This window comes from Python bivittatus, unplaced genomic scaffold (genome assembly GCF_059951505.1).
Source record: "Python bivittatus isolate LINGU-HERP-01145 unplaced genomic scaffold, Pbiv_v1 ctg000700_np1212, whole genome shotgun sequence".
NCBI classification, from domain to species: Eukaryota; Metazoa; Chordata; class Lepidosauria; order Squamata; family Pythonidae; genus Python; species Python bivittatus.
The window spans coordinates 100701371-100840405 of NW_028277098.1; the positions used below are offsets into that span (position 1 = coordinate 100701371).

Genomic DNA, 139035 nt, shown 5'->3' on the forward strand with positions numbered 1-139035 from the left:
TGCTCGGTTAATATCTTCCATTAACTGTAGATATCTTCTTGGTCGCCTGACGCTACTGCCTCCGTGCCTCCTAAGCCTATGTTGCAACGTGTGGTTATGTGGCTGCGTGTATTATATAGTTGCCAACTGTGACATCATAAAAGTGCATGTAGTGAAAACCACACATATGCACACAAAATCCCTGGATGGCTGAGGCAAGGAATGCTTGTTTATGGTGCTACTGATATTACTCCACAGCAGATTTTGCATTAAGAACCAGTAATAGCCTATACGGACTGATCAATGTAGAACATTGGCAATGGCCATAATTGGGCTTCTTCAAACCGTAACTGACATAGTGCAATGGAAAGAGAGCAGTGACCATTGAATGCCAGAGAGAAGACTGATATCTGGGGAAAAAAAAAGGATTCAAGGATGCTGGAATGTATATTCTATTAGATAGGTGGAACAGCTCTCATCACAACCTTCTGCTGTTAAGACTGCAATCCCTGGAAGTATCTTGTTAGAACTAAAGGGACAAAGAAAAATGTGTCAGAATTTCAGCAGCAAAGTGTGCCACTCCTTCATATGTAAAATGGAACTCTTTTCTCTTTTACAGGTGTATTCTAAATGTTCCACTATGAGAATCACTATTAAAAGTTGTATTACTTATAATGGTAACAAGGGTTGTCTCCCTGCAGCACAAGCTCTGCTTACAGGAAGTCTTCAAAATACCTGTGCAGCAAACTTAACTTTTATGGTGTTTCATTCTCCCAAGGACCGTCCTCCTGTTTTCTCCTGAAGTCTAGTTAAATGTTATTGGCCTTGCATAAAAGTCACTTCTTAGGGTGCAGTTTGTGCTGTTTTTGTCTTTCCAAAGACGCAGAAAAGTAAGAAAGTGTAATGGTGTCATGAATGGATTTTTCATACTTGAGCCTAACCTGATTCCTTTAATTTCCCATGCATTTCATTGTCAACTTGAGGTTGTTGTTGTGCAAAAGAAGTGATTAATGAGGAAAAAAAAGAAATAAACTTGGTATGAAACCACAACTCACCATTTTTGTTCATCTATTGAAAGTTAGTTTTTTTACTATGGTGGTTTTCAAGTGGTTTTATGGGAAACCCAGAGATAACTAAAAAGACAGCTGCCACAAATCTGGGGAGGCAAGAACTTTATCTCTTAATGGATTCTCTCTGTTTTATAAACATTCCCTAAAAGTTTTTTTGATAATCTGATAGACAGAAGACACCCAGTCAGGTTATGTGGCCATATATAATGTAATCTGTTCAAATACTTAGAGGGTTTATTTATCAAATTTCTCCCCTGCCCATCTCCCCCCCAATGGGGGACTCTTGAGTTCTCCACCCTTCCCGTCAGCCCAATTGTGGGAAGGGGAAAAAAGACAAATGCTTTAGGTTTACTTGCCCCAAATCCTACTAGCATAATTTTTTAAAATACGAGTTTAATATTATCAGAACACCAGTTCTGATCATTTGCTGTAATGGTTAAGGTGCTGGACTAGAAACCAGGAGACTGTGAATTCTCACTCTTCCTTAGGGGTGCAAGCTGGATAAGTGACTTCTCTCTCAGCCCAACCCACCTCACAGGGTTGTTGTTGTGGGGAAAACAGAAGGTGAGAGTGGGAGCATTTCATATACTGCCCTAACTGGTACAAAGGCACTAATTGCACTAGTATAATAATCATTTGAGTTGAAGTTTGTCTTTCAATGCACATGCAGCATTTCTTACAAAGAAGTCTGAGAAAATTTGAGAATTCTCGGCTGGGTATTATCACAAAAAGAAATTCAGTACATTTCACATATTATTTGGGATTTTGATTCCTGTGTCAGATGCTCCCTCACCCAGTACAACTACTGTTTTGCCCAATGGTGCAGTGGAACTCCATTTCTGATCATCCAGTCAGCAGAAAATTCTTCCCAAAAGATTCTGAACAGTTTCACAATTTAAGATATCCTGAAGGAGGAGGGGCTTTTTTTCCTAATTAACTACAGTTCAGAAAGTGGGAAAGGGAAGACAAGTATTTTACGTGACCTCATCAGAAAGGAAAAAGAATAATGTAGATACTCTACAGTTACTTTTGTCTTGTTCAACCCATACAACTTAGAATGGTGTCTTAACAGAGCAAAATTAGGCTATGTCTACTTAGGCTTATTAGGCTATGTCTACTTAGAGAAAAAGAAAGTCCAAATTCCTTGCAGGTTTCTTGACAATAGTACAGAAGAGTCAGACACTGCCTTCTTCTCAGATGTTCTTCCAACTTCCCAGGCTACCCTACAGCCCTGGGATTTCCTTGTGGCCTCCCATCCACGTACTTACCAGACGAGATGCTGCCACCTGCTACTACTTAGAATGTCCCAAGTACTTCAAATGTCCCAACAAATTCAATGGGAATTACACCTAGAAGGCAGGTTAATGATTATAGCCAATGAAAATCCATCTCCCGTAATTTGAAAAAGGCCGGAATTCAGCGATAGAGCATACGGTATGCTTTGCAAGAAAAAGACCAGAAGTTTAGCATCAACCCAATTATAAGCAGTGCGAGGCCCAAATCAAACAATGAAAACAGCTACACCAGTGTCTAGTTTCTGATGTAGGTTTAGGGAAAGTGTAAATCACCATCCTTGATAAGCATATGGGGAAAAAAATAGCTTTAGCATTAGACACAGCAGTCATGACTCCATCTAGGTCACTTTGGTTCTAAATTAATCTTTAATAGTCTTGCTATATTACCAAAATGCTGCAGTATCAGCCTTTGACTATGGACATTTTTTTTGATATGCTTGACATTTTGGGGGAAAAATGGGCCAGAGAAAATACTTCAGTTCCTGCAACCCTGTCACCACTAAGGCCCATTTCCCATCTTTTAAGTACATGGGTATGTGTATAAGTATCTATGTATTTAGGATAGCTTCAATGCCATTGATTCCCCAAAGCTCTGATTAACTTACATCCACCAATAATATAGGATTAAAAGCATAGAAAGAATATAGCATAAGCACCATCCACCAGAGGGGCTACCCAAAGTGGGCAGGATAATCCTCATTGTCTCCAAATGCTTTCCTGAAAGGGTCAGTCTTCAGAAGCCCAGCAGGTGGTGCAGATTCCTGGGGACAAGCTATTCCACAGAACACATTTGGGGGGGGGCATTGCCCAGGTCCCTCTAAATGGCATTCCCTTGGAAGAGGGGGTCTTCACAAGGCTCCTCTCTGGGTTCTCACCAGATGGGCAGACTCCACCCAACGGAGAGTTGACATGGAGTTAAGCTGTTGAGGGTCCAGCCAAGAAAAGTCTTCTACAAAGGATCATCAGCTGTTTTTCTCTTGACTAAAATACATTGAAAGGTCTGCCTTGTTCATTTAGCTGAAGAACTATGTACTTCTGCCTGAAATACCTAGTAAGAAAAGATGAGAAAGAGGACTTTCAAGGACAGAGAGATCACGCCCAAGAGACATCAAATATTCAGTACAAAACTAAAATTACAAAAACAATGATTAATGAAGGGAAATGGGATTTAAAAGGTCACATACCTAGCACGATCAGATTGCTTAATGGCTCTCCTGCTGGTAGGAACAAAGATACTGGGAGAGAATGCTGATGCTTGCTTATTTCCTTGACTCTCAGAAGGAATTCCCAGACTTGTAAGTATTTTTCTATGAAATCTGTTACTCTTTTATCTTGATCCAGCAATTACAATGCAACTTAGAAGAAGTTTCCAGAACCCTGAGGTCACTGGCTTTACTCCCTATTGTGGCCAGAATTTGCTGAGCCCAAGGGATCACTGAGTGCCTGGCTGCCTGACAGGAGCAACAGGTTGGGAAGTCTTGGTTGGAGAAAATGGGTTCGGCACATGGATCAGCCCAAGGAAAGGAGGGAGAAAAAGGTCCATATTTGCCCACCCTACCACAAGGATTTCTCTGCTAGACAAAGAATGGGAAAGAGAGCAAGCAAGCAAGAGCTCTCCGCTTGGTGAAGGAAGGGAGGGAGGGAGGGAATGAAAAAAAAATCAAAGAAAAGAAAGACCTCTCTGCTCAACAAGGAGAGAGAAGAAAAAGAAAAATAGCTCTTAAAGGGCAAGTTTCTTAGATTATGCTCTCCTAGATATAAATCTTGAAAAAATTACATATGAATCCAGTAATAAAAACAATTCGTTCTCTGGTAAATGCAAAATGCTGCCAACTAAGTGATGACGGTTCCATTTCACAGCAAAGTACAGCAAATAACGATATTCTTTAAATATTTTTCATTTTTTGACTCACTAGGGAATTTTTGTATAGAAAGACTTGAGAACTGAAGCCCTTGGGCTAAGGAACAAGTGAGGCCCTTGGGATGATCTGAATTTGAGACCCCAGCCTGGTGCATAGGTGCCAGTTTTACTAGAGGAGTAATCCATGCTGAAAATAGCATTTTTACCTGTGCAAACCTTGAGCCAAACTGAAGGTTTTAATGGCCTTCCAGGAGGCTGAGGGTGGGGGTCTGCCAGATTGCTGGGGGGGGGGGTATATTCCATAAGGTAGGGGCAGCCATGGAAAAGACAGGGTGCCTAGGTCCCACTAGATGGCAATGTTTCAGGGAAGGGACCTGGAGCGTCCCCATCCTATCCGATATAGTGGGACAGGAAGATACCCTCAGGGAGAGGTGGTCCCGCAAGTAACCTGGCCCTGTGCCATGTAGGGCTTTAAAGACAATAACCAGCATAAGCTGATCTTGACATTCACCCTAAAGCAGACAATTGTGTATTCTCTAGATGTTTTGGGCTGCAATTCCTAGAATTTCTGATTGCAGACCATGCTGACTGAGGCTGGTAGAAGCTGCGGTTCATAATATCAGGACTGTACAGCATCAGGTTATTACCTTTCCCCAAGTCTGGACAAGCTTTTTAGCATGTCCGTTGCAAGGAAACCTAATCCCCAATAAAAGTATAAACTTAGATATTTATGCAAATGCCATAGTCCACATGTTGTTGTTGTTCAGTCGTTAAGTCGTGTCCGACTCTTCGTGACCCCATGAACCATATTGCGCCAGGCCTTCCTGTCCTTCACTGCCTCCCTGAGTTGGCTCAGTTTCATGCTCATTGCTTCAGTGATGCTATCTAACCATCTCATCCTCTGCCGTCCCCTTCTCCTTTGGCCTTCAATCTTTCCCAGCATCAGGGTCTTTTCCAAAGAGTCCTCTCTTCGGAATAGTCCACATAGTAAATTATAATCACAAACTCTCATTTTAGGAAGTGAGAGAAAGCAGAATAGCAACTATTCTCATATATGAGAAGTGATTTATCCTAGAGGCTACCACTTACTGAAAAGGGAAAAACTCAGCAGAAATTGTGGGGGTGTTGCATCTACATAACGAAAGAATATACTTGCACAGAAATTTAGGAACTGAAGCACTGAAGTGCTTTTGAAAATGTCTTGGTAAGAATAAAAGTAGAGATAAATAAAAATGATACTGTATGAGGAGCTTATTATAGATAGCCTGGGCAGGCAGAAGATACAGATGAGCCTTTTGTGCATTAGATGTCCAATCTTTCAAAGAGGCGTGCAACAGCGATAACAGGAAATTTCAGTAATCCTGACATCATCTGGGAATGTAATTCTGCCAAGAGCCAAGAGGCTCAGCAAATGTTTGTCCTCTCTTGTTGAAGGTGGAAGAAAGAACAAGGGGATCTGCTATCCTGGGCCTAATTCTTACCAGCAGGGAGAAAATGGTTGAAAAGTGGAGGTGAACAGTATCTTGGAGGAAAATGATAATGTAAACCTTAAATTTGTAATATCTGGGAGATATAAGTTAGAAGAATCAGACCTGCATACTTGGCCTCTGAAGAGTAGATTTTAATGAACTCTGAGGGAAGACAGAATGGATAGCATGAAATCCAGAAGAAAAATGCCCAGGAAGGATGGAAAATCCTATGAAACAAGTTACTCAACAATTCCTACAATAATGGGAAGTAGGGAAAAATCTAAAGACACCAGTTTGGATACATGGAAACTGGGAGGGGTAGCTAATATTTTGCATGAAAGAGAGACAATTCAAAAGATCTAGACAGGCATGAGAAGTAAATAGAAATGAATATTATTTACTAAACAAGTTTATACATGGGCAGCCATCTAACCAGTGGAACTCTGGGAAGTGAAGATAAAAACTTACTGACTGCAGAAGTGTACTGATCGTACAACCCGTCAGCCAGTGGAACAGGCTATCACTCAAGATGGCAAGTTCTCCTTCACTGGAGTTCTGGAGATCTGAACCTCTCAGATGCTGGAGGTTCATCTGTCAGAGATCCTTTAGCAGATCCTTGTGAAAGAATGTAGACCAGCAAGCTATTCCAATCCTATTCCTTGTAACCACAGTAAAAGAGAAGAATTAGCATTTGCCAAATAAAAAGGCAGAAAGAGAAATGATGAAGCTTAAAATGTTATATACAAGGAACATAAAACCTAACTGCATCTAAACTGAAATTTCACTACTAGAATTACCCAGAGCCTAAAACAGTAAACTTTCTCTGCAAGTGTTGTCACTCATTCTGGAAAGCATGGCTTTTTCCTCTGCATACTCCAGGAATGGTCAACCTAGAACCCTCCAGATGTTTACAACATCAACTACTCTCAGCATTGCCAATCGGAATGGGCAGTGGTAATTAGAGTCTAAAGCACCATTTTGCCTAGCTCTGGCACACATGTTCATATTACTTGTGAAATTACTTTCACAATATTTTTTTTTAATTTTTCATATCTTTTCATCTTTAAAAATAAACTCAAGGACATTTCAGGTGTCATTAGGAACAGCAGCAGAGTATTAAAGTAACTTCTTTTTGCAAAAAGATGTTAGTTGTTGACTGAAATATATCAGTAATTTATCATCTGTAACATCAAGGATCTTTCCCCTCTGCAGTTTAAAGCGATACCAGCAGTCCCAATGTTTCCCCCTTGGTGAATTCGCAGCCCAGAATGGAACCAGCCTTCTGCTGTCACTTCATCTTCTAGATTGGAAGTAGTTTTTCCTGCCTGGGCTCTATCAGAGCAAGAAAGGCCATAAAAGTGATGCCACTTTACAGCTTCTTTTCAAGGCAAACGGATCTTGCTTCTAGCTGTTGTCATAGATATGGGCATATCCAGAGGGGCAGTCATGCTCTTCTTCCTCTATTGCTAATCAGCAGCCACCACCTTCAGTTCTCTCCTCTTCCAGCATTTGCCTCATCTAAGACCAGACCCAAGGTTCTTTCCCAATTCCTTTTAAAATCATACTTTAAGATATTTATCAGAATATGAGGGTCATAGCTTCTGCCAACCCAATTCTCTTCCCCTGCCATCACCAGCTGCACACAAGCCAACATACTACTGCAAAACAGCTCAGAAAAAGGGTGGCTTTTCAGAGCAATGAAGTGTAGCAATGAGGATTCCAGAAAGGAAAAAATAAGTAATTCCAAATGTTCGGACTCTTCATTCATTTCAAAGGCCTTTCTTAACAAAATCTAGCCTATTTCATCTTCTAGCCCAATGTTCAAGGGCTTTTTTTTAGTATTATACCAGGCCCCTAAAAATAAACCAAGGAATAGGGGAGGGTAAAAGCAGACACAAAGTCATTTGACAGGATTATACAGGCGAGGGGGAGGGAGGAACAGAGTTGCAGTGGAACAAAAGTTGTGCTAAGAGGAAATGGCTCAAGTCAGAAACAACTTGCTTCTCATCAGCAGACGACTTTGACAAAGGGGAAAAGTGGTAACGCCAGAGGTGGAGGGCTGTGTACTGGCACTCCTGAGAACAAAGATAGCGTATCTGACTCCCTTCAGATGCTACAAACTGAACAGTAGCACATGTAGGACAGCAATGGCTTTGAGGGTATGTATGTGGAACTTTAAACCAGTAGAAGGAGAATGCCTCAAGATTCACAGGTGTGAGCCCATGAAATCAACCACCCAAACAGCAATGACTTGGACCCTCCGTAACAGATGCATTGGCAGAGACACAGAACTTCTGGCAAATGGAATTAAGCATACTTTGATTCTGTCTGCTTTATTTGTTCTCTGACAAACTGAAGGACATCATAACAACCTCCTACAGATGGAGACACATAATACAAAAAGACAAATAATGCAACAAATATGTTCATCTGTATTTATTTGTTAGATTTACGTCCTGCCTTTTTTTCAGGACAGCATACATAGTGCTTCCTCCTCCCATTTTCCTACACAACCACAAGCTTGTGAGGTAGGCTGAGCTGAAAGAGCAAGATTGGTCCAAAGCCACTTGGTGAGCTACTTGGTGGTTAAGGGCTATCTCTCTCTCTCTCTCACACATTTTATTGGGCAGACACAAGGATGGCTTTTGGAGATGCCAAGAACAAAAGCAGAGGAAAAACAATTCCCCCAATGACTTCTAGTATTTATTTATTTTATTACACTAATTCCCAGCTCCCTACTCTCATCCCTATAAGGCAATCAAGCCTATATGAGCACAATCTGCATTAAACACAGGATGGTTTTATAACGGCAAAGCGCTGGATTTCTGGTTGAGGACATGGGTGGATCCATGTCGCTTTCTTGGCAACCGCACGGCCGTGATTGTCCCTGCCTCCTTCCAGAATGTTTTTTCCACTTCTCGAGAGAGTTCACAGCCCTGGGATTTCCTGGTGGTCTCCTCTCCAAGCCCTAACCAGGCCCGACCCTGCGTAGGTTCCCACCGCATAGAGGCACCTTGGTTTATTTTTTTTCCAAACGCGCGACGATATAAGCTGACCTAGCCCACGCGGCCTGGGGGCGATGGCAGCTGAAGTCCGAACCCGAAAAAATTGGGGAGGAAGGCCACGCCGCGGGGCGCCCCCGTTACCCGCCCGACGCTTTCTCGCGGGGGCGCGCGCGCGGCGGGGTTTCTCCCCCGCGCGGGCCCCTCGCCCCGCGCAGGCGCCGTGGAGTCCCGGCGGTTCTTCTTGGGGAGGCGGCCGGCAGCCTCTCCCCAATAAAAGCCCCGGCGACGGGTGGGCGGCTGGCCGGACTCCCCCCTCCTTCTCTCCCTCCCACCCTCGCCCCAACGCCGCAGCAGGCAGAAGGCGGCGGGGGCGCGGCGCGCCTGCGCAGCTGCGAGCAGAGGCCGCGCGCGCCGCAGCTCCCCTCACAGGCCGCCGAGGCGGGCGCTCCGGCCTCCTCCTCCCTCCTCGCCGCCCTCCTTCCCTCCCTCCCCGCCGGCGCTGGAACCTGAGCAAGGGCGGCCGCGGCTGAGGTAAGCGAGCGAGGGCTCCCGAAGCCGTCGCGGGAGCCTCCCCGACGACTCCGGCCGGCCTGCCAGCGGATCCCTGCGGAGCGTCAGGACGTTACGGCAACGGCGGGCGGGCGGACGGCGACGACGGAGCGCCGCGCTCGGCCGTCTCCCCCGCTCCCCCCCCGCGTTCGCTGGCGCCTCGGCCCCTCCCCCTCCCTGGTCTCACATGGGCGCGCGCGCCTCTCCCTCCCTCCCGCGCCGAGAGGGGAGCACGCGCGCGCGCGCGGCCAGCCCTCCTCCCCCCTCCCGCGCGCCGCCGCGGCGGCCGCTTGGAGGCCCAGCGGTCCGCGTCGCTCGCGCCTTCCCGCGCTGGCCGGGGCGGATGGGCGCTGGAGTCCGGCGCCCAGACCCCGGGGCGCTTCTCCCGTTGACTCCGCGGCCGTCTGGGGGAGAGGGATCTCGGCGCCCGTCCTACACTCCGGCGGTGCCGAGGGCTGGGGATGATGGGGGTGCGCGGGGAGCTGTCTGGCCGGCCCCGGGCGGGGGGGACGGGACGCCGCCTTCCTCTTGGGCTGCCTAGAAGAGCCGCTGCTCCTCTTAGAAGTTTTCTGCGGGATTTCCTAGCTTGGATCTTGACCAAACGGGGCCTTTCCGGCGGGTTGGACTACAAAGCCCATCGGGCGCGTGGGCTGGGGAGGGGGACTCTAGTCCCACGCCTCCGAAGGGCGACAGCCGCGGCAGGATGGCTGAGCTACGGGCTGAGAGAAGAGCAAGTACCTAAATTTAAAATTCTCAGATGTTTTGAGGGGTGCCCCCCCACCCCGCCCCAGCTTCAGACTAAGAAAATAATCCACGGAAGCATCGACTGAGAGACGAACGTCAGAGTAGATGCAGCAAAGAAGTGGGGTAAACAAGATTTCTTTTTCTACACTGTGAACCGTCAGACTCCCAGAATTCCTCTTCATTCTGGGATGTGCAGCCAGATGTATCCCCCCCCCCCCGCAGCTTTGAGATTGTGCTAAACATGCTTCTGTGTGCATCGAGTCAGAAGGAATTTCCAGAATGTTCAACCAGGCTTTTACCTGGGAGTGCGGAAAGCAGCAGGAGGATGGCAGAATTTAATTGCGTTTCTGCTCAGAAGTGTGTTCTGTTGAGTTTCGCAAGGCTTATTCCTACACCTGCGAGCAAGTTCATCCTGCCGTCCTATAAATGTCTTGGGAGTAAGATCAAGTGGGACTTCCAAGTGAGCGTGCACGGTATCTGCCGGAAGTGTCTTCCGTAGACTCTCCTCCACCAGAAATCATCAAATGTGCTTTGGTGTTCAGCGTTTGCAGTGTTACTTCGGTTCTGTGCGGTGGTTCCACTGGTGGCGCAAAATGCTAAGCCGCACGTTTTAAAAACTATGACTTAGTGAAAACCACCACTTTATTAATTAGTCAGTGCTTGAAATGAGATATTGATATATTTATTTAATCACATTTGTGTAGCTCCCATTCACACAGTGGCTCTGGGCAGTGTACATAACAAGTTAATCTACCTTAAAACATTAAAGCCACCAATTTAAATTAAAAGATAAAAAGATAAAAACATGTTGACATATGAGTCAACATTTAGGCTTAGCGTGTTGTGAGATCCCTGTGGCTTAATTGTTTACTCAGATTTCTGCTTTGTTTTTCAGTTATCAGACCTTTCAGGCAGTTGAAGGCAAAGATGCTCATGAGCCGAACTTGTTCCCTGGTAGCTGCATTCGTACATATTTTTTTAAAAAATCTTACATAACTTTAAAACACAAAGTGTTCTACATTCCTTTACCTTCAGGGATATGGTTGTGTTCCCTTATGCTTGGCTTTCACTATTGAATGTGGGCCAAGAGTGATAATTGGGTTTTGTTGCACCCATTTCAAAAATACATAAGAGGTCAAGAACATTTTGCAGGAACTGGAACAGCAAGAAAAAACAACGTTGGGATAGTACAACAAATTTAGCAAAAAGATGGACTGAGCAAATGAAATAATCAGTGAGCCCAGCAGCCCTGTGTATTGTAATATCTTTTGTATAAGCAATGGCTGTTTAATTTTAAAATATTCAGTCCTCCATATGAAAACTTGAGAATAATGAACTCAATAGGATTTCCTCTTAAGGGAACATACATTGGAAGTGATGCAAAGGGGCAGAAGAATGAAATCTTGCAGTATGTAGATGAAATTAATGGAGGTCAGAAAGATTTTTTATACCAGTTGGTAATGCTAACTGATTTAATGCCATATGGTGTGGACAAAATGAGCTCTCTTTTTGTATCCTCCCTAAGTTCAGCCCATAGGAAATTTTTAGTTTTCCATTCTTAGGTGCTGAAAATGTATAGGAGATGTGGTTGCTTCAATGGGCTGCATTAGAAACTTTTTCAGAGACTCCCTTCCAGGTTGCATTTTGCCAATTGTATCTCTCCTAGCAGGCGTTCCTTCCAAATAAAACTGCAGTCCTAAACAAAAGATGGGGTGGGCAAATAACCAACTAGAATGTTAAATTAACCTTAGAGAAATGGCTGTTTTAAGCTTCAGTGGTTCTGCAGAGGCAAAATCTCGGATAAAACATCTGCTCTTATTATTTGTACAGTAAAAGATGGTTTATCCTTCCGGATTCTCGATCAGGTTGTAGAAGTGGATGTTTGATGTTGGCTCAGCTATTCCCTGTCAAACCAGTTGCCACAACATTTTAGCTGATAAAATAGCGCTTCTGGATCGGTTTACACTGCAAATGTTCTGCAGCACTTCTAGAAGTCACTATTTTTCCCATTTGAAAGGTGCTTTTTTGGCTTGGTACTGCAAGAATATTTCTCCTGTGGCTTGGGCTGGGTTCCCACATTGCAGTGAAGTCTAGTCATACCAATTGTTTTATGGCTTAGTAAAATGTGTAAATCTGGTTACTGTCTTTTTCCTGTGAAATTATCCTGTGATGGTTCCTTAATTGAATAAGACTGTTTTGAAATGAAATGGTGGTTAGCTGAGATGCCTCCTGTCCTATTGAAATCTTTCTATACATGCATTTGCTGGGGTGTTATATCTGCAGGGTTATATAAAGAATCTCTGAAGAATCTATTCACATCGCTGAACGGGCCTTGTATTTTCTCAGGTTTAACTAATTTCCTTGATTTGGTTTTCTTTGTTAGTGCTAAGTCATGGTTTTTTTCACTGATTTGTTTAATTAACCTCAACTGGCTGTGCTAACATAGTATGCCAAGACATAAACCCTGATGTGCAAACCACAAAAATGCATCAGCTAAATCCGTAGGAACATAGTTAGGAGCACCAGACTGTAGTCCACATGTTGGTCTTCAGGTGTCATTTGTGTCATAGTCATCAGTGTAATCACTTTGGGTCGTGTTGTAAACAAATGTGTTTTCTTGTCAAAAGCAGTAGAAAAGTTGGGCTTAATTTGTTCTTTTTTTCTCTACCAAGCGTAAAACGCCAATCCTGTTTCTCTCACTAGTTAATAATGGAGAAATTTCTTGACAGAAATCGGGGACTTGAGGATCTTCTAGGCAGAGGAGTACAATACAAATGCAGGCATAAGAATAACTGTAAAATATTTAGAAAATGTGTGTTTTTTCTGGAAGCTAAAGAAGTTGTGTCTCAGTCTATCTAGTGGGTACCATCAAAAATGAATTTCTGATGACCGTGAAGAGAAATGCTCCCACAACTGTTGTCCTGGCTTGCACAGTGTGGAAATTATATACTACTGTACAAGATGTTTCTGATCCTGGCTGAAAAAGATGAAATGCTTTCAGACTAAGTAAGTAGAGCGGTAACTCTTGCTCTTTTTTCCTTCTACAGGGTAAAGGTTCTAGAAGGGCTTTCTTAATGATGGCGACGCAAGATATGAGTATGCATATGGAGGAAGTTGTCGTGGTAACAACTCCGGATAGTGTGGTTGATGGCAGTGGTGTGGAAGAAGTGAAGACTGTCCTAGTCACCACCAATTTGTCCCAGCACGGGTGAGTAAAAAGATGAGCTTTTTAGCTTGTGTGATGGGTAGCTTCTGAGTTGCATCTGCTACAATGGCATACCTAACGTATTTGACACCTGGAGCAGATCATCTTTTAACACCCCCCTCCTTCATTGTTGAAAGCCAGTTTGGTGTAGTGGTTAAGACATCAGACTAGAAGCCAGGAGACTCTGTGAATTCTAGACCCACCTTAGGCACGAAGCCAGCATGAAGCCTCTCCCTCAACCCTAGCAAGAAGGCAAGGGCAGGCCATTTCTGAAAAATGCTGCTAAGAAGGCTGCAGGGGTCAGTCACTGGGGATCAAAACTGACTGGAAGGCATACATTTTTTTCTCCACCGCTGCTACGCCGCCACCGACCGGGGCCCAAGCAGCAGCACCCCGACTCCAAGCCCACTGTTAGCCTCTTAGTGTCTTTGGCAGCACCCCGTTATCGCCTGCACCTGGGACGGACACCTCCACACCTCCCCCCACCTTGGTGCGCCTCTGAGCTGCTGCATACCTTCTATTCGTTGAAATAGACCCAGCAGTAGTTAATTATCAATGGGAAAATACTATCCTCGGAGAGAGAGTTATAGCTTTGAAAGGTTGCATAGTGTATTTAATTAATTAATTAATTAATTGAATAAACAGAACAAAGGGAAAACATAGAAGACAAAAGAAAAAACAACATTGTGTGTGTGTGTATATATATATATAATAGCTTCTTATACATACACACACACACACATATATATATATATATGTGCATATAAAGTTTTAGTTGTAATGACTGTACCATTGTAATCATTATCTATGTCTGTAAGCATCTTGTTCATAAGTTGCAAGGAACATCAGTTCTTCAGTCTACTGAGTAATTAGGGTCATAAATTTATCTTTCTGATGTTGAATTAGCAATAAGAAGGGTGTGGAGAACCTATTCTGCTATCTGGCTGTCAATTTCCAAGTAATAGGTATGTAGTTCAAGAGCAAACCTTGTGTTACAAAGTCAAATTAATAAATGTAGTTACTTCTTCCCAGAACGCATAGGTCAGTGGCATTTTCGGTTTTGATTATGTGCCATCAAGTCAATGTTGACTCTTAAAGTCCTCACGGATAGATTACCATTGCCAGTGTGAAATGATGTCCTTGCCATTGCCGCTAAAGTGATCATCCGTCTCCAGCATCGTCCTGTATCGCTGCTGCCCACTTTTGCTGCCTGCTTGCTTTATCTGAGCAGCTGGGATGACTTTTCATGCCTTGGGTGACCTTGCTGGCATACATTCCCTATGTTTTTCACTCATCTTTCCAGAAACACCCCTCTCCTACCAGCTTTAGAGATACCTAAATTAGTAGAAATCATTAAGTCTAACGAGAAAAAATGCCCACAATGAATCTGTATAAATATTTGTATTAATAAAGTAATTTGATATGCAGATTTTAAAGGCTGACTGGAATAAGAAATTGGAGGTCCTCTTTTGTCTAAATAATGGGACACCCTACCATTTATCTCAAAATTTTCAACGTTATGTCTTACTCAGCAGAAAACAGTATTTTCAGGCCTATTGGGCCCTGTTATATTGTATAGAAAAGGAATAACTAAATAAGTTCTTGGAGATCCAGTGAGAATAATGCCACATTGAAACACATGCCTTTGTGATGTCCTTAAATTGCAGAGTCTTTTGTGCATCTCATTTTAAAATGAAAATGAGCAAAGCAGAAGATCAGCTTTGACCATTCCCTGCAAGCTGTCCCTTTATGATGAGAAGAAGTGTTCCATGTTTAAAAGTTTGTGCTGGGGCCAAGCTAAGACTGTTGGCAGCCATGCCAGAATTTAGGTTGTATGAATTGCAATCTGCCATTCCCTAGCACTAGGAAATACAGCAAGGTTCTGCTTTCTCGGCCACACCCAGGAGTAGGTGATGTTCTGTCTTCTACTTGAAGAATGCTCTAAAGACATAATTTAGACACGCTATCAAACTCAGGTGAAGAAATTCCTTATTCCAGTCCCTAACAACATAGCAGTGTAGTCATTCACCTTATATTTCTTGCTTTAATTCCTTCCACATACTTTCTCGGATTTGGATCGCAACAGTTTTCCCAGTGATGGATAAAAACAATTTTAGGAACAGAACCTACTTCATTGGTATTTTCTCCCACCTTCTCCCTGTTTGCATTATGAATTCTCTGGAGAGAAACCTCTGAATGTGACTTCCTTGCAAAAATCAGCTGTGCGGCCACCCATGAATTTTGTCATAGAAACAGCCCATACAAAAAGCTGTTTAATAGTAGGATTAGGTGGGTTTGTCTGAATAACGACCCTCTCTCTGGTTTCCTAAGCTGAAGAAACGAACACTTTTTTTTGGTAGCGAAAGAGAAATCACGTGAACTACTCTCATGAAACAAAGATGAGAAAAAAATAGAGCTCCCTGCTTTTCTGCTTCCACTTGACAGTTCTTTATGCATTCCACACTGCTGGTACTAAAAGAGAAAGATATACAGAGCTAATATAAAATTGGCTTTCTGTGGATAGTTGGTCTCTTTGTTTAAACATTTTTATACTGATTTTCCAACTGGCTGCTGTAAATTAAGATAAAAGCAAATATAAAACATGGGGGATCTTAAAATGTCTAATCTTTGCTGAAAATCTCCTAACAGGCAGGCTTTATAGCCTTTATGAAAAGTGTTGGAACCTAATCTCTTAAAAAGAAGTTCTAAAGGTTATGGCTGTTATTGCAGATTCCAGCTGACTTCACACAAGCCTGCCATATGGAAAAAAATGGGCAAACAGGTAGACTAAGTGGATTTCAGGCAACCTATGGAATCTTACCAGTCAGTCTTTAATGTACGCACTTAATAAAGTGTCCAAAATACTGCAATTACCACTGAGTTCTGCAAGGTTCATTTTTGAGAAGGTACATATATAATGTGCTGCCAGAAACATTTTGCTTTAATCTTACTAGCAACATCTTAAAATACATGCAAAATGCCACACCTTTCTCTTGTGAGTTAGAGACCTGTTTGGCAAGTAGGTTAGTGAGAATGGATGTTCCTGAGCGCTGGTTTGCAGCCTGAGTGCGCTGCTGTACCCTTGTAATAAATCTGGGATGTTATCCTGCCAGTGAAATAGTTGGTGACTGTGGCAGACAAAGCAAGTTAGCGTCATATCCAGGATGATTGTGGTGTAATCTGCTGTTAGCAGATGCTGAGAGGAAGATGATGCCTCTGTGCTAATGTCAGGCTCGGTGCTTTATGCAGCCAGAAGATGAAAGATGCAGTTGCCTGTCCTATCTGCCTGTTGTTTTTTAGAGGCCAGGAGCTTTTTGCCACTGAGTATTCTACGTACTGGTGTTTGTATACACCTGACAATGGACAGGCTTCTTTGCTTTTTAATAATAAGAAGCACAAAATGATATGCCAATGTGGTTAAAGGCTTACACAAGTCCTATCTATCTTTTTGGAAACTTGAGGCTGTGCTGAAGCTGGAGGCCACAGTGGCCTTGTCTGTGGGGCAACAACTGCACATCAGTCTGTTTGCCTCCATGTGCATCAACAGGCCCATCTTTTTCTAGCGGGGGCTGAAGGAGGTGGGCCTTCCCTTTGTTAAATTGCATTGGGACTGTTTCATGGCTTACATTGTTTTCACATGTTTCTTGCTGAAAATAGTTGAAAATTATGCAGCTGAATTATGGAGCATAGTTTCTTAAAAAGACTAGCCAAGTCTTTCCTGGAACTGCTGCCCAAGACTCTTTTAGTTTGAGAAAGCAGGGGATGACCTGGGATCTTCTGCATGCAAGGCTTGGATATTGCCTGAGAACAATGGCCTATATTTTCTCTCCTGAATTGCTCATGAATAAAAGTGTTAAAATAGTTAATAACTCCTCTTCATTGTCTTCCTTTTCACAGTACCACTTCTGGAAGTACAATGGGATTTTAATGATTGACACTTGTTATCATACGTGCATCTCAATGTGTCCACATGTTATTTTTATCTGCAGAGGCCTGGGATTTGAATGCACACCCACATCCATGTCTGGGCACCACTAGTCTCATGTAAACATTTTGTAAACACATGACTACCTCTACAGAATGGGTGGAGGTCCACCTTCCGCTGACTACTTGGGTCTCAGCTTGAAGGATGTCATGGGTTGCTCCTTAATAGATTTCAGCAAGTATTCTGATCCTTGAAAAGTTCCAGTGTGTCTCCATATCTGCTCAAAATACTGGAAGTTTTTCGTGTTTTCATGTAAATTGTTCTCATATCTTCATCTTACGACCTTACAAAATTATGAAACTGCTCCTCAGAATGGTGAAATATGATAATGTGGGTTTTCAGAGCATTACATATTTTTCAGGGAGATCCTGTGGCCAGCTTCCTTAACAAGTCCAGCTTTTTGTATTTGTCTAGAAGAAGCAAGCCTCAAAGTCTTAAGATTTTAAGGCTTTTTTTTTGTCTGATAGACTGAATTTGCTCATTTGCTGAAAATTAACTTTCTTAGTGACAAGAGCTTCCTGGGAAACTATGATACATAGTCAGAAGATGGGAGAATATATGCTGAAAGGCCTGTGTGCTTATTTCCTCAGATTTCTAGGTACTAATAGCTTAGAGAGGCAAGAAGTAATTTTCTAGAGGAAAATGGATAACATGAGCAGCTTCACTAATATTATTTCTTCTCTGTTTGTGTCTATCTCTCTGACAAGAGGTGACCTCAATGAAGACACCCTGGAGACAGAAAATGCCGCTGCTGCAGCAGCTGCAGCTTTTACAGCCTCTGCACATTTGAAAGAAGCCCTTTTAGGTAAGTGTGGTGAATGGCCAAGCAGGGGTTCTTTTGTATTGCAATCATGGGCATCAGGATATTGGTATCTTCCCAAACTAGCTGCAACGGGCAAGGTTCTAGTTACAGTGCTCAGAATGTCCACTGGGTTGTGTAATCTCAGCATATCTAAGAAGACACCAGGAGGGGAGAATATTAGTATTGTGCAGTAAATGCTAGGCACTTCCACCAACCTTCCTCTGCATACGGAATGAATGCTAAGTCCTAAAAGATTGCACTTATTGTTATTCTGATTGCAGAGATAGTTCTTATTTATTTCTATTTCTGTTGTCATTGTATAGCCCATCCTTCCTCTGATTGCTCAAGGCACCCTTCCCTGATTTTATCCCCACAACAACAATTCCAATACTGCCCAGAGTCACTTCTTTGTGAGATGGGCGGTATCTAAATTTGAAAAACAAACAAACAAATAAATTCCTGTGAACTAGTGGCCCAAAGTCACCCACGGAGTTCTGTGGCCCACATTTGAACTCCCCCAGCCTGTATTGGGGCAACACACTAACAGCTCTAAAATGTAAGAGGATATTGAGAAACGGCTCAAAGTGTTTGCTCCATTTGTTTGTATGTTTCATTTGTGTCTTGCTTTTTATCTGGAAACTTAAGGCAGCTTATCTCCTTCCTACTTTATTCTCAAAATCATTCATGGTAGAGAGACAGGGACTGGGTGCATTTTATTTGGCTTTGGTTTAGTGCAATCTGTGAACCCAGCCATTGTAGCTTCTTCAGCAAACCATGGTTTTAAAAGGTCCTGGTGTAGTGTTATTAGTGTAACAGGCTCCATTGCTGTTAAGGGACCTTCATAGACAAGGGAGGATTTGAAAAATTCACCCCAAATCATTATACCTCGTTCAAAATATGCCAAAGTGATCCATGCAGAATAAGATAAATGTATTTTGCCATCTTACTTATATCCTTCTGTTGTATGTGGTCTTTCATGGAAAATATTGCTTAATCCTAAAACAGCTGCTCCTAAATCCATATCTTGGGGTGATCACCTTTGGAAGCTATTATCTTGCTTGAGCAGCTCTCTGGCGTCTCTTCCGATGAGTAGGGGCCCAGTCTTTTCAGTTCTGCATAAAGGGAGCAAATTTGCTGCTCAGAGGACTGCCATCTAGAATCCGAACAATGCTTAGGTGCTCAGGAAACGAGAAACACGTTTCTAATAGCTGGGTGTGAGTATTGGCTACATCTAAATATAACCATATAAAAAGTTTGTGTATTTATATTTGCAGAAGATTCCCATGTTTTTCATTTGAATTTATAGAAACAGAAAACACGGTTTGCCTTGTTTAAGAGTTAGCTTGGCTTTGGGGGGACTTCCAGGGAAGAAATGGCGAACTGAAGACAGCTCTGCTAAAAGCGGAGCCGACGACCGCAGGAGAATGAGGAGCCGGCGAATAGACCGGCTCTTCGTAATTTCTCTCCGGACAAGGATAGGACTTGAGAGTTCCCACAAGTGCTCCAGACAGTTGCTCCTTGCGAGGAGACTGCGAGACAGCAGTCCCTGTCTGGTTTAGAGCTCTCAGAGTTGAGGGAATAGCTATCTTGCTGAAACCGTGGTCAGTGTCTTCCAAAGGACACTGGGTCCGCATGCTTCCTTTTCTAATCACTTTTGGAAATTGCTAGTTAACTGCTTTTCAACTATTAGGAACCTTTGGATCAACAGTGTGAGTATCCTTCAGTCCTTAGTGAAAGAAGTTTTAAATACAAGTTTAAGGACTTAATTTTTTTTTGAATAAACAGCAAAAGGGTGATTAAAACTTTGATTTTAGAAAGTTACAAATAGACTAAGGGTCCAGATAAATTTGAAATAAGATTTTGGAATTAATTATAAGATTCTTCCCATGGGAAAATGCTTTTGTTTTGAATTCTTTTAAAAAAACAAAAGATAGGACTTTGAAGGTTGGACACTGGAGGGAACTAGAAGGAACTAAAGATTACAATTAAAGGAGAAGAACACTCAAACTCAACAAATACAGAATGAAGCAAAATATTTTAACATTGGACATATGGGTCCCTCCACTGTGAGTCTGGGACTCTCTCCCGGGAGTGAGAGTCTGGGGAGTGCATGAGGATATTAGGATCAGGATCCACCTTCTGGATGGGAGACAGGAGGTGTGAGGGAGTGAATGGGAGGTCCACCCTGCCGACTAGTGAGAGAGGTCATGTAGGGTGGCAGAGGGTGTGTGGGAGCGTAAGGTTTGGTGGGGGGTGGGTCCTGGCGGCGCCGAGAGCGCGAGCTTGTGTGCCGGGGCGACCCTCTCTCACCTGTGAGTGTTTGGGTGTGAATGAGGATGAGTGGCTGGAAGGAGGGACCCTTGCCCCGGGTTAGGGACCCCGGAGGTTCAGGAGTGGAGGAATTTGGGCCTACAGCCCCCGGGGATTATGCGGTGGGCTACTCTATCGAGGTGGTGACGGGTAGGAGACAATATGGCGGGAGCTGGAGGGCGGGCCATCTTCGGGGAAGACGCCCCCGGTGTGTGTTACCAGTGGGGTGTTCCAGCCCTCCTGGCTCATTCCCAGAGCCTGGTCAGCAGGTTTGTTAGGGGCCCTGGCCTTCGGCTGCTGTTGCTTAATGCCAGGTCGGTTAACAACAAGGCCCCCCTCATATGTGACTTGATCACTGAGGAGGGGGCAGACCTTGCATGCATTACTGAAACCTGGCTGGGACCCGGGGGGGTGCCCCTCTCGGAAATGTACCCAGCTGGGTTCTCGGTATGGCACCAGCCGAGATGCCAGGGCAGGGGAGGAGGGGTGGCTGTTGTGATCCGGGAATCTCTAGTGGCCTTCAGGGGCATTGCTCCACAAGTTTCTGGCTGTGAGACACTGTTTAGTAGGTTGGGCGCCCGTGAACAGTTGGGAGTTCTGCTATTGTACCAGCCTCCCTGCTGTATGGCAGCCTCCCTGCCTGAGCTGCTGGAGGCCATCTCGGGGCTGGTGGTAGAGTTCCCCAGGCTTATGGTTCTGGAGGACTTCAACCTACCGTCCCTGGGGGGGTCCTCGGAGGTGCCTCGGGAGTTCATGGCTACCATGGCGGCCATGGGCCTGTCTCAAATTGTGCAGGACCCAACCCGAGACAGTGGCCACATGCCGGATTTGGTTTTCTTGTCGGAGGAATGGCAAAGTGATCTGAGGGGAGATCTACAGCTTTCCCCATTGTCATGGTCAGATCACGTCCTGGTGACCCTGAGTTTCTCCTATACCACCCCCCTCTGCAGGGAGGCCGGACCCATGCGATTGGTCCGCCTCCAGCGCCTGATGGACCCGTCAGGGTTTCAGAAGGAGCTGGGGGGATATTCCCACGGATCTGCTGCATGGTCCAGCGGAGGCCTTGGCTGCTGCCTGGAATAGGGAAGTGGCCGGGGCCTTGGACAGGATCGCTCCTATGCGACCTCTCTTGCCACATCGGCCCCGACACTCCCCATGGTTCACGGAGGAGTTGAGGGTGCTGAAGAGGGTTAAGAGACGTCTAGAGCGCCGCTGGAGGAAAACAAAGACCGAATCCGACCGAACACAGGTTAGAGCCGCTATCAAGGCCTACCTTGTGGCGATAAGAGTGGCAAAGTGCTACTACTTCTCCGCCCTTATCGCATCCACAGAATGCCACCCGGCAGCCCTGTTTAGGATCACTAGGGCCCTCCTTGGTAAGGGGGATGTGGGGGTTCATTTGCAGGGCCGTGCAGAGGAATTTTCGGAGCATCTGCAGGATAAAGTTGCTTGGATTCTTTCCAAGTTAGACTCCAAGCGTGGGGCAGGGTCTGGGGAGACACCGAGGGACTCTTCGTACCCACTTATCTGGGAACGGTTTGATCCTGTTGCTCCTGAGGAAGTGGACAGGATCCTGGGGACTGTGAAGGCCACCACTTGCCATCTTGACCCATGCCCCTCCTGGCTGGTGAAAGCAGCTTGGGAGGTGACATGTGGTTGGATCCAGGCGATGGTTACTACATCCTTGCAGGAGGGAGTGTTTCCAGCTGCTTTTAAGGAGGCATTGGTGCACCCCCTCCTCAAGAAACCCTCCCTGGATCCTACTGTGCTGGACAATTTTCATCCAGTCTCCCACCTCCGCTTTTTGGGGAAGATGGTTGAGAAAGTGGTGGCATCACAGCTCCAAAGGGTTCTGGAGGAAACAGATTATCTGGATCCCTTCCAGTCAGGTTTCAGGCCCGGATATGGAATGGAAATGGCATTGGTCGCACTTACGGATGACCTCTGGCGGGAGCAGGATGGTGGAAGTGTGACCATCCTTGCTCTCCTTGATCTCTCAGAGGCTTTTGATACCGTCAACCATGGTATCCTGTTTTGACAGCTCAGGGAATTGGGGGTGGGCAGCACGGTCTTGTGCTGGTTCGCCTCCTTTCTCCAGGGCCGATCCCAATTGGTGCTGATAGGGAGTGAGAGGTCCCTTCCTCAGCCCCTCCTTTGTGGGGTGCCGCAGGGCTCGGTTCTCTCTCTGCTCCTTTTCAACATCTACATGAAACCGCTGGGCAAGATCATCCGTCATCATGGGGTGAGGTATCATCAATATACTGATGATACGCAGCTATACATCTCCATCCCTGGTGAAGTAAGTGATGCCATGGCTACCCTTTCGCAGTGCCTGGAGGCTGTGAGGGTCTGGATGGGGAACAACAGGCTCCGGCTGAACCCTGGCAAGACCGAGTGGCTGTGGGTTAATGGCTCCTCTGTATCCGGGATTTTGTCATCTTTGGTGCTGGATGGGGTGGCACTGCCCCAGACAGACCCAGTGCATAATCTGGGGGTCCTCCTAGACTCACAGCTCCTGCTTGAAGAGCAGATGGCAGCTGAGGCAAGGAGGGCCTTTGCACAACTTCAGGTTGTGCATCAGTTACACCCTGGATCAGGATGTCCTTCGAACAGTCACCCACATCCTTGTTATCTCCCAGATAGACTACTGCAATGCGCTCTACATGGGGCTACCCTTGAAGAGTATTCGGGAGCTACAGCTGGTCCAGAATGCAGCCGCGCAGGCTATTTTGGGAGCCCCAAGGAGGGCCCATGTAACACCTCTGCTCCGCCAGCTGCATTGGGTGTGTTTGCTTCCAGGTCCAATTCAAGGTGTTGGTTATCACCTTTAAAGCCCTACATGGCCTGGGACCAGGTTACCTAAGGGACCGCCTCTCCCCCATGACTTCAACCCGTCCCACCCGATCACACAGAGAGGGTATGCTCTGGACCCCCTCAGTGAAAGAACGACTGGCGGGGTCCAGAAGGCGGGCCTTCTCTGCGGTAGCCCCCGCCCTTTGGAACATTCTGCCCCCGGAGGTGCGATTGGCCCCCACTCCTGGCCTTCCGGAGGGATTTGAAGACCTGGTTCTGCCACCTGGCCTGGGGTGGGGAGGGAATACCTCAAGCATGGGGATGGCTAGCCCCATAGAGGTCTTCTGCCTTCAGCCTCAGATTTTTCATCCTCTTGGACTCTCCTCCTTTTTAGTAATTTTTTAAATTAATGTTTTATGTATTTATATCTATTTATGTTTTTAATGTTTGTTGTCAATTGCCCAGAGTTCCCCCATTGGGGGGAGATGGGCGGCTGAAAAATTTAATAAATAAATAAATAAATAAGGATATTTTTTGAACAATAGACCCAGAAGTTAATTTTAAGAGTGTTTGCCTGTATAGATAGACTGTGTTTAAAAGATATTATGGAAGAGGAACAAGTTCTACCTGACAAGATTGAAACTGATCTGAAAGTGGATTTAAAAATGACAGGCTACAAGAATGACATGGAAAAACATGTTACACTGGGCATACAAAAGAAACCAGCTGATGTCTTAATAATTAAAAGAGATATACAAATATTTTGTGAGAAGGGACAAAGAAAAAATGAAAAGAAATCAAGTTCCAGGACATTATTTGAAGGGACTAAAGATCAAGATTGTTAGAAGTAAAAGGAAGAATGTAAAGTTGGTTTATTTGATCAAGGTTAAAATAGATAGGTTGTTATCTCTGGTAACGCTTAATGGACTTTTGCTGACAGCAGGACTGAAATGACGAGGCTTTTAGATTTGTTATTTTTGTTTGTATTTTTATGTAATCATAATTTTTAATAAAATTACTATTAAAAAAGTTAGCTTGGCTTCCTTTGGACCTGCCTGTTTTTCTGACATCATGGAAATGGTGCTTCCTGTCTTGACTTTGCATTTTGGGCCTATGGCAGTATAGATAATTTACTTACTTATGCCTTCCTGCATACCCCCCTTTTGGGTATTGCATGTTTTATCATCCCATTGTCTTATTCCAAATTCATCTCCATTTCTTCCTTAAAGTGAATGCCAGTTCAACGTTACCTCTTGCTCTGGGAGATAGCATGACTTAAGAACCAATAAGGGCAACATCGTTTCAGTGACTAGCATGATAATTTTATGAAGCAAAGGTTTTGAGTGCAAGAGTACAGCTTTTTACTGCAGCCGCATTTTGCTGAGAGCCTTCTTCCGCACAGCAGCCAAGGTGGAAGAGTGGGCTGGCAGATAACGGTATGGAACTTAAAACAAATTTGGGGCGGGATAGTTAGTCCATCCTGACACCCTTCATACTGACACCCAAATTTCCCCCCTGCAATTATAGGTGTATATATAGGCATGGGGTAAACATTTAAAACAGTGTTGTCCAAACCTGGCCACTTTAAGATGAGTGGACTTCAACTCCCAGAATTCCCCAGCCAGCCAGGCTGGCTGGGGAATTCTGGGAGTTGAAGTCAACTCATCTTAAAGTGGCCAAGTTTGGACAACACTGATCTAACATCTCCTTAAAACTGATATTGGCAGAGAATGATGGGAGCCTTTTATGGAGGCCAACAGGTGCCTCTTTAAGCTTACTACCACACTTTCTTGCATCCTATATAATGGTCAAGCTATGTAAATAATATATCTTTATATTTACATTTATTTACCTGCAGAGTCATAGTCTTGCTTTGGGTTTTATGGTGGCAGTTAATGTAGAGGTGTGGATAATACCTTTTCAGCCTGCCCAGTTTTTGTTCTGAGTGCTTTAAACTTAAACATCATCATAATTAGTCATCTGTGGTTTTGTCATCTTTTTTTAATTAAAAATATCCTTTTGATTCCTCACCTTGAAGTGAAGATGGCTGAAGGAGATGAGTGCATGGAAGCCGAGGTGGTTTATCCCATCACATGTGGTGACAGCAAAGCCAACCTCATATGGCGGAAGTTTGTTTGCCCTGGCATCAATGTGAAGTGCGTGCAGGTGAGATCCTTCTTAAAGGCCTAGAAAACAAAACAGGGCTGTGCGTCTTCGTTCACTCCACTTTCATGGACTGTTGTGCAAAATCTGAACACATCCCATCCTTGCAGCGAAAAATGGATTGGCTGGCTGTCACGTTTGCTTAGCAGCAGGCGAGGGATATTTGGACCACAAAGCTTCCAACTTGCCCTCACGGTTTGCATGGAAGGTTTTTCTTTCCTAGATGCCCTTCCTGCCTGCTTGCCTCCCTCCCGCCAAAAATGTGTCATTCTGCAAAGAATGAAAACCAAAAAACCGTTTGCATCAGGTTCCCATTCTGTGACCATATGAAATACTCTGGAAAAAGCACCGACCAGCTGAACAAGACCAAGGCTGCAAGCTCTGGTCTAATTTACAATAAAATGAACTAAAAGGGAAGAGCAGGAAAGGGAAACCATAAAAGGCATAATAAAAAGATGTACAGTGAAGCCCCTGTGGAATAATTAATCTAAACAATCCACAGCATCAAAATGGGGATGTGATCATGAAGGGAAGAACAGAGACATTATCTTTAATCTCTTCTCTAGCACATGCTTTTTAATCTTTTTAAATCATGCCAGCTTCGGAGAAAGACTGCTGCTGTTCCCATTTTACAACCAGGTAACTGAGGCTTAAAGAGAGACGCAGCAACTTGAATTTACAGCTGCCTGGTTCAATCCAACATGCTGCCTATTGGGCCACTGGAACTTTTTTTCTCCAGATCTTATGAGAGAGGAGCTTTTGGAGAAAGTGCCTTGTTTTAGACTCTTAGCTTACTTTGGAGTTCTTGGCCAATGTAGAGCGTGCAGTGTGACTGATGAGGTCGCAAGTGGGCTGAGACCTTGTTAAGGCAGTGGCTGATCTGCAAGAACATCCGGTGGGGGAGAGAAGCAGCTTGGTTATCTGTTTCACAGGATGGGCATTGTCAGTGATGTCATAGAGCAAGGAGGGGATCAGACATTGGGTGCAGGATCTGGAGGGCGAGGATGGGGCCTTAGCGTAGAGGCAGTAGGAAGCAATGTTCTTTTCCCTGTTCAGTCTCTATTCTGCCTGCCTCTGTGTGATGCAACTGTGAGTCTTCTAGGTAACTGTTCTCCCAGCATGATGTTGGTGAGGTATCCCATAGGAGTTGCTTCCAGCATTGGGACTGTAGCAGTCCATGAGAAGCAGCCGGGTCTGTGGAAGCCAGCTCATGGAAGAAATGGGTCTCCTGTTATGTGTCATCCTTGTGAGATAGTCCAGACAGGAAGCACCCCCAGAGAAACTAATTCTACTTTATTGGAAGGTGACATTAACAGAACCTTGCAAGTCTGAAAGTACATTTCTTCCCCGTTGCCTTTACATCCCAAGAAACTCGGGAGGGTCCCTTCTGAGACATTTGCCAGGCCCCCATTCCTTTCGCAGGCTCAGCTGCCTCTTATCCGACTGTTGCCCTAGCTGTGGCTCTTCCCTCTGTCTCCCAAGGTCTTTTCCACATACCGTTACATTACGTGGCTTTGTTGCCTTCCCTCTTCATGCTACATCCTTTCTCTCCTTGCAGTATGACAATCATTTGATAAGTCCTAAGGAATTTGTCCATTTGGCTGGCAAATCCACCTTGAAGGACTGGAAGAGAGCGATCCGAATGAACGGGATCATGCTAAGGTAAACCACTGCTTAAGTGTGTGCGCATATGCGGAAGGAAGCATTGATCTAGGCCTTGGAGTGCGTATATCCAATCTTGCGCCTGAAGGAAGCAGGATTCACCAGGCCCTGCCCCGTGTCCCCTGTCAGCCATTTGAAGGGGGTCTCCGTTCGGAAGGGTTGGGTTCAGCTGTCACTTAAAAGCAGGCTGCAGCCAGCGCATGAAAGCTTACCTCCTGTGAGTTTTCGGTATGTTGCTTTTTCACATGGCTCACCTGGGCATTCACACCCCCTCTGTGTGTTTTAGGAAAATCATGGATTCAGGCAAGCTGGATTTCTACGAGCACACAAAAGTTTGCTCTAACACCTGCCGCAGCACTAAAATCGATCTGACTGGAGCTAGAGTCTCTCTCAGCAGCCAGACATCAACAGAGTACATTCCTCTCACTCCAGCCTCTGCAGATGGTATGTAGAAAAGCAAAACCCAAGGACAGAGGAATGAAAGGAGGGGCCACAGCTGAGACACTGGAATGGCAGTTCTAATTTCCACCAGAAATTCACCATGTTAAAAAAAATCAATTGAGTCCTTTTTCTCCCTAAAGCAGTTAAAACTTCTGTAGATGTTTTACGACTAACATCAGGAATGCCTGTCAGATCGGTCCGCCTCCTGCAGTTTTGAGGGCATGGCTGGGCAGTCAGCAGCTCAGTTCTCACCGGTCTGAACCCTTCCCAAGCCCTCCTAAAGCAGTGCCAGCTGGTGCACTCAGATGCTCTTGACTATCACCGATTTCCTTCCTCAACCATGGTTGTGGGCATTTTAAACATGCTGTGGCTTTGGGTTAACTCATATCCCGAGCAGGACATAAAGGGGAAGAAGGAGTGTGCTGAGTGCTCCAACTAGTTTTTCAGCGCCTGTTTTGGCCTTTTCATTTGTTATGTGGGTAAAAGATTAACCCAAGAAAGTTTAGTAGGCTTTGTTCTCTTTCTGAAAGCTTTGATTTTGACTACTTTGTATCTTCCTCCATGACAGGGCAGTGCTCTTTTAATTGGGCTTTCTTCCAAGTCTGGCAGTTGATTGGCTAAATCATTTGTTTATTTTCATTTAAGGTTTCTTCTCTTAATGATTTAGTTTCTGAAAGGTGGAAGTTTCAAAGGCAGCAAGAAGATTTCCATGAGTCTAGCCAGGATCTTTCAGCCTAGCCTGGGGTGGTGAAGCATTGGAATCATCTTGTAATAAATCAGAACTTAATATTCCATGTCAACATTCAACAATACACCTGTACAATCTCTGAATATGATTTGGAAATGCAAGGAACATCTCCCTAGTATTTATTAAAGGAGTTCAGCATTTTTCATGCTTTTATATTACCCTGGAAAAAGAGATCACACTGATTTAAGGAGTTGACTCGCGAAGGCTAATTTGATTTTTAAAGCAGTAGTGTCTTTTTTTCAGGGTCATATGGAACCCTGAAAAAAGACAAGCTACTTAAAGAACAGGAGAGAGGTAGCACATTCACACGAGGTCCAAAGCACTTCTTCCAAATCATTTTCAAAATCTGCATGGCTTTATTAAACAAGTTCCCATAAGCATAACATCAAAATCTTTGAGCATTTTAGTCCTGGTTTTAGAAATGTTTGAGGGGGAACAGGGATTTTTCTCCAACCGTACCGGCAAACATATAGGGAAATTGAAAATGTGTTTTTTTTAAAGAGTAAAAGAGTTAAGATTCTTGCAAGGACAAATGATAATGGTTGCTTGACTTTAATTGCAGTAAACGGTTCTCCTGCCACAATCACCATAGAAACCTGCGAGGATACCACCGAGTGGACCACTGCTATCGGAGGTGAAGCTCGTAGGGGTCTGCTCTTAGTCCCTCCCCCAGGGTCTTTGGTGCAAAACCTGAGAGGCTTTGAAGAAGAAAAAGATGCAGATGTGTTGACAGCTGCGTTGTCTTTCTGTATGCAGGGCCATAGATCAGTGGAAGAGCCCTTGAAGCAAGTTCTGGGGTCAAATCTTTGGCACGTCTGGGTGGGATGGGAAGAGACTCCTGTCCGAGTACCGAAGAGATACTGATAACTGGACAATTTGGGGGGAGGTTGGTGGTTTGGGTGATGGCAGCTTGCCACTCTTGTATTCCTGAGAACTCTGCCTACTACCTGTCATAAAAGTCAGGTCTCAGAGGGGATGCGTCCATGTAGCTCTTTTAGCAGCGATAGGGAAATGATATACCATGGCCGTCTGTCGGAATGTTTTTCAGCTTCTCAGTTTAGCTGACAGCCCTGGGATTTCCTGCCCTTTTCTTTTTCTAAGGATGCCTCTGATTTATGTGTAGCCCAGAACCATTCTTTTAATAATAATGATGCTAGAGGCAGTCTCTTGGTCTGCAGCATCTGGTTTTCCATTTATTTATTGTTGGGAGAATCTCAGGGAGGTTACCAAGTGCCAAGGAAAGTACTTGTAGGCACCCTGTGGCCTCAGATAGCCTATTTTCCCCTGCCCTGTAAGTGGCTGGGGGCTGCATGCTGCTGTTGGCTGGGCATGGGGCATCTTTTCCCTCATTCATCCTGAAGTGTGAAAATACCTGTCCTGTTTTGCCAGCCAGGGTGCCCCCCTCAGACCTTTTAGAAGCCAGTTCCTTTGAGATGATGGCAAGGCAGGTGCTGCTTTTCCTTGGCTCCTTCCCCACCCTACAAGAAGGAGACTGGCATCTAAAACCGCATCAGCGGCAGATACTTGCCCAACTCTGGTAGAAGACGTCCTGGAATTCCCAGTGGCAAAATCAGCACCAAGGGGAATGTCAGGGAGACACCAACATTAGGGTCACAGGAGGGATCCTGGAGGGGTGGCCGTGCCCACAAGCCTTTCATCCCTCTACTGTTTTGTGCAACGTTTCACTGATCTGCTCTATTCCTGACAGCAACTTCTTGCCTTTGATTCACTGATTGTAACATAAGACAAGTCATATTTTTAAGCACTTGATTTTTTGTGAATGGGGTAGATTACATCTCTTAAAGCTTCCTTATTCTGACATTTATGGATGGTGGTTCCTTACAAGTTATTACTTGAGGTCTTCTGTAAGAAACCCTACCAGTAGTCAAGTGTCAAAATGTGGTCCTGGAATATACCATCTCCAGAATAGGATTATGGGGTATAGCAGGAAGCAGCCCCTTGGGTTCCCCCAGCCACCCTTCTCGTTGTCAAGGGCCCTCTACTTTTTCTTCAGATGATACGTTTACATTTTGGCGAGGTCTGAAAGACGCAGGACTGCTAGAAGAAGTGGTCCAGGAATTCAGCATGGAACTAATGGAAGCCATGAAAGGCCTGCAGCAAAGAATTCAGGATCTCCCTTTACAGCTCAGTGGTAAGAACTGTTTATCGCAGTGATTTACTTTGCAAACAAATTACTTACAGTTTCTTAAAATTTATTTACTTGTGTGTCTTCTAAGAATAACAGAGTTAAAGCTCATGGTGATTTTATTAGGGAGCTAGCAACCAAAAGTAGGCTATGGGTTTAGGGCTTTGTGTATGGAATCTGAACTGGGCATCCACTGTCAATATCAGTGTCCTGATACTCTCAGCTTTCACTTAAAATTAAACAAGCTTCTAGTTCTCATGGTTCCTTAGAAAGATAAGAGCCCTATCTGTTAAACATTCAGGAGTCAGAGGGCATCCTGGACGTGAATGACTTCTGTGGATCATGTTATGGAATCCCAGTGATCTCTACAGTGTCCTGTCCTTTTCCCGTCAAAGTCCTGCTTCACACAGTGCCTCCATCTCCTCTGTTTTTGGCCTTTGTCTGTAGACATTTGCTAAAAGAACTCTATTTTTTTTTTCAAATCCTGCATTTAGATTGCTGGAAAATCCAGAATGGTGGATCTAGTAATGCAGATGTGTGTAATTAGCACAACTTATTCTGAGCACAGAGTTCATAATGCAAAAAGTTTAGGATCAGCATATATGAAAACTGAGTTCCGTATAATAAATCATTGAAGGTGGATAATAAAAAGTACCTTAACTATGTAATACAGAAATTAACTTCTATTTTTATTGTATGGTCATTCCTTACTGTACAAAAATAGTTAAACGCAATAATTGCATTACCATAATTTTCTGTTTACATTGACTTTGATATATATGATGCTTTATAGAGTATGAAAAGTAAAACAATTATTCCACTCTCCTGCTTCAGAGGGCTTAAAATCTAAGAGCAAACACAGCTACATTTGCTTCATCTTAGCTAAGAACGAGGAACTGGAGGTTTGGGGCCTGGTGAATGAAAATTCCTACATTCTCCTTTCCTCCCACCCCTACAAATAAGATAGATTGGTGGATTTGTGGATGTTTGTGGGTAAAATGATTTCTGTTGGCCATTAGGGCATTTTGCTTTTTAATCTCATATTTATTTTAGATGCCGTCTTGCTCAACAACACAGTCCAAAACTTTGGTATGCTAGACCTAGTGAAGAAAGTTTTAGCCAGCCACAAGTGCCAGATGGACCGTTCCAGAAAGCAGTATACGCGAGACTTAGCAGGTACTGTCTCCTAGTCCTGTTTCTCTACTTGTGTCCTGGTACCTGATAAGGTACCTATGGAGAAGGCACCACCCTTTGCGATGGATTTAGAGAAAGGAAAGAAAGATATCAGGAGACTGGAAATGTAAGTTCTAAGGGGGATAAATAAAGATATAGAGGATGTTTAGCCTTGAGCAAAAAGTGTCTGGGAGGGGGTGTGGTATTGGTCAGATTGCCCAGAATAGGACTTTGGACTTGATTATGACTCTGTGGTTCAGTGGTCAGTGTTGAGCTAAGACTGGGGAGACCAGGTTCACCTCTCTGCTCACTGAAGCTCCCTGTGACCTAGGGGTCATCACTGGTTCCCCATTTAATTCTGTGGGAGAGGAAAGCAGCCACCCCAGGAGCCTGCTCCAACTGAACGCTTTCCTCTTCCAGCCTCACAAGGCTGTCCCACCGATTGTTCTTTGGAGGAGGGCAGAAGGCCAAGATGGCTGCCCCAGAGATTTCTCAGCCAGACTTCCCTCCCCATCCTCGGCAGGCCCGTTACCACCAAGCGCCCTATGGGAAGATTTACAGCAGTTGATATTATTTGTAAGCTGCTTTGAGAAGAAAGTACTGTAATTCCAAAAGGCAGAATGTAAATAATAGTTATAAATCTATTTCACTGGATTGTTGTGGGGATACAATGAAGAGTGGGAAACAACCCCTCTTGATTAACAGTGAGATACAAATGGAATGAATAGGTAAATTACATGGGCAAATATATCTATTTATTAAATTTTTACACTGTCCAGTTCCCTGTGAAATTTGTGGAAATCCCAGTTTTGGAGACAGACTTGACTCTCGTTTAAGTTTTTTTTACTAATCTGTCAAGTCAGACATTTCTGTCCTAACAGGAGAGGCAGATCTTCCTTCTTCAGTTTCCAGTTCTAGGAAATCGGTGCTGCAGACAAAAGGATATCAACTAGCTTGATGTTCTGCTTACATTATTTATCACAACAAGGTCATTGTGTGCGCTATTCTCAAATGATTAATAGCACCCTACCTCTTAGGTACTAGGCGGTGTAAGGGGAGGAGGCCAAGTCTGGTCTAGTCTAGCCTTTTGACTTTTTCAGTGTCCTGCTTAGCACCCGTGGCGTTAATCTTGCTCTCCCCCTCCTTTCCGCCTTTCCCTCCCCAGCTCTGGAGCAGCAGTGTGACGAGCATCGCAAGAGAGCAAAGGAACTGAAGCACAAGTCCCAGCACCTCAACAACGTGCTGATGACCTTGACGCCCGTCTCCATTCCCTCCCCTCTGAAACGCCCCAGGCTGACCCGTGCCACGTCAGGGCCCCCTGCCATTACCTCCCAAGTCCTGACTCAGTCAGCACAGATTGCTCTGGCTCCAGGGATGCCGGTCACCCAGCTGGCCAGCCTGCCCATTGGCAAAGTGGTCTCTGCTCTCCCAGCGTCGACTCTCGGAAAGGCCACCGCACAGATTACATCAGCCAGCTCTCCGGCCTCCCCACTGCTGGGCGGATACACAATCTTAGCATCGGCGGGATCCACTTTTCCCAGCGCAGTGGAGATCCACCCCGACGCGTCCAACCTCACGGTCTTGAGCACGGCGGCCATCCAGGACAGCAGTACTGTGGTGAAAGTGATGAGCCCTTTCCAGCTGCTCACCCTTCCAGGACTGGGCACGGCCATCCAGAACGTGACACAGATGTCTCCCGGGGGGAGTACAATCGTGGCTGTGCCATCCAGTGTGGTGGAAGGCACTTCAGCAGCGGAAGAGCACACGACCATTGAGGTAACTACCGTGGCAGACGAGCCTCAGCAGAAATGAAACACGGACATTGACCCACTTTCTGGGAGTGCTCCGGGCTTACGTGCCCATCCCTCAGATGAGAAGAAGAAGAAGAGGGTGCTGGGAAGAGAGAGAGGGAAACGGATCGGCTGATGGCAGAGTAGTGAGGTTGAAATAATAAAGCAGAGAAAGGCGGAGAGAAAAGAGAAATGAAGGGAGAACATCGCCGAAGGGGCAGGAAAGAGACACTTGTTCCCTAGGAACCGTTAAAGGCTATAATCTTTCCATCCGCAGCTTGTAAGCACTGTCCCATCTCTAGCCAGCTCCAGTGGAGCAAAGAGCATGTAGAAAAACTGAGGCAGCCAAGATAGGTTTCGAAGGAAAAAACATTAACAGGACCAGGAACGCTAAAGGATTAGGCAGCTAGACAAGAATAGTTTAAACATTTCAGGGCAGGCAGAAGAGGGGTTCTGCTTCTGGTGGCTGCCTGCGTGTTCTGTTATGTGGCTGATGGACTGTTTCTCTGCCAGAATGGATGAGGAGAGAGGGAGTCTGGCATTCGCACTTGGATTAAATGTATAAGGAGTCCCATTCAGTTTGCAGAAGGCGCAGGGGATGGGGAATAGCAGCTTAAAAACAGGAAAGTCCTCTGAGGAGGGGTGGGGCTTGGAAGGGGGACAGCGTGGCTCCCTTTAGGGTTCAGTGGTAGGCAGACCCAGATCATCCACGCTCTCAGCTTTGCAGCATCAATTTGTCAAGCTCCCAGCTTGCATCTCAGCCCCAGGGCATTCAAGAGGAAGAGACAGCAAAACTGCCAAAGGTGGACTGCCTGGGTTCCCGCTGGCTCGGCGGAGGGCTGATTTGGCCCCACCTGGTCTGCCCTCTGCAGCTACCAAGCCTTATCCGCCATGCAGCAGCACTTTAGGCTGGAAAAGAGTATTTTGCCGAAAAGAAAGGTGAATGGGAGCTCCTGATTGTTCCAGCGGACTTGAGGGACTTGATAACTGAGGATTTAAAAAGAAGAGGTCCTTGGGAGAGGCGTCATCTGCTGTCAGAAGCTACAAGGGCTTGGATTCTTGCAGTGTGAGTTGGCCTATCAGAAGCAGCAAAATCACGTCTCTTGGATAACATTAAAATTTGTTTTCAAAGCTTGCCCTGTTCTTGTGGGTTGTCTTACTGTACGCACAGACGTTTGGGGACCTTCAGCTCATGTGTTTGAGCTCCACTGTGTTTGAATTTTTCCCCCTAGCCAGCTCGGAAGGTTTGTGGTTTGTAACCCACCATTTATAGCTTAGGGTCTTCTGTACATTAGGCCAACATCTTCAGATTTATATCCATGCGTTCAGCACATACCCATCATCCTGTTGCCTTTTGGATTAAGCAACATCATGCAAAATACAGAAAGAAGGAAAACGCCAAAGAAGTTATAGGCAAGAGAGAAGGAAAAAGGAAATGTAGGTAAAGCTAGTTCAGACTAACACCATTCACATCTCTCTCCATGCTCTATTATGGTCACTTCGGTCACATCCATACCCCATTTCATTGACTGCCTTTTGTCCTTTACATCCGAGGATGTTGTCATTGCCATCCAGCCGCAGCTTTCTCAACCTTCCCCTTCCTCTCAACCCATTCACTCCTCATACATTTGTTTTGTGATTTGATCCTCATTCTCGTATGACCCCCTCGGTGTTTTTTTCCATACTGGTCCTTTGCTTTTGTATTCAATTCATGTATATTCAAAAGCCATTCCTTCTTTTACCACACACTTCTTAGGCGTGCCATTGCCACTGCCCTCCACTTTCCTATATTTCCCTACTATATTTATTCTGCAATATTTATATACTGCCCAGCTCATACAACCCCAGGGGGTTTACAATAATAAGATTGAAAATACAGAAATCAATCAGTTCAAGCCAAATCTCAGCACTAACTATAAATAACAAAAACATGGTAACCATAGGTCTGTAAGTCAACAGAATCCAAGAAGTCATCCAAGAAATACCCAATATAGTCTTCACTGCCTTGTGAAATAATCGGGGAACGTGAAGATCGGTTTCCAAACATGGGAGCCGTGAGTGAAGAGGGTCTGAAGCAAGGGCAGCATGAGATCTTGCTTCCATGCTTGCCTACATGGACTGGGAAGATTCAACTTGGAGAAGATGGTCTCTGAGGCACCTTGGAGCCAAACCACATAGGGCTGAATAGGTCAAAGTCACGACTTTAAATTGGACTCTGAAAACTGGCATCCAATTAAGTGACCAGAGAGTAGATGTTATGATAACAATTCATACCCTCCTAAGATTCTGGTTGTGCCATTTTGTAACAATTGTCTTTTTTTTTCAAGGGCGGCTCCATGTAGAGCAGATAACAATAAACTAAGTGTGGTGGTAACTGTGACATATAATTGCCATGGGTTCAGATAAGGTAGAGGAGTCTTGAAAAATGTAGATGGAATGCAAGAACTGTTAAGTAGACTTCAACTTTGTCCTTGGAAGGTAGAAATGGTGAGAAAGAAACACAATAAGCCCACCTTGATTCAGTTGTTATACCCTGCAACAATGAAGTAGAATTCCAGTAGTCCTTGTGTTGTCTGTTCCCTGACAACCTTGGCCTACCTCAAATGGCTGACACATAGGGTCACAATCGGCCCATCAGGCTAAGATCGATGAAGCCTCCCCAGTGAAGATTTCCACTTCTGGTTCCATCAAGAACCAAGAATCCAGTAGGACCGCTACATTGCAGGCCTGTTTCTTCAAGGGAGGGTGACCCTGGAGCTATTGCTGGGGCCACGTCTGAGGTAAGTGTTTTGCCAGTTGTGAAGGCCGTGATCAGGTGCCCGGGCAATTGGTTCTTTTAGTTCTTTTAGATCCAGAGACAATGAGCACGCCAGCAGGCGAGGAGATCTTAAGCTTTATTGTTAACTCTAGCAAACAGATTTAAACAGGAACATAAGAATTAGCAGATAGTATTAAACAGAAATACATAAGCATAGTATAAAAACAACATACCAAGCAAGATGATAAAACCCTTCTCCTCCTGTCAGGAGCTACCCTAAGGTGATAGCAGAGAGACCCCAAGATGGTTTAGATCAGGGTTCCTCAACCCTGGCCACTTTAAGACGGGTGGACTTCAACTCCCAGAATTCCCCAACAAGGCTGGCTGGGGAATTCTGGGAATTGAAGTCCACCCATCTTAAAGTGGCCAAGGTTGAGGAACCCTGGTTTAGATAACACAGCATCTAGTCCCAAGGCCTGTGCCCACGCTCCAAGACTCCAGGGGCAATGCCAGGGCTTTTTATCAAAGTCTGGCCCTGCCATCCCATGGCTCTGTTTTGGAGTCGGGCTGTGGGAGTGACCTTGACCAGATGTGATACCTGCTCATCGTGTGAATCAGAGCCTGTCTAGAGAAGCTAGTGCTTCGCCTAAACAACCCTCAGGGTCTCCCCCCCACTTCTAAGTAAAAGTGAAAAACAAGCCTGTGAGATGTTATGACTCAGAGTGAGCTCTCTTAATGGGTGCAGGAGAAATCAAACTATGTCACCTAAACTCTTCGAAATAACAACGGTCTTCCATGTTGCTACTACAGTAAGGTAATTTGTTTTTCAATCTATATGGCTGCCCACTCCACAGTGGACAAGCACCATCTTGCTGTGGCTAATCTTAACCTTGTTTCCACCTCTCCAGACCTTCGCAGCCTCCAAATCCGGAGTTAGAATTTGCCAAGGATCTTCAACATATTCTGGGGTGGTGATGTAAAGCTGAATATCAACCACATACTGATGATAGCTCATCCCAAAATGAAAGATGACCTCTCCCAGGGGCCTCATACGGGTGTTAAGGAGAAGCAGGGGGATGACAGCCCTGTGGCATCCTGTGTTGGAGTAACCACAGACTTAACTGCTCCTCCTTCACTACTATGGGTCTTTTTCACCTCTTTCAACAAACCCTGATTCTTCACAACAGGCCACATCTTCCCATTACATGTCTATCAGCATTTGCACATTTAGTAAACATTCTCCCAAGGTATTCAAATGGATTTGTACTTCTTCACCTTTATGTGTAACTTGCAATCATATACTCCATTTTCCCTACCCAATACAAATACCCAGGTCTTTGATACATTGATTTTCGGATCCATACTTCTCATTGCATCATGAATCTATCTAACTTAAACTGCAAATCTTTTGGGTCCTCTGTCAACAACGTGGCATTATCGCATACAGAAGTACAGGCACATTCACCTTTCAAGTGAATACACACCTCCACCATCAGCAGTATTCCTTATATATAGCTATACAGCCAAGGGAACAACTTACTCCCTGCTCTGTGTTGAAGCATCTCCTAAAGACTCCATTTATTTTCACATAGGGTTTATTTCCATCATCCACTGCTTTTATTTGGCAACCAACCTGCAATTCCACACCATGCCATATTTCAAACCTTCTCAAACTCTGCTCTCTGCAGCTCCTACCTGGTATAAAGCCACAATACCCAAATTTTGCTCATTACAGGCAGTCTTAGCTTAATGACCACTCATTCAGCAACTGTTCAAACTTACAATGGCGCTGAACGAGTGGTACGATGGGTCCTCATAGTTCTGGCCATCACAGCATCCTCACAGTCACCTGATTGCAATCTGGGCACTTGATGACTGGCTTGCAATTACACCATTGCAGCATCCTGCAGTCATGTGATCGCTATTTGCGACCTTCACCGCCAGCTTCCAACAAGCAAAGTCAAGGGGGAAGCCAGCAGGAGGTCGCAAATGGAAACTGTGATTTCATGCTTAACAGTATTGCAGGATTCACTTAATGATGGCAACCAGAAGTGCTAGAACTGCCATTGCTAAGTGGCACAGTCACGTGACATTGCACTTTACAACCTTGTCGCTTAGTGATGGAAATTCCAGTCCCAATTACCGTCATTAAGTGAGGACTACCTGTATTACTTCTACATTTTCAGTCAGCTTTCCAGAAAATATCTTCCCAGACCCAAATGAATGCCCCTGTGGTTTTAGCATTCACTCTTGTAGAGGGGAACAATACTGTACTAGTATTCTTTCAATTGTTAGGCCTAGCTTTTTAAAAATTTCCATTAAATGTGTTCTGCATTGTACCTGGCTCTCATTGAACATATTTTTGCAATCATCTTTTCCTCTCTATATCCATTATATAATATATTTCAGCATTTTTTCTCATCCGTACCCCTTCATCCTGCCACCAAGCATACTTTTTCATACTTCTCATTTGCCTAACTCCACATACTTCTGTGGAACTTAGTCACATAATCCTTCTTACTCTGTCCCAAATGGCTTTCTCTTCCTCCTTCTTTATGGCCATTCCATTCATTTATTGGGAGATGGATCTATCTTTTAATACTTTTTCAGAGAGACATCATGTGATTGATTATGTACCGTCAAGTCAGTGTCAACGTTTAGTAACCGCATAGATCTTCTCCATGACGATCTGTCCCTAACCCAGTCCTTCAGGTCGTCCAGCAGTGCACCCATCACTGTTGTAATGGAGTCCAACCCTCTTGCTGCCGGTCGTCCTCTTCTACAGACATCATGGAGACATCATTTATTTGTAAAATTTACACTTGTGCTCCTGACCAAGTGTGCTTGGTGGAATGATATCATCAAACTTATATCTTAAATGGAAAATCTTGGTTCATATTTTACACTCCACAACCACCTTGAACATAATGGCTGTGTTCACATCGTACTCTTATCCTGGTTCCCGAATTAATCCATTGTTTGTTTCTGCAGGATACATTAAACCATAAACAAACCAAGCAGGTTTGCACTATAATGCACTGCTAAAAGTCCCAAGGCCAATACCAAGTTTTTCATGAGCAAATCTAGCCAGTGGGTTTCTGTTGACCAGATTTAGCATGTTGTATGAACTAAGCTTTTACACGCAACTCGGCAGAAGTAGAGTTTGCAGGAAGCCAGCGCCATGAAACAGAGAGCATCAATGATCAGCCTAAGGAAAACTGGATTCCCAAGAGTAAGTATGAGGGCCAGAAGAATTGAGGAAGGAACACATTGTGGAGGATATGATGATTGGGCGTTAGAACTGTCAATCAAAGCACAGCAATGCACAATATCTTCTCCCTATTTATATTCTGAAGGGAGGGCCAACTTAGGGGGGAGAGGTGCGGAGGGGGAGAAAGAAAGAGGGAGATTACCAGAATGTTATATAGGTAGTCCTTGATTTATGACCACAACTGGGACCAGAACTTTAATTGCTAAGCAATGCAGTTGTTAAGTGAGTCACGTCCGATTTTACGACCTTTTTTGCCACAGTTGCTAAGCAAATCTGGCTTCCTGCATTGACTTTGCTTGTCAGAAGCCTCCTGGGAAGGTCGCAAATGGCAATCACGTGACCCCAGGACGCTGCAACCATCGTAAATACATGCTGGTTGCCAAGCGCCTGAATTTTGATCATGTGACCACGGACACTGCAACGGTCATAAATGTGAGGACCAGTTGTAGATCACTTTTTTCAGCAGCATCATAACTTCGAACAGTCACAGACAAATGATCATAAGTTGAGGACTATCTGTGTGTGTGTGTGTATCAATATAAGCAATAGCTTATATATAAACAAAATCCCCTCTGATCCCTCTGGGTGGTCTGTGTCTTCCTCAGTCTTGGGTCCTCCACCAGAGGCCTGGGAGTTAGAGGGTCCTGTGCAGGATCTGAGATGTTCCTAGCCCTGCACTCTTCTGGACAGAGAGCTCGAATGGGGTTCCTGGGATCTGTGGGAGCCCCTCTCCCAGCTTAGGTGTCACAGCCCCCAGTGCTCCGACCACCACTGGGACCTCTTGGGCCTTGACTTTCCACATCCTCTCTAGTTCCTCCTTCAGGCCCTGGTCCTTCTCTAGCTTCTCATCCTCCTTCTTCCTGATGTTGCTGTCACTTGAACAATGAGATGTTCTGGAATTCCCATTTTCTGAAGGATATGCCACAGCTTGACATGGATGACACAACTGAAGGCCTTTCTAGAACCAATTAAGTAGATATTTACTTCTTTTTGGTATTCTTTGGCTTTCTGTTATCCAGCACGCATTAGCAATAATGTCTCTTGTTCCTTGGCCTTTTCTAAGGCCAGCTTGAACATCCGGCATTTTCATTTCCCTGAGGGCCTTACTCTGTGTTGGATGATCCTAAGCATGATTTTGCCAGCATGTGTAATTCAGGATGTCATATGATACTTTGCACATCCTGCTAAGTCTCCTTTCTTTGATATTGGTATGTAGACTGACCTCTTCCAATCTGTTGGCCTCTATGGTGTTCTCCAGATTTGCTTGCATCGTTTGGCTAGAACCTCTACAGATTCTTCTGTTGCTTGCTATGTTTCTGTAGATATTCCATCAGTTCCTGTAGCCTTCTGACTTGGTAATGGCTAGAGTGGTGACCTAATTCCATTTTCTAATACAAGAGGTTCCTGTAAGTGGGGAATATCTTCTAGGTTATCTTGGATGTTGACATCTCTGCTGTACAGAATTTCAATATACTCTTTCCATTTTTGTTTGATCATCTTGGAATCAGTTACTATCTATACACTGGTGTCCTTTAGCATACCAGTTCAAGGTTGGAACCTCCTTCTGAGGTTGACGATCTTCTGGAAACTTTCCTTCTACTTCTCTGTCTGTTTTCCTCTTCAATGTCTTTACCGCTTTTTATCTCTTCAAACAGCCCTCTGAAATTCTTTCTTTCCTGAGATACAAGGAGTTTCATCTGCAATCTCGCAAATTCAGATGAAAGAAAGATTTGTTTTCATAAAATAAATACTTGGTGTGCATGGAATTCTCTTCCCTACAGCCACTAGGTGTCGCTAAAGAGATGCATTTGAAATTTTTCTGATTAAAAAGGAACTGCAAATAGATTCTGAATTAATCCAAAAATCCCACCATTAAAAGGCAACTCAAACTGTCAAACTACTGAGCAAAAATTCTTTTTCAGGATTGATGTTAAGGAAAACAGAGTGGACAGATATAGATCGGTGTGAGGTTGAAGCACAAGGTCCTGTAATACTTTTAGCTCTTCCTCAAGTCCTGCTTACATGAAGACAATTTACTAAGTGTTTTAGAAGGACATGTCCTCATGATGTCACTTCCATTTCATTCTCAGCTGTGACAGCTTCTTTTATATCTTTTAACATTTTTCCAAGTGGGTGAATACAACTATTTCTTTGGAAAGTTTGAAGAATATCAACATTAGCCATAAAAGTGGGAGTTGTTTTTTTTTTTAAGGCAGATAATTATCTCTATCTTATCCTTCCCCAACCTAGTATCTCAACCTAATATGGGTTGGAACCTCAACTCCAGGAATTGCTAGTCATACTCTGAGAATTCTAGAAGATGGCATTTCAATCAATTTGCAATACCCTAGTTAAGGAAATCTATTTTATCCCCTAAAAATGGGACTTGAATTTGTAGGGATAATAGGACCCTCAAACACTAACTTCTCAACTTGGTCTCTTCCTATATATGTTGGGACAGTTGTAACTGGATAGTTGAGGAAAGGAGCGCTAGTTAATTCCACCCAGAATGTGTCTACTGACTCTTTAATTACTCCAGCATTACACGCCAAAAAACATCCATATTCCTCTTTCCTTCCACTCTTGGCTTTGTAAGATGCATTCCAATCATTGCTGCTCCAAACAGCAACTTGATTTTATATGTGTAATAAAAGTGCATCAGCCGTTGTTATTTATCTGCACTAGTATCCTTCTCTACAACCTGACTGGTCCGTTTACTGCTTTTGTATTGATCAAACTCTGAGGCTAATTTCATTAGGTCTATCAGGGCATCAGCCACCGCTGTTTTGGAAGGATTCCAGCTGAAAGCTGGCAGGAACTCAGGGATGTGTCAGCTGCCTGCAAGTTGCTTAATACTAATACTAATAATACGAATAATAATGTATTAAATTTATGTGCTGCCTCACTCCCAGCGACTGCTTCTTCTTTTTTAAATAACTGTATTAAATGTTAAAAACAGAAAGATAGAAACTAACAAGAACTAATCATCAAGAAAAAGAAGAGAAGAACGAATAAAGAGAAAGAGGGAACGCAGAAGTGCAGAGAAATAAAGGAAAAGAAAGAAAGAAACAGAAATGCAAAAAAAGGATGACTTCCGACTTCTTTGACAGCAGATATAAGTAAAAGATATATTAAAACTATACTAAACCTCAAGCAAATGTAGATCCAAGCTGAAGCAGAATCCAAATCGTTGTATACAAAGTTGGAAGCCAAATGTTTGATATGGATGTAAGAAGTTCTATAGCCACTTTTTCAAGGGAGGAGAGTGCAGGTTGTTTTTGGAGGGGAGAGTGTGGGCTGCAGTGGGAAATGCAAAATGTCATACACACATGGGTAGGATCAACATCTTCTGGGATTTCTTAAAAATTCTTTAGATTTTTAAAAACTTATTTAGGTTTTTTTGGGTTTTTTTACTATATTTTTGTGGTTTTCCTACCATAAAGTAGCAGGAAACTGCTGCTGATCTTTGGCTGTTGGAGTCAGAGGGAGCTCCAAGAGCAATACAAAAGGATCTGCAGCTAGCCTTGGGCATTCATTTGCCTAATCCAGTTTTACTGTATAAGGCATGGTTGTTCAAGTTCCTCTTGTATGATATCAGGCATTATTAGCTGACCTTGGCTGAGCTCTCAGCTGAGATCAAAAAGCTAAGCTGAGTCTTGTTTCCAATAGAAGAGAATCTATGTAGCTCAGGGTTGAACCGTGGAGTCCTTGAGGTTCTCTGAGCTTGGCTGTTTTCTTGCAAACATTTCATTGCCTGGCTAGGTAGCATCTTCAGTGCTAGAAGGGAGTGGGGTTTGCTCTCTGTTTATATATTATGGCCTGCCCTGCCAGTGTTGGTGGGGGTGTGGGTTTGGTTTTGTTCTATTTTTTTCCTCCGGTAGTTCCTTGATTAAGGTATTGTTTACTGCTTGTATGTCTGGTGATAATCTTGGTGTTAATCTCTGCTTATCGGGGTGATGATTGCTGGTGAGGAGAAGTTCTGGTCTTTTGTTTTCCTTTCTTTCCTCTCTTCTGAATAGTGTGTAGATGATGTTTACCTCTATGTGTCTGTCGATGGCTGCCTTGTCTGAGTGCCAAGCTTCCGGGAATTCCCTCGCATTTTTGGATTTAGCTTGGTCTAAGATGCTGACAGTCTCCCAGTTGAAACTGTGGTTGAGTCTGTCCATGTTGTGAGATTAAGGAGTTTTCATCGTGTCTTCTGACTGCTAGTTGGTACTCGTGGATGCGCTCTGCAAGCCTTCTGCCTGTCTGTCCTACGTAGTGGCTGTAACAGTCCTTACACTGTATGTTGTAGATGACTCCTGTTTTTTCTTCTTGGGCTACTGGTCTTTTGGTTTGCTTAAGATGTTTTGGAGGGCTTTAGTTGGTTTGTGTGTTACAGTGATGCCATGTAGTCTGTTGGTGGTTTCTGAGATGTTTCTGATGTATGGCAGTGTGACCTTTTCATAGCTTGTGTTGGTTGTGTTGTAGTAGGTTGAGTGGCCAGGCACTTTTTGATAAAGTTGCGTGGATATCCGTTTTGTTGGAAGGTGTTGAATAGGTGGTCTATTTCCTTTCTCTGCTGTTCTGGGTTGCTGCAGTGTGTTTGTGCTCATCTGAATAACATTTTTATGCAGCTCCTCTTGTGGGAGGTTGGGTTGTTACTTTGGTCATGGAGTACTTGGTTAGTGTGGGTTGTTTCTCAATAGACTTGGGTTTCTAATTTCCTGTTGTTTCCTCTGCTGATGAGGATATCCAGGAAGGGTAGCATGTCGCTGTTTTCTTCCTCTCTGGTGAATTTTATTCCTTTGAAGGGGTTGTTGATGGTTTCATGTGTCTTCTCTAGTTGTTCCTTTTTTATTATAACAAAGGTGTTATCTACATACCAGATCCATACTTTGGGTTGTATGCGTGGAAGTGCTACAGTTTCTAGGCGTTGCATTACAGTCTCTGCTATGAGTCCTGACAGTGGGGATCCCAGGGGTGTGCCTCTGATTCGTTGGTATATTTGTCCATCAGACTGAAAATAGGTAGCAAGGCAGAGGTTGATGAGGTCCATGATTCTGAATATTTCGATCTGGGTGTATTTGGTTAGGTCGGGTGTGTTGTGTAGTACTGCTGATATGGATTCTTTCGCTAGTTCCGGGTTTATGGACGTAAAGAGTGCTGTGACATCAAATGAGACCATAATTTCGTCTTCATCTATGTGTACGCCTTTGATTTTCTGGAGGCGCTGTAGTGAGGAGTTGATAGAATATTCGCTCTTCTCTGTGAGATGTCCAGGTTCTTTCACTGTGTTGTACGTTGGAGTCCCTGGTAAAGATACAATTGGTTGGAGCAGTATGTCAGGCTTGTGTGTTTTTGGTCGTCCATAGAAACGTGGGAGGATGGGTCCACTGCTTTTCATCCGCCACTGTTCCTCTTTTGTGATCTTGTGTGAAACAAGCACCACAAATCTCTCTCTGGGTTAGTCAGAAGTAACGTTTATTGGAAGCGTTTGCAAAGGCTGATGGGCTTCGTTGCCAGTAAGAAGCCATGCCCACATACGCACTCCGGCCTAACTATATACATTCCCGATCGCAAGTCCCTCCCCTTTTCCCCATTGGCTAAGGCACTCTGGGTGTACAGTCTTTCCGGCCGCTCTAGGATTTCTCCCTGGTCCCTCCCACCTCATCTATGGTAATTGCTCAAGGTTTCAGCTAATTGCATTATACTGATAAAGATTGCTCCAAATTAATTTGTATTTACATTGTCCCACACAAGGAGACAACTTCCTCTCCATCTGCCCCTATTTGATAGCCATAACACTTAACACTACTTCCTTCTCTCTCACACAGCTGCACTCTTAGCATGCTCAAGCTACTATTTCTTTGTCAATAATAACATATTTTATCCATCTCTCACAATCCACCCTTTTTCTTTTTACTTTTATTATTGACACTGTCAAACTCTTGTAGCATTATTGCAACTTCTTGTTGCCTTTGGCTTCTAACTTCTCTAAGTGTGTGATGAGGTACCAACCCCACTTCCAACTGGGAAAGCGTATTTCCACATTCCCTTTCTCTGGGGTTCTCTGCTAAATCCTCTAAGAGGAACCTACTCTCACTGTAAGGTGGTGGTTTCAGAGGCATTTGTTTGGATATAGCTGTTTCAATCAGCCTCTGGGCTAAGCCCCCAACACAGGGAATTATACAGCACCCCAATGCAGTTAAAATCCCTGTCACTACTATCAGGGAAGCTAGTATTGATACCACCATATCTTTCCACTTCCCAAACCAAGATTCTGGCCATCCTGTCAGGGAAGTATCTATCCCTGAATTCTCAGCTAATTCCTCTGCCTAAGTGGTTAGCCGCTGTAAGGCTTTAGTTATTGTTCCATCAGGAGCGGTTGCTGGTTGTAATAAATGTAGTTTATCCAGTCCACATTCTTATTTATGGTTACCCACCAAAACAAGAATGATTCAAATCCTGCAGCTATTTGATTCCTAGCCTTGAACTCATCAGGAACTCTCCTGGTACCCCTATAGCGTCAATATTAATTCTGTCACCAAAAGATTTTGCTAGGGATGCCCTTTTAGCTATTGCTTCTTTTTCAAATGCCCAGGTGAATGGGATAGCCAATTGTACAATTGCACAAGTGCCTGTCCAGTAGGGAGGAAGTGTGGATCTCAAGGTCTTCCCCCCATAATACCACCATAAATCAGCCCTGGGAATTTTCAGGTTAGAGTAATTCCCACGTCCATCAATTATAGTGCAGGATTCTAATTCTCCTACAGCTGTGGTGATTCCCACACCTTGCCTGGTAAGGCATGCCGTGTGGTTTCCATACGCTGCAGAGAAGGAGGGTGGCATTTTCCTCTTAAATTATTTTTCCATCCCAAGGGAAAGGGGACCACTTGGGCTACAGGTTTACCAGAGACACATGCATACCAATTGCTCTTGTTTAAGTTCTTTTACTGTATATTTGACCCATTCTACCCAGACATTTGCATCTCCATACCCTGTCTCTATTTCAATAGTTTGTCGCAGATCAATTACCTCAATTATTTTTACTCCTACTGGATCACTAGTTAATCTTACCTTAGATCTTGGGTTTGGTTGTCTGACTGTCTGCCTCTGTTCTATAATTAGCTGGAAACAACAACCTTGCACTAGTGTTGTCCTGTGTAATGACTACCACAACAATTAGTTATACACTTACAATCACAAAACACACATTCACACACATTGGTCCTTTCCACACGATCTGTTTCCTCTTTCACTTCTTCCCCACAAAAGAACTGACGTTCCACACAGCAAACCACAATCAACCCAATAATGACTAATAGAACAAACCCCCCATCCCCAGGACACCATACTCCAGAGTGACTTTATTTTCTCTGGAACTTCAGGTCCATCGGGTCCTCTTAAGGTCTGGATTGTCCACTCAGGGTTTGGCTCTTCCACTGGGCCCTTGACTCTGGTGTAGTGGATCCACCCTTTTTCTCTTGTCCTGACAGATGTCTCAGTGGTGAGGAGCACTTGGAACGGGCCTTCCCACTCTGGTTGCAGTTTAGACTCTTTCCAGGACTTGATCAGGACCCACTCTCCTGGTTGGATATTGTGGACTGCAAATTCTAAGGGTGGTGTTTGTGCTAGAAGACCTTTATTTCTGAGAAAAGATAAAGAAGAGGACAACCCCAGTATATATTCCAACACAGCCATACCTCCTAAGCATTAGATCATTCCTTGTTCATCCCAAATTTTTCCAAACCACTCCAAATGCATACTTTGAGTCTGTATAAATAGTACCATTCTTCTTCTTCTTCTTTTTTTATTTTTATTTTTGCAAGTCTTGATTTAAAGCATATAATTCACAGGTTTGAGCAGACCATGTGTTTGGTAGTCGCCCTGCCTCCTCTATATTTTGAGCTTCCCCATTAACAATTGCATATAAACAATCATGTTCAAGATCTTGGTTCTCTGTTTCTCCTTTCCACATGAAGGTGGCTGGATTGAGGCAGGAATCAGTAGTTAATTGCCTCATATTTCAGAATCCTTGCATCTGTAAGCCACCTGCCTGCCCTTTGAGTTAGAATTGTTCTGACTTGGTGGGGGTGCTTGCCACCAGTGCTCCTCCAAAAGTTAACTTTCTGCTTTCCTGCACCAAAATAGCAGTGGCTGCAACTTGCCTGTACACAAACTGTCCATCCTCTGATTACTGGGTCTAATAGCTTAGACAAATAGGCCCCTGGTTGTCACTTACCTCCCCAATTTTGAGTTTGAGCTTTAGGAAGCTGTTCCTCTGCTCACCATTGCAAACAGATGGAAGGGCTTGTTTAGGGACAGTAAAGCCAACACAAGGGCAGTAATCAAACTTTGTTTTAAATTATGCACCAATTCTTCCTCAAGAGGTCCCACCTTTAAATTTTTCAAGGGTTCTTGGTGGGACCTTAAGTTAAAAAAAAAACTTCCTGACTCCCCTATTCACCATCCCCAAATGTCATCAAGGGAATGACTCTCTCTTCCCTCTGTAATTTAGGGCAATGCTGCATAAAATGCCCTGGCCCCCCACAATGGAGCATTTTGCTGGGGGTTGAATGGGCCCTATTCAATTTCCCCATCTCATATCTCCTCCCTTCTCATTCCCATCTCTCTGCCTCTGTTCTCCCAACCTCTGTGAGACTAGGCTGCAGCTGCCATAACCTAAAGATGAAGCAGGCAGGTAAGCAGAGAGGACAAAAGCCAGGAAAGTTATCTATGAGATCCCCTCAGGGAGGAAGATAAGAAGGAAGCAAGTCGTTAAGGAAAATTAAGGAACAAACAAAGGACCTGAACCAAAAAAAAAGGAAGTTGGGCCTGAGCACATGGAAACCCTCACCCTAATCCCATCAACTTGTAAATCAACCCAGCAAGGACTTTTGGGGTCCCAAAGCCCGCCCACTCTGAGTCATCTGAGTCACCCTTGGATCCTCTATGAGATTCTTCATTTCCTTTTTAAAATTCCTTACTTCTGCAGCACTTAAAGGGGCATTTACATATCCAATTTGCCCCTGTCCCATAGGTACTTCTCTTAAGGGACACATTTTATTTTTCTCAATGTTCTTACTTCCAGACCCCAGGGGGAAATTAATTAAATCCATCTGGCGTTGTCTTAACTCTTATTGCAATCTTGGATACAAAAGGGCCGTTGCTGTTTCAGGTCTATCCACACTCTGCCCCTGTTCCATAGGTACTTCTCTTAAGGGCCTTATAAGGGGAAGAGGTCCAGCCTCATAGTAATTTTCCTAAAGGGCCCTCTGGGTCAATCTTAAATTCAGGGTTTTTCTGGATCCTCTTAACACATTTTCCTTACTCCAGCCTCCTTCCACAGTCCTTTACCACAAACTACAGTTTGCTAGGCACACATGTTGGTTACTGTGGACTGCTTTACCACAAACTACTAGGCACTCCCCCACAGTGATTTACCATAGTTTTCTAGGCACTTCCCGGACCTGAAATCGCACCCTCTGTAGATCTTTGTGTTGCCCTCCTGTCTGAGCACCTCCAACAGACGTTGGATTCACCATTAGTGAGTTTAAGGGGCCCACTTTTACGGTTGCCGTTCACTGTTGGTCTCCCAGCACGCGCTGGCTACTTTTAAAGACCAACCATTCCACTTCTACAGAGACTTACACACACACCGCTTCGCTTTCGCGCTCTCTTTGCACTTTAGCAGGATTTCCACAACCCCTAGGTGCATCTCACCATTCAGGTCCCTTCCCAGAGGACTACCCAACCCGCCAACCGCCCAGGATGTACTTTCCTTTGTCGTCCGCAATTTCTCACCTGGGTTTGTGCACAAAGTTGCCTGGTTGATTTCTCCAAGGCTCTCTTTTCCAGGGGTCCCTTTACTTTACTTCTTCACCAACCTCTATTTAGCATCCTGGGATTCTTCACGGGTACCGGACCTGGAGCAAATCCTGTTGAAGGACTGCTGAACTCAGCAGGGCATGCCTTCCTTCTCTGGGGTGCCCCCAGACTACCCGGAGACCGTTGGGATCCCGGACGAGCCCCCAATTGTGTGAAAGAAGCACCACAAATCTCTCTGGGTTAGTCAGAAGTAAAGTTTTATTGGAAACGTTTGCAAAGGCTGGTGGGCTTCATTGCAAATAAGAAGCCACGCCCACATTCACACTCCAGCCTAATTATATACATTCCCGATCGCAAGTCCCTCCCCTTTTCCCCATTGGCTAAGGCACTCTGGGTGTACAGTCTTTCCGGCCGCTCTAGGAATTCTCCCTGGTCCCTCCCACCTCATCTATGGTAATTACTCAAGGTTTCAGCTAATTGCATTATACTGATAAAGATTGCTCCAAATTAATTTGTATTTACATTGTCCCACACAAGGAGACAACTTCCTCTCCATCTGCTCCTATTTGATAGCCATAACACTTAACACTACTTCCTTCTCTCTCACACAGCTGCACTCTTAGCATGCTCAAGCTACTATTTCTTTGTCAATAATAACATATTTTATCCATCTCTCACAATCTGACCTTTCTTGGTTAGGTTGTTAAGGGTTCTCTTGATTAAGTTGTCTAGTTTCTGTATTGGGTTGGTGTTAAGTGGGATGTAAGTTTCTTTGTCCTCTAATAACTTTTTGGCTTTTTGCAAGTATTGTGATTTATCCATAATAACTGTAGTTCAGCCTTTGTCTGTTGGGAGGATGATGATGGTTTGGTCCTTCCTTAGGCTATTGAGGGCTGCTCTGTCCTCTGCTTTGAGTTGGTGCTGATACTATGTTCTTCTGATCTGTGGTATGATTGTCTGCCTTATGTTTTCTTGGGTCTCTGGGTTGAGTGCTGTAGTTTTGAATGCTGCTTCCAAGGCTGCACAGAATTCTAGCTGATTAGCGTTGTCCATGTTATAGTTGAGGCCTTTCTGGAGGATTTTGTGTTCTGCAGGGGATAGTGGTCGGGTTCCGGTACCTCTTTGTTTCCGGGGTTTAGTTTGAGCAGTTTAGTTTGAAGTTTAGTTTTTCTTTTCTCAGCTTGTCTTCGGGATGTGTTCTTCATGGCGGTTGTCAATATATTTGTATGCTCTGGGGTCATGATTTGTTCCAGTTGCTCCTTGAGGTTGTCTATGGTATGCTTGTATCTGTTCAGTCTGAGGTGTGCATCCATGATCATTAGTCGTAACATTTTACGGCCGCTTTGTTGTGCTATATTCCATCCAGCTGTGCCTCAACTATACCTTTACCTAATCAGAGGCACACCCCTGGGATCCCCACTGTCAGGACTCATAGCAGAGACTGTAATGCAATGTCTAGAAACTGTAGCACTTCCGTGCATACAACCCAAAGTATGGATCCGGTATGTAGATGACACCTTTGTTATAATAAAAAAGGAACAACTAGAGAAGACACAAGAAACCATCAACAATCTCTTCAAAGGAATAAAATTAACCAGAGAGGAAGAAAACAACAACACGCTACCCTTCCTGGATATTCCCATCAGCAGAGGAAACAACAGCAAATAAGAAACCCAAGTTTATCGGAAGACAACCCACACTAACCAAGTACTCCATGACCAAAGCAACAACCCAACCTCCCACAAGAGGAGCTGGGTAAGAACATTATTCAAACAAGCAGACATACATACAGTGTAAGGACTGTTACAGCCACTACGTAGGACAGACAGGCAGAAGGCTGGCAGAGCACATCCACGAGCACCAACTAGCAGTCAGAAGACACGATGAAAACTCCTTAATCTCACAACATGGACAGACTCAACCACAGTTTCAACTGGGAGACTGTCAGCATGTTAGACCAAGCTAAATCCAAAAATGCGAGGGAATTCCCGGAAGCTTGGTATTCAGACAAGGCAGCAGTCAGCAGACACATAGAGGTAAACAACATCTACACACTATTCAAAAGAGACAAAAGAAAGGAAAACAAAAGACCAGAACATCTCACCAGCAATCATCACCCCGATAAGCAGAGATTAACTCCAAGGTTACTACCAGACATACAAGCAGTAAACAATACCTTATTCAAGGAACTACCGGAGGACAAAAATAGAACAAAACCAAACCCCCACCCCCACCAACACTGGCAGGGCAGGCCATAATATATAAGCAGAGAGCAAACCCCACTCCCTTCTAGCACTGAAGATGCTACCTAGCCAGGCGATGAAATGTTTGGAAGAAAACATTCAAGCTCAGAGAACCCCAAGGACTGCACGGTTCAACCCTGAGCTACACATATTCGCTTCTATTGGTAGAACAGTGTTTCTCAACCTGGGGCCAAACAGCCCCCAGGGAGCTCTGAGATATTTCAAGGGGGCCACAGGCAAAGAACATGTAATGGGGTGCTACAGCACATGCTGAGGAGGCCACAGAAAAGCAAAGTGTATTATATTGGAAATACTGTCTTGCTGACCCCAGAAAATACACCAGTTACTATCCCATGTCTGTATCTAGTAATGGGACCTGGATGGGGGGCCAGAAAAGAAAAACAAGGTTGGAGGGGGGCTATGGGGGAAAAAACGGTTGAGAAACACTGGGTTAGAGCAGTCATTCTAAACCTTGGCGATTTTAAGATGTGTGGACTTCAACTCCCAGAATTCCCCAGCCAGCATGCTGGTTAGGGAATTCTGGGAGATGAAGTCCAGACATCTTAAAGTTGCCAAGGTTGAGAAAGACTGAGTTAGAACAAAAGATGTGTAACCAAGATATTCCTGGATTGTCAGGCTTTCAATAGCTGACCCTGCCAAATTGCCTCCCTTGAGTCAGAACATCCCTTTCAGAACAGTCCCTCAATGGTTGTGGATTCTGTAACCAGAATGATCTTTGGGAGGTCTATCTTCCTTTTTTGGCCAAGGGTTTCAGCCATCTTGTTTCCAACCCCTTCTTTCTCCTCTCAAGATGTCAAAGAATTGCCCATAATTGGAAGGCTTCAGCTCCATGGAACACCAAACCCCATCAGGTTCTCAGGGTCAAGTTTGGGAAGTCAGGTAGATCCTGATACTCAGCTCATAGACTGAGTCCCGAAGCATAAGTCACAGCCAGGTACTAATGCCCATAAGAAAAAGAAGAGGAAGATTAGCCACAAAGTCTTCCTTGTGGCATTGAGTGCTACTGGTACCCTTGATCAACTCATTTCCTCCGTGTAGCAATGGCACCCACCCCCAGCAGGAAGGCTTTGTGGCTAAGAGAGCTCTGGAAGAGAATCTATGTAGCTCAGGGTTGAACCGTGGAGTCCTTGAGGTTCTCTGAGCTTGGTTGTTTTCTTGCAAACATTTCATTACCTGATTAGGTAACACCTTCAGTGGTAGAAGGGAGTGGGGTTTGCTCTCTGTTTATATACAGTGGCTTGCCCTGCCTGTGTTGGTGGGGGTGGGGTCCCCCCCCTTTGGTAGTTCCTTGATTAGGTTATTGTTTACCACTTGATTGTTTGTCTGGTGTTAATCTTGGTGTTAATCTCTGCTTATCGGGTGATGATTGCTGGTGAGGAGACGTTCTGGTCTTTTGTTTCCTTTTTATTGTCTCTTTTGAACAGTGTATAGATGTTGTTTATCTCTATGTGCCTGTTGATAGCTGCCTTGTCTTAGTACCAAGCTTCCAGGAACTGTCCAAACCAAGTAGGAGAAAAATGCAAATGCTGAATCCGGTAACTATTCTTGCACGGTCTCAGTCCCCTTAAGTGAGGTCTCATGTTCCTCACCGATGACCAATTTGAGTCCATTGGTGCCCAGTACACAACACAGGTTGCAATCATTCCATCTCGGCACATGGCCTCTGCTGATTCTTGGAACCACCATGTCCTTTGCTCATTTCCAAGGAAGGGTGCTTAAGGCGTGATTCTTCCAATTGCTCCACTTTCTGTCTACAGTGTTCACAATGTTCCTCTTTCTCAAATTAGTCAGAAAGGGAAGTGTCAGAGTGGTGCCTTGCCCCCGGGGCATTGACTGATGCTGATTTCAACAGAGCACATTTGATTCATTAAGTGCAATATGTGGACCCCAGTGGTATCACATCAAGCATCTGGAACTGCTAGTTGGGTTCAAGATGTTGTAGGCCAGTGTTGTCCAAACTTGGCCACTTTAAGATGAGTGGACTTCAACTCCCAGAATTCCCCAGCCAGCATCTCTGGGACTTCAACTCCCAGAATTCCCCAGCCAGCAACTCTGGGAGTTGAAGTCCACTCATCTTAAAGTGGCCAAGTTTGGACAACACTGCTGTAGGCATTCAAACTGCTCCAATCTGATTGAGCAATCACAGTTAGCTTTATGGTGATGTGGTACTCAAACAAGCCTCTCAGTGCAAAACAATATCTCCTTCTCCACTTTATTGTCATGATATGGTCCTGAGGCATCCCAAGAAGTATTGGCTGCATTCACACAACCTGCTTAATCTGCTTAACTTGTTTTCTGGGTTCACACAATCCATGAACAAGGCAGCCCAATGGGGTGGGTTTGCAGAGGAGCCTAAGCCACCAAGAACAAAACAAAAATAAAACAAGGCTGATATTAATCTAGCTTAGTTTGTTGTGCAAACATATTGCCTAAATCTTTAGCTGACCTGGATTAAGTGTATTGTATGAACAGGGCTGTCATGTTGGTAGCAGTGCACTTTGCTGGCCAGGAAGATACTTTGAGAGACGTGTTGATCCACAGAATTTACCTATCCGTGAGAAGTGCATCTTCTGATGCCTTCAGACTCTTTTATTCCAGTTCCAGCTTCTTCTCGACATGTTCTTGCCATTACCACTGGGAAGCAGCCAAGATTCTCCAATATGGTGCCCATCGGTCTCAGGGAGCATGGCTCACTCAATTTCCCTGCCATCCTCAAAGGGACCTTCATCATTTCCCAGTCAGACCAGACTTCTTTTCCATGGACCAAAATGTCCTTTAGCATCCACATGCAGGAGCTCTCCAGCCAAGGGCTTAGAGTCTGTGGCAGTCTGAATCTTGCAGACTCTTGAGAAAAGATCCATGCAGATGGTTTATATTGCAAAATGGATAAAATTCTGGATCTCCCTGCCTGCACACAATGCCATTTCTTCACAGCCTCTCCTGTGCTGGACTTTCTCCTGAGATTGAAAGACTTACAGAGAAGTCTAGAGCTGGAAGGGAACTTCGAGGTCACCTGGGCCAAGCCTCTGCTCAGTGCAAGGCGCTCTAGGGCCCCTCTGACAAACGACCACCCAGCCTCATTGGAAGACCTCCAATTTGATGCTGTCCTTCTTGAGCTATGGTGCCCACTTCACATTTCTTTTATTGAGATCTCCATGTAACCCAGGGTAGAGTTGACATTTCTTCTGTCTTCTCAAATCCTCTTTTTTTTTTGGAAAGACCTATTTAACTATTTTCTGCAGGTTCATCCTTGCTACTGGCTTGGAATTTACCTTTAGCTTTCTCCATGCCGGTTGAAGCTTTGGCCACCTGCTTCAACCATACTTGTTATCCCGAAAGGTTGCTTTTCTTGCTACTATCACATAAACTAGATGCACCAGAAAATGCTGCCTTTGATCTTCCATAGATAAGATAGGATTCCATCCACATATTCCCTTTTGACCTTAGGCGGTCTTTAATTTACTTCTCAAACAGGAGCGAGTCCTTCCCATCTCTTTGCCGAAGCTCCAGATCAGATTTGGAGAGGTCGGAACTCAGTGGAACTATTAGGATTGTGCAGGATTTTGGATGTGAAGGCAAAAGGGTGCTATGGAGCCTCCATGGACACGTAACACCTGTCTGCAAACATGCATTTTTCACAAATCACACTGAGCCATGGAAGGAGCCATGGGGTCTTGAGAAAAGGACACAGCTGCTTTAAAGAGTTGCAGACAAAGCTATGTGAGTGCCCCCGCGTGCTCTGAAGCACCACTCAGCCCTGCAAACTATAGTTCTTTACATGGTCATCTGTGAATCCACACAGTCCATTCACTCATCCTGGTCAGATCTGAGGAAAGCAATTTTAGTTTCAGGCTATGGGGGTGGGGGTAGGGGGTGTCTTCAGAACTGGATAGTGACAGGAACTCTACCAAGATATAGTGTGCCTTCAAACAAGGTGGGGCTCTGTGATGATTTGGCATCAGAGCTGCCAACAGAGCATGATAACGTGGGGCACTTCCTCCAAGTTTACATTCTGGAGGGAGGGGGGAATTGCAGGGAGAGGCATCTGGGAGGGTGGGTGGAAGGGTGGGTCTGATGGAAGCTCAGAGGCCAAGCCTAGAAAAACTTCCATGTGTTAGAGAGGCAGGTTTAGAACATCTATTTAGTGGCAAGATATGATAGATATGTGGCAATATTGGGAAAACCTGTTTGTAACCCATTGTAAGTTATTTAATAACTCTGATTCCTTGTTTAAATGTTAACAAAACAGCTCTGCTGTCCTGTATCTTCTCCCTGTTCCATTGAATCTTATTACTTCCAACGCACTTAAAAAGGTGGGGGGGAGAGAAAAAAGGACAGGGCTGGTGTGGTAGCAGAATCAAGAGATCCTTGCAGAATCACCCTGGTGAAGGGGATGAACCTTTAACTGTGAAGAACAAAAGGATGATAAGAAAAGGACCTCAATGACATGCTCACAATGAAAATCTCAGGTCCTGGACTATTCCAAAGAGATTCCTGTACAGGAACTGAACAAAGAGGATTGATTTCATAGATGACCACTCCAAGAACCTCAGAACCATCTCTCAAGCTAATCCTCCTCCACCAGGCTTGCTAGCAGAGAAACTGGGTGGGTGACTTCTCCAAACTTCTCCAAGGGAAAAATGCTGGCTGGGGAATTCTGGGAGTTGAAGTCCACACATCTTCAAGCGGCCAAGGTTGTATTATATGAATGCCAGTTGTAGTTTAATCAAAAATACACTTAAGTACATCATGGTTTACATTGTGGGAACAGAGTCAACTATTATTCGGAGAATATGTGAACCCAATCTTAGCTTCTTACTTGATTGGAAGGAATGCAAATGTGATCAAAAGATGATTTAAATGACAGGCATTCATAGACCGGCCTCATGCAACACACTAGGACAAAGCATAGTTTGCTGGCCTGTGGCTTAATGCTTTCAGCAAAGCGAAACATGGTGGTTTGCAAACCATGGTTTACCACGTTATACAAACCAGCCAACTGTGGTTTACTCAGTCAACCATGATAAGCGCACTGTGGCTTAATGTGTTTTGTGGACTCACTCATAGAGGTAACTGTGTAGCTGTCTTAATTTGGCAAGCTGTTAGATATAACATTAAATCAGAGGCTGGACAGAGCACCCAATGGGCCACTTGACTTTAGTAAAGGATGTTATTTTACATCAGGTCTTGTCTGTGTTCACGCAGCACCCTTAACCAGGTCAGATTAAGGCCTAACAGAACCATTTGCCCAAGATACTAAACTTGGTCAGTGTTAACTTTATTACCTTTCTATGGATAGCTTAGAGTTCAATTTATAGTGTGAACCAAGAAAACGGGTTGAACTGGAAGTGAAAGAATGAGTTAAAGCTGTTGCGTGAATGCAACAATTTTACGATTAGTCTTTGATAAAGATGGAGTCAGCCAGGTGGGTGCCTCATTCCAGACTAGGAGGAGAGAAGGGTAAGGTTCCACAGGATTCCTCCCGTGAAAGGAAAATTAAGCTGAAGTCCCATACATCAAAAGGTTTCAGGCTATCTCAGAAGGGCTCAGAAAACCCCCGAGAGGTTGTAAGACATTAGAACTGATCATTGGTAAAATATTCCTAATTGGCCAAAACCCACATCGGCATAACCGCCCTATTTCCCCTCTCTTTTTTATCCCTATTTAAACCCTACATCAGTCCAGCTACTCCGTGCCTCTGCGGAAATGAGCCGCAATTCATGAAAGCGGATGCTTGAACAAAAATCAAGGTTTCTCATCAGGCGGACATGATAACCAGCCCCTCCATGCTTTCTTGAAGATCGCTAGATATACAGCAATTCTGCTTTCACAATTTCTTCCCTCGCAACTGTGTGTTCTCCCTGAGTGCAAAAAAAAATCTTCTTTTCTCAGGACTATGCTTGTCACATCTGAAAGTGGGCTATGATGAAAGGCTGATCGATAAGCAGTGATTTTGCGCCCCCCCCCGCCCCCCTCCACCCCACGGGCTTCAAAGCTGTTGGCTGTTTGGCTGGAAAAAGACTGCCCTAGGAACAGAAAAGGGATTTCTTTCCATTGCGAGAGGCAAGCCGGCCAGCCAATTGCAAAAGAGCAGCGGCTGGGCTCCGACACAGCAACTCGTGATGAAGTGACAAGCACAGGAAGAAATGGAAACCGAAACTTAGTTTTTTTTTTTTGCACCCACATCTGACCTAGAGCAATGCAGCTTTTCTGCTGTTAAGGACTGGTTGCCACCCTCCCCTCCACCCCACCCCCAAGACAGAACTGCTTTGGAATAATCTCTTTAGCAGGCTGAAGTTTGCAAAAAGGACATAGCGAAAACTGTCACCGTGCAGAGCCACGCTGGATAAAAATATATGTGGTCCTGAACGGCAGAGCGAGCAAGCAGCCTGCTTTAGAAACCTAAATGCCAGCCGCTGAAATCAAAACGGTGCTCCGTCTGTCTGACATAGAAAGTTTTCTGGGTGGGTGAAAAGCGAAAGGGAATTCAGCCAGGGAATCTTTATCGCTAGCTCTTCCCAAGGATCGGGGATCCTTTCTTGACGCAGCGAAGGACAGCAGGAAAGGCAGCAAATAAAACAAAGGAAAAGGCAAAGTAAACATCATTTGCGCTAAATAACAGAACTTTGCAACATTCTATGTTGTATTTATTCGTTATTTATTATTCCATTTGTGCAGCTGCCCATTTTGGCAAGTGACTCTGGGCCAGAGTTTCTCAACCTTGGCAGCTTGAAGATGGGTGGACTTCAACTCCCAGAATTCTTGCTGGCTGGGGAATTCTGGGAGTTGAAGTCCACCCATCTTCAGGCTGCCAAGGTTGAGAAACACTGCTCTGGGCGGTGAACAATCTTAAAATAAATTAAAAACAAATTTCCCTCATAAATACAAAAAATAAAATCAACAGCAGCCAAGGAAGATGTCACCATCTATGGTTGTTAGCCCAACCTTGAGACAGGACCCATCGCACATTCAGGGCCCCAGGCCTGGGCATGTGAATTGATGTATGAAACATGTATGAAATGTCTTAGCAGCAAGCAGGAAATCAATCTAGAAATTTTATTTTTGTTTATTTAGAAAACTTTTATAGCCACCTATCTTATGTCAAATAGTCCTAGGCAGTTCACAGCAACATTCCATAAAATCAGAATAAATATAACCCACAAACCCCCAAAATATTACATATTCCACCACCCTGACACCAGAACTCTTTTTGTTGGGGCTAATGGATAGACAATTAGAAAAGAGTTATGGAAGATTGTTTTTATATATGATAACTCTAACTGCTGCGAGATTATTATATCCACAAAAATGGAAAGACTCTGAAATGCCTGCAGTGACAGAATGGCTGGTGAAGATGGCAGAATCAGCCAAGATGGCAACATTGATTTGTTTGATTAAAGAAAGGACAATAACTACATTTCTTAGTGACTGGAAACCCTTATGGACTTTTGGCTGAAAAAAGAAAAAAATGAACTTGTGATTTATGGCTTTGATTAGACCCATAACCAGAGATTAGAAACGATAGACTATGGAAAGAAGGAAATTCTGTTGTAATCTTAGGGTAAAATATAAATGGACTTGTAACTGCTGTTAAGAAGACTGGAAGCCACTTCTTTATAACTTTTTCTTTTCTTTCTCCTTTCTGTTTCTTTCTTTGCACTTTTTTCACTTACTTATTACTTTTACTTTCCTTTTCTCTTTCAAAACTTGTATTGTTTTTATCCTCTAAAAATATCGATCTGTCTGTCCGTCCGTCTGTCCATCTCACGTATTCCATCACAGTGCCACAATGTCCCACCAGTTCTATATTTGCTGGGTTTACTTCCATGCTAGCCCAATGCTTGGGGAAGAGTCAGGTCTTCCCAGCCCTCCAGGAAGGTAATAAGGTGGGGGGCCTCAGAATCTTGGGGGGGGGGGGAGGCCGTTGCAAAGGGCCAGGGCAGGCATGGAGAAGGGGTGCCTCCAAGGCCTCACCAGATGACAACATTTAAAGGAAAGGGCCTGGAGTGTGCCCATCCTAGCTGCTCTGGTGGAATGGGTAGATACCCTCAGGGAGAGGCGGTCCCACAAATAACTGCTCCTGTGCCAGTTAGGGATTTAAAGGTTACTGTATAACCAGCACCTTGAATTGCACCCAGAAAGCAACTGGAACCCAGTGCAGTTCACACAACAGCAGAGTAATATAGGCAAAATGTGAAGTGCCCAGAACTGTGTGTGTCACATCTGGACCAGTTGTAGCTTCCAAGTGGTCTTCAAGGGCAGTCCCATGTGGCATGCGTTACAGTAATCCAGCCAAAAGGTGAGTAAGGTGTGAACGATGGTGAGCAGGGCTTCCTGGTCCAGGGAAGGAGGCAACTGACATGCAAGATGAACTTGGCCAAAGGTCTCCCTAACCATGACTACCACTTGCTCCTTAAGCAGGAGCTGCGAGTCCAAGAGGACCCAATAGAAGCGAATGTGTGTAGCTCAGGGTTGAACTGTGGAGTCCCTGGGGTTCTCTGAGCTTGGCTGTTTTTTTGCAAATGTTTCATTACCCGGCCAGGTAACATCTTCAGTGCTAGAAGGGAGTGGGGTTTGCTCTGTTTATGTACTGTGGCCTGCCCTGCCAGTGTTGGTGGGGGTGGGGGTTTGGTTTTGCTCCTCTGGTAGTTCCTTGATTAGGGTATTGTTTACTGCTCGATTGTATGTCTGGTGATAACCTTGGTGTTATCTCTGCTTATCTGGGTGATGATTGCTGGTGAGGAGATGTTCTGGTCTTTTGCTTTCCTAAGATCAGAACATCTCCTCACCAGCAATCAACACATCAAATGGTGATGATGATGAAGATGATGGAAATAGCTAAATTCCTAAAGGAGCAGCACAGCTTAGGGAAAAGGATTCTGATAGGAAACATGAGCTCTTTTTAATAATTTGCTTCTAGCCTGGAGAACTTGCATCATATCTGAAACTCTAAAATTTCCTGACCTGAATGGAAGTCCTGAGGACAGCACGGAGAGAGAAATCAATGATGAACAGAAAATAGTCTGGCTTGTGGGTTTTCCCCCGTGCTGGCAAAGGAAAAGGGAAGGGAAATTAGCAAGAGAATCCATCCAGGGAACAGGGAAATATATATTTAAAAGTTTGGGATCTCAACTAAATAATTGATTACAATTTTTTAGAACTGTCCCCCAGCAACCGGGCCAGGAAATACAGCTTTGATCAGACAGCCTCTCCCTTGAGAAAAAACAAATCACTGCTTATTTAGTCTTGAGAAAAAAGACTAGCCTACTTGGCTGAATTGCCATAAGTGACTTGCATCACGAGTCTTCAACTAACATGGTTAAGCAACCTGTGCATATGTAATCAGGGTTTCTTTGGTTTGCAAAATATTAACACAAGTTCCCCTCCAGAAACATAGGTGGATTCCCTCTTCGGTTGGAATTCAGTCTATTGTGAGAATCCAGGCACTGTTCTTTAAACTGTGGCTTATGGTTTAGTGTGTGAATCTGGCTAATTGTGGCTGATTCAACAAACGATGATTAAACCCTCAATTATTGTGATGTGTGAATGCAGATATTTATTCCAGCATTTAAGGGCCAGTGCGGTGGTTAAGTGTTCAACCAGGACTGGAGATACTTAGCTTCAAGCACATCCTTCAAACCTCCTAGGTGACTGTGGGCCAGTTATTTTCACTCAGCCCAGTCTACCTCACAGGGTTGTTGTTTCGGAGAAAATGTGGAAAGAGATCCCCATATAAACTGGCTTGAGGTCCTAGAGAAAGTATGCCATTTCAGTTCGGTTGCAGTCTGATTTCTGATAATGATTGATCTTTATTACAGTTTTGTTTATATTCATCGACTGCAACTTAAACGCAGTATAAATAAACACGGAAACATGGAACTCAATCTATGTTATACAAGTTACTGAAAGTTACAAAGCAGCTGTGACAGGATGAGACAAAAGCATGCCCCAAGTTTGCTTAAGGCATTTCACAAGTCCGGCCTGAGCTGGCTAACACTTGAATCGAAACTCTTAACCAAGGGTGAAATGATAAAAAAAAACGTCACCACCCAAAATGGAAAGCAAAAAGAAAAAACACCAGCAGAAATGGAAACAGAAAAATAGACTCCAAAGTTCCATAGGCAGGAAGAAAAGTTGTTCAAACCTCTTACTCTGCAAAAAGCTTGTGTCCACCAAGGAGGCCCATTAGGTTTGGCTGTGTGTATACGCCCTACACAGAAATACTAATTTCTGTTTTATACTCCCCTTCACCCTATTCAGATTTTGAGATGGGCAATGACTAGATCAGCGTTTCTCAACCTTGGCAGCTTGAAGATGCGTGGACTTCAACTCCCAGAACACATCTTCAAGTTGCCAGGGTTGAGAAACACTGGATTATCTGTTATTCATTTCCCAGTAGAAGTCACATTCCATTTCTAGGAGATTTAACTTTGCTTTAAATCACTTTGCATCTCAATCTACACCAGATAAAGAGAGGAAGAATGAAATGTATTCTCAGCAAGCTGGTAAGATGTTCACTAATATCCTATGTATACAGGGCTGCGGGTGGAGCCACCCTATCGCACTGCCCTTCTAATCGAGAAGCACACAGATCATAACCATGGTTGGGCCACAATAGTGGGGTTTGCACTGCACGCTCCACCAAAGCCGAACTGTTGACTTGTTGGATGGACTAGTCTGAAAAACACCCAAGCCCCCATCACGGCTTAATACAATGCAGTCAATGTGGGGTTTCCAAATCTCGGTGGTTTGAGTCACACAAATGAAGCCACAAAGAATGAAATTACACCAGGGTCTGTGGGGTCCCACAGCAGGGGTTCTTCCAGCTTAACTTGGCAATGCTGAGGATTGAAGGCAAGCCTTCTCCAGGTAAAGCTCGGGGGGTCGGGGGGGGGGGCTGATTGTCTGCTTGGGCTTCCCATCATCCTGGATGGGGAGTTCTGGAGAAGTTGAAAGCTTGGAATTTCGTGCCTTTCTTAATGAAGCCGTCTAAGGGAAGGAGCACTTGGGGGCCCCAGGGGCTGCCCCGCAGGCCCGACTAAGGGAAGCCAGGAAGGCGAAGGGAGCGGACCGACAGGCTGGAGACTCCAGAACCGTCCTGGGCAGAGGGCAACCGTCATCCTGTCCTTGCGGGCCAAGCCCGACGCCACTCCTTCCCCAAGGCAGCTTTCAAGCTCCAGGAGCCCCACGACAACCCTGCAGTGTAGGCTCCAATGCCCCGGGGCCCGAGGTGGCCCAAAGTCTTCAGAGGGCGGCTGGGGGGGCAGGCCCTCTTCTTCTTCTCCGGGCTCAGCCAGGGCCCCTCCGTCCTGCCACGGAGCCCCCCGCGCCCCATCCTCCTCCCGGGCCCTCCCCGGCCGGCCTTCCTTGCGCGACCGCGCCGGCCGCGCGCGCCGGGCCCCGCCGGGGAGCTGCCGGGGGCGGGCGGGGTGCCGCCGCTGCCGGCGGGAGGCGGGGGCGCCGCGGGCGCGCCGGGCGGCCGGCGAAGCAGGGGGCGGGCGCAGCTGGCTGGCCGCCCCTCCCGCTCCTCCTCCTCCTCCTCCTCCTCCCCGGGCTGGAGCCGCGCCTGATGTAATTTCCGAGCAGCGCGCGCCGAGGCTCCGAGAGCGAAACTGGGGCCGCCCCTCAAAAGCGCACCGGCGGGCGGCGCCGCAGCCACTCGCCGGGCACCTCCGCTCGGCATCTCTGCGCATCTCTCGGGAGCCCGAGGCGTCCGCCGGCTCGACGCGGTAAGGAGCCGCCGCGGCCGGGTCGCCAGCCGGGCGCGGGGCGGGCGGGACCGGACCGGACCGGGCGCGCCGCCTGCGCCTCCGCCTCCGCCTCGACCCGTCCGAAGCCGCCCGGAAAGTTGCGAGGCGCCCGGCGGCTCGGCGGAGACTCGCGGCCGGGCTTGCGCGCGCGCGCCGGGGCAGGGGGCCGGCTCCGATCGCGCCCCCTCCTCCAGGCGTGACCCGCCCACGTGGCCAGACGGAACGATCGCGGCTCCGGGGCACCGGCCCCGCTCGCCCGACGAGGCGCTGCGGATGCCCGGTGTGGCGGCGGGGGGGGCAGAAGGACCCCAGACCCGCTGGCCGTGAGGATAACAGCGCGAGGGGAGCCCGAGAGGAGGCGGCGAGCGAGCCGGGATGCGCGGGGGCGGGGGAGGCAACCCTGGATCCGGTCGATCGCCGCCCCCCTGCTGCCCTTCGGGGAAATACAATTCCCATCAGCCCCAGCTAGCGCGGCCAGGGAGGGGGGAGGCACCACGGCGACTCGAGGTCGCTTCTTAAAGGGAGGGGGAGGGAAGAAAAGAAATGACTCTCAAAGCCTCCTCCAGCGGTTGCGGGGGGGCGAGCAGAGGGGGCAGCCCAGCCCGCCCCGCGGCGCTTTCCTCTGCGGGCGGCAGTCTCCCCCTTGGAGCGCTCGCCCACCTCTGGGGACTGCCGTTGAAGCGGGCGCCTCGGGGGCTCCGGGCTCCCGCAAGACGCGCTTCTCTCGTTTCTTGCGCGGAAAGTCGCTGGAGTCCTCGGCTGTCTTCGGCCACCCGCCGCGCTGCTTCGTGCTCGTGTCGGATTACAAGTCCCATCCCTCCCTGCCCGCTGGCCCGGGCCTCGGAGGGCCAGTAGCCTCGCTGGGCTTTCTACAACTGTGGCATTTCCAGCCCCCCGCGGGGGTGCAGTTTGGGCTAGCGGTGGCCTTTGGGTGACCGGGTGGCATTCCTAGTTGGTTGCGCCGGGGCAGAGCACCCCAAAAGTGGGGAAGTCCCGGGGCATGTGAGGCCTGGGCAGCTTCTTCTTTCCTCCACATCTGCTCTGCACACCTGGCAGGGAGCTGGAGGTTTGCAGAAGAGAGGGCTTCTCCTCTGCCCTTGCTGATTTTTTTCCTCATCCTCTGAAGAGCTCAGAGTTGTTTGGGGGAGGCAGGGGGAGAGGGGCATTTAAATTCCTGGTTTCCTCTTGGCAAGACAGAAAAAAACCAAGATCAAGACAACGACCAGGTTTACGCCTCCTGCTAAGCCATAATGGGACTTGTGAACGCAAACCCAGCCAATAGTAGTTTATTCAAGAAACTAGTTTTCCTTTCCACAAGTCATGACTCAGTGCAGTGTGCCACCCCGGTCAGTGCCTGCCCCCAACTATCCCAGGGGAGGGGAAATTGGAAGCTGGGTCTCCCCATGGCTGTACCCACGCTTGGACTCAGCCTTCTCCAGCTTGGTGCCCTCTAGAAGGGTTAGAGTCCAGTTCCCATTATAGCAATATAGTTGAGTACCACCCACCTGGCATACTGTGGATTATGGCACTGAGTAGGGTCCCAGGTCCCTTTTAGCCTTTATACTATGATGCCAATGAATTTGACCAAAAGTTCTGGGAGCTGATTGATTGATTGATTCTGTGCCATCAAGTCGTTGTTGACCTTAGTGACCATATCAGTAGACTTTCTCCAGGAGGATCTGTCCCTAACCTGGCCTTTCAGGTCTTCCACCATCCCTTCGTGGTAGTCCAGACCAGGAGACTGAAGCGATGAATGATACTACTACTTTTTTTATGAGATCGCAATAACAGAATCATGCAAGTCTGAATGCACCTCTTCCCTCCCTGCCTTTACATTCAAGAGCCCTAGGGAGGGTCACGTCTGACACGCTTTCTCAAATTACATTCCTGCTTTGGTCTCAGATTTCTCTTATCTGCTGGCAGTCTTGGTCACAGCTCTTCTTCCTCTTCCTCAAGATTATTCTCACAGCCCATTATAGTAACTGAGTCCTGCTTAGTGCTGCTGTTCATCCTCTTCTCTTTGCCTGTGCAAGCACCTCCCAGTTGAAAACCATGAGAACCAGCCAGCCCCAGAGAATTGTGATGCGGGAAGGACTTTCCAGCTTTGTGGAAATGGTGGGGAAGACATGGTGAATTGAGGGCAAGTCTGCTAAAAGTGGAGCTGACGACTGCTGTGGAATGAATTGCTGGCGAGGAGACGGGCTCTTCGTAATTCCTCTCCGGACAAGGAGAGGACCTGAGATTGCCCACAGGTGCTCCAGACAGTTGCTCCTCACAAGGAGGACGCAAAATAGTGGTCTCTGGCGATTTAGAGCTCTGGGAGTTGAGGGAATGTCTTCAGAACAGACACTGGGTTCACGTGCTTCCTTTTAAAATCACTTTTGGAAATTGCTTGTTAACTGCTTTTCAGCAGTTAGGAACCTTTGGATTGACAGGATGAACTTCCTTCAATCCTTAGCAAAAGAAGTTTTCAGTACACGTTTAAGGACTTAAATTTTTTTTCTGGAATAAAGAGCAAAAGGGTGATTAAAACTTTGATTTTAGAAAGTTACAAACGGACTAAGGGTCCGGATAAATTTGAAATAAGATTTTGGAATTAATTATAAGAATCCTTCTCATGGGAAAATGCTTTTGTTCTGAATTCTTTAAAAAAAACAGAATAGGATAGGACTTGGAAGGTTGGAGACCGGAGGGAACTAGGAGGAACTAAAGATTACAATGAAAGGAGAAGAAATTTGACTTACTAATACAGAATGGAGCAAAATATTTTAACATTTGATATATTGAAAGGTATTTTTGAACAATTAACAAAAGTTAATTTTAGGAGCTTCTGCCTCTATAGATAGACTGTGTATAAAAGATGTTATGGAACAAGATTTACCAGAGGGACTGATCTGAAAGTGGATTTAAAAATGACAAGCTACAAGAATGATACGGAAAAAGCGGCTAAAGTCATTTCTTTATGTATTTCTTTTCTATACTATATTCTTGTTTTTTTTCTTTCTTTTCTGTTTTTCCTTCTATTTTTTCTGCACTTTCTATTCTTTTTCTTTCTTCTTTAGTTTGTACAGTATTCGTTCTTTATCATTGTTGTAACTTTTAAGAAATAATAATTTTTAAAAAAGGATGCGCAGGTGAGGGGTCTTAACGATTTTCCAAGAATCTGCAAAACTCACTATAGCACTGTCTTAGCAAAGGATAGATGGGGTCGCCCTCAAGAACTGCAAAGATATTAAGGGCGAGTAAGTTGCATTCTCAGAGGTTGGACAGGAGTTCAGAGTGCACGCTTCAGTTATGTCAGGTTTTTTCTATGTGTGATCGTAGATTATAGTGACCTACTTTGAGAAGACTCAGAGTTTTCAAAGGTCAGTTTTAAGGACTTCCTTGACATGTTGGAGCTTTCCAGCTCCAGACTGGTTACTGGTTACTTTTTGAAAAGGCTTGTAAGAGACTTGCCCTGTTAGAAGAGCTTCTTCCTTGGATCTCCTGTCTTCCTTAGACCCGATGGAGGTATAGCTCTGTGTCTCATCTTCTGCAGAAGGTCAGGCCTCTCTCACCATTGGATCTGTTTCTGGGATAAGAGTGGCAGAACAAAACAGGACGTCCGCTTGGGGTACCAGAGCAGGGGCTTACAAGGGCCTGTACACAGGATTTTTTTCCCCATTCCAGAACTAACCCCCACCCCCCAATCCCTAACTCTAGTTTTCTCCCAAGCTTTTTTTCCTGTATTATCAATAGTTAGTTGGGTGCCTCCAACTCACAGTGACTGGGTGGGCAGGAGAAACCCCTCTCGGGGTTTTGTCTTGTTTTGTGGGTTCAGTTGAATTAGAAGAACTTGCTGTTTGGTTGTAAAATGCAACAGGCCTACCAATACATCTGCTGCCGGACAGGGATGGGTTGATAGGTCTACTTCTGTGTTTACCTTGTCCCTTGTACTGTGAGGAAGAGGCTTAGAATGGAAGAATGTGACAGCCAGATGTTAAAGCAGCATCTGGCTGGTCCTGGAGGATCTCAAAAACACTCAGCAGGTCTGGCCTTGCTTGGATGGGAGGCCATCAGGAAATCTAGAACTGTAGGCTAGCCTGGGAGATGGCAGTGGCACGTTTCTTCCCAGTTGTGGCCAAGAAAACTATATGGATATGTCTGGGAATTTGTCAGGGTCACTTAGTAGCCTTAGCTGATCTGGAGAAAGCTAAGTAGAGTCAAACCTGATTAATATTTGGAGGAGAGGCCATCCAAAACTGTCAGTGGAATTAGGCAGTGACAAACCACTGTTACTGCCAAGAAAAGTACACGGACGCACCCGTGCAGTGGAGTTCAGTTCAAGGAAATCCTTGCCTCAATTCAAGGACAAGGAATGAAATTCAGAGTATTCACCACAAAATCCTCTTCTGGTTCCCCCCAAACTTCCTGTTACTTTTTGTGTTGTTGTACGAGTGTTAATTTTTTTATTTACTTCTCACCTTAGTGCAATGGGGAACTTACATTGGGTATGGGTGAAATAACTAATTATGGAGTGGCTTCTGTTGAATCAACAGGAATCAGGAATTCTTACAAATCTGCAACTGGCTGGCTGTGTTTGCACAGCCCACTTATCTGTATCCTTTCAAGGTCTACCAGTGGCACTTGCACAATCTCAACCTCTGGGTTTTTTTGTGCTTAAACTAATGTGCAAAGTCCTGTTCTATGGCTTAGTGTAGTGGACAAACACCAAAAACAGGTTAATTTAGAAATTAGGATGAGTAGGAACCTGGTGACATGTTTTCTAGTTTCTCAAGATGGCTCAATAACCCTGTTTTTAAAATAGTAGTAGTAGTAATAATAATAATAATATTAATAATAATAATAATAAACGTCTGTCTATCCAATGTCCTTGGGAAGGACTCGATAGGTGGACAAAAATGCCAAATCCAGTCTAAACATCTGGCTGACTGTGCCACCAACCATAATTGAGTATACGTTGGTAGCAGGAAGTCCCAGGGATATTGTATATATTCATATTGGCGTATTGTTGACTGTAGGATATTGTAGGATGAGAGTTGTGTTAGTCTATGGTGGCAAAAAATCACGAATCTGGTAGCGCCTTGTCCAAATGGCAAACTTTATTCAAAGGCAGACGCTTTCGTGAGCTGCAGCTCGCCCCATTTGCCGTGCTATCTTTATTAAAAATCTTCTGCCTTTGAATAAAATTTGTTAGTTGGAAAGGGTGCTCCTAGATAACTGATTTTAGGGTGAAGCTGATGACAGTCAGTTATCTTAGGTTTGTGGTCTGTGCGGAGTGTATGCATGGCATACAAATCTGGGACGAATGGCGGCTGGAAAAAATAATACTAAGTATTTAGATGTTGACCTCCACCTGCCCCAGACTGGGCTGTCACTCAAAGAAATTGTGGTCAGTCAGTCATGGGAATTTTGATCTGGACACTTTGGGGCTGCAGGGGGTCTAGAAGATAGAATCCGTTTCAATGAGGGTCTTCTTTCACTTCAGAAGTATTATTATGATGATGATGATGATGATGATGATGATGATGATGATGATGGTTGGTCACACAGTCAGCCAGATGTTTAGACTGGATTTGGCATTTTTGTCCATCTCTCGAGTCCTTCCCAAGGACCTGGGATAGGCAGATGTTGCTGTTTGATGGTGTTAAAGGCATCGTTGCAGGATGGAAGCTGTTCCAAGTAAAGCTGCCTTTTGCAATGGGCGGATGGAGATTTTGTCAGTGCTGATGGCCGTCAAGGGGTGCTCCAGATATTTTGGGATTGCACCCAAGGTGCCTATAACTATTGGTACTATCTTTGATTTCGTTTGCCACGGTCGTCCTCCTTCCATTTGCAAGTCTTTGTATCTTGTGGTTTTCTCCAGTTCTTCCTCTTCTCTTCTGCTGTCTCCAGGGATTGCAGCGTTCACTATCCAGACTTTTTTGTCTTTCTTATCAGCAATTGTTAAGTCTGGGGTGTTGTGTGGCTGGTGCTGGTCTGTTTGAATCCTAAAGTCCCAGAGCACTTTCGCTTCTTCGTTTTTTATTACTTCGTCTGTTTTGTGGTCTCACCAGTTCTTGTCTGCAGGCAAATGGTATTTCTTGCAGATCTCCCAATGCACCACCGTTGCTACTTTGTCGTGCCGTTCTTTGTAGTCAATCTGTGCGATCTCCTTGCAGCAGCTAGCTAGGTGGTCCACTGTTTCTTCAGCATTATTATTATTATTATTTAAATTTGTACGCCGCTCAACTCCTAACAACTCTGGGACAGTTCTGAGTACAGCAGATTTAATATTTATGGCTCTTCCTTCGCATCCAGGTCAAGCCCAGCCAACACAGCTAAGGATTCCACCGGGTTGTTGTTATTATTAGATTTATGACCTCACCTTTACTCTGTCCCACGCAAGGTAGCGTGCATAACGCTCACGCCTCCTCTTTTCCCCACAATCACAACCCTGGGATGTGGGTTGGGCCGAGGGGGAGTAACTGGCCCAGAGTCGCCCAGCTGGCTTTCATGCTCGCAGGAGGCCTCAAACTCCCCATTTCCTGGTTTCTAATCCGGCGCCTTCACCCTGAGGAGTGCTTTAGCCAACAATGCACAACCCTCTTTACTTCTCAAAAGCTGCATTTTGTCAGCTTGCCCAGACTAATTCTCCGGAATGACTCATTTGCCCAGCCAGAAAGAAAATCCCATTGCACGCCGATTTCAGAATTTCGAAATGGTGGCCTGTGTTTGGGTTGCACCCACTCTCTGGTGCGAGACTCATCCCTGCATCGTGGTGTTTTGATTCTTCAGGAAGTCTCCAGAGGATTTGATGCTTTCTGGTGATTTTTTTTCCTTCCGGGGATAAGAAGTTCAAAAGCTTCCCTGTTTTGGTGCTTTCTAGATACACGTGAGTACATCTACCATCATTCCCAGCTGATGTCACTAGTCAGGCTGGCATACAACAAATACGTAATGTCTTAAGCCATCATGTAGTTCAGCAGGTGGTGGTGGTGTGTGTTCGTGAACCCGGCTGCTGTGGCTTGAAAGCTGCAATTTGTGGCTTAGGGTGGTTTTTTGTCCGTATTTGATTAGCTCAGCTTTTTGCGTAGGAACATGGGAATTAGCCTTCGATTGGCCTCTTGAACCTGTGGACTTCTTTGATATAATGCTTGGCAGAAGCTCTGAAAAATAGTATTTTGGTTTCATTGGAGAGGAACTGCAGCAAGGCCCAAACATACACTGGGGAATTAGAATCACACATTAAACTGAAGACGCTTCTAGGGTACCATCCTCAAAATCATACTTAAAGGACAGTAAACGCAAGGAAGCAGTAATGCAGAAGAAAACAATAAAACTAATGAATCGGTGGGTGAGTTTGACGGGAAAACTGCATCTACAGCAAGGGGTCTGCAGGGTGGGGTCTGAACAGGTCAAGGTGGCCACCAGGACTGTTTGAACAAACGCCTCCCCTTTTTACACATAGAAGAACCGTCCCACAACTGGATGGATTCGCAGTGGGTTGAACAACCGTATCCAGTGTGTGGCCCTTCACGGTTCTGTGTCGCTATGGAGGGAGGTATGCAGTGGGGGATTCAGATTTTGTTTTATTTATTTATTATTAAACAAATTCGTGCGCCACCCAGCCCCCAATGACTCTGGCAGATTACCACAACTAAAATGAGGAAAATACAATAATAACAAGGTTAGACTAATGACAACAACTCTTTGTAGGGGAGTTGGGTGGAGATATACATTTGACACACACACACACACACACACACACATATATATATATATATATATATATATATAAACAATAATAAAATAAAAGATGACGAGAGTAACATCTTCACGGTCCTTCTAAACAGCAGCAAGGTGGGGGCCATCCAGATCTAGAGGGGGTGGGGATCTCATTCCAGAGGGCAGATGCTGCTGCGATGTGTCGATGCCTACAAAGATCAGAATCACACAGGCAATGGTTTCCCTGTGACATCCTGTAGAAACAAAGTTGGATTTTGAGGAAGCAGGAGAGGAAGACCATTGACGCCTTTGAACTTTGGTGTTGGAGAAGATTCCTGAGAATACCATGGACAGCAACAAATGGATTGCCCAATAAATCAACCCATAGTTTTCACTTGAGACGCAAATGACCAGGCTCAAATGATCATACAAGTAGTCCCTTGTTTAACGATCCTAATTGGGACCAGAATTTCCGTCACTAAGCGATGAAGTTGCTAGGCAAAACATCACGTGACTGCACTGATTAGCAACAGCAGTTCTGGTAGTCCCAGTTGCAGTCGTTAGGCCAGGACGTCATCCTTCTGCCCTGCCATACTCACCTCCACTTCAACTCCCCCACCTATCTCCCCCCACCACATCTCGGCCCTTTTGGCTGCCCTGCACTCCACTGTTGCTGCCCACTCCTGCCGGCCGCAGCCGACCTTCGCTGTCTTCTTTGCAAAGGGTCAGCAGCGGCCTTGGCTGTGCGCACCTTGTCAGCAGCGGGAGGAAGAAGTTGGTGAAGGTCAGCTGGGGGTGGTGGGGTTGGGCGGTGGTGGCGGTGAATTTTAAAAGCGTCTGCCTCTATAGGTAGGCTGTGTTTAAAAGATGTTATGGAGGAGGAACAAGTTCTACCTGACGAGATTGAGACTGACCTGAAAGTGGATTTAAAAATGACAGGCTACAAGAGTGACATGGAAAAAGATGCTACACTGGACATATAAAAGAAACCGGCTGATGTCTTAATAATTAAAAGGGATATACAAATAACAAACCGAGAGAATGACCTGGATATTTTCCTATATTGGATTTACAAAAGCGGCTTGTTAAAGCTTGTGAATTTTGTGAGAAGGGACTAAGAAAAAATGAAAAGAAATCAAGTTCTAGGACATTATTTGAACGGTCAAGATGGTTAGAAATTGAAGGAATATAAAGTTGGTTTATTTGATCAAGGTTAAAATACGTTGTTATCTCTGGTAACCCTTAATGGATTTGCTGACAGCAGGATTGAAATGATGGGGTTTTATTGATTTGTTTATAGATAAGAGATGGGATATGGGAAGGGGAGATAATTTGTTGTATTTTAAGAGGTGATAAAAGTTATTAAAATTGTTTATACTTGTTGTAATGAAGGGGGGGTCATTTCTTTATAAATTTCTTTTCTTTCTCTTTACTATATTATTTTTTCTTTTTTTCTTTTCTGCACTTTCTATTTTTTAATTCTTGTATTCTTGTTTTTATTTTTTTTAATTGTAATTTTGAATAAAATTATATATAAAAAAGAAGGTGATGGGCTTAGAGGCTAAATCCTATGAACAACAGTTAAAGGAACTGGCTATGTTTAGTCTAAAGAAGAGATGGTGAAGGAATGACACAATAATAATCTTCCAAAACTTGAAGGACTGTCACAGGGAAGAGGGTGTGGATTTATCCTCTGTAGTGCCAAAAATTGGACAAGAACCAATGGGTGCAAGCTTTGCAGAGAGATCTGAACTCAAAATTAGGAGGAATTTCTCGACCGCAAGAGCTATTGTTGGCCACAAATCGTGGTTTTCAGCCCAGTCCTTTAACTCATTGGGACTCAAGAAACTCAGTTACTCATTTATTAAGGCACCTTAGTAAGTGAGGACTCCTTCCCAAGAAGAGAGCCCCGAAAATAGAAAGCATAAATCTTTTATACCTTTTCAAAAACAGCATCAGAATCAGAAGTTACATGATTGGTCACATAGTTGAGCTACTTAATAGCTAACATCCCATAATCATAACACCTTTTCAAACCATATGTGTCTGTGTCCATGCCAACTGGTGGTCTTCTGTATCTGGGACACTTAGTGGTTTTAGAACATCTTTATTTTAGGCTTTATCTGAATACACCTCTACATCTCTGGTCCTCTTCTTCTGCTAACTGACTTCACACCTGATCAATATCTTCCTGTTTCAACTCTTTTGCAGACTTAACCACAGAGCTTGTTGGCATGTTCTGTTGAGGGGTGGAAGCTCAATAGTTTATGACCCCAGGCTGACTCTATCAATTAACTCCAGTTTTGCTGCCATCACTATGTAGATGTAATAGGCAGAAGGAATAACCTTGAGGAACAGGAGGAAGAGCCGCAACCAAGACAACAATCGGATAAGAGAAATCTGAGTCCTGGCCAGAACTGTAGCCTGAGAAAGCGTCTCAGACTTGACCCTCCCTAGTTTTCTTGAACATAAAGGCAGGGAGGGAAGAGGCACATTCAGACTTGCAAAATTCTGTTGCTGTAACCCTGTAATAAAAGTAGTATTAGCATTCATAACTTTGGTTCCTTAGTCTGGTCTACCTCAAAGGGTTGACAGCCATGGAACAGATTGCTTCCTGGAGTTGTGGGGGCTCCATCACTGGAGCTTTTCAAGCAAAGGTTGTACAACCGTTTGCTTTGGATGGTCTGAGGACTCCTCCTCTAGGCAGGGGTTGGGTGTGTGTGTGTTAAAAAAGGTTAAGATGGCAACCAGGATCGCATGATCAAAGCCCTGCCCCTTTTTGACATGCATCAAGCGTGTACTGCCTTTAAAAAGGGGGCAGGGCTTTGATGGCGCTGTCACCGTCGCCACCTTGACTTTTTTGACCCCTCTCATCAGAACCCCTGCTCTACATACCTTCCTCACCACGCTAACGATGGCCTCGTTTCCGGCTTAGCACGTGCTGCAAACCCATCCCATTTTGGATCCTTTCAGGTTGACTATTTTGCGGATCGAGAAAAAGGGTTGATTCGGTGTGCAGCTTCAGCCCATTGAGTGAACTTGGCTGTTGACTAAGCGACCCGGGACCACGTCTTCCAGCTGTCTCAGGGTGGTGTGTGTTGCGTGGTGCCTCTGTACGCCACATGTCCATATCGGTGTCTGTTGCGAGGATGGGTGGTGGTAGGAGCGGGCTGCTTTGGTCAGAATAATGAGAAGCATGGTGCTCCTTTTGTACGTGTGTGCAATGTCAAGATGCAAATAGAAAAGGAGTCGGGCTTGTGTGGTGAGGCTGTACCCTTGCTTTTTTCATTTGCTTATTTTTGTGTCATGCAGATGTTGCTGGCTGGAGGACGTGGAATATTCCTCAGGATGGTGTTTCTCAACCTTGGCAACTTGAAGATGGGTGGACTTCAACTCCCAGAATTCCCCAGCCAGCCTTGCTGGCTGGGGAATTCTGGGAGTTGAAGTCCACCCATCTTCAAGCCGCCAAGGTTGAGAAACACCGTTCTGAGGAGTAGCTAGGCTAATCTGAACTTTGCCCCCTCTTGTCTGATTTCAGTGTGGTCAGTGTGACAGCAGAAGCTCTCTCCTTGTTCTTAATTCTGCAGCCCGGAGGACTCCAAAGCCGTCTTGCTGAACGTCTGCAGCTGCCCCGCCATCGGCCCGCCGGCGTTGGCGTCCTCGGCTGAGAAGATGCCCCACTTGAACGGGATGGTTTCTGTGCCGCTGGACGACCTGCAGAAACAGGTGACCCTCTACCTGGCCTGCTCCAAGTGCAGCCAGCAGGAAAACGAGAGCACCTACTCGCTGAAGGGGGTGGAGCACCAGTGCATGATGGAGATCTTGCTCGCCAGGTGCAAGGGGAAGAAAGGGAGTCTGTGGCACAAGGTGGACCGGCGACCGAGCTTCCCAAATCCGACCTTTTATGACATCTGCCGGTATTACGTTGCTGGCTTAGGTTGCCTCAAACACCACAACCAGTGCACCTTCGCGTGGAGTCAAGAGGAGGTGATCGTGTGGACCTTTGAGAGGAAGCACAACCTCAACAGACATCTTTTGAAGTGGCTGTTGCAACAGATCCAGTTAGGCAACAGGGCCAACCCCCAGCCCAAACCTCCTGATCTTAGCATCTCGGAGGAAATCTGCAGTGAGTTTGGGGGCTATTTCCAGGAGATCTGCAAAGCCTGCTTTTATTGCAGCCCCCAACGGATTTCCCCCAAGGGCTCTGCTCAGAGCTGCAAGATGCACTGGGGATTGCTTCTGGTCCACGTGATCGTCGACGGCAAGAAAAAAGAGCAATATACGGAGATTCGCCCCTGCCCGGCAGGCCTCAGGACGTTCTCTTACTGCACCTTCGTCTCTGCTGCCCAACCCTGCAGGCACACCTCTCCGCCTTGCATCTTTGCCCACAGCGACGTGGAGCTGGCAGTCTGGAAAGCAGAGCAGAGATGCGGCCTGTTGCGCTCTGACCTTCTGCGCCGGGCGGTGGAGCAAAAGCCGAGCCCGCCGGACTCCCCGTCCAAATTCTCCTTCTACTGCCGAGTGTGTCTGGTGACCTGTGATTCTCAGGAGAGTTTTGAGAACCACTGCTCATCGGTGGAGCACACGCAGCTGATCGCCACCGACACGATGATCGAGTGGAGTCACCGCGCCCCTCCGTACGATCCAAAGACCTTTGCCCTTTGCAGCCGGTAAGCGAGACCGAGGAGGGGAGCTTTGGTGCTGGGGACTCAGCGGTTGGGCCCAGAACTGGGGATAGACTTTGGAGGCCCTTTTGGGTTTGTCTAATGGGCAAGCTGAAGTCTGCACTGGTGGTTAACTTTATTCCATTTAGAAGAATGACCGGAATCTATCAGAATAGTATGTACCAACTTCCTTCCTTGTATGTACCATTCTGATAGACTTGATGTATCTCTTCCTGCAACACCCTTCTGCACCATGGCCTGGATAACTCTTAATGCACTGTAGAGAGCAGTGTTCCTCAATCTTGGCGACTTGAAGATGGGTGGACTTCAACTCCCAGATTTCCCCAGCCAGCCCTGCTGGCTGGGGAATTCTGGGAGTTGAAGTCCACCCATCTTCAAGCTGCCAAGGTTGAGAAACACTGATCTAGAGGAAAGACAACATCCTAAACCCAGCTGCCACATGTTCCCATTGAATTATGGCAGGAAGATGCTCTTTTAATCAAACATGTCTCCTATGGCGTTCCCCAACCTGGTGCCTGGCTGGAAATTACAGAAGCTGAAATCCTGTAATTGGCTGGCTGGGGAATTCTGGGAGTTGAAGTCCACCCATCGTCAAGTCGCCAAGGTTGAGGAACGCCACTCTGTATATTCCTTTCTGCATCACTGCAGAGCATCAGGACCTGGATAGCTCTTAATGCCATGCACCATTTGCACTTTTACACGGGGTGGGTCTTTTGTATTTCCTTCTCTGCCCTGCAGACCAGAGATTTGCGAATACGGGCAGGACTGTGCAATGGCGCATTCGGTCAAGGAATTAGAAGAGTGGATCCAGAGGGCGAAAATTGCCGAGAAAAAAAAGAAGACGGCCAAGCAGGATGGCCTGCTAGCTTACCAGGACCGGCTTATCGCTGAGTACCAAACAAGCCACAACGAAGTCTTAATTGTAAGTTGAAGAGTCTGAAGGGAAACCCTCACTGGATGTGTGGTTTGTGGCAGGAAAGCTGGCCTTTGGGTGAAGTAGAGAGGGTGGAAGAAGGTGCCTTCTAGTTCAGAAACAAGGCCCTTCCAGTATTTTGCTTCTATGAAGCTCGAAAGCCTGGGATAAAGACCGCAGCTCTGCCGTGCTTGTTGGCCTGGGCAGTGAGGTTCAATCGGCATCTTGTAATAGCGGCTAAACAAATCTTTCCCCAGTGGGACTGATTGCTTAAGTTTTCCCTAGAGCAGTGTTTCTCAACCTTGGCTGCTTGAAGATGGGTGGACTTCAACTCTCAGAATTCCCCAGCCAGCCATGCTGGCTGGGGAATTCTGGGAGTTGAAGTCCACCCATCTTCAAGCTGCCAAGGTTGAGAAACGCTCCACTAGAGGAAAGACAACGTCCTAAACACAGCTGCCACATGTTCCCATAGAATTATTGCAGGAAAATGCTCTTTTAATCAAACATGTCTCCTACGACGTTGCCCAACCTGGTGCCTGGCTGGGAATTATAGGAGCTGAAATCCCACCTAGTTCAGGGTGTCAAATGTGGAACGCTGCCTTTCCAATATTTTTCTGGCTTCTGCTCAGATGTTTGCCTGGAAAGGCATAAAGCCGATGTTTTCCACGGGGCTTTGAGATAGAATTAATTAGTCCCTGTTATCGAGCGAGGTGGCAATGATTGTATGCTTGTCTTTATTATTGTTGGAATTTTATGTTATCTGCCTATGGGTTTTGTTTTATATTACAACTTGCAGGAGTCGGTCCTTGATTGCAGCAGTGTGCAGTTATAAATAGAATGCAGTGTCTTACCAGATCTGATGAATCCTTAAATGTGAAACTCTTTGAATGTTGTAAAAGCTCAAATATTTCCCTATTTTATTTTATTTTATTTTATTTTATTTATTAAAGCAATTTATAGGGCCGCCCATTCACTCACGGTGACTCCGAGTGGGTTACAGAAATAACACCCTGAATGCAAACCCATGACACCCCCACCCCCTGGCAACAGCAGTACATTCAAATAAACCACTTGATGGGCTCCGTATCAACCTGGGGTCCCCAGGCCCGCTGGCAAAACCAGGTTTTCAGGGCCTTTTGAAAGAGTATCAAAGTGGGGCCCGTCTTATCTCTGTGGGGATGATGTTCCACAGGGAGGGAACCATCACGGAGAAGGCCCTTCTTCTCGGTCCCCCTAGATGGACCTCCTTAATGGAGGGGACCTGTAACATACCCTTCCTCCCCGATCTGGTGGGTCGGACAGATGAAATTGGGAAAAAGAGGCCCTTCAGATAACCTGGCCCCATGCCACGTAGGGCTTTAAAGGTGATAACCAGCACCTTGAATTGGACCCGGAAGCAAACTGGCACCCAATGCATCTCCCGCGAGAGAGGTGACCCATGTACAAATCTAAACTTGCACACAAGTATATGGGCTGCCATATTCTGAAGCAACTGAAGTTTCTGGATACTTTTCAAGGGAGAGCCCCAGGTAGAGCGCATTACAGTAGTCAAGACAGGAGGTGACTAGGGTGTGGGTGACTGTGAGCAGGGCCTGTTGGTCCAGGGAAGGGCATAACTGGTGCACAACCTGCAGTTGCACAAAGGCCCTCCTGGCCACCACTGCCACCTGCTCCTTGAGCAGGAGTCGCGAGTCCAGGAGAACCCCCAGATTACCCACCGGGTCCATCTGGGGCAGTGCTACCCCATCCAAGACCAAAGATGGCAATTTTCCATGGAGCAAAGAACCCCAAACCCAGAGCCATTCTGTTTTGCCAGGGTTCAGTTTCAACCCGTTGCTCCCCATCCAGACCTTAACAGCCTCCAGGCCCTGCGAGAGGGAGGTCACGGCATCGCTTAACTCACCGTGGGCTGAGATATACAGCTGAGTCTCATCACCACCCTGGTGATATCTCATCCTATGGTGACGGACGATCTCACCCTTATCTACAAACCAAGCATTGAGCATGGCTGTTTAAAACTGATGAACCAAATCTGTGCTTGTGTGGATGTCTGAGGGAAGGGGGTCAAGTGACATCATGCAAACGATACGAATTACAGGATTTGCTTCACTGCTTCACAGTGATGTCGTCCTGCCCATGACATCATCATGGCTTGCATCAGACGCCTGAGGTTGACCGACTTTGCATATCGCAATAAAATGTGGTTGGTTGGACTAGAGTTGATTGAGTTCATACCCTCCCACTTGACCAAATCAAGACTGGTTTCACACAACACACCAAGGCAAACCTAAATAAAGCATAGAATGACTTTGTGCAAGGGGGTGGTTGGGGGAACCCAAAGCTATCTTTGGACAAAGGCCCCAAATTCAGATCAAGCACTTGTCCAAATGGTAAAATTTTGATGTTGAGCCCCACACAACAATTCTGCAGCTGTGGACTAGAACTCAGTGCAGCGTCGTAATGCAGGTGGACAACTGAGGTGGCTCAGTTACGGTCTCAGACTGGGACAAAGAAAAACATGGTCCCTTCCTGTGTCCTCCTGCCTTCCACATCTTTCTCACCTCGTTGCTTTCCCCATCAGATTTCTGAGGCCCTGGATGGCGTGAGCGTGACGTGCCAGCAGCCGCTACGGGTGCAGTTAGAGAACAAGAAGATGCAGTATGAGTGGGTCTTCACTGTCCATTCCCAGGTGAGCTGGAAAGGCCAAATCGACTTTAGGGAGGTAAAGAAGGGGTCGATTTCTCCTTTGAGGAGGTACCTGGAACTCTGCCCAGCTGCATCACCCACAAAAGAGTTTGTGCCAATGTTTTTGCTGGGTGCATGTCGCATGGCGAGTGATGTCCTTATCCACGATTGGCTGAAGGCACGGCAGTTGGGTGGATTTGCATGGAGCGGTTAGTCCCAACAAGCAAATTGTGTTGTGGCTTCATGCTCTCTGGATCCCAGCCTTTCTCTGAGCACATCCTCTGCAGGGAGGCTGCTATAAACTGGTCCCTTCAGCCCAATCCTCCTTGCTGGGGCTCTCAAACATCTGGAAAGCTGCCTTTCCTTGAAGAGTTTGGGGATGAGTTGTTGGAATTTGGAGTTTAATCGCCCGCTACAGAGTCAGAAATGTCAGAATTTAAGTCAAATCAACGTTTTCTTTATTAAAATGCAACTGCTCAGCTGGCCCTAGGAGGGATGGGAAGGTCTAAGGTTCCCAGTTGACAAGAGGACTTCAAAAAGTCCTTTGTCCTCTCCCAAAAGAACATCCCTTTTGACGTTTCAAATGCCTGGAGGAAGGAAGTTCTCTGGCTCCTGATCTTCATGTGTCAGTTGGAGGTGATAAGATAGCTGCTGGGTGGAAAGCCATCCAGATGAAAGCCCCCTTGGTAATCACCCATGCAGCATCTCCCATTTTGTGCGACCACCTCTAATTGCTAGTAGCCCTTCCTTCCTTCCTTCCTTCCTTCCTTCCTTCCTTCCTTCCTTCCTTCCTTCCTTCCTTCCTTCCTTCCTTCCTTCCTTCCTTCCTTCCTTCCTTCCTTCCTTCCTTCCTTCCACTGCTTGCTCCCACGGTGGACAAATTTATCTGTCTTGTTCAATCGCTTCCTGTTCCACTTTTCACAGAACCCTCAGGGCACCTTGCGATACCAAACCAACTGACCAAACCAAATGCAGGCAAAGAATATTGGCAAACACACAAAGAATATGCAAAGAATATTTTAAAATACGTCAAGAGTATTCAAAGGTATGCACGTCTGCATATGCCGGTAGGCATTCTTTGCAAAAGTGCAAGCAGTTGTTTTTCAAATAGCCAAAGGAGTAAAAACAGGCAATCAAAACCTCATTAAAGTAGACAAATGCCAGTAAAATCATGAGCAAGTCAAACGTGGCTGAAGACTTGCATCTTAATTGCTAAACTGACAATGATGAAAGTGAGCCAGCCCTCCCACCACCGTCCCTGCCCAAATGACATGACCTAGATCTGAGAAGGACACATCTGGTTTCTTGTTACTCTGTCTCAGCTTTTTCCTACCTGACCCCATCCACATGTGTGGGACTGATGAACTCCCATCATTCCCAGCCAGTAGGACCAACAGCTCTCCAGCATTTCTGGAAGGAGCTATGCTGGCTGAGAAGGATGGGAGTTGTAGTCTAACTCATTTGGAAGTCCAGCTGGTTGGCTTCTTACAGGGCTTTTTCCAGACTTTAGGCAGTTTTATTCTCAGGGCTCTGGGAGAGAAGAGTCAATGCAACTCCCAGAATTCCCTCTTCTGCACGGCCATTAAAGATGGAGGAGCTTTTCTTGCATCTGACCAGTGCTCAAAGTATAGTTCTGTAGTTGAAAAGGTTCAAAGACACGATTCTTCTTATTCAAGGCAGTTCATCTCAGCACCTGAAATCTAATCTCAAGAGTTGGAGTTTCCTTCCACCAGCTTCCTTGGACAAAAAACTGGAGAAAACAAAAATTGCAGGGGTGTAGGCTGCCATGAGAAGACAGTGGGGGCGGCTGAGTTCAGATAAGCGTTTCTTTGAAGTCCTGGCTGTCGGCATTTATTTGACAAAGCTGTAGGCTGAGATCACAGGGTTCAGGAAACTGTAATTCAATTTGGCAAGGATTTGGCTTCTTGTGGTTGGGGAGTGTGTCCCTGTGGTTTGTAGAATCATAGAATGTCAGGGTCGGAAGCAGAGATGTCTGCAGGGCGGCAAGCAGTCAAATGTCAAGATGATCACCACAACTGAAATCCCTTTTTAATTTGCATGCGATATAAAAGGGGTGTGACTTCAGTTATGCAGTTGTGTCAACCCTTTGAGGTAGACCAGACTAGGAAACCAAAGTCATGCAGGCCAAGACTACTTTTATTTATAAGTTTATGGTGACAGAATCTGGCAAGTCTGAATGTGCTTCCCCCCTCCCTCCCTTTATCTTCATGCGAACTAGGGAGGGTCAAGTCTGAGACGCTTTCTCAGGCTACAGTTCTAGCTGGGACTCTGATTTCTCTTATCTGGCTGTTCTTCTGGTAGTGGCTCTTCCTCCTGTTCCTCAGGGTTATTTTACAGCCCATTACAAGTTGTGACTGCTGTCTAGACGTTTTTGACCCCCCCCCCCCCGCAGACACCCCTGGGTAGAAGGGACCTTGGAGATCATCCACTCCAACTAATTTATACTGGTGTTTTTATGTATTGTTTTAACCACATTCCTGTTTGTAAGTCTGTAAGCTGCTGAGAACCAGTTATGATTGAGGCAGATTAGTCCCATAGCTTACTAACTGAATAGCTAAATAACCCCCTGCCTGGTGCAGAAATCTGCTTCACCAGGATCCCTGACTGATGGCCATCCAGCATCACTCCAGCTGGGTGGACATGTATGTAGGCCTAGGATGCAATCTATTATGAATTGAGACAATTGTGCTTTATTCACACTGTCTGAATAGTGAAGCAAAACATAACTTAGTAGAAAATAGGAAACTGTAGTGGTATGTGGGAATGACCTTGGGGGACTGTGGGAAGAGCCGCAGCCAGGGCAACAGTCCTGAGCCCATGGCAGGAACGGGGGCCTGGCAAACATCGCAGAAGGGACCCTCCCAGGTTTCCTGGACTGTAAAGGTGAGGGGGGAGAGATGCACGTTCAGACTTGTAAGGTTCTGTTAATGTCACCTTACAATAAAGTAGAATTAGTCCATCTGGTTATGCTTCCTGTTTGGACTACCTCGCTAGGCCGACAGAAACAGACTACAATCGTTCCAGAGTTATGGGCCCTGTTGGCACCAGGTCTATAGGCCAGGTCAAGAAACAGACACCCAGGATTGCTAGAACCCTATTGTATTGTTATAGGGTGTAATAACAGAAACTTAAAATCCTGACAGAATTTCCCCTTGCCCCCTGTTATATCAAGGAGAATCAAAGTTACGTTATCTTGAGTTTCTTTCTTACCCCCTCTTCCTTCCCAGGGCTGAGGGGATGTTTACCTAACCCTTCTTGCCTTTCTATTTCAAGATTACCTCTGACACCTCTGTACTGAGGGTCTCTTTTCCCCTGCTCCTGCCACCTATGCTTTTCCCCTTCCAATTTCAGAAGCCGCTGATCCACGTGGCCCTATTAAAGAGAATCCCAGGAGCAAAATTCTTCCTAGCTGCGCAAGGGCACTCGTGGTTTCCCACCTACGCTTCCGGAGAGAGCTTCAAAACTGTGCGGTCGTCTCCACCAGCCACTGAGGTGAAAGTGTGCTTGATGAGTCCCACCTTCGGGGTCTATGAGCAGTGGGTGGTATTTGACTTCGGCAGCCGTCCGGTCTTGCTCCGAAGGCTCCAGGCCCGGGTGGGTCAGAAGGAAGCCCCCTGGCGGGTGGATCCAGCCACGGAGTCCGTGAGCTGCTTTGTGAACCTGGAGCGCTGGCATACCGGGAACCGCGTGGTGGTGCCCAGCGTGGAGCGCACTGCCAAGGAGGTGGATCTGCTGGCTAAATACAAGGCCCCTTCGCTCTCGATGGACTTCCAGCGAGGGGCTCAGGGCAAGCCCATCACCCGCATGAACTACCGTGAGCAGATGCACAACTTCCTCTCCCGAGAAGAAGAAGCTCAGCGGCTTTTGATCTCCAAGTAAGTGGACCCTCACCTAAGGCAAGATTGGTGGGACAACGTTGACTTCAAATACCTCCCGTCCTCCAAAGGGATGCCCTTTTCTATCCCAGAGTGGAAGAACCAAATTCTTTTGGGGGGCTGGTTGTTTTGATAACTCCCCAACTTTCCCTTGCCAACCCAGTCAGAGAGTCTTGCTTGATATTATAAGGGGATCCAGATCATTGCAGACTGCTTGTAGCACAGGGGCCATAAAGCCCTCTTCTTGTTATGGAGATCTGGTTGCAGCCAACCCCCTAACAGCAGAGTTTCACCTGCCCCATCAAGAAAAATTCACAAAAGGTCTCATTAATTAGGAGTATTCTCAAGAAGAGCGGGGTTTCGTAGGCAGAATCTTGGAAACAAAGTCCAACTATAGCACTCATTTAGTAGTGAATTAGTTAAGGTGGGAGAGAATGGTTTGAGCCTCTTCTTCCCACAACACAAGATCAAACGGCTAACCGCCCCTTTCTCACTGAAGAATGGCCCTGAATTATCCATCTGCTGATAGTTAATGATGTTTTGAAATAATCCCGTTCTGTTCTTGGCCCTAAAGTCAGCTTTGGAGATCTCTTGCACACTGTGGCCTTTCATTGTCTAATGTTGCCCTTGGAAACAACCCAGTGCTGAACAGACCAGCTTTTCTACCGTTCAGGTGTGGAAGCGTGTGCCACCACCTCTCCCGATATGTCTGTTTTCATGGGCCAGTGCACTCCATTGTTACTTCTCTTTCATTTACTCTGTTTTAAACGACGTTTAGCTTGATGGTTTTAGAGCTAACGTAAAATGCGTCAGGATTTTTTTTTTTAAAATAATGAAGGGGTATAAGACATTTTTCTGATAAATATATAGTAGTGGGAAATGCACGGGAACAGGGAGTTGAAATGTACGCATCTGGCTTCTCCTAAATAGAGGTATCAGTTCATCTACTTCAGTGTTTCTCAGCTTGGCAACTTTAAGATGTGTGGAATTACAATTCCCAGAATTGCTGGGAATTCTGGGAGTTGAAGTCCACACATCTTAAAGTTGCCAAGGTTGAAAACTGATCTACTCCAACATGGTCCACTGCAGCTTTTCCCGCTGACGTGCCTTCTTCTTGTTTTGGAGTGCAATTCGTATCATCCCTAGCTTGCCTGATAATGGCTCATTTGTCTTCATGTTTCCAGGGTTGAGATAGTAGTAGTAGCAGAAATAATAATAATAAATGCAACCTTTAACACCATCAAACAATAACATCTGTCTATCCCAGGTCCTTGGGAAGGACTCAATAGGTGGATAAAAATGCCAAATCCAGTCTAAACATCTGGCTGACTCTGTGACCAACCATAATAAATTAAATTGATAGGCCACCCAACTCCCAGCTTCTGTATCTCAGAGTGGGGCCCCTCCACCATTGTGATGCATAGATAATATTTGTCATATTCCCCCATCCCCAATATATATAGGCAATCTTTGGTTAACAGTCTTTGTTCGGTGACCAAAGTGGTGATGGTGCTGAATGAGTGGTACTTATGACTGGTCCTTGGAGTTCTGACCGTTGCATCATCCCCACGGTCATGTGATAGCAATTTGTATGGTCGGCAACCGGCTTACGCATATGACGGTTGCAATGTCCCATGGTCACATGATCACCATTTGTGACCTTCCCTCCCGGCTTCCCACAAGCAAAGTCAATGGGGAAGCTGGCAGGGGAGGTCACAAGTCACTCCTGTAAATCACTTCCACTGATTTTTCTTCTGAGCAGCCTGCCAGATCACAGGGATCTCGTACTCCATAGTACATGTCCACCCACAGCACCCCCCACCTGCACTCCGTAGCGCCTGCCTGCCTGTGCTCGTATAGTGCCACAGCACTCTCTCCCACCATGCACTTGCAAGGCGCTGCAGTTCTCCCCCCACCCACCTGCACCCCATAGCACTCACTCGCCCGCTGGCCTGCTTATGAGCCACCTGGGACTTGCGACTTCCTGCCAGCTTCCCCATTGACTTTGCTTGTTGGAAGCTGGCAGGAAGTCGAAAGTCACGGTCACGTGAGATCCTCACTTAACAAGGGCAACAGGGACTGCCGGGATTGCCGTCACTAAGTGATGTGGTCACGTGTCATTGCACTTTACAACCGCATTGCTTAGTGATGGAAATTCTGGTCCCAATTACCATCGTAACCCAAGGACTACCTGTAAGGCATTACCAAGCTTCATCCACCTGGGCAAGATCAAGGAAGCAAGAACCATGCAGATTTCAGTAAGGGATCTTGGAAACTGTGAGAGGAATTTGCCCACCTCAGTTAGATCAAGTTTTTTTTAAGGCAGAATCTCTTTACGTGACTCGAAACACTTCTTTCCAGCTTTTGGGCCACCTGGGCTGAATTGCTGGAGAGAGCTGCCAACGGAACCTCCTTCTGTCTCTTGATTGTTTGCATTAACTTCCCCTTGCCCAGCCTCCCCAAAACCTCTCGCAGGCCTTTAGGCTGGGGATAATGGGAGCTGTGGTCAAACATCCCTGGAAGACCCCAGGCCAAGGAGAGTAAAACATGAGTAAGTCCCAGAATGCCCATCCATTTCGGAAGCTGCAATCCAAAATAATTTGGCTTGGAGGGTGAGGAGATTGCAGGGGGAATATGGGCAGAGTGGTTCGTTGTCTCCGTTGCCTTGTCTTCTCCTCTTTCCCCTACGTTCTTCTGCTCCTTTTCCCCATGACTGATCTTCTCCTTGTTCCGACCAGGCTCAACTTGCAAGCAGTTGTCTCCTTTGGACAGAACGTGGAACTCTTTACATCGGAGATCAAGTATGCTCCCTTGGGACAGCTTTATGCCCACATCCTGACCCCTTACACATTAACCGTAGACTCAGATGAAGGGTACCTGCTTCAACGGTCAGTCCAAACAGCTTTCCTGGCCTTGGACCCACCTGCCAACAACCGAGTTTATGAGGTGTCTGTCGAGAAAGAAGCCATCACTGAAAGCAGTATTTCCCTTCTCCTGCCCCAGCGTTGCTGCGTTGAACTGGGCCTCCAAGGAGGCATGTCTGCCAAGGTGGAAGTCCAGTTCCAAATCAACCAGCTCCAGTTTTGTCAATGGCACCAGACAGTGGACAAGTTATGGGATGTGAAGCTGGTCTTTCCAGATGTGTCCACCTGCTCCATCCCACGGCCTTGTGGATCTTTGCTGGTGTCATGGGGCAATGCAAAGCAGAAGCAAGCTCTTTCCTTCATCACTGGCCAGGTGACTGATTTCCGTAGAGTACCTCCACTTTTGATCTATGGACCATTTGGGACAGGGAAGACCTTCACGTTGGCCAAGGCTACGCTGGAGATCATCAAGAAGCCCCAAACTCGTGTGCTTATCTGCACCCACACCAATAGGTAATGGGGGACTTAGGTTGAAGTTTTATCAGCCTTTGGCTGAATGAGAAAAGTAATTTTTTTCTTGTTTTCTTCACTGGGTTGAGATTATTTTAGGGGCGCTGTTATAATTAATAGCTGGGTTTGCACAATATGTAAGTCTGGGAGGCTAAATTCACACTAGCTTGTTAGCAGTGTTTTAATGCTTCATGTAAATGTGGCACATTGACAAAAGTCAGAAAATGAATACATTACTGATCTAGAGCAGTGCTTTTTAACCTCGGCAACTTTACGATGTCTGGACTTCAACTCCCAGAATTCTCCAGCCAGCATGGCTGGCTGGGGAATTCTGGGGGTTGAAGTCCAGACATCTTAAATTTGCTGAGATTGAGAAACACTGATCTAGAGTATTGTGTAAATGCAGTCTGAATTTTTTTAACCTCAAAATGACAGCACCCCACTCTAGTCTTTCTGGACAGGCAATAATAAGAGAGGACAATTTATTTATTGAATATATTGGCTGCCCCATTCCAGAGGATTCTGGGTAGTTTTACAAAATTAAAACCACAGTATGGTAGGAAGTACACGTAGTCCTTGGGTTACATCCATTTGTTCAGCGACCGTTCAAAGTTGTGATGGTGCTGAACGAGGGGGACTTACGATCAATCCTCGGAAGTTGTGGCCGTCACAGCGCCCCTGCGGTCATGTGATTGCCATTTATGGCCTTCTGTGCTAGCTTCCCACAAGCAAAGTCAATGGGGAAGCCAGCAGGAGGGTGCAAGTCGCTCCCGTAAGTCACTCCTGCTCCTGGAGAGAAAGAGAAAAATCTCTTTTTCTCCCAAGGAGCCCCTGGGCAGAGGGGGATTTCATTCTCTGTAGCACCGCTACCTGCCGGCCTGCTTGCAAGTCACCTAAGAGGGGGAGGCTTGTCCTGCTGCAGCGTGTGACTTCCTGCTGCCTTCTCCATTCTTTGCTTGTTGGAAGCTGGCAGGAAGTCGCAAGGCACGGTCATGTGAGGTCCTCGCTTAATGATCTGTGGTTCTTGCTGAACGATGGCCACAGGGACTGCTGCAATGGCCGGTGCTAAGCAGCACAGTCACGTGACATTGCGCTTTACGATCACATCGCTTAGTGATGGAAATTCTGGTCCCAATTACCATCGTAATCTGAGGACTACCTGTAGTACAAACAGCATTGGGTGTAAAGAGCCCAATTATAGAGGAAGATATTTGCCAGAACAGCAATATTATCTAACTTCAGTTTTAGCTTTTTTAAGAGGGTCAAGAAAGACAAGATGGCAGCTGTGATTGAAGCCCTGCCCCTTTTTCACAGGTGTGGCACACACAACTCAGGTAAAATAAGGCGGGGCTTCAATTGTGTGGTTGGGGATGCCATTTTAACTCTTTTTGACTCCCTCTTTCCCCCTAGAGGGAAATAGAAATAACCAGGAAATCTACAGGTAGTCCTCACTTAACGACAATAAGGACTGGAAAATTGGTTGTTAAGTGGGTCACCATGTGGCCAGACCAGTCATTAAGCGAGTCACCATGTGGCCAGACCTGATGTTATGAACGTTTTTACAGTGGTCATTAAGTGAATCACCATGATTGTTAAGCAAATCACGTGGTCATTAAGCAAATCTAGCTTCCCCAATGCAATGGACATTTTTTGCTGGAATTCACGTCGTAACGACCATGTGATTTGCTTAACGACCATGGTGATTCGCTTAATGACTGTTGTAAAAAAGTTGCATATCACGATCACGTGACTGCGGGGGGATGCGACAGTTTGTGACGGTCATAAGTGCAAGTACAGGTTGTAAAGTGCTTTTTCCAAGGCTATCCTAACTTTCAACCATCATTAAACAAACAGTTGTTAAGTGAGGACTACCTGTATTTAATGAAGATGTTTCTTGAGTTAAGCAGGAATATGAGAACCCTGGTTGCAATCCCTTTCTTTTCCAGCGCGGCTGATATCTATGTTCGCGAATATTTCCACAACTATGTCACCTTGGGGCACCCTGAGGCCACTCCGTTAATGGTGAAATACACTGGCCGTTCAATCAGAACAGCTGACCCTGTTACGCTACGCTACTGCTGTCTCTCTTCAAGTGGAAATGCGTTTTGCCTGCCTACTAAAGAACAGTTGGATCGTCACCGCATTGTCCTCACCACCTGCATGGTGTCACAGGATCTTGGGGTGATCCCCGGTTATTTTAGCCACATCTTAATTGATGAAGCTGCACAGATGTTGGAATGTGAAGCTCTTGTTCCTCTCTCTCTTGCTACCCTGGAAACCTCAATCATCCTGGCGGGGGACCACATGCAGAAGACCAATAGACTCTTCTCCCTGCACAAGGATGAGCAGTCAGCTGACTACACACTGCTTAATCGCCTCTTCCAGTGTTACAAGAAGGAGCAGCATGACGTAGCCACCAAGAGCAGGATTATCTTCAATGAGAACTATCGCTCTACTGCAGGAATCATTGAATTTGTCTCGAGGCACTTTTATGTTGGCCGAGAGGATGCCATCAGTGCCAAGGGCAACATACCTCCTCATCCAGAGTTCTATCCACTCATGTTTTGTCACGTGGCTGGTAGTGCGGAGAGAGACAGATCCATGAGCTGGTACAACATCTCAGAGATTGAGCAGATCATTGAGAAGGTGCAGGAAATGGAGCAGAAGTGGCCGGATGAATGGGGGAAGAGGGAACTCAAGTCCATCTGTGTGGTCTCTTATGGCATACAGGTAAGGAGTTAGGGGCATATGTTACCCTGCGATTCATAGAATTATAGAATTGAAAGGGACCCCAAGGATCATCTAATCCAGTATTTCCTAATCTGGACAACTGTGTGGACTTCACCTCCTAGAAGTTTTTAGCAATGGCCATGCTGATTGGGGAATTCTGGGAGTTGAAGTCCACACATCTTAAAATTGCTTAGGGTGGGAAACCGTGATCTGGTCTGTGGTATGCAGGAAAGCCAGTTAAGACATCCAGGAGAGGTGGTTGTCCAGCCTCCTCTTCAAAATTTCCAGAGACAGGGAACCTACAGTCTAGGAGCTGGAAACCTTTATCTGTTATTTCTGGCCCTAGTTTTTGTAGCCATAGAAAAATGTTCCTGACCACCTTCCCTTAGCTTCTCCTTATGTACCTCTGCATTTCTGATTTACCAGTGATGACCTTGGCTATTCCAAAAAACCTAAACATGATCTGACCGGGTTAATACTTGGATGGAGGAGTTCTAAAAAACCCTAGGGCTGTATATTAGACCAAAACTTAAGAAAAAATATGCTGGAAAATATCCACGGCCCTCCACTTCCATGTTGCTAAGAAAACAGGACTAATGTCTTCAGGTAGGTTTCAGATGTCAAGCTTGATCTGAAGAAACTTTACCTTGTCTATAGCACATGGCAGCATCTTACATGAAGTTGGCTATTCTTGGAAAAGCTAAAGCAGGATTGAAACTTGATGATGCTTGGGTGGGTGGGAGATCACCAGGAACTCTAAGGGCTCTTGGTTAGAATAGGAAGTTGGGGGGAAAAAAAGTTTCAGAGGAAAGCATGGAAAGCCCACATCCATGTTGTTGGCAAGAAATTGGAATTTACACAGATGTTAAGCCCCAAGTACAGTGGGAGTGTGGGTTTTTCTTTTTTTAGATTTTTGCATTTTCCTTATAGGCTATCATGTCTCTGTTTCCTGTGAGTTTTGCATAAAAATTGCACTGAAAGGTAATTGTGATACTTGCTAGAATGGCAAGGACAATGATTGTCGACTTGGCAAGTTTACTCTGTTCCCTTCCTGTGCTTGATAAGTTCCATCTGCCCAGAATTATGTTTCCAATGGAGCAAGATAGTTTTAGCCATATAGAAGGATGTTTGGATCACTCATACAAGTGGCTGTCTATATTGATATCAGTATATCTGCCTGGGCTGCTGGTGGTGAAGAGAGTTCAAAAGGTCAATATTTTATTTATTTATTTATTTATTTATTTATTTATTTATTTATTTAATTTGTCCCCACCCATCTCCCCACAATGGGGGACTCTGGGCGGCTTACAACATACTAAAAAACATGAATACAGTTAAAAGTTATAAAACCAAACATTAAAAAGATAAAAAAGCTAAGAAATCCAAGAGGCCGCTGGGGCCACAGCGTACCACTAAGGGGCCAGCCAACCCCAATTCTGATTTCTTCCCTCCCTGCCCCAGGCCAGATGGCAGAGCCATGTCTTTAAGTCCCTCCGAAAGGCCTGGAGTGAGGGGGCCTGTCTCACCTCCGGGGGCAAGATGTTCCAGAGGGCGGGGGCCACAGCAGAGAAGGCCTGCCTTCTGGACCCCACTAATCGGAGTTCTTTTACTGCGGGGATCCGAAACATGCCCTATCTGTGAGATTGGGTGGGACGGGTAGAGATCGTGGGGGCGAGGCGGTCCTTCAGGTCCTTCAATATAGTAGTCAAGCCCGTGCAATTGAAGCCCCACCTCTTTTTAATGTGTGATGCACATAAAATTGGGTAGGGCTTGATCATAGGGGGTTGCGGAGACCACCATCTTGACCTCCACAGCAGTTGCTCCTGATGGATAAAAAGATTGGGTGGGTATAATGGGAGCTGTGGTTCAATGCATGTGGTGTGTGCCAGATTAGAGTGGGAGAGAATGCAACCTTGGTGGCATCATTTCTACCCAGGTCCAGCAGAAGTGTTATATTTTCCATCACTACATTATAGGCAGATATTGAATTTAATCATAAGAAAATAACATAAGAAGAGTCCTTCCGGATCAGGCCAAGGCCCTTCTAGTCCAGCATTTTGGCCAGCCAGATGCTCACAAGCAGATGATGGAGAGGTTCCTCTCTCCCACCCATGTACCACTGAAGCTGGCATTTTGGGGACATACTGCACCTGACCCAGAGGTTACATGGAGTCTTCAAATAGCCTGTCCTCCATGAGCTTCTCAAGTCCCCTTTGAAAACCATCCAAATGAGAGGCCATCACCAGGTCTTGCGGCCATGAGTTCTACAGGTTAATTTGGCACATTTCCTTCAACTTAGCTCCACGGTAGGAAACGTCTGTTGAATGTCAGCCCAGAATGCAGCTCTTCAAGGCTTCATTTTGTCAGAGGCTCAGCCATTAGTCCATTCTGTTCCTAAGGCACATTTTTAACATTTAAGTCTTTAGCAGTTTTACACTGTGATTTCAACATGTGGCATCTTTGACTTCCCCAGGTGAAACTCATCCGTGAGAAGATGAGAAGGAGGGGCCTGTCACAGGTGACCGTGGAGAGCTATGACAACTTGTCAGGTAGGTCCCCGTTCAAATTTTACCTGAAAAGCAGGTCAGTGAGAAACCCTGAAAAGATCACAGTGCTGCAACCTAGTCTTCCCCCAATGGGATACTTCCTTGATGGCTTGGACTAAGACACCCATTGTTCCCAGCCAACTTGGCCATGCTGATTATGGATGATGAGAACTGTCCTGTGCGCCGGGAGGGCTCCAAGGGGGAGGAGTCTGCTGTGAAATATTTTAAGGGAGGCAGTCACTTCCTGGCCTTCTCTTGGGTCTAGCAATATAGAGAATCGGGGAGATGACCTGGAGGGCCATAGGCAAGAACTGGTAGAGGAGCAAAGAGAGCTGAAACATTCCTTAATATCATTGTGTATTCAGAAGAGACTCAGGCAGGCTCCTCCCTGATGCACGGGGGAGGGAAAGCACCCTCAGGCTTGCAAGCTTTTGTTATGAGAACCTATCTCAACGAAGTATAGTTCAGTTCTTCCAGTGGATTCTGTTTCCTGATGTGGTCTACTCCAGCATTTCTCAACCTTGGCAACTTTAAGATGCGTGGACGTCAACTCCCAGCATTCTGGGAGTTGAGGTCCATGCATCTTAAAATTGCCAAGGTTGAGAAACACCGGTCTACACCAAAAGGCTGACAGGCAGTGTTACACACGCTGCTCCCAGGTTCAGCTTACGGTCACTCACTCACACACTCACAGCCTGTTGAGGCACGCGGATCTTGTCAGCCCCCCTTGCTTTCTACCTGGGTTTTCCAGATAGGTGCGGCTGGAGAAGACAAACACACAGCCCTGGTCAACAGCGGGGAAATAATTAGGGATACACACAAATCACTTCCAATCGAACACTGAGGCACAAGAAGTTCTTTGTAATACATGGAGACCCAGTGAATTTAAAGTAACGGCAAAACTTTACTGGTTGCAAGGTGCATTTGCTCTTTCTCATACACACACATGTGCTCTTCCACACTTACCCACGTTCTTCCCAACTAAGCTGCCAGGTGCTAACTAGAGGGACAGAAGCCCTTCCCAACTAAGCTGCCAGGCGCTAGCTAGAGGGACAGAAGCTGCCAAGTCTGGATCCAAAGGTGGCTCAGATGACTCAGATAACTCAGATGACTCAGAGTGGGCGGGCTTTGGAACCCCTTTTATCCCCAAAAGTCCTTGCCGGGTTGATTTACAAGTGGATGGGATTGGGGTGAGGGCTTCCATGTGCTCAGGCCCAACTTCCTCTTTCTGGTTCAGGTCCTTTGTTTTTTCCTTAACGACTTGCTTCCTTCTTATCTACCTCCCTGAAGGGATCTCATAGATAAGTTTCCTGGCTTTTGTCCTCTCTGCTTACATGCCTACTTCAACTTTAGGTTATGGCAGCTTCAGCCTAGTCTCACAGCAGTAGCTATACTCACCCCTACCTTGTTTGCCCTGACAGCCAAAACCCCTTTCCCATCTCCTTTTTATAACTGGAAGAACTAGGAAGTATCCTGAGATCTTCTCTGTGCAATGCCAACTATGCTTCATCAAATGAGCGTAGCTGGGGTGGTGTGATTGTCCCAAGAGGGTTTTCTGAGTTTTCTGCCCTTCTCCTGAGTTCACCCAGCAAACTGTCTGTAGAGGGAGCAAAGTGTACGTGTGGGGTAGTGACATCAAGTACGATGAGGTCTCCGTGCATATAGCATTTCTGATCGGCTTCCCATCAGACGTCATGGTGTCATTACATGAGCGTGCCATTTGTGTGATGACATCCTGGTGCCCGCTTCATTACAGTGACATCCCAGCTTGTTGTGGATGCCAACCAGGTAATTGCCAGTGTGATGCTAGTTTGTAATAATCCTCTCACTGCCCAAGCCCATCCACCATCCTTGCACAGGACCGGAAACCTGAAATTCTGGCTCCGACAGAAGGAATCTGATACAGCTTCCAATTTGGGGTGGATATCCATAATTTGAAATCTCTCTTTGCATCTGTAACATCTTTATTTTCTTTGTCTTGACTTAATTATTTGATGGGAAACTTATTCACAAACAGGTCCCCCTTATATTTTATGTTTTTTTAAATAGGGCGAGAATTTCGTGTCATCATCATCAATACTATCCACACCCGAAACAGCCTCACCCATCTCAGCTCCTCTAACCTGGAGTATTTCAACAATGCACGGGTGCTTAACACCATCATAACAAGGGCTCAGTCCCAGGTCATTGCAATTGGAGACGCAGTAGCTTTGTGTTCTTATGGGCAGTGTAGTAAGATCTGGAAAAGTTTCATCAAGAAGTGCATTGACAAGAGGTCCATCACTCCTGAAACTCTGACCTTGGAGGAGATAAGGCAGGTGGTGTCTGATCTGGCCAGCTGGAACAGAGGGAACCCTGAATCTGAGGAAGAGGGTAGTGATACAGACTCCTGGTTCTCCGACACAGAGAGTTTGAATGTCAGTGATCCCATATTGCAGGAACTCTTGGATGAGAGCAAAGACATGATGGTGACTGTCACCGAAGAAGGTCTGCTGAAGGTGAAATCTGACGCTTTGGTCCCTAAAAGCAGTAGGCAAGAGTATGTCAACTATTCCCTGCAAACCATGAAGCAATATCTGCAGATGCAGCCCGGCAGATACAAACGCTGTGAATTCATCAAAGAAGGGTTCGATCGAGCTTCTGCCTTCGTTCTGGATGAGGTTCCTTCTATGGTCATCCAGATCAAAGGTCGAATTAACTGTGGCATGGCCTTTACTGGAGACCAGGTCTTGGTGGAGATCCTGACGCCCAATCCAGGAAAAGCTGCCCTTGAGGGCGGCCCCCTTGGGAGAGTGGTTGGTGTCTTAAAGAAGGTGGACCAGAATCGCACCTTTTTCTGCACAGTGGATGAGTATGACCTCCGGGTCATGATCCCCATTGACCACACTGTCACAAAAATCTTTGTCCCTGAGTTGAAAGATGACCCTAATGTTGTTCCTATCCGCACGGTTGACCAGGCAGGAAAGGTCAAGTTGAAGCGCAAGAAGAAAGTAACCCAAGAAGGCCGGAAGAGGTGCCTTTTTGCAGTGCAGGTAATCAAGTGGCGAGAAGGTTATTACTACCCTCTGGGAATTGTTACGGAGGTCCTTCCCTTGGTTTCATCACTAGAAGATGGGCTTCATGTTCTGGATAAGGAGCATTGTTTGTCAAATGAATATCCTGCCTCAGTGACCAGCGAGGTGGTCCAATTAATCTCGGGACACCTCTCTCTTATGAAAGGGAAGCGGAAAGACTGTCGGGCTGACTTGACTTTCACTGTTGACCCCTTGGGTGCTAAAGATCTGGACGATGCCATCAGTGTCAGAGATATGGGTAACAAATACGAAATTGGGATCCACATTGCTGACTTGGCATCTGTGATCCCCAAAGATTGTGCCATAGATATGGAAGGCAAGAACCGAGGGGCAACTTATTATGCTACTCTGAAGGAGCCTGTAGGCATGTACCCACCACAGCTCAGTCAAGATCTCTGCAGTCTCCTTCCACAGAAGGATCGTTTAGCGATCTCTCTCTTTGTCTCAGTGGATAAGGCTACAGATCAGATGGAAAGTATTTCCTTTGCCATGTCCGTAATCTGCTCTGATCGGCAAATGACTTATGAGGAAACAGAGGGAATCATTAAGAACTGCTATAAAACAGAGGCACCATTACTTTGTTTTGACACCTTAGAGGACTGTGTTGCGGTGGCGTATCATTTCTCCCGTATCCACCGAAATTCCAGGCTTCATGAAGACTGTTATTATGACCAGTTGGATGAAGAAATTCATTTAGGTCAGCGATGTTCTCACCAGATGATTGAGGAGTTCATGATCCTGTTCAACAGTTCTGTGGGAGATTTACTCATGAACAACATTCCTACCAGAAATTTAACCCCTCTTCGTTGTCAGATGGAGCCCAATCCACACCAAATATCCAAGATGAAGGACAAATACAGAGAGATCATTCCCCTATCCACCCACCTCTCACATCATCTGGGAGCTCCAACCAATGAAGTCCCCAGGAAGACCAGTCATCCATTTGTTCTCTTGCCTTCTTTGTGGGACCATCTCAAGTCAGCTGTCAGGGACCGCAACTTTCCCAAGATGCTTGACCTCATTACAACAGATGACATCCACCCCAAGCTTGCACCTGCGAACTTAGAATTTCGGAAGCTCCTGAACCGCTCTTACTTTCTTCGTTCCAATTCGTGTGATCGGTCCAAAGTGGGCCACTATTCTTTGCATGTGGACTCGTATACCTGGGCTACCTCTCCTATTCGACGCTACATAGATATTGTAGTGCAGCGGCACATTCTCTCTGTGATTTTGAAGAAACCTGTGCAGTACTCTCCAGGAGATATTGAATTCCTTTGCCATGATTTCAACCGGAAGAATAGCAAGGCAAATACCTACAACCGAAAAGTCCGATCTTTGGAGCTGGCAACTCAGTTGAAATACCAGGTTCAACAGAAATTTGCCTTCGTCACAAGCATTGAAGGGATGGCCAAGAACTTCAAAATGTTGTTTCCTCTCAACAAGGAGACCCTTCCAGATGCTCAGTGCATCAATTACAGAGCTCTTCAGTTGGTGGCACAGCCGTTGTTAATTGAGGAACGGAACAGTATGAGGCTAACCTGGAGGAGGAGAGTTTACTCCTACATAACCAAAAAGGGAAGTGACAAAAAAATATCAAGCATTGGAGAGAAAAATGTCATTCACTTTCCTGGAGATGTGTGGCATGAAATCCTTGCAGCTATCAAAAATAAAGAATATGAGAAGTTAATCCTTCTCCTTGAGAAGGATCACATCCTGCAGTCAAAAAGTTTGGGGCAAATGAAGAGGAGTAAGTGCTTACACTACATAGAACTGTCGGTGGAGCTTAACGTCGGAGATGTTCTAGATCTCCAACTTACCACCGATGTCCAACGAGGCTTCCTGGTGCCATTTGTGCAACTGTGGTCAGTAGCTCCTGGCTTTGATGTATGTTTAGAGCATTCTGAAAGACCCATTGATTGTTTCTCCAAATACGCTTCCCAAGGCTCGAAGGACAATTACAAGAATGCCTCTGATTATCGCAAAGTGTGGCTGCCTCTTTGTGACATGGAAGCAGCTTTGTGTGCGTTGGCTGAAAATGACTCGATTGTCCTGCAAGAGGTCCCGATTGTTTGGAAGAAGCAACGGACCAAGGAGGGGCAGCTTTGTGGAACTATCACCTTCACCAAGGAGTTCCTGAAAGAATGTGCCATCGAAGTGGATTTTAGCTATTGCTACCTCTGTATCCGCCTTTCGGGTCTACAAGCTGATGGAATCCAGAACAAGGAGAAAGCCCTCAGCCAGAGTTTCCAACAGCTTAGCTTGACTAAGGGAACTACTGAGACTGGGACATTCATGATTGATCCCGATACCTACACCTGGGTGGCCCATGGATGTACAGAGGAGTTTAAGAACAGTCAGAAATTTGATCAGCGTGGTGAAGTGATGGTGAATTTCTACATCCATTTTAGGTCTATGGAGAACATCCCCACTGAGGTCATGCAGGAGACATCGAGGTTCTGTGTGGAGCTGATTCCGAAGCAACTACCTGACATGTAAGTCTGCATTGTTTCAAAGTGGTTTTGGTTCTTTTTTACCACTTTTCTCTCCAGTCTTATTTTTTCTATAACTGATCCCAGCCAAAGATGATTTGGAGGACGGTGTGGTGGTTTGACTACTCATGAATATCACAAAGGGGGACCAATATTCTCCCAATTCCTTCACAACCCCTGTAATAGGCAGGACCTTGTTCTTGCCAAGTTCCTATGCATTGCCCTACTGCATATAAGGTCATTGGCTGGGGAATTCTGGGAGTTGAAGTCCACTCATCTGAAAGCTGCCAAGGTTGAGAAACCCTGGATTAATCAGTCAGAAAACAGACCATGACTAGGTCCAGCTAAGAACTCTTTCTCTCCACTGGCCGACACTAAGATTTTTTGGGGGGTGCCTTTGAGTCAGTCTCAACTTCTGCCAACTGTCTGGTCAAGTCCCTGCAGTTTTCTTGGCACCTTTTTTTAGAAGGGGTTTAGCATATAGCCTCCTTCCTAGGGCTGAGAGAGAGGGGCCGGCCCAAGGTCCCCCCTCTTCTTCTCGCCTACGGTAGGACCAGAACTCACGCTACTCTGGCTTCTAGGCTGGTGCCTTTAACAGTGACACCAACCTGGCTTTCTAAGCTAGGATTAAATAGAGGTAAAATATTTGCAAGGCAGTTGTGACCTACCCAAGAAATGGCCGTGCTGTCCCATTGAGGAGGCAGGACGTCCCATGCGTGATGTTGCTGCCCTGATCTTATGGACACAATGATCTCCTGTTTCTCTTTTTGCACTGAATGATATTAAGGAATTTATTTTATTTATACAACCAACCTCTCCGCGTGGCTCCGTTCACCCAACACCTTTACCCTGGCTCATATATTATCTGGGTTTGCAGAAGACAAACAAATAAATGATAAACAAACCGTCTTCTTAACCAAAATCTGAGCCAAGGTTCAAACTGCTGTGTGAAGGCAGCCACCAGACCTTTTGCTGACCTGGTTAGGTGTGTGTGTTTTTTAATTTATTTTTTTAAATTTATTTTTCAAATGTATCTCTGCCGCCCAGCTCTCCCTAAACAAGCGACGCTAGGTGGCGTTACAGATAAAAAAGCGAGAAGATCCTAGGGAAAAAAATATCTAACTTAAAAACTACGAAAGATGGAAACTAAGCTAAAACGTTAAAGCTACAGTGCAAACTAAAGAGGTAGAGGGAGCGTTCTTAGGTTATCAGCATCCCCCCCGGGCTGCGAACCCCTGTGTTGCCAGAACACAGCTATGAAACACAAGCCTTTGTGCACTGGTCTTCAGGATGAACAGCCTGTGGGCAATTCACCCCGAGAACCTGCCGGGTTTCCTTTTCTGAAGAGGGGAGCAAGGCGGCTCTGGGCTGCTGCTGCAGAGCTGTGGGGCTGAAGGTGGCGTTCCCCACCGCTGAGAGGCAAGATCGCCCCTGTTTGGGGTTTGTCCTTCTCAGGGGCTCTTTCCTTACTCATCTCTCTTCTCTTCTCTTCTCTTCTCTTCTCTTCTCTTCTCTTCTCTTCTCTTCTCTTCTCTTCTCTTCTCTTCTCTTCTCTTCTCTTCTCTTCTCTTCTCTTCTCTTCTCTTCACAGCCGGAAAGAGAAAGCCATTTGGCATCTAGAGCATGCATCAGAGCTTGCCCAGGGCATAGCGCTGGGTCATCCTATTCCTGAAAGACGTAAGTAGAAAAACACTGCATGGCCTAGCACTGAAAATAGGAGCAGCAGGGGGGTCTGCAGGATGGGAGGCTTTGGTCCAGACGATGCAAGCGGTGGCATGCTGGTCCGATGCGAGTTGCCCCTGTTTAATACCTGCGTGTGACATTGCAACATACGTGCAGGGTGGAACTTACATCGCGATGGCAGGGTTTTATCATCCCGGCTCCTCTGTGAATGCCTGGGAGCAGGGGTGACTGCAGTGTGAGTGTGTGTGTGTGTGTGTAAAAAAAATCAAGAGGGCAGCCACTAATGTGTAGTCAACGCCCTGCCCCCTTTTTATGCATACAAGGTGGGGGAGGGAATCCTCTGCTCGTGGCCACCATCTTAACGGTGTGGACACACACACCCTTTGCAGGTGCCCCTGAAACTGAGAAATTGTGCCTTCCTACCCCACAGCTGTTCTTTTTTTTTTTTTAATGTGATCTACTTTATCGCAACTGAAACTCAGATAATGGGCTGGTTTTTATTTATTTATTTATTTATTTTTTGCTTTACTGTAACCAGGGCAGCATTCTCTGTAGGTAGCATTCTCTGGTGCAAAGGGATAGATGTCTCGTTGCTCCTGTGAGTGGTTTTCCATCAAGGTTTGGAGACTCACAGCAACGGCAACAACGGCAGCAATAATAAACGTATATGTTGCCCGACTCCCAGCGAATAATGAGTTTGCCTGGATTGTATCTTTGAATTTTGTTTTCTCTTGCCACTATGCAGAAGCAAAACCTTCGAATGTGTTGAAACGAGGGAATTTCGATATCCCGGGCAGTAGCCGGAAACTCAATCCAACTCAGGTGTTGGCCATCAGGGAGGCGTTGAGAAAGCCCTTCACTCTCATCCAAGGCCCACCAGGTGAGAGATTAGCTAAGCAGTTTCTTAACTATAACTAGGGATGCTCAAACTTTATTTCTTAACTTGCTTTAATTGATTAAGTGCCATCAAGTCAGTATTGTCTCTTAGCAACCACATAGATAGATTTTCCCCATGACGATCTGTCCCCAACCTGGTCCTTCAAATCTTCCATCAGTGTCCCTACTGCCACTGTAACAGAGTCCATCCACCTTGCTGCTGGTCATCCTCTTCTTCTCTTTCCTTTCACCTTTCCCAGCATTATGGATGTCTCAAAGAAGCTTGGTCTTCCCATTGATTGATCGATGATATGCCATCAAGTCAGTGTTGATTCTTAGCAACCACATAGATAGACTTTCTCCATGACAATCTATCCCTAACCTGTTCTTTCAAGGCTCCCAATGGTGGCCCCATCGCCCCTGTAACTGAGTCCATCCCTCTTGCTGCTGGTCGTCCTCTTCTCTTTCCTTCCACCTTTCCCAGCATCAGAGCCTTCTCTAGGGAGCCAGCTACGTTTATATCAAGAGTCCTGAGGCTGGGTTAGCAAACAAGCCTATCTAGGCCAGCCTTTTGCGTTACCCAGGAGACCACCAGATGCATCTGGCAAATGTATAAGCCAGGATCAAAGGGCAAGAATCCACTTCCATGCAATCAGCATCAAAGGTCAACTTCCTCTGATGCAAGAGGCAAGAAACCAGCAACCTTTGATGGCCTGGTCCTCCATGAATCTGGGCAGCCCCCTTTGAAAATTTCCCATGACCACAGCAGCTTGCAATGAATTCCAGTTTAACTAAATGGCCAGAGGCATTCACAAGATCCAGTGCCTTGTCAAAAGGGCACTGTGACAGTGCAAAACAATCTCTGCTTTTTCATGTGTGCAGAGCTGGCAATGTGATGGTGCAACGGTGTGACATTGTTTTCATTGTTTGACTCCAATCCCAGTGGCTCTTGTGTGTGCTGTATGAGAAAGTATTTCCTTCTGTTGGTACTGAAGCAGTCAAGTTCAAGCCACTGGTGAATCAATGGCTTGTAACAAGATCAGGAAGTTTCTGGACAGCTTAAAGTCCTGGATAGTTCTTTGCTTGGTTAAGCCATTGTCCAAGCAGGAGGTTATGACTGGAGAACCAGGGAGATGACCTTGGAGAAGAACCCAGAGACCGTTAGGAAAACATCAGCTCCAGAAGAAACGTGTTTTGAGTGCAGAGAGGTGGGACACTATTGCAGAGACTCAGACTAACCCCCCACCTTGACTCCCTGGGTAGAAGAGGGAGGGAAGGGAAGAACAGATAGATTTGCAAGACCTGGGTGTGTTGTTGAGCACGTATCATGTTTGTGTTGATTGTGTCGGTTGGTTTTATCTCTGCTGCTGTATATGTTATTTATTGTTTTTTTATGATTTTTTAATCACACTTTTATTCATTGTAAGCTACCCAGAGTCATGTATTTGAGATGAGTGGTCATATAAATTGAAAGATTAAATAATTAATAAATTCTGTTATTTGAGCCTATCTCAAATAAGTACAATTCTCGTTGTCCCGTGGAATGGGTTTCTTGATCTAGTCTACCTTGTAAGGCTGACGACTTCCTTCTTTATTTGTTTCTGTGTTTGTTCAGGCACTGGGAAAACCGTGGTGGGTACTCACCTTGTCTACTGGTTTCACAAGCTCAATCAGGAGAAGAGTGGAAACGAGGCAACCTTGGAGGATGACTCCGAAGCCAAGAGCCACATTCTGTACTGTGGACCTTCTAACAAGTCGGTCGATGTTGTTGCTGGTAATTCTTTTTATCTACTGAAAAAAAAATCAATTCTCTTCTTAGGTAGAATGGTTGAAATTGAAATAGATGTCATTTTGCTATGGTGTGAATTTGGTTGGGAGGTAACTAAGCCTAACTCCTGCTCTGTACAGCTAAAAACCAGCCTTTCATTTCCTTAACTCCATGATAATGTTCTTCTCCAACTTCATCTAAGATTACTCTTCTGCATGTGTCCTATTGAAACTGGGTAATTCTCTTGGTCGACCTTAAAATAATGGTATCAACCCAGGGAATGAGATCAAAAGCGATTGTGCAAACATGAATCTAGATGAACAACAGATACATCAGTAGTTAATTGTTTATGCTGTTGCAGACCATAGGACCCAACTCATCTGTTTGTACTCATATTACTTTTAATTTCTTGCCCTCCCTTTCCCGATCCCCATTTTAAAATTCAGTGCCTGCTCTGTGCCCACAAGATTCCCTAGTTTAGGAGCCATCTCTTAAATTTCTAGACCAGGGGTCAGCAAGCTATCCATCACCATGTCCTGATTGTTTCCAGCCAGCTAGAGAGGCTGGAACTTGCAAGATCTGGACAACAGAAATCATTCTCAAGCCAACAATGCTGGTTTTTCTTCAGAGATGCTGATGAAGATGACCGCTTCCTTGAGGCCTCTGAGGATCTATGGAGATACGATCGAGACAGTGGATTTCCCATATCCTGGCAGCAACCTCCAGGTTTCTCGAAAATCTCAGCGGCACTCAAAATCCAAGCCAGAGATCAGGTTTGAGTTTGGGCCTCTTTTACCTTAACAAATGTGGTTCAGGTTGGTGTTGCTTGTACTCAACTGCAGAATGGCTCAACTGAAGGCTCATTCTGGTATCTCGTATAGCTTAAGAGGGCGGTGTTTAGTTTGGTGCCCTTTTTAAAATGGATAATAGTGTCTTAAAAGAGAGAGAGAAAGAGTGGCTTCATGTATATCTCAGGCGCAAGGACTTTCCTAGTCACATATGTGAGACTAGGGCATCTATATAAAATGAATGAATGATGAATGAATGAATGAATGAATGAATGAATGAATGAATGAATGAATGAATGAATGAATTCCTAGCCAACCTTAGCTGGCTCTGAAAAATATGGCTGGCTTTGGTTAATATTTGGTTAATATGAATGGGAGATTACAGGCAACCCCGGGATTAGTAGCAAGGCTAAGAAGTTGAGAAAAAACATTACACAAAGCGGGTTTGACAAAGGACTTCTGGATTATTGACTAGAAAGCTACAGGGATGAGTGTCCACGTAATCAGCAGGAATTGAAGGAGAGTTGACTTTAATCAGTTAAAAAAATATAGCCCCGAAACTAACTTTAGTGTTTTGGATTTCCACACCCACTCCCAGTTTCTGGGCTGTTGACTTCAGTGGACAAAACAGAAGGGAGAGAGACATCAGCATAGGATACATTGAGGAGAAAGCGAAGCCTCTCATAATCTTGAAAGTCCACCTGAATCATGGATGAAAACACTTAAGGAACATACTTGGAAGTATCCTATCCTTCTGTTCTTGCTGAATTCATTATTTTTATGTTATCCTGAAGAATGTAGACTCTGAATGCACTGGACTGACAATCAATTGTTTTGTGTCTGCTCTGAGATCCAGGACTGCAAGCTGGTTTGCAGTCTTAGCTCGGAGAGGAACTGCAGATAATGGCTTGTTGGTATGTCAGAACCAAACCACTTCTGCAACTCAAACCTGAGGCAACCAGGAGAGCTGCTGACCAGTTAGGGCAGTGTTGTCCAAACTTGGCCACTTTAAGATGAGTGGACTTCAACTCCCAGAATTCCCGTGCTGGCTGGGGAATTCTGGGAATTGAAGTCCACTCATCTTAAAGTGGCCAAGTTTGGACAACACTGAGTTAGGGAGTTTAGAGTAGATGTATAGTACAATCTTCTGTATGTTTAAGTATGGATACAGTTCCACTTAGTTTGGGAAGAGTTAATTCTCAGGATTTGCAATCCACAGGATGGCAGCTTCTAATTTTTAACTTTCCTTGTCTGAAGTGAATTGCGTGTTGGCAAAATTTCAGTCAAGTTACATTCTGAGATCCCAAATCATTGTAAGAACACACCAAAAGCATATATGTATGCATGAAAAGTTTTACAGAACAGTTTCAATAAAGGATGACCATGTTACTGCTGTAATTGTTCATACACATATGTGTTTCTGTGTACATTGTTTTGTTTTTTCTCCTTCCTTCCTTCCTTCCTTCCTTCCTTCCTTCCTTCCTTCCTTCCTTCCTTCCTTCCTTCCTTCCTTCCTTCCTTCCTTCCTTCCTTCCTTCCTTCCTTCCTTCCTTCCTTCCTTCCTTCCTTCCTTCCTTCTCCTTCCTTCCTTCCTTCCTTCCTTCCTACCTTCCTTCCATCCTTCCTACCTTCCTTCCTTCCTTCCTTCCTTCCTTCCTTCCATTCCTTCCTTCCTTCCTTCCTTCCTTCCTTCCTTCCTTCCTTCCATTCCTTCCATTCCATTCTCTTTCCTTCCTTCCTTCCTTCCTTCCTTCCTTACTTCCTTCCTTCCTTCCTTCCTTCCTTCCTTCCTTCCTTCCTTCTCTTTCTCCTTCCTTCCTTCCTTCCTTCCTTCCTTCCTTCCTTCCTTCCTTCCTTCCTTCCTTCCTTCCTTCCTTCCTTCCTTCTCTTTCTCCGTCCTTCCTTCCTTCCTTCTCTTTCTCCTTCCTTCCTTCTCTTTCTCCGTCCTTCCTTCCTTCCTTCCTTCCTTCCTTCCTTCCATCCATCCATAACTTTCCCTCCCTCCCTTTCTTCCTTCCTCCCTTTTGCTTTCTTTTTTCTGTTTTAGGTATGCTTTTTTTGTTTGATTTAATTTCCTCTAATTAAAGAATAAAAGCAATTAAAATGTTTAAAACCACACCAAAAACAGTCCTCAAAAAACAACTTGGACTTGAGGCCCCTCGTGCTCAGCCTTAGGTAAAATGGGGCCCGATCCACCCGTGAAAGTGTTGTGGGGCTTTGCAGAAAATGTCTGAGGTTCTAAGCCAGCATTTCTCAACCGTGGTCACTTTAAGACGTGTGGACTTCAGCTAGCCGAGATTGGAATTCTGGGAGATGAAGTCCATACCTCTTAAGGTGGCCAAGGTTGAGAAGCACTGTCCTAAGGAGTAGCTGTCCACGCACATATGTGCATATTTTGTCTTCTTGCTTAAACAAACCCTTTCTGTGCAGGAGCATCACTCTGCACTACCTGATCCGACAATCGTCTAATCCTTACGCGCAACAGATCCATCAGTTTGATGCACGGGTGCGTCGCGGAGAAAAGATCACAGACAAGGAAGTTGCCAAGTGAGTGCAATCAGACTGAGATGGCTGCAGAGGCTTATTTGAAGATACCTCAGTTTTGCCACGAGTTTTATGAGCATCTTAGGAGATTTCAGTCCCAGATGCCCTTCTGGCTCTTGACAGCTGGGTGGCTCAGTTTGCATGCAGTACAGGAGTCCTGATTTCTCTCTGTGTGGATAACTCAGGGAAACCTGGTTTCTAGTCCTCCTTCAGCCAAAGAAGTTCCCTGGGGGACTTTGGGCCAGTCCCTCCCTTTCAGCCCAACCTACCTTGCTGGGTCGTTGTTAGGAGCAAAATAGGAGCAGAGAGCCCCATGTATGAGCTTCTGAGCAAAAGGTGGGCTATAAATCTAATACATAAAAACAAATTAACCACAGCGCATAACTTTTATTCCACAGTCCTGCCTTAGCCTTCCGTGGAATCATGGAGGGGGGTAGAATGTGCTGTTGGGGAGAGAATTCCTCTTTCCTGGAATCTCCGCTTCCCTCCATTTTAAACCGGGTTTCTAACCCTTCGGAAAAGCTGCTTGGAAGTGTGCAAGAAAAGCTGGTTGCTCCATGCGGCTTGCAACGCCCTGACCCAGGAGCGTCTGCAGGGTGCGCATGTCCACCTTTGCAAGAGGGTGGGTGTGACCTCTGGTCCAAGCCCTGCCGTTTTGTATCAATGCTGTTACCTCGGTCTTCCCATTGGTGGGAAAAAAGGATGCTAAATTTGTCCAATCCAGGATATTCTGCCCATCTGTTGCCCTGCTGCCAATTTTGGGGACATCTTAGCATAGTATCTGGAGGGCATGGGATATTGTTTAAGGTGTGGAGACACAGGTCTCATCTTTTGGTTCTCAGTGGTGTTCTTTTGTGGGCTTACAGGTACAAAAACTTACTACATAAGGCACGAGTACATGAATTGAAGCGCCACGATGTCATTCTTTGCACCTGCTCAGCCTCTTACTTCAGCTTCCTTGCGGAGCATCTGAACGTCAGGCAGGTGCTGATCGATGAGTGTGCTATGTCCACAGAACCCGAGACCCTCATCCCTTTGGTGGGATACAAGACAATGGAGAAGGTGAGCTGATGCAGATGGACCAGGTTGGCCCCCAAAGTAGGGGATACATGAAGCGACCCTTGGCAGAAAAGAGTGGATTGAAAACATGATAAACCCAGACAGAATTCCTGTGCAAGACTCATTTTGCCTACCTTGTTGATCTTGGAGAGTCTCCCCACATCCCCATAAACATATGTATGGAGCAGACTTGGGTGTTTATATATATGGACCCTGAATCTGAAGCCACATCTGTTCCTGGTGCTTGCACCTTGTTGGTTCCTCCTGAATTCAAGGGTGTAACTTCTGGCATGGAGCAGCCATCCTGCGAGCCCAGGAACAGGTGTGGGGTTTTGAAGGCCTAGTGAGTACATGTGAGTGCACAGTGACAACCAGTTTGGTGTAGTGGTTACGGCACCAGGCTAGAAACCAAGAGACCGTGAGTGCTGGTCCCACCTTGGGCACAAAGTCAGCTGGGTGACCTTGGGCCAGTCCCCTCTCTCAGCCCTAGGAAGAAGGAGGCAGTGGCAAACCACTTCTGAAATCTTGCCAAGAAAACTGCAGGGACTAGTCCAGGCAGCCACCAGGAGTCAACACGGACTCCAAGGTACATACACACACAAAAGCCAAAATGAGTACACGTATGAAGGATCTTTTCCACTTCAGATCCAGATCCAAAATCTCTACCATCCCCTGATATTATATTCTGCACTCCTTGCAGGATTTGGTCTCAGAAGCATGATTTCGGAGTGCTTCTACTTGGGTCTTGTCCAGAAGGTGGCCCTGGGTACTCCTGTTCTCAGTCATTGACCGATGGGGTCCTGCAGTGTGGGACATCTGCAGGAGGGGGGCAAAACACCAAGATGGCATTCATGACTGCATGACTGAAACCTTACTTCTGCTTGCGACTGCCCTCTTGAATTGTTTTGACCCCTTGCCACCTTGCGTGGTTCTCCTCAACGTTTTCACGACGTTGGATTTTATTCTGGGACGATGGAAAAAAAGGCTGAGGAGCAGACGGAACGTGTGCATCTCGGTTTCCTTGCCTGTAAGTGACCCGGAGCCGGAAGGTGGTGGATTCTGAGAACGTTTGCCTTCTCCTAGGTTGTCTTGTTAGGAGACCATAAGCAGCTGAGACCAGTGGTCCACAGCGACTTCTGCCGGCATCTAGGTATGGAGAAGTCTCTCTTTGAGCGCTACCAACACATGGCTTTGATGCTTGACATCCAGTATCGCATGGTAAGGATTTCTCTGCCTGGAAGTGGAACATAATGTTGGAGGTCGTATCATTTAACGGAGCAGCACCATGCTCTCTAAGTTCCTTGCAGGAACAAGCATGTGGATGCAAACCAAATAGTTGTTCATTACATCCTTCGCTTATTAGTTTGTTTGTAGATTTCTATCCTCCATCCCCTCTGACCTTCCAGCTCAGGGCAGCTTCCAAGGGATCTCCCTTCATTTTTTCCTCCCAACAGCCCTGTGGGGTAGACTGGGCTAAGAGAAAGTGACTGGCCCAAAGTCACCCCATGGACTTCCATGGTTGGGGGTGGGGCTAGAACCTGGGCCTTTTTAGGCATGGCTCAACACTATACCCTAGTGCTTTTTGTTATAAAAGCATGCTTGATTTTATTAAACTGAATGTAGAAAAACAGCTGATTGCCTTACCCTGAGTCAGTGTCCAAAAGCTGCAAGGTGATAGGGGTGGTGGTGCAGTGGAAGCCCCGCCCCTTTTGCGCACGCATTGCATGCGCTACAAAAGAGGCGGGGTTTCTGTCCTGCCTGTTGCTGGGTGGAACCTGGGTTGAAAACTAAGCCTTTTTCAGCTCTTCTTCAAGACTGAACCCAAGACCTTCTGCATTTTCAACGCAAAGGAAGATATGTTTCCCTTGTGGCAGGAAAAAGGCCTGCTTTAAATGAGAGACCCAAGCCAGTGGGGATAGGTGCAACCCAGGATACTTTTATTGGCATACACAATTACAGCGATCCTTGGCTCCTCGCGGAAGAACTGCAGAAGCCAACAAAGCAAGGTCACAGATTATATACAGTACATTTGGGTTGATACGCTACATAAGAAAGATAAAGAAAATATTGAAAGTCACAGTGTGATCCTTACACTGGAATGTCCTTAGTAAGAGATTGGAGGTGGCCTTATTGTGGTGCCCCTACACTGTTTCACCTTGTAAGGATTCTGTCTTGCTAGATATCTTCGATATGTTCTGCATGCTTTCTCCTCTCACACCATACTGTTCACTCTCCAAGGAAGGAGAAGTGCCTGGTTTCTGTTCCCATCTCCATCTCCACTCCAGAGTCACAGGGCTAGCTGATTCCATGTGTAGTTCTACTACAGTTTTGCTTTCAGTCACGAACGAGCTCTTTCTAAAATAACAAAATGAAGAATAACATGAATTCATCCTTCACACCCTCCTTCTGCCAGTTCTAGCTACAAGTCAACATCACGTGACAAGATCTAAGATCTGAAGGGAGTTTGGATTCAACTTTGGAATTGGCTACCCTGGGATGGGGTGGTGGCTGGCAGTTTGGCTGGCTTTCCAGAAGGGTTGGAGCAATTCATGCAAGTCCTGGGGGTCAATGGCTTTGATGGCAGTGGAACTGCCTCTGAGGGTCATCTGCTAGGAGATTAGTGGGCTTCCTTGGGCAGTTGGTTGGCCACCTAGAGCAGCATTTCTCAACCTTGGCAACTTCAAGACGTATGGACTTCAACTCCCAGAATTCCCCAGCCAGCCATGCTGGCTAGGGAATTCTGGGAGTTGAAGTCCACACGTCTTAAAGGTTGTCAAGGTTGAGAAACGCTGACTTAAGAGAACAGACTGCTGACTAGGTGGGGCAGTGGCCCAATCTAGCACCACTGCTTCATGTTCGTATGTTCGTTCATTTCATTCAAGTCTGCAAACAATAATAACAACAGCAACTTGTTCCTGGAAGCTTAGACCAAATCAGGTTTGGTGCCAGGGAGAATGGTTTAGAGACGGCAAATGAACAGTTTCTTTGGAGGAACATGGATCAAATCTGAAGAACTTAAGATGTCCTGTCTTGGATCAGGCCAAAGGTCTACCTTGTCCAACGTGCCATGTTTTTGTTAATCATCCCGAGTGGATGCATTCAAGAAAGTCATCAGCCCCTGCAGATGAGCGATCGAACTCTTTCCTGGGCCAATGATTCAGATGGTAACATGTAACCATTAGAGGGAAAGGAAAGTCTCCTTTGAGTCAACTGGACTCTTTTGGGGACCTCCTGGCAGCAGTCTGGAAGGGATTTGCCACTGCCCTGTTCCAAGTTTTTTTTATTCTACAACCCAGGAAATTCCCATCCCAATACAGAGCAGCTCTGTCCTTGCTTAATTTTTCCATGGTTGACTTGGGGCTATCACTTGGTATGACTGTACTGTAGCTATTCAGCCAAGTACCTTTTGATATCTAACCCCCCTCCCAATTTATTTATTTGATTTATATGCTGACTTTATTTTGCGCAACTCAAGGTGGTGGGCATAATGTTGTTCCCACCTCCTGTTTTCCCCATGTGTATCTACGTCTGGGTTTGCTGAGGCCTGGGCTCATGAGTGATTGTGACGTTCCTGTGATGATTCTACTCAAATACCCCACTTTTTGGCCCCACAGCACCGGGACATCTGCATGTTCCCATCCGAGGCCTTTTACGAAAAGAGGCTGAAGACCTGTCCCAACCTCGTTCGCGGAAGCAGCGTGCTCTACCACCGCAGCAAATCCGCCTGTTGCCCCATCATCTTTGGCCACATCAAAGGAAAGGAGAGTTCCTTCATGGTCTCCACGGAAGATGGGAACGAGAACTCCCGGGCCAATCTGGAAGAAGTGCAGCAGGTGGTGAGTAAGCGTGCAAGTAGAAGCATGGATCGCCATGACATGCTGAGGACCAACCCTTGGTGGCTTCTGAGTTTTCTAAAACAGCTGGATCTGCAGACCATAACAGAGAACAAGATCTCTCCCCAAGTGAAGATCGGCTTAGAAGGTTGCCTTCTGCAGACCAGGCTTTCATTAATGCAGGGATGAGGTCTAATTGGACCCCCAAAGCCTCGGATGCATCCCCATGGCCCTTCCCAAATTCTAATATTTAATGGGATAGATTCGATGCCCTGGGGGGAATTGTATTCATTCTTGTTATGATCCTTCACATTCAAATAAAATCCAGTTTAGTTTTTGTCCTGGCCTCTTGATCACTTGGTGGTGTGTGTCAGTTGAATTTTCTACTCCACAGCTGCAGCTGCCATGATCCACACCTAGAAACGGGCCTGGACTTATCTGGGGTTTTGGTTTGGCCCAGTTGTCAATTCTTAGCTTAGGTTCGCACCACACACTTAATTGGGGTTACGGAAGTCTATATGTGTTTTCTATTGCCTCCATTCTCTATTCTAGCCTATTGCTATTATTTCTATATCACTACACTAATTACTATAAGTTACAATGGTGATACTCTATTACCTTTCAATTACTAATATTACAACTCTAGAGTAATACTATTCCACAGCAGTGTTTTCTTCCTACAAACACTGTTCTGCCTTAATTCCTCTTTCTGGAATGTCTTCTGCTTTTTCCTTCTCTGTTACTGGCCAGTAGGTAGAGGACTTGCAACTTTCCACGTTGCAACTTTCAACTTTATATTTTCCTTGCTGTGGCTGTATGTTTCTTTTCCTCTGGATCATTTACTCCCTTTGAAGGGAAAAAACCCCACCTTCTTTCGTTTGGGTGCCGTACTCAATTTGCCGGTGGCCGCAGAGCTCCCAAAGACGCATCTCCTCCGTTCTCCTCCTACACCTGTGTCAAGGTTGCAGTTTATTGGCCCCTCTGCTGGGCTGAGGCTGTGGAGGGGGCACGAAGAGGAGAGGAAGCTTTTTCTGTTATGGCCCCCCTACTTTCCAACTTGTTCCCCCCAGAGTAGCATTCACCTCCTTCCTTTCTGGCGTTCGGTAGAGAGGTTAAAACCACCTCATTCCGCCAAACCTTTAGCCTGAAGGTGTTGCTGTGAGCGCTCACCTTGGGTGGGTGGGTTTGTACCCATGCTGTGTTTGCTTGTGGAGCCGTTCCTTTGTTGCAGGCTGCTTCGAGTCTGGGGTTACAAATCATGCGAGAAAAATTAATGCAGAAATGCCACTCTTAAAAGGCCGCTCCAGATTTCTTGTGGAACCCAAATGGATACTGAAGGGATGTGGGAATGGGAGTGGCAGTGAGGTCATGGCAATGTTGCTGCCAGGCTTCAGCAGGACTCTCTGGGAAACTGGTGCTACTCCCCAGGTCTGGGTTGTGGAGGGAGGGAGGCTTGGTTTTCTTCACCCATCCCCACCTTGAACCTTCAAACTGGGGTGGGGGATAGGGTTTCTCCCTCTAAGAAACCTGGCTCCCGAGCAGGAGCAAGAGCTGAGGTGTTGAAAGAGGGAAGTCCTGGCTCACAAGCTACTTGGGAGAACATGGGAGTTGTATTCCATCTTATCTAAAGACTGTGAAGGAATCAGGAATAATAGCCCACCCCATTCCCTGTGAGAGGAATAACATTCCCTGTTGTTTGTCTGTCTCATCTTAGACATCCTTTCTTCATCAAGCCACAGACTAAGGCCTCCGTGCTCTTTTATAGGTGAGAATTGCAAAGCAGCTGACGCTGGATGGAACCACCAAGCCGGCACAGATTGCCATCCTGACGGCTTATAATGCCCAGGTAGTTGAAATTAGGAAGCAGCTCTCTCAGGTTGGCGTGCAAGACATCACCGTTTGCACCATCATGAAAAGCCAAGGTAAGGGAGAGGCACATCTCTATGCTGGATCCAGTTCCCACACTAAAATGTGTTATTTTTTACTTTTGTGGAGTCCTTGGGGTTCTCTGAGCTTGGTTGTTTTCTTGCAGGTGTTTCGTTACCTGACTCCCTTCTAGTACTGAAGATGTTACCTGGTCGGGTAATGAAACGTCTGCAAGAAAACAGCCAAGCTCAGAGAGCCCCAAGGACTCCACAGTTCAGTCCTGAGCTACACCATTCTCTTCTATTATTTACTTTTATTTATATATCAAATTTATATGGCCGCCCATCTCGTAAAAAGTGACTCTGGGCAGCTTACAACAAGATATAAAACAATAAATATATCAAAAATCAAGTTTTTTTAAAATAAACTTTAAAAAAATGTTTACTGGGATTGTCTTGGAAAATCTCTCTTACGCTTCTTTCAGAATAGTATCCACTCTTCACCTTCCTGTAAACTCTCAGAGAGATGGGGATGTTACCTTAATGTCCCCATGTACAAGGCCGATGTAACCAGGTTCATGTAAAACTTCACATGATGCAACATAACGTCTGTATCTCTCTACTCTGACAGCTGTGACAAATGTTTCCTTTATGCCCCCATAGACAAACATCGTTCATTCACTGATGACAGGAACACAAGTGCCAACCTCTGCCCCTGTGTTTCTGAGAGTCATTGGCTTTTGCCTACCCAAAGAGCAGACGGCACCTAAGAGAACAATGATGTCTAGACCTGGTGTATGATGGGTTAATTTATTGGAAACCATCCATACTCATTCAGCAGGCTGATGAGCTTCCATGCAACCACAACCCAGGCATTAACGTTCCCAATGAATACCAAGAGCAACTTCTAGTAATTGCAAGTTTCTTTATTAGAGCAAGGCTCCTCAAACTCACTCACAAACACACACCACACTCACCAGGCCCCCCTACAACTAGTGTTGGCCCGACAGAGTCTAGGGCAGTGTTTCTCAACCTTGGCAACTTGAAGATGGGAGGACTTCAACTCTCAGAATTCCCCAGCAAATCCACCCATCTTCAAGTTGCCAAGGTTGAGAAATACTGGTCTAGAGTGTTGGAAGAAGTCAGATCTGGATCCTGAAACTTCTTGGTTCCTTCCTCTCATGAGCAGCACTGCAGCCTATGACCTAGGATGGAGGGCCCTTTTCCTTTTCTGGACGTGTTTTGCATCTTGTTGGGCCTCATGTTGTTTCAGACGTGTGTGTACAACAGAGCCGGTGTTTTTTTTCACTCCATCACCTTTGGTACTTCTCCTTTTCTCCACTCCAACCATACTTCCCTTCTGTGGCTGCTTCTCCTCCGAGGTTGTCTATCTGGGCAGCTTCTCCTTTTAGTTTGACTGCAGTTTGGCCTCATGATGATGATGATGATTGTGGTCTGGCTTGCAGCCTTTGGGTCTGAGGCTTTCTCACAGAACTTAAGACAGTATATACCATTCCAATAGATCAGTGTTTCTCAACCTTGAAAACTTCAAGTATGTCGACTTCAACCCCCAGAATTCTGTTCAATGACTATGCAGGCAGTGGAATTCTGGGATCTGAGGTCCACACACCTGGAAATTGCCAAGTTAGGGAAACCCTGCAATATATACTAGATATCCCTTCCTGCAATATTGCTGAGGACCAGGGCCTGGGTAGTTCCGAAAGCGAATGCATTGTATGTAGTCATCCAAAATACAGTGGTCCACGAGTTCCATTCCTGTAAGAGGGTTTGAACCTCTTACACTTCTAGCAACTGATTTTTTCGTCTCTTTTCTCCCAACTACACAGGAAAATTACTGCAGAAATTACTCAAGGAGTGGGGGTTGTCAGATCAAAACATTCCCTCTTGCACTTGCCCCAGCAATCATTTGCCCTTGATAAGGAGACCCCACCACTTGTGTTGTGGCTCATTCAGGAAAAGAGGATGTGGGCTTTATGTACTGCTATGGGAACTTTGCAGATGTACCAGCCTGGATAGTTTGGCATGTTGGGGTCCTTGCATTTTTAAGCAAGATGAGGGCTGTGGATTTCCAGGAACAACACCTTTGCTTTAGCTCCACAAACTAAGCTCTGCAAATGTTAAGGCACGCGGAAGAAGACAGGAACATCTGCCAGGGATGTCAAAAAAGCCATCTTGACTTTTTTTTGACTCCCCTGCAGATGTTTCTGGAGCAAGGACAATTTTGAGGGCCTCCAAAGCCCACCACAGATGGTTGTATAGCTGTCCTTCTCTGTCCCAGACCAAGGCTGGGAGACTAGTTCAGCAGAGAAGGATGGGTTCCTGGCAAGTGGAAATACAGACTCCTGGGAATTGTGAATCCCTAGGGATGATTATGTGGCTCGTCTACAGCACTCCAGGTGTAGCGGGGCTAACCTGGTTGCAATTTCTGGTCTCCAGGCAGTGAATGGAAATACGTCATAGTGTCTACTGTCCGCTCATGTAGCCAGCAGGAGATTGATGAGTGGCCCACAAAGACCTGGCAGAAGAAACATCTGGGCTTCGTGGCAGACCTACATCAGATCAATGTCTGTCTCACTCGGGCGCAGGAGGGTCTCTGTATTATAGGTAAGCAAGAACCTGCTCAGCGAGGGTCTCCTGGAGAGGCACAGTGGCCGGGTTCGCACAGCGCCCTAGGCCAGGCTCAGAGGGAGCTGAGGTTTAGCTGGTTGGAGGACGCTCCCCATTATCCTAGCATGTTGAGTGAACCAGCCTGTTACATTAAAGTGGAAGATGGTTTATTTGTTTGCACATCACATGCTGCTTGAACACCACCACTGTGGCTTATTAACCTGGGTTTGGGGTTTAGTGTGTTGCGTGAACCCAGCCTCTGGAAGGTTAGATGCAGGAAGTGAATGGCTGTGGTGGGTTCACCGGATACCTAAAAAAAAATTATTCTGGGAAGCAAAAGGGAAACACCTTTTTCTCGGTCCTTGTTTAGCCCAGAAGAAGGTAGGCTTGGCCCAAGATTGCCAGCTGCCAACCTCTTCTCTCTGGATGAAATCGCCTGTGTTCTCTGCCTCCTTGTCTCGCCTTCATTGGCACAAAACACTGGGGATTCAGGAGAAGATCCCTGTTCATTGATTCACCCAGGCAGGATGGTCAGTTCCAGCTGTATTGGGAGGATGGTGTGCTAGGCATCAGCTTACCCAAAAACGTCGGTGGGAAAGAGGATGAAGAGGGCAGGTTGCTTGATCACATCTGAAACTAAGGAAGCAGAGGATTGGCCCTGGGGCCTTCACATGGAAAAAAGATGGTGGTGCCACTAGACCAGTGTTGTCCAAACTTGGCCACTTTAAGATGAGTGGACTTCAACTCCCAGAATTCCCCAGCCAGCCATGCTGGCTGGGGAATTCTGGGAGTTGAAGTCCACTCATCTTAAAGTGGCCAAGTTTGGATAACACTGCACTAGACCCTTCCTTAACTGTAATTGTTCGGCGTGGCAAAACAGTTCATTCTTGAACTGGTTGGTTCTCCCGTTCTGGGTCCCACAAACCTGTTTTTCACATCATCCCAAGTGTAATTTGGATTTATTCCATAGTTTATGGAATACACCTCTGTTTGTTGGGTTCACACACCATGTCAAACCATAAACTGGGGGGGGGGGGCTGTCAGCGACCAACAGCCTCAGGCCTGAATGCAGCCCAGATGATCTGTTTGCAATTCTTAGCGCACCCTCTATGATTGCTGAAATCAGTGCGGGTTTCCGCATTTTGAGACAGGAAATAGGTGAGAGCTCTAGCAGATGTTCTAAAGGTAGCAAATTGCAGCTAAACACTGACCCCGATTCTCTCCCCAAATCCATGGCTGCCCACCTGCATGGCCCTCCCCATTTCACAGCCCTCAGTTACTCAAACAAGGGTTGCCCTTGGCCAATGAAAGGTGACCCACCTTTGCCACCAACCATGGTTTGCTTCCAAACCATAACTGCTGCATTCCCTTTACATGCTGAGCCAGATAATTAAAAAAAATTTTTTTTAATGGTTTTCATTACAAGATTTTACATATATCATGAAGAATACATTCAAAGAAAAGAGAATAGTACACGTGAAAAAGAAAAAAAGAAAGGAAAGGAAAAGAAAAGAAAAAAGAAAAGAGACAAAGAAAAAGAGATAAGAAGAGTAGAGTAGAGTAGAGTAGAATAGAATAGAATAGAATAGAATAGAATAGAATAGAATAGAATAGAATAGAATAGAATAGAATAGAAATCATGAAAATAAATAAAGTGGCTTCCCGTTTTCCTCTTAGCAGTTATACCTACAATTCTAATCAAACCTCTCTCTCTAAGATGACATCATAATTCCCTTCTTTCTATAATCATCTCTCTAATCCTCAAATTATTCTCTCTCACAGAGAGAGTCACCCAATCATTTTCTTTTTTACACAAAAAGGCCATAAGGGGTTTCTGGTCATTGATGAATGTCAATAATGACCTTTCTCTAATTAATGAAAGAAGACTTTTTGGCCATCCCAGCTAGTTCACAGATCCTTGTGTGCAACATGCGAGCCCCACCCTACCAGGTGGTGCTTGGTGGGAAATGCCAGGCAGGGTTTTCTGCCAGTCACGGTTGTCTTTCTTTTGTAAAATGGGCGCCATTTTAGAGGGGAAAGTTGTGGACCAAGGAAGAGGGAAGGGTCGAGCAGAGGCAATGGAGGGTGGGTTGGGTGTCCATCTTGGTCAAATAAAACCCTGGCCTTTTCTATTTTCCTGCCCTTCTCTTTTGCTTCTAGGAAACAGTTACCTTCTGGAGACAAACTCTTTGTGGCGCAGACTTTTGCAACATTACAAGGAGCGTGGATGCTACACCAGGGCCAGCGCCATTAAGGTTAAGCAGAAGTCCAGTATATGCCTGTAAGAAGGAACCACAGCAAACAGATTCTTTCTTTTTAATCTCCTGGTGATGGATCTCAAGGCCGATTCCAGGAGACAGGATTCGCCAACGCTGAGCCAGAACCAGGAGCCTCGTGGCGAATCGGACACCGCCAGAAGACATGAGCTTTTCAGGACTTGAGCTTTGAGAACAGACTCTGCCTTCTTCTGGAACCCAAAAAGCCATATTTTTAATACGGGAGCCTAACGTTTTAGGCATGGAAAATATTTTGGAAAAGGGATTTTGCGTTTGTTGGGGAATCAAACGGATGCTGCAGGAAAACGAAATGGCTGGTCCACATTTGAGGAGTGTTTGCTAAGCTGGTCGGAGGAAGACTGCCACCGGCATAGCAGGGGTCCTGCTGCACTTTTCAAAACCAGAAGATCTTTTGGAGGAAGACAGAACCCCAGTCTTCCTTCCCCTACCATGCCAATAAACACACCCTCGTCCAGATGATAAGCTGACTTATGCAACTGACTCCCTTCGACCTCTGTCCCAGAACCCTTTTGTACAAATATTATTATTATTTTTTTAGCCTTGTTAAATTTTACTTGAAATGATTTTTTGCTAGTTTTTTTTTAAAATCTTTTTTTTTTAAACAGAACCACAGAACTGGGGGTGCCTTCCAAGTTTGTGCTCCTTGATCTAGCCACCCTTTGGAACGTGCTGTGAAAAGTTTAAGGAAAAGAAGGCTGAGCCCGCGGAGAACGGCAAAGGGGGTCCTTAGGGAAAGGTAATGGCGTTGTGTGCTGGGTTTTTCTCTGTGGAGGACCAGCCCTGCCATTTAGCCAAAGCGAGACCATCACCTCTGCTGGCGGACGATTGAAGGGTCAGCAGAGCTAAGGGTGGTGGGGTCTGTTTTATGCTGGGATTCCAGCTACGTCAGCCTTGGTGCCTGAAATGGAAAGGTCAGCTACAAGCTATCTTAGGCTAACCCAGTTCTGTGAGCGTTGGTGGCAATTAACCCCGCCTAGAAAGCTGCTAGAAGCTTCTCTATCATAGTGCCTCCTGAAGCTCAGTGAACGGTGGATATGTTCACACAAGCTGCTTAGCTGAGTCGGTTGCAAAGTGAGGATTTGCACAACAGGGCAAGCTTTCTTTTTTTAGCTTTAACCTTAATGCTGCAGTGGAAGCGTGGTTTATTGCAAGGGTCGATGGTTTGGGGCCCTCCAAACGTTTGGACCTCAACGGCACCCAACCCATGTTGGCTAGGGGCTGTGAGTTCTAGAGAAGTCACGAGGACATCATGTGCATCACGTCATTGTCGTGTAAATGGCACACCGGCTGCCCTTCTTTCTACCCACACGCATGGCTGTAGCCCAAAACATCTGGAGGATGCCATGATTCTTCTCTCTGGCCAATATGCATTGCACTTTTTTACCCGGATTGAATGTATTGTAACAGAGTGGGTGGAAAAGAGAGAGCTCCCACCCCACCCCGTCTCCTGTCTCAGAATCTTTCAAATGCCTGTTTGAAACTAGACGCAACCTTAGATTTAGCTGCTAATGACAAAGCAGGTCCGCCGAATCTGGTTATTCCAGCCTACAGTGATCCCAGATGAATGCATTGCCCTTGGGGTTTGGTTGTACCCAGCACTAGCTCTAATATAGATATAATAATACGATATATAATAACAGCTGGGCTTCTTCCATGATACTAACAATGTGTGAATGTGTGCATGACGATTCCTGTATTATCCTTCTGCGGTTCTGCAACTGATGCCGTCCCTTTTTCCCGGTCTTGCAAATTGGTGCATCTGATTTATTGCAATACGTGGAATTACGGGGAGGGGAAACACCTTAGGCTTCTGCATAGAGCCTGTCTAATTTTGGACAAGGTTGTAGGCGAGAAACTTAGGAGAGTAGCTTTCCCCACCCCTCCTTTTGGCCTTAACGTCAGGGATCTTGATAGCAACGAGGGGAGAATGAGACAGGCCTCTTTCTCCCTTCTTCTACCTCAGTGCTATGAAATGTGAATGCTTGAAAGTTTGTGCCCGCTCCCTGTGCTGATCCATTGAATTTGGAATACCAAATTAATGAACCCATGCTCATCGTAGTCCCTTCCTAAAGAAAGCACAGGCTAGCCCAAAGACATAACAATATTCCATGCTGGCACCCTCTTCCGGTACGTGACATTCCCAAATTATTAAGCCAGACTTCAGAGTAAACATTCCTATCTTCTTTTTGCTAAACGTCTTGTGTGGGCCTACTGTCTGAGCGTTAGTCATCTAAAAAGAAAGAAGGAAGGGGAGAAAGGGGAAAAGAATCACTTCTAAACAGATCCTGTAATCCCCATGACTGTTCCCCTGTAGATGGCCCTCGCTCATCCCAGGTGATTAAGTGATTTTCTTCATTTTTAATTCTTTGCACCTTCTCCATTCTTTCGGTTTTTGTACCCTGGGTACCAACATCACCTCTACTCCATCTTTCTGCTTCTGGTTCCCTTCCTATCTTCTGCAGGGTCACTCAGACTTGGTGGTGGCCTGTTTATTTGCATTTTTCTCTGACCAAAGTGATGACACTGGTTGGTGGCTTTATCCTGCTGGCGCTGGATAATTTCTGTCACAGACGCAGTGAAGTAGAGTTGCCCTTGGAATGGGCGTGCTTGAACCCTTCCATGTAAATCACTGGGAGCCTCTGCCAGGACTTGGTCCTTGAAAAGCATCTTGGGCACCGCCCAAATATCTGCCCTGCCTCTCTGCTGGCCACCGCTGGTGGGCTATTCCCATGACTCTCTGTGCTGGTGGCGTTTGGCCTGCTGTCTCCTTGGACCAGGGTCTGGGAGACTGGCAGAGTTAAAAGAGGCATCTCTCTTCCAGATGGCAGAATCTTAGAGCAGAACTGTCTTTGAACTGGACCCCTGGCATGGGCCACTCCTCCCTCTTTTTGCCATTAGGTGCAATACACATGAAAAATGGGCAGAGCTTCAGCTGCACTGTGGCGAGCATCCTCTTGACTTTTTTGACCACTCTGGACTGAGTGCTTCCCTGTTCTCTTCCAGGACCAGAATTTTCAGCCTCTCAAGCAGTGGGGTTTCTGTCTGCGTTGCCGTCCCCCCAGTTCTAGCCCTTGCCACCATCTGCACCTTTCAGGGTTCTGCATCTCACTGGCTGGCATTTGTGCCCTCAGCCGACAGCTGTTGGACCTCAGCAGCCTTTTCCCCTGGGGCTGTCGCTCAGAGTCCTCCTCTGCAGGGTTGATGTTCTGTGGCACAGCCCTCCTTCCTGAACGCTCCCTTGCCTGTCATCACACAAATGCCCTGATTATGCGCTTGCATCAGGAAGTCATCACAAACATGTCTTCGTTCCCTCCCCCACGCTGTCCCTAAGGATCCTTCATGAGTTAGTGATAAAGAAAAAAAAATGGACATAGATCTGGTTTTAGAGGCCCTCCTTTCTCTCCTCCAGGCGAGTAAGAAAGTTTTTGACTTTAAAGCAAGGAACGTGTGGTTCAAGAAAAAGACAGACAAAAATAAGCCCTCTCAGCAAACTGTTCTGGCTTGTGCTTAATGTCCAGATACCCAGTTCCCACTGCAAACGTCCTGCTCCTCTTGGGCTGTATAGTTTGATTGGCCCAGATACCTCCAGAGCAAAGATGGCAGATCAGAGCAATTGAATCTGAATTGGGCGTGATCGACCAATTAGATTTTGCCTTTCAAACCATTCAGGGTTCCATCCCTTGGAATGGGGTTATTCCTATTCACTACAACCCAGTATAGGTTGTCCTTATTTAACGACTGCCTTGTACAGCGACCGTTCACAGTTATGACATTGATGAAAAAGTCACTTTGCGACCCATCTTCGTATTTATGACTTTTGCGGGTCTGTAAAGCAAAGGAAAGCTGACGTAACATCAGCGCAGTCACGGTTTCACTTAGCGACCGCTTTGCTTAACGACTGAGTTGCTGGTCCTCATTGTGGTCGCTAAACAAGAACTCCCTGTAGCATTAATATAATGCCGGAGTGCCTGGCAAAGTTTACTGTTCCAAGGTTTTACAACCTGGCAAATTTGAGATATCTCTAGTTGGCAGCCACTGGGCTTTACTGTTGCACATGTGCCACTGAATTTAATGGGGAGTGTGCAAGGCAGACACTCATGGAATTGTACAGCTCCTACACATTGAAAAGGGTGTTGTAAATTCCACTGTAAATGACCAAAGTTAGGGTATATAAATTGGATGTTGAAAAGTCCAGGGATCAGGATTTCTACTGATAGCTTGGCTATCATGACCATATTTCTTTGAAGAAAACATTCAGCACGTAGTACTTGGAGTACCAAGTATACCTGTTATCAGGGGTATTTGTGTGGGGGGGTGTGGGTCAAAAAAGTCAAGATGGTGCCTCCAACCCTGCAAAGCCCGGCCCCTTTTTTACATGACTTGGAACTGACATCTTGACTTTTTTGATTCTCCCCTTGCTGATTTTTGTTATTTTGCTGATACTTCTCCTTAAAACAAGAAATATACAATAGAGATACTTTTTAAACTATTTTAGGATGATTGTGAGGATTTTAAATCCCTGGGAATCTCTGGTTAAGTGCCATTGAAAAGAACTGGATCTCCCTTTTGCTGTGATCTGTTGGTAGTTTCCTGCTGGATTTGTCCTAAAACACTGTTTGAAATGAACTGAAACATTTCCAGGCTGTGTGCGTCTTTTTGTATATTTAAAGAAAGATAAAAAGCTATCTTTAGTTAGTGAGTTCTATGGTATTTGTTTACTGGAGTCTATTTTTATGATGTATTGTAATTTTTTTAAATCATTGGATTTGCATGTAAATTGCCTTCTCTGGAAATTTTTGGAGAGATTTGATATCTCTAAATTATGGCTTTGTAGTCCTCTGAATTATTTTTTTAATTATAAGGGTCTAAAAATATGTGATGTTTATACAAACATGAACATTCCTCTTTAATCAAGTATCGTGAAGCTGATTGTACTGTACCAAATAAAACTTTATGACTCTGAATTCTGATTGCATTAAGTAGGAGAGAGAGAGTGCATATGTATGTGAGGAGAGTGAAGATCCCTGCAAGGAGAAAGGTAGCACATTAAGGAGTAGGTTTTGTGTGCAGCTCACGGTAAACCTAGATAACATATTAAAAAGCAGAGACGTCACCTTGCCGACAAAGATCCGCATAGTCAAAGCTATGGTTTTTCCAGTAGTAATGTATGGCTGTGAGAGATGGACCATAAAGAAGGCTGAGCGCCGAAGAATTGATGCCGTTGAACTGTGGTGCTGGAGAAGACTCTTGAGAGTCCCTTGGACTGCTAGGAGGTCAAACCAGTCAATCTTAAAGGAAATCAACCCTGATTGCTCATTGGAAGGATCGATAATGAAGCTCAAGCTCAGATACTTTGGCCACCTAATGCAAAGAGAGATCTCTTTGGAGAAGACCCTGATGCTGGGAAAGATTGAAGGCAAAAGGAGAAGAGGACGGCAGAGGATGAGATGGTTGGATAGCATCACTGAAGCAATGATCATGAAACTGAGCAAACTCAGGGAGGCAGTGAAGGACAGGAAGGCCTGGCGCAATATGGTTCATGGGGTCACGAAGAGTCGGACACGGCTTAACGACTGAACAACAACAACACGGTAAGAACAGAGTTAGGGCAGATGCTCTGTCATCTCACTTTTCCAGGAGTAAAACAAGTTTAATCAGGACAGACGCTGAAGGGAGAACTTGGGCACTACTAAAATAAGCAAAGAGGCAATTAATTCAATGGTAGAACAAGGTTAATGATGGGATGGGTGCATCCTCAAGACTGAATAGCCCATTATTTCTTTTGCTCCCGAAGTTAAGATGTGCCCATTCATTCATGAGTAAAAATTGTTCAAGCGCTCTGCCCCCGCCACACACTTAATCTAGCTAGCTACTAACCCAGTTAGACCTCGTTGATGGTTCTAGTAGTCCAAAGTCACACAAATTAGAAATGGTATTGAAAGTAGTTAGGCCAGTATGATAATGCTTTCATATACATCAATGGTACAAGCACATCTGGAATATATGCAGTTCTGGTCACCGCAACTCTCAAAGGCTTATGGCAGAGCTAGAGAAGGTTCAGAGGAGGACCACTAAGATGGTCAAGGGAGTGAAGCAGCTCCCTGTGAGGAAAGGTGGTGACATGGAGCTTTCTGGTCTAGAAAGGAGGTAAATGACAGGGGACATGATTGAGGTGTACAAAATTATGCATGGTATGGATGAAGTGAACAAGGACAAGCTGTTTTTCCCTTGCCAAAATATTAGAACCAGAGGTCACCCCATAAAATCAAATCCTGGAGGAATCAGGATAGACAAAAGGACATTTTTTTAATATAACATGAATTCAACTTTGGGATTTGCTACCACGAGATGTGCTGGCTACCAGCTTGGTTGGCTTCAAAACGGGTGGGAATCTATTTCTGGAAGTCCTGGGGATCCATGATACTTAGCCTTGAGAGCTGCGGGGCTGCCTCTGAAGGCCATCTGTTGGGAAACTGGTGGGCTTCCTTGGGTAGTTGGTGGGCCAGTTAGAGCAGCATTTCTCAGCTGTGGCAACTTTAAGATGGGTGGACTTCAACTCCGAGAACAAAGTCCACCCTTAAAGCTGCCAAGGTTGAGAAACACTGACTTAGAGAACAGACAGCTGGACTAGGTGAGCCAGGGGTCTGATCCAATAGGGCACAGCTCACCTTATGCTCTAAACTGCATGAAAAAAAATGCATCAGTTTTGGAGTTACTAGACCAGTGTTCCTCAACCTTGGCGGCTTGAAGGTGTGTGGACTTCAATTCCCAGAATTCCTCAGCCAGCCATGCTGGCTGGGGAATTCTGGGAGTTGAAGTCCGCACATCCTCAAGCTGCCATGGTTGAGAAACACTGTACTAGACCCTTGGCCACTTTCTCAGGAAATATTTAATCTGTCTGCAGTATCTGCAGATGTGGGTGGGGGTGTCAAGGGAGAGCAAATGACAAAAGCAGCATGGCACCATCACAATACACGTTCTCCCCCATTTGTATATGTGTTGTGACATCACACCCACATACAAAAGCAAAGCTTACCTTGCAATGGCATGTTACTGCTTTCCTTTTTTTTGACAAAATCCGCTGATCTTGTGGGTGCCTCTGCTAACATCTCAGGAGTCCTTGTTCCTGGAAATGTAGGCAAAGCTATATGACTAAGGCTTTAAACATGAGGCTGTGGCTACCATCTTGACTTTTTAGATTCCCCCGGCCCCCGGATGCCCCAGATAAGGGTTATGTTTTAACTTGGGGCAGAGGGACAAGATGACTTTGGAGAACATTGATATCAGTCTTTCAAGACAGGCCAGGTCAAGAAACAGACTCTACAAGACGTCCTGGAACTCTGCTCTAGTGATATAAGCCAGTGTTTCTCAACCTTGGTGGCTTTAAGATGTGTGGACTTCAATTTCCAGAATTCCCCAGCCAGTGTACTGAACTAGGCTATAATAACAGATTCTTGAAAGCCTGACGTTTCCCCATCCATCCCTCTTCTACCAGAGAGTCAAAGTGGGGCAATCTGGATTCTTTCTCACATTTTGTTTTCCCGGGCTGAGCTCATGTTTTGCTCTGCATACCTTCCCAAGGTCATCTCTATGCTCCACTACACTTGTTTATACCGTTACCATGGACGTTTCAGGTGGACTTCTGGTAGACTGCCGAGAGTCCCCAGCACACTGGGCGGTATGCCAATGCAATCCATCAAGAGAAATCTGCCATTCAGCAGTATACAGATATAATGATGGATGGATGGATGGATGGATGGATGGATGGATGGATGGATGGATGGATGGATGGATGGATGCTGTTCCCAAAAGTACATGCCACGTATCAGCAAGTATCAAACTTGATTTGAAGTAGACTTTATCATTATATGGTGGTAGTGAGGTTGTGATGTCCTTTCCCTTCTCAATATTAAGACCTGCCAGTAAATTTCAAGATTCACCAGCTTATTAACACCTTAAGATAAGCACTATGGTCTCCTGTTACACACTCCTTGGTGGCTAAGATGTCTAGAGTAGGATCGGCATTAAAAATGGGCGTGCAGCTTCTTAGCCTTCTCTCTGTGTCAGGTTTTACACTTACATTTGTTCACAAGTCCCATGTGTTGTTCTTACAGCTGTAGCCAGGAATGTCTGCAAGGTGTGGTTAAAAAATCAAAATGGCAGCCACAGTGGTGTGATTGAAGCTCTGCTGGTTTTTTTGTAGAATCATAGAATTGAAAAGGACTTAAGAGGCCATCAAAGGTTCACTATACCGTCCCCGATAGTTGACAATCCAGACTCTGTTTGAAAACCTCCAGTGAAGGGAAAGAATCCACTCTGTGCGGTAACCTATTCCTGCAATTGACTATTTTTAGGTCAAGAAGTTCTTCCTAATGTCTCATCTGTATGAACATCCTTGAAGCAAAAATGGGCAGAGCTTCAGTTGCACTGTTGCAGCCACCACCTTGATTTTTTGACTATATCCCACAGACACCGCCAGCTTAACCCCATAACCATATTAGATGTAGGAACGGAAGAGTAGTTAAGAGTTGACCTAATTCAGCAAAAAGGGAAGAGAAATTATATGCGCTTGTATTCAGAGACAAACTATTGATGTCTCTGCTGATAGCACGGAGCGGTTAGGGGCTCTCGGTAGCCTTCTCCTCCACAAATTTATTTCAGGTCTTATTAAAGCTCTCCAAATGGGTAGAACAGCCTCCATAATTGCACAACGGATAACTTTCTCTCAGCTGAAGTGCTTTAAGCGTCCTCGGATGATCCCACCAGGCCCCAGTGATTTGTGAGGAGATAAAACTCTCCCAGTTTCTTTCTGCACATTGTGCATTATTGTATACATCTCTATCACACCCTACCCAGCTAGCTATTTCATGAAGAATATACTGTTCAGGGCTGTAAGATATTTTGGGTTGTCTATGCCCTGAACACACTGATAGTAAGCTGGCTTGAGCAACTCACCAGCAGTATCAGCAAAATTGGAGTTAATTGATAGAGTTAGAGTCAGACTGGAGTCATAGACTATTGAGCTTCCACCCCTCAACAGAACATGCCAACAAGCTCTGTGGTTAAGTCTGCAAAAGAGTTGAGACAGGAAGATATTGATCAGGTGTGAAGTCAGTTAGCAGAAGAAGAGGAGCAGAGATGTAGAGGTGTATTCAGATAAGGCCTAAAATAAATATGTTCTAAAACCACTAAGTGTCCCAGATACAGAAGACCACCAGTTGGCATGGACACAGACACATATGGTTTGAAAAGGTGTTATGATTATGGGATGTTAGCTATTAAGTAGCTCAACTATGTGACCAATCATGTAACTTCTGATTCTGATGCTGTCTTTGAAAAGGTATAAAAGATTCCTGCTTTCTATTTTCGGGGCTCTCTTCTTGGGAAGGAGTCCTCACTTACTAAGGCGCCTTAATAAATGAGTAACTGAGTTTCTCGAGTCCGGTCTTTTATTGGGGTAAAGGGCTGGGCTGAAACCACAAATGTTGTGACCAACACCAGGGAGGACCAGGAGCTGGAGAGCAACTAAAGTTAATGCCCTGTGCATAGTCATCTGAGAGCAACAGTTGAGGACTTTGATGCATGACAGATGGTTTGAACCCCAAGGAATAACATTTGGCTATGTACAGCTGATGTTTTCTCAAAGGGGTGAAGCCAGTTATTCTTGGTTTTGCTCCTGGGCCTGATTGCTGTTTTTTGGGGCAAGTCTTGGGTTTTATCTGGATGTACAAACCCTTTTCTCTTTTCATTGGGTTCTTCCCTTCCTTTTTAACTATATAAGCCACCCAGAGTCACTTGGGAGTTGGGCAGCCCTCTACATTTATTCAGCACAGACAGACAGTTTCCTGAGGGTCAGTGTTAATGAATTTCCTGGAATAGAGGTAGCCCAGGTTTGAGGTATGTACCTTGAGGCTGAGGTCTCCAGATCTGGAGGGCTGCAGAAAACCTGATTTGCACCTTGGTATTAATCTCCTGAAGCTTAGAGAAAGCAACTACAAGTATGAATTCTTAGCAATTTGGAGAGGGGGGATTTCCACATAGTACATTAATCCGATAGGAGAGAGGCAACATTTGCTCTTCTCCTCAAGTTCTCTATCAAAGGATCTACAGAAATTAGTCAAAACAGCCAGTAGAATTAGTCACCCAAGCTATTGATTGTATTTCTTCTAGGCCTGCACTGTTGGAAGGGATATGACCAAACATCCTTCTGGTAGGACTACTTTGGGAAGTTTTCTTGATGGGGGAAATGTAGCAAGTCATCCTAGATGTGCCTCCTGTCCTTCATGGAAGGAAACATAATTCTCGTGTGCTAGCTTACCCTTTCAAGATGGAGCTGGGCTTGCAGCACCAGGAGCCATCAAATCGTGGTGATAACCTGAGTTCACATGTCTCCATTACCAGGCTAGGGCACAATTTTCCATGCCGGTTATTAACTGATTAGGCAATTTTATGTGCATTTCAGGCTGTTTCTCAGGAGGTTTCACATCCACAAGCCATCTTCCCAGGAGCAATTGACTCAACGTATTGGCTGGTTCACACATCATGCCAGAATAGGCTAAAATGGACTTGGGTAGTTCTGGTTTGGAGCATTTGGGAAACTCAGTTTGTTTGGTTAGTTGATGGTAACCACCAAATTAGGCTTAATTTAGCAATTTCAGTTAAGGGTGTTGTATGAACGCAGACAACTGGTATTTTCTTGGCTACATGAAGTGGCTGTGGGCTTTCTAGGGAGCCCTTAGTAATCTGGGGCTGAAGAATGCATTGAGGACTTGCAAAGTGAACACTGGGGCAAGCGGGAAAGTTAACACTCATGGAGTGGCTTTTAGAGGAATAGCTCCCCACCCTTTCTATGTCTGGAAAAAGATTAAGGGGCCCTTCTGCAACCCAGAGGCATTTTGGGTACACCAGCCTCCCATTTTTCATGTGTGTGTGTGTGTGTGTGTGTGTATAAGAACAAAGAAATAGAGCCTCCAATGTGGTGTAGTACTGAAGATGTTGGACTGGAGTTGGGGAGACCCAGGTTCAAGTCCACTCTCAGCTCAGAAGCAGCATGTTGGGTGGCTTTGGGCCACTCACCCTCCGATCAGCCTACCTGGTTGGGTACAAAAATGGGAGGAGTACTGTGTAGCCTTTGGGAGAAAAGGCAAGATATAAATCTAATATATAAAATAATCATGGGGGCACTTTGGGGACCCCCAGCTCTAAAATGAGAATTGGCTTGCTCTATCTGAAGGTGCCAGAACTGTGCTGGGTGCCTCTGAGTTCAGGCCCCTACTCCTGAGAAGGAAGGACGCCCTTCAGGGGCTTGGAGGAGCCAGAGCTGAACTCTCTCCTGGGTTGGATTGGCACAACACACTCTTAGACAAGGATAATATGGGGTGGAGGGCTTGGGATCCAGCATGCTGAATGAACCAGGCCATCTGTAAAGGAAGGTAGAGATGACTTAGGGCAGGAATGGAGGAGCCGTTATGGGAGTCCAGGGGAACTAGAAAGTGGGAGAAAGAAATTCCGCCTTGATTTTGTTGGATAGGAGAGGGGGCAGAGAGAAACTCTGACAGGCATTCAAGTTTCTGTTATTATACCCTATTACAGTCTTTTTCAACCTTTTTCAACAGGTGGACTTCAACTCCCAGAATTCCCCAGCCAGCATGTCTGGCTGGGGAATTCTGGAAATTGAAGTCCACCTGTCTTAAAGTTACCAAGGTTGAGAAACACTGCCCTATTACAATAAAGTAGGATTCTGGAATCCTTGCAGTGTCTGTTTTCTGACCTGGCCTACCTTGAAGTGCCAACACTATACCCATCACGTGGTTTCGTTTGGCAAGTGGATCCAGCAATCGTGTCTCACTACATTGGATAAATCATTGGGTGAACCTTGTAGGAGACACTCTCCCACCTATTCAGCTCACAACTAGAGTGCTGTGTCCCTCTGAAGGCTACTGAATCTGTAATGGTCTGTGGGAATGACCTTGGGAGACAGGAGGAAGACCCACAGACTAGGCCATGGTCAGATAAGAGGCAGCTGAGCTCACAGAAGGGCTGTGGGAGTGGCAAACATCTCAGAAGGGACCCTCCCTAGTTTCTTGGACTGTAAAGGCAACGGGGGAGAGATGCATGTTCAGACTTGCAAGATTCTGTTAATGTCACCTTACCATAAAGCAGAATTAGTCCATCTGGTTGTGCTTCCCATCTGGACTACCTTGCAAGACTGTCAGAATCGCAATTCCCAGTTCCCTTCTCTATGGCCTTCAAGGCTGAGGTTGCTGGAGTTCAGCCATATCTGGACATTCCCACGTCGTCTTCTCCTTTTCGTGCCCAGCCGCACGGCTCCCTTATCACCTTGTAACCTCTTGCTTACCAACAACCTCTGCCTGTAAGCCACACTTTGCGAGATACCCCAAAGAAGCCACACAACCCAAAACAAACCCATAAAACCATCAACCACCATCTGTATGACCTGAATGGCTAATTATGCAAGGGTTGTGCCAAACTAGCCAGGATCAGCAAATACATGTAGGCCTGTTTGCCGATAAGGCAATCCTATAATTCAGCTTGACGGGGAGCACCGCCCTTAAAGAATTGTGTGAACCAACCAACATATCACCTCCGGTTCACATTCAGATTTACATCTACATAAATCAGTACATAAGCTCTTTCCTTTCCTAATCTAGTTGAAATCATTATTTTTAAAAAATCCATTTTGAATCTCAAGTCGGCTTTCAGGCTAAACTTTTTTCCCCATCACTCATCCTGAGGCCTGAAACGTGTCTTGAAGATGGATCAAAGTGGGTTTTCGGCTTCTGCTCAGTTGGCTGACAGCAGTTTGGGGGTAGGGTGAGATTAAGATTTATCCTTTCTCCATCAAAGAAAGAGCCCATGCTTTGATGCCACGCTTTTAAAAATAAGGGTTTTTTTTTTAATCTGGCTTATTTTACATTCCTTGTGAATCGCTAAGATGGGAAAGTCAGGCGTGTGAGGTGATACCCCCCATTTCTTCGTCAAGGTATGGTTTAGTCTTAAGCAGTATGGAATCGTGCCATTGTTCATAGACAAGAGTGTATGTTTCTGCTCTTTTGACGGTGAACCTGTACAAACGGTCAGACAACAGGTTGTGGATTTCACACGTGTTGGAGGTGACTGGCATAATTCCGCAGTGGATTCGCTCTTGGGGAGTTCTGGGCTCCAGCAGCTTGAATTGGAGTTCATATTGTTCAAGTTGGGACTGCTGGCTCGTAACCAACCACTTGAGACTCACCCAGTCCTCGTGCGCCACTGACTCCCTTCGATCAAACATCACTGGTACTTTGGCGCTAAGGATAAGTCTAATGTGTGGGATTTTGGTGATCCCAACGTCTGATACCAGCCGGTGCTTGACATACAACCTTCCGGGTACCAGCATAGCAAGGAAATAATCCATCTGTTCAGAAAGTTTGGACAGCCTCTGCTTGACCATGTCCCACCTGGAGAGGAAAGTCATCATGTCGTAGGTGTCCAATAGGTGGACCAGCTCCTCCCGACCTCTCTCTAATTCTTCTAGCAGGTCAGACAGGAGCAGCAGCTGAATTTTGGTTTGGATGGTCCCCACTTTCTTCATCCTCTGGAACCTCCAGGGATCAATCAGTTGGAACATGGTGGTGGGAAGCATCAGATGGTTCTGATCCCCGAGGGCCAAGTGTTTGGGCAGGATTTCAAGGGAGTATGAGCATTTCTTCAAAAGCTCAATCCTCTTGTGATGGCGTCGGAGCAGGTGCAAACTCAGGTCAGCGTGCAGGAATTCCAGCACAACGTTCTTCCTCTCCATGTAGGTGCTCCAAGCTTCGTTCTCCTGCTCTTCATCGTGGTATACCATCGTCTGGAGGTTGGCTCCTAACTTGTTCAAATAGACGTCAATCGTTCCAATGTTCATCATGCCTGGGCTGGGAAAAGCAATCGCAAAGGAAAGAGGGAAAAAAACAAGTCAGGGCCATGTTTCACACAACACATGCTTGACCAGCTTGCTGAAATAACTTTGTTTCTGGGTTCACACAATACATTGACTCCTAAAGTAGCGCTAAATGCTGTGTTCACACTTTCTGAGTAACAACTAAATTAAACAAGGTTAACACTAGCCAAGTTTGGCATGCTGTGCAAATGCAGCTGCAAGGTCTTTAAGAGATCTGATTTAACAGGTTGTCTGAATACAGCCATGACACACCTGATTCTGCCTTATGGAAGCTTTTGGTCTAACCCCCTAAAAACTTCAGTGGTTATGTTACTCCAGTGCATGAGCAAGAACCTTCCTGCATTTTGAATCTCCAGGGCCTTTTCCTCTTTCTCTCTTGCTTCCAGCCCCACATCAAACTCCATCCAATGACCTCCTCCATCCTTCTTCTTTGACATTTCCTCTTCCATTTGGTGTCCTACATTTCTGCTTTGGGTCTCCAGCCCAAACATCTTCCTTTCTAATAGAGGCCAATATGTGTAGCTCAGGGTTGAACTGTGGAGTCCCTGGGGTTCTCTGAGCTTGGCTGTTTTCTTGCAAACATTTCATTACCCGGCTAGGTAGCATCTTCAGTGCTAGAAGGGAGTGGGGTTTGCTCTCTGTTTATATATTATGGCCTGCCCTGCCAGTGTTGGTGGGGGTGGGGGCTTTGTTTTGCTCCTCTGGTAGTTCCTTGATTGGCATATGTTTACTGCTTGATTGCGTGCCTGGTGGTGACCTTTGCTTATTTGGGTGATGATTGCTGGTGAGGTGATCTTCTGGTCTTTTGTCTCTTTTGAATAGTACGTAGATGCTGTTTATCTCTATGTGTCTGTTAATTGCTGCCTTGTCTGAATACCAGGCTTCCAAGAATTCTCTTGCATTTTTGGATTTAGCTTGGTCTAAAATGCTGACAGTTTCCCAGTTAAAACTATGGTTTGGTCTGTTCATGTGTTGTGATTACCACCAGGCACACAAGCAAGCAGTAAACAATACCCTAGTCAAGGAACTACCAGAGGAGCAAAACCAAACCCCCACCCCACCAACACTGGCAGGGCAGGCCATAATATATAAACAGAGGGCAAACCCCACTCCCTTCTAGCACTGAAGATGTTACCTAGCCGGGTAATGAAACATTTGCAAGAAAAGAACCAAGCTCAGAGAACCCCAAGGACTCCACATCTTCCTTTCTTAGGTCTCTGCTCAGTCTCCTTGCTCTGTCTGCCTGGAAGTTTAGCTTTCCAGGAAAATTCCAGTTTTCTAATACAGGAAAGAGTAGCATAGTCACACCCCGAAGAACAAGAGTAGCTGATGAAACAAAATCACTGGTTGCAGAAAGCCACACTTATTCCCCTCTGCTCTGCACTGGTGAGACTCAAGTCCTGCCTGTGATTCTGGGCACCACATTTCCAGAAGGGCCTTGACATGTTAGAAGAGGTTCAGAGGAGGGCAGCAAAGATGTTATAGGGACTTGAGGACATGCCCTGAGAGGACAGGCTGAAAGAATTTCAGATGTTCAGCCTGGAGTAAAGACCTAGGGGAGACACAATGTCAGCATTTAGGCACGTAAATGGAAGCTTCAGGGAAGATGGTCAAGCACTATTTTCAATGACCACAGAAACTAGGACCAGAAGTAAGGTATGTAAGTTGTAGCTTTCCAGATTCCATTTCAATATAAAGAAAACCACCCTGATCTGTCCAACAGTGGAACAGTCTACCTACAAAGGTGGTGGGTTCTCTATCTATGGAGGTTTTGAAGAAAGGGCTGGACAACCACCTCTCCTGGACTACAGTAGATGATTCTTGGGGGTCCCTTCCAACCCCATAATTCTATGATTCCAGGGCTGTTTTGTGAAAAGCAGAGTCCAAAACCTTTCCAAGGCCTTGTCCCCAATCTCCAAACACTTTTGCAACCTTATAACTTGTTTGCAAAATTATTTGCAAGTTACAATTGTTGATACCACCCAGCAATACATTATACTGTACATTGTTTCTGGCAGAGGTGAGAAGACACAAACATTGTCCCTCAAGCTTTCAATGACTTCTATAGGTGGTCTGAGAACAACATGTATCATTACACTTTTGTGGCTTCTGCTCTATGGGGAGATGTGGTTAAGCTAATTAGGCTATTTTTATATATTATATCCAATTTTCATAAGAACTTGATTTCTAATTGATGATTCGATTGCCCATGCTGAGGGCTTGTCTTCCAGTAGATTATTATGGCAAACACACGGATATTTTGGATGCTTTAAAGCTGTACAGCAGTGTTTCTCAGCCATGGCAACTTGAAGATGTGTGGACTTCAACTCCCAGAATCTCCCAGCCAGCATGGCTGGCTAGGGAATTCTGGGAGTTGAAGTCCACACATCTTCAAGTTGCCATGGTTGAGAAGCACTGCTGTAGAGAACAACATAACCAAGAGAGTGTAAGATAAGTTTCAAGAATGGGACAACCCTAAAGATTATAAAAGGAAAATTCCCGTTTTGCCTGCCCCCTCCAACATTTGGGAATATGGAGGTTGGGCAGTGAGTGGAGTTTATTATGAGGCATTTCTGGTCTGACAATGGCCACATTCACACAACATGATAAACCATACTATGTTTTCTTTACTGTGCCCTCTGAATTCACACCATTGCTGAGATGGTAGGCTAAAACAAAGCTTGTTAATCATATTCTGTAGCACTGGTTTGTTTTACTTAGCTTTCCTAAATCATAGTCAAAAGAAGGTGGCTTCACCTAGCTTACCCTGGCTATCTCGAAACATACTAAGCCGGTTTGGTTAAATATTGGATGAAAGACTGCCAGGTAATCCTTGAGTCATCAACTAGTCTGGAAAAGCATCCGAGATCCGTATTATTGCCAAGAAAATGGCAGGAATATGTCCATGAGGACACCAGAATCCAGGTCAACAGGAGGGAGGCCTGAACTATCTGAAAACTCATATTAATGTTTGCTGAGGGTTCACCTGCCATTAGTCCTACCAGAAAGCTTCAGAGCAACATCTCATTCAGCCCTCCAGGGCCAAATGAGATTTTCTGAAACTAAAAAACTCTCTACTATCCCATATGTGGTGGCTGTGACCCTGTCCCCCTGTCCGTTTGGGATTTTTTTGGTAAAATATAAACCGAAGGGCCAGCCAACTGGCCATTGCAAAGAGCCCTGGGCTACTTGGCAAGGAGGAAGGGGAATCCGTAATATCTGCTCCGGTGTAAGTCACCATTATAGTTAGGAGCCAGTGAGGTATTTCTGATTTACATTCAAGGCGTCAGCTAGCAGGCTGGAGATGGCGTCAGCCAGGAGACATAGTGCTTGTGGCTGGCTGAAATCTGTGTCCAGCCTTTTAAATGTGCTGAGATTTTAATTGCCAGAATTCCCAGCTGACACGGGCATTCAGTGTCTGGATGGGTAATGTCTGGATGAGTAACATCAGTGGGTGAAGGCTTTATCTCAGCCCCTCTCAATTCAAATTTGTTTTCATTTCTTGTCATCCCTAGAACCACAATCCCTAAGGAAACACTTTTTTAAAAAAAATCCAGTTCAAATGGACATGCATTATTATTGTTACTGAATTGACATGTATTGTTTATAATATATTTTAATATATGGTTATGTAATAGATGGTTATATGTTATAATGTATTACGATTGGACATATGTGTCAATATATGGCTTTTTATCTTTTGCACAGGCCTCACTGTCTATCATTTTCATAACATTTCTTACAAATTTATGAAAGAGATGTTTGTGTCTGTGTTGTGTCTGTGTGTATACACACAGACGCACACACAATGAATAAATGCTGTTTTCGTTTCTTCCTAGTTTTGTTTTCATAACTTTGTGCACTGTTTATGTTTTTATTGCACTCAATTCATAAAGGCAAAATACCAAAAAAATCTAACTGCTTCAGTTAACCTTGGTTAGTGCTAACTCTTGCCTTTTTTTGCATCTGTGTGACTTAGCATTTTGTGCAAATTTAGCCCGTTGCGTTAGTTTATAGATCAGTGTATTGTGTGACCCCAGAAAATGTGCCCTAAGTTGAACGTGTTATGTGAATGCAACCTATGTCAAAAAGGATCAAACAGTATCCATGATTTAAATAGCCTTATGCAAACAAATTTCTTATCAGGTTTAATTCCAGAATTCTGCTTACCTATGGCAAATAGAAATACAAAATTATTAAAAATCGCGCTAAACTATCAGCCCAAATAAGAATGTGCTAAGTAATGTAGAATTTAATACTGTATGTGTTGGGCTCTAATATTACAGCATTGCAACATGCTTGTTTATTAAGTTGTCAGATCTCACTGGGTTTAGGGGGCTTCTGGACTGCATCCTGAATCATTCTTAATATTTATGAAATACTTCAAGTTTGGAACCAAGGAACTGACACATATAATTTCATGAATCCTTAAAGCTGTAAAGCAAATCAGCTGTACAGCATTTTCAGCATTTTCAAATCGCTGCGCAGGTGGCCACACACAAGCACACGAACCCAGGAGGATTTCTAAGAGTCCTACAACCTTTTCAGAGCAAACCCATTGAAACTTGGAGGTCTGCCTATGGGGAGACAGATCTGATGGCCCTCCACGTGTCATTAAACTACCGATACAGCCTCCGTTTCACACAGTCCTTCTCGCCCCTAAAAACGTCCTTCTGCCAAGGCGCCAGGCAGAGAGAAAACATCGTATGTCTCTGATTGGAGTGTATCCCGGGGAACAACCGTGGGTGTGGAATTCACCCAGAATAACCCAACCAGATACAGATTGTGTCACATCCACTTCCTTGCAGAAAACAGTTCATGTGTGATCGAGTTCCCAGAAAGCACGAAGCCACGGTGTGCTGAATAAACCACAGCTGGCTGGTTCACAAGGCATTCTAGGCCATAAATCAGGGTTCCTCAAGCTTGGCAACTTTAAGATGGGTGGACTTCAACTCCCAGAATTCCCCAGCCAGCAAGGCTGGCTGGGGAATTCTGGGAGTTGAAGTCCACCCATCTTAAAGTTGCCAAGCTTGAGGAACCCTGCTGTAAATCATGGTTGGTCAGCCGTAAGGGTCGAAGTGATGCATGGAAGGACGGAGGCACGGATGGGAAAGTAAAACATCTGGAATGTGAAATACCGACCAAAAGCTTCAGTGCCGGGTTTACACATTGCAAAAACTTCAAATATGGTCATTTGGGGCTGAGCACCTTTTGCAAATGGGGTTTCTGGCTGAGCCTGAGGTGGGAGGGCGGCTTAACAGGGCTTGCTCAACAAACTGTGATTAGGAAGCTGGTTTCCTAAGGCACATAACATACTAAGCCGTAAGTGGCAGTTAACAAACCACAAGGACTCGGTTCATGGCCAGCATAATGCAGCCTAGCGCCTGAAGTGGCCTGCTTAGTGTTGGCGGCTGGGGCTGGGGTGGCCCAGACAGAGACCCTGTCTAACAATGGGGAGAGAAAACCCACCGAAAGGCCCGTTCCCATGAAATGCTAAACCAAGTTACAACAGAGTCGGGCAGCTGGAGTTCAGCGCGTTGTGGGAGCTCGGCCGTTCGAGTCTGTGGCTCAGCAGGATCGGGCGGCAGACGAAGTTGCGCGCTTGATGCCCCGCAACTTGGGAAGAAACCGTGGTCCGCGCCACGTGCGAACCCGGCTTCTGTCTACGTCCCCGGGGCAGACGGAGCCAGGAAGCCGGGGCAGCCAGCAGACCCCAAACGTCCCGCGTTCCCACCAGACCCCCGCCCCGACGGACCCGCATTCCGCGTGTCGTGGGAACGCGGTCCTGGCCGCCCCCGCCTCTGGCGCGACTCCCCGGCGGTGCGGCGCACGGGCTCCCGTCTCCCCAGCCTCGCCTGCTGCTGGGGCGGCCCGCGACGCCGGCCGGACCCACCGCGGGGCTCACCTGTGGCTTAGCATGGTTGGTCCCGGGGCAGCCGCTCGCCCGCCGCCCCCTCTGCCAGCCGGGCCAGGGCCAGGGCCAGGGCCGGGCCGGGCTGGGCCGGACCGGGCCGGTCGCCCTGGCAACCCATTGTGCCGCGGGGGGGGAGGCGTGTTCTGGAGCCCGCGGGCGCGCGCCGGGGCGGTGGGGGGGCGGCCAAGGCGACCCCCGGCTTCGGGGGAGGGGGGCGAGGGGCAGACCAGCGCTGCTTGGGAAAGTCCCGGCGGACGGGGGGAGAAGAAGAGCCCAGAGCCCCTCGGAGAGAGGCGGGGGAGAGGAGCGGGAAGCAGCCCCCGCCGGCCTTGGAGAAGAGCTACGCAGGGGCAGCCCTGGCGAGGCCCTGGAAGGGCGTCCGCAGGCTGGACGCAGCCTCCCCTCGAAGACCCCACGACTCCGTTTCCACTCGAGGGGGGATCGGGGTCCTAACCGAGCAGCAGGGGAGTGTCTTTCAATTCCTCACTGGTATGGCCAGCAGTCCCCAGCGGGGTGGGTGTCTGGGTGTCCTCGTTGGACCAACTCCCTTCGGACTGCACGGGTGCAGGAAGGGACCCCCACCTGGCCCAGCCTTCGGCTTAGTTCAGGAATCCCAGTGAAAGCACCCCGAGATGCAGCGGCCCAGCCTTTGGCTGAACACATCTGGTAAAGAGGAGCTGTCCAGCTTTCTGGGTTGCTGGTTCCACTACCAAACTCTTCTTACTATTAGAAAGTTAAAAAAAAAGAAAGAAAGAATCTGCCTTCCTGTAACTTTATTATTCCTGGTCCTGCCCTGGAACAAGAGGCAACAGCTTCAGACCTCCTTCTGTCCTTTCACGTAGTGGAAGAGGGCTGACCACGTCCCCCTCCGATCTTCTCAAGGCGTAACCCACCCCGTTCCTTCCATCCTTCTTCCCACAAGTTAGTGTCTACCCCTTGATCGTCCTTGCTGCTCTTCGATGAACCGCTTCCAGTTTTTCTGAGTCCTTAGAGCAGTGTTGTCCAAACTTGGCCACTTTAAGTTGAGTGGACTTCAACTCTCAGAATTCCCCAGCCAGCATGGCTGGCTGGGGAATTCTGGGAGTTGAAGTCCACTCATCTTAAAGTGGCCAAGTTTGGACAACACTGCCTTAGAGTGTGGGGCCCCAAACCGGGTGCCAGTGCAGAGTCAAAGTGATTCCTGTCATTTGGCGCAGCTTGAAATTGTGGTTTGTCTGTTTTGCAACCGTGTCATGCGGCTGATTCATAATGGATTTGTAATCAATTACTATTCTGAGGCCTTTTATAAGTTTATGGTAAAACTCATTCTGTTATTTTCAGCCCATTTCTCTGAATTAGTGTTTCTCAAGCTTGGGAACTTTCAGACGGGTGGACTTCAACTCCCAGAATTCCCCAGTCAGCATGGCTGGCTGGGGAATTCTGGGAGTTGAAGTCTACCCATCTTAAAGTTCCTGAGGTTGAAAAACACTTGATACTTCAATCCAGTTCCCTGAGAAACTGTTGATGAAGCCTAAGTACCTTTTTCAAGGAAGCTGTATCGCCGCTTAACTGTCATGCCATCCAGCTCACACTTAATTTGCTTGCTAATCAGAATGTCAAGATATATTACAACTGCAGCATTCCCATGGTCAATTAAGAAGGTTAACATCTTCCTCAAATCAAGCTTCAATCCTGGACACATCCAAGCAGTTTTCTTTGCAACAGTATAGAAGTAGTTTGCCATTGCCTTCTCTGGAAATTCTTCTTCAGCTTTCCAAGGAAACCTGTACCATTGATATTTCCTGGCAGTACATGCCCCCAGTTCCTATTTCTACTTCCTCAAGTAAGTTTTCCCTGTTGAATAGTGTCCATTCTAAGATTACAGAACCTTTTGTGTCTTCCTCCACTCTCTGAAAGAGAAAGTTTTCAGCCACACGAGTTCTAAATGTCTTGGAAGGACCATGCTTAGCAGAACGTGCTACCCAACAGATGTCAAGGTAATTAAAGTCTCCTATCTTCATGCCTCTTTGGAAAATGTGCACTTTGGTTTTGGAAACCATGAGTGTGTAGTTGTAGACCAGTAACACTATGGGTTGCAGTCTTCCTCCACTTATTTTAATTCAGATGCCCTCTGCAGAATTGCCAACTTCATTCTCCTGACTTTCCAAGCAACTCTACTTCTCTTCATCTTTTGAAGAAACAGCATCCTACAGTTGCTAAATATTTCAATTATAGGAGCAATTCCATCAGGTCTCTCAAACCTATGAAATTGTACTTCTTCGTGTATTGGGTATTCCAGTTCATCTTTGACTCTCATCCTCTATGCATTAATGTACAGATCAGAAAGGCCACAGACATTATGAACCAATGTTCTCTCTGATTTTTCCCTGTATGGTTTAATAGGACTCATGACTGTAACACTCCCACATCTTTTTCCAGATCTTTCCTTCAGGATTGTCACCTCCAACCTCCACAGGGCTTGGTTTAAATCCTCCCATTTAAGCAGGCTATGCTTCAGCCAACACACTTCCCCTCAGGGAGTGCAAAACTCAGGCCACAATTCCAGAAACCACGGAGAAGGAAATTGCAGAAAAGCCGAACCAGTTCTTTGCTTCTGTCTTCACGGGAGAAAAATTGGTGCCGATCTCTGAGCCCTGAGCTCCTGTTCTCAGGAAGGGAATCAGAGGAGCCGAGCCATATAGGGGTGAAAAGAGAAG

At 45.7% G+C, this 139035-nt stretch overlaps 3 protein-coding genes across 5 annotated transcripts; 2 read left to right on the top strand and 1 right to left on the bottom strand.

Moving 5' to 3' along the window:
- The first annotated feature begins 9026 nt into the window (after nt 1–9026).
- Nucleotides 9027–34325, top strand: GMEB2 (glucocorticoid modulatory element binding protein 2). 3 transcript variants are annotated; one of them, XM_088154161.1, is made up of 10 exons: nt 9027–9210; nt 13020–13180; nt 17870–17967; nt 25106–25233; nt 26789–26892; nt 27179–27336; nt 28644–28715; nt 30096–30233; nt 31281–31403; nt 32566–34325. In XM_088154161.1, exons 2-10 carry the CDS (start codon nt 13047–13049, stop codon nt 33210–33212), a joined length of 1602 nt encoding a protein of 533 aa, XP_088010287.1. In that variant the 5' UTR covers nt 9027–9210; nt 13020–13046; the 3' UTR covers nt 33213–34325. The 3 variants fall into 3 exon arrangements, with proteins under 3 accessions (XP_088010287.1, XP_007437845.1, XP_025028669.1); XM_007437783.4 differs by lacking the exon at nt 9027–9210 and adding an exon at nt 9483–10095; XM_025172901.2 differs by lacking the exon at nt 9027–9210 and having other exon boundaries at nt 13155–13180; nt 25111–25233.
- A 28548-nt stretch (nt 34326–62873) lies between these two features.
- HELZ2 (helicase with zinc finger 2) lies at nt 62874–121440 on the top strand. The gene is made up of 20 exons (XM_088153559.1): nt 62874–63022; nt 74338–75420; nt 76174–76357; nt 78930–79037; nt 82406–82929; nt 85668–86306; nt 88250–89033; nt 91507–91582; nt 93629–97145; nt 98734–98819; nt 99571–99705; nt 101317–101475; nt 102098–102242; nt 104688–104804; nt 105668–105863; nt 106944–107078; nt 109475–109696; nt 111459–111615; nt 114016–114183; nt 116347–121440. The coding sequence occupies exons 2-20, from the start codon at nt 74423–74425 to the stop codon at nt 116469–116471; spliced, it is 8475 nt and encodes a 2824-aa protein (XP_088009685.1). The 5' UTR covers nt 62874–63022; nt 74338–74422; the 3' UTR covers nt 116472–121440.
- Nucleotides 121441–129447: 8007 nt separating this feature from the next.
- Nucleotides 129448–136344, bottom strand: FNDC11 (fibronectin type III domain containing 11). The gene is made up of 2 exons (XM_088154038.1): nt 136331–136344; nt 129448–130399 (listed from the first exon to the last, which is right to left on the bottom strand). Exons 1-2 carry the CDS (start codon nt 136342–136344, stop codon nt 129448–129450), a joined length of 966 nt encoding a protein of 321 aa, XP_088010164.1.
- Nucleotides 136345–139035: the final 2691 nt, after the last annotated feature.

Coding starts and splice junctions, on each gene's coding strand:
- GMEB2 (XM_007437783.4), top strand. Junction 17,968..25,105: donor TTTGAAAGAAGCCCTTTTAG/GTAAGTGTGGTG, acceptor CTCACCTTGAAG/TGAAGATGGCTGAAGGAGAT. Junction 25,234..26,788: donor TCAATGTGAAGTGCGTGCAG/GTGAGATCCTTC, acceptor CTCTCCTTGCAG/TATGACAATCATTTGATAAG.
- HELZ2 (XM_088153559.1), top strand. CDS start 74,423: ATGCCCCACTTGAACGGGATGGTTTCTGTGCCGCTGGACGACCTGCAG. Junction 76,358..78,929: donor GCCACAACGAAGTCTTAATT/GTAAGTTGAAGA, acceptor TTTCCCCATCAG/ATTTCTGAGGCCCTGGATGG. Junction 79,038..82,405: donor TCTTCACTGTCCATTCCCAG/GTGAGCTGGAAA, acceptor TTCCAATTTCAG/AAGCCGCTGATCCACGTGGC.